The sequence below is a fragment of the Patagioenas fasciata genome, chromosome 1 (genome assembly GCF_037038585.1).
Source record: "Patagioenas fasciata isolate bPatFas1 chromosome 1, bPatFas1.hap1, whole genome shotgun sequence".
In the NCBI taxonomy this organism is placed as follows: domain Eukaryota; kingdom Metazoa; phylum Chordata; class Aves; order Columbiformes; family Columbidae; genus Patagioenas; species Patagioenas fasciata.
The window spans coordinates 175,176,881-175,298,776 of record NC_092520.1 but is presented as its reverse complement, the minus strand read 5'-3'; the positions used below and the strand labels follow the sequence as shown (position 1 = coordinate 175,298,776).

General features: G+C 43.4%; 2 protein-coding genes across 5 annotated transcripts; one reads left to right on the top strand and one right to left on the bottom strand.

The window, feature by feature from the left end:
- The first annotated feature begins 228 nt into the window (after positions 1-228).
- On the top strand, positions 229-30,622 carry SGSM3 (small G protein signaling modulator 3). 2 transcript variants are annotated; one of them, XM_065835483.2, is made up of 22 exons: positions 229-337; positions 10,378-10,458; positions 11,767-11,852; positions 13,075-13,141; positions 14,772-14,980; positions 15,132-15,239; positions 16,214-16,357; positions 16,749-16,944; positions 17,173-17,318; positions 18,262-18,489; positions 19,433-19,487; positions 23,130-23,257; positions 23,566-23,721; positions 24,277-24,331; positions 24,772-24,821; positions 25,754-25,906; positions 26,006-26,076; positions 26,415-26,463; positions 26,796-26,881; positions 27,243-27,365; positions 28,939-28,999; positions 29,402-30,622. In XM_065835483.2, exons 2-22 carry the CDS (start codon positions 10,452-10,454, stop codon positions 29,483-29,485), a joined length of 2,262 nt encoding a protein of 753 aa, XP_065691555.1. In that variant the 5' UTR covers positions 229-337; positions 10,378-10,451; the 3' UTR covers positions 29,486-30,622. The 2 variants fall into 2 exon arrangements, with proteins under 2 accessions (XP_065691555.1, XP_071657721.1); XM_071801620.1 differs by lacking the exon at positions 229-337 and adding an exon at positions 1,270-1,291.
- An 801-nt stretch (positions 30,623-31,423) lies between these two features.
- MRTFA (myocardin related transcription factor A) lies at positions 31,424-110,950 on the bottom strand. 3 transcript variants are annotated; one of them, XM_065835467.2, is made up of 14 exons: positions 110,888-110,950; positions 61,868-61,933; positions 47,230-47,285; positions 45,574-45,649; positions 44,765-44,926; positions 43,183-43,358; positions 42,556-42,711; positions 41,811-42,064; positions 41,292-41,463; positions 39,893-41,008; positions 38,548-38,718; positions 36,233-36,406; positions 35,751-35,811; positions 31,424-35,315 (listed from the first exon to the last, which is right to left on the bottom strand). In XM_065835467.2, the coding sequence occupies exons 2-14, from the start codon at positions 61,872-61,874 to the stop codon at positions 34,816-34,818; spliced, it is 3,081 nt and encodes a 1,026-aa protein (XP_065691539.1). In that variant the 5' UTR covers positions 61,875-61,933; positions 110,888-110,950; the 3' UTR covers positions 31,424-34,815. The 3 variants fall into 3 exon arrangements, with proteins under 3 accessions (XP_065691539.1, XP_065691528.1, XP_065691519.1); XM_065835456.2 differs by lacking the exon at positions 110,888-110,950 and adding an exon at positions 102,823-102,923; XM_065835447.2 differs by lacking the exon at positions 110,888-110,950 and adding an exon at positions 80,668-80,877.
- Positions 110,951-121,896: the final 10,946 nt, after the last annotated feature.

The window sequence follows — 121,896 nt, the reverse complement described above, 5'->3', positions numbered from 1 at the left end:
GGTACAGGGGCTGAGCGCCACCTTCCACAGCGCTCGCTCCCGCCGCCCTAGCTGCGATTTTCACGGCTTCGTGCCACCTCTTCAGCCTTGCGGGGGAGGGTAAAGGAGCCACCGTTATTGCTCCACGCTCGTCACCGAGAGACCCCTTTACGCCGTCCCCGTCCTCCTTGGCACCGCCGCGGCCTACAATCCCCACAGCGCCCCGCGCCGCCGCCCGGATGCTGCGCATGCGCGTCGCGCCGCCCTCCAGAGCGGCGTGTGGGGCCGCGGGTCGGGGTCGGCTGCCCGCTCTGAAGGGACAGCGCGGCGGCGGCGGGGACGCCGCTGACGAGAGCAGGTGAGTTCCGGCGCGGCCGAGCCGGGGGTGGCGGGCAGCGCCGGGTGGGGGGGTTCCTACCTGCGCGAGGGAGGGCTCGGCGGGCCGCCCCTCGCCCGCCGGGGCTGTCAGCCGTGCGCCCGCGGCGGTCGCGCTCCCCAGTGACGGTTGCGCCACCTGTGAGAGGCCCCGCACACACCTCACAACTCCCGCGCCGGCACCCGTCCCGCCCTGACCGCCCTGCGCTGCTCCTCGGGCGGCGGGGGGGACTGAAGCCGCTGGGGCGGCCCTGTTCCCTGCGCTGTGTGTGGGGCCGGGGTGCGCGGTCACGTCCCCGTTTCTCGAGCCCCTCCTGGGCAGGGTTGAAGGGGAGAGCGGGACCCCCCGCCGCAGCCCCCGGGCGGGCTCCCGCTCACCTGCCGCGCTGACGCAGGGTCTGGGCTCCGGCGAGTGAGTCATGTTGTGCTCAGCTTCGTCAGGCTGGGCTAGGGCGCGTTCTCCCCGCGGGGGTGTTCTGTCTGCTCCCCGCTGCCCCAGGCTGTGCTCTCGCTCCCCCCCTGCTCTCTGGGGTATGCCCCCCATCACCTGCCTCTTCTTCTGTCTGTGGCTGTGACTCTCAGGTGGTCTCATCCGTCCAGCTCTGCCATTAATCATCCTCCACACCTGTGTCTTTTCCGAGGTGCCCAGAGGAGAGACTGTTTGTCTCCTGTCTGGCTGTGGGGAAGGAACAGTCACGAAACTGAGATGGAAATATGGCAGTATCCCCTGGGCAATAGGCATAAACAGGCACACTGCAGGTTGTTAGCTGTAATAAATATTAGAAGGAACTCAGGAGACAAATGCAGTCATAGAATCGTTCCTCATACCTGGTGATGTAAATTTAAGGGAGAGAAGAACCGCTGTGGCACTGATTTAAATCTCCTTGCAGTCAGTGGCTGTGGGCTCCAGGACAGCTGGTGTCTCTTCACAGAGCTGGTAAGGATGGGACAGGAAAATTTTCTTCCTTGTGTCTGCTTTTTTTCCTTCCTAATTTTCTGACGGATGTCTGAGTTTAGGTAGCTACTTTCCTTCTAAACAAGTAGATTTCACTGATGTTGTGTGGGGTTTTTTATGTGATGTCATAGCCTCCTACTTCATGATGTCTCAGCTTTACTGTGCATGGCTTGCTGTGATGTTTGCGGTGGGAAAGTGGTGGAAATAAAGTAGTAAAAATACCTTGAGAAAACGGAGGGTCCTTTCATGTTAGTAGATGGGAGAGAGAAGCAGTCTTGCTGGAATTAAGAACATTAGATGTTCAGCAGGGAGAGGCTGGATCTTAAAATCACTCAAGAAGGAACTGCTAGCCCAGCAGAAGGAGTGGGGCATTGCTGTGCTTTTGCCGAGCTGTTCATCAGAATATAGTTTCTTGCTGGAAGCTTTTCAGCTTCTACAGAGTCTGGAGTTGTGTGTTGAAAAGAAACAATCACTGGAATGAAGATCTATTTAATTGCATGTTGCCGAATCTGCACGCTGTGTGTGTTGCTTTCCCTATGCAGAAGCAAGGATTGGATTCCTACCCTGGAGAATTCACGAAATGGAAGGAAGGGTGTGAGAAAAGGCATTACATGTAATTAAAGAGGTCAGGGTGGGGACTGTTTTTGTCATATTAATATAAAGTTATGTTAATTCTGTATTTAATGTATTAAAATGACGGGTGCTACCTTTTTTAATTCCTGTTTAGGATAATGTTTTGATAATGTGTTTTGGTAATCTCAAGGAGATGTCATTCATAGTGACTCTTCCTCCACAGGATGAACGGAAATCCATGAGGGGCAGCAGAGAGGAGGGATGTGTTTCTGGGGGAAGTGCACCGGACAGGGGATGATAGAGTTAGCATAAGATAATTAAGTGAGGGAAGTACCACACACTTGCTCAGGACTGAAATGATTCTCCAATTTGGGGATCTCTGCTAAGATCGTGTGGGTTTTTCTTCTTTGTTGTGCTTTTGACCTGTTGCTTTCTTTCTTGAAATGTGGTATCTTTTGCAAATATCAGCATTCTAAAGGACCTTGTCAATCTTAAAAGATTTAGCTTTTTAAAATCAATGTCTCTTACCTGAGGTGGCATAGTAACAGAAGAGGTTATTGGTTAAGGGATCTGCATGAAGTGAGCTGCCAGTCTCAGTCCCATCACTAGTGAATTGGCTTGTGTGTTGCAAAATTGCTTACTATGTTTGGTATTTGGGAATCAGTGAGTTCACCTCCCCCCGAGGTGATGCCACATTTGAGGTTGTAACTGGTTTGGAAATGATTGCGTTGGTGTCTGTCTTCCTGACTGTTAATTGGAAACTTCTCACCAAAACATGAGAAGGAAAGAAAACTTTAGGAAAAAAAAAAAAATCCTAAGGAGTATCACAACTTTATCTTCAGCAATAAAGGTAAGGCACCTGGTACTTTGGTGTATGTGGTCCTTCAGCTCTTCCAGCTAAATCAGTGGTGATCCTAGATCACATCCTAGCTTAAATGGATAGTATATAGAGATTTTGCAGTTGTCAAGTAGGATGACGTAGACAAAGATCTTCATTGTATATAGTGAGCATAGTGTCTCAGATGTCCCTTGAGAGGTTTAGAGAGGTTGGCACTTCAGGTTTATATCCTCAGGTAAACACAAAGACTTGTTTAAATTTCTTTCTGTGCCACTTTTCATCACATGGAGATTTTAGATACATAAAGCTTACACAGGGTAAGTATCTGGGAGCATTGGGGAAATCTCACTTGCCAGCTGTGTCACTGTTGACACCAGACAGGGAAGAGGAGGATGTTGTCTTGCCACATTTGTTTTGTCTCTGAGGAAGTCCCAGCTTTCTTTTCTTTTTTAAACTGGAGTGCAACGAGTTATATTGGTAATAGAGAAATTCTGTTTCTGGCTTAAGAAAAAAGTCAAAGCCCTTGGGAGAAATGAAAACACGATTGTTTTATGAGATAGAAGAAAATAAGATAGCATATTGGTATTAGTATGACCACGAGAACCATTGTCACTGCCCAGTCAGTGCAGTGTTTCTTGGCTGGGAAGTACCTGATGATTCAGAGATGAGGGTAAATGTCTATAACCCAAGAGTTCTTTTGTTCTGGAGAAATCTTCCTGATCCCAGAAACTGGAAATATTTGGGATTTTGCTACAAATGGTAATGATTGTAGTATATTTTTACCTTTTTTTTTCCTCCGAGTTATCTGTGCCTATAAACTTGTGTAGAAGCAAGATGTAAGTAGTCTAACATAGCGTGTTAGATAAGAGCTTTGCAAACAGTCCTGAGAGGTATATTAGGTGTTACTAGCCTCTTCAGAAAGTTGAGTTCTGGAAAGACACAGCCCTGAAGGAGAAGAATCTTGAGTGCAGTGGGATATGCTTCACTTGAAAACCATTTTCCGGAGCCAAAAGAGGTAAGACCTGCTTAGAGTCCTGCTAGGTGAATGTGATGGGGTTTTTTGCTAATATTAGAGCAAACAGTAACACAGCAGAGCTACAGGAGAGTGACCTGAATCTCGCCTTTCTTGCATTTCACCAAGAGAATGATAAACCCTGGCAGCTAAAGCTCTGCAGATCCATCAGAAGCCATATCGAGGAACAGCCGTTCATCAAGCTGTTGTTTGTCTGTCACTGGGAACAGTAGCATGAGACCAGCTCGAGAATCAAACTTTCACTTGTCACTGCCCAGGGTAGGAACGTCATATAAAAAGACTTTGTAATATCTGTCTTTAAATAACTGTCAGTAGTATCATATGCCAGTATGATTGGTAGAATCCTGCATCTCTAATGGAAATATTTTCTTTCAAACTTTGTATAGCAAATGAAACTGGACAGTTGCCATAACCTTCCGCAGACATCTTATGAATAGTTTGCAGACTTGCAGAAGTTCATGGTCAGAACGTGAAAACCACTTCTGGAGAGTTTTGGGGGAAATGACGTTCTGTAGAGTTCTGCAGAAGTGCCCTGGTCCTGCACCGCAATTATTTGGGTGAAAGTGTTTGTTTATCGCACAGAAATTGACTCTCGTGGAAGAGATATTTGGGGCCACCTTAGACACTCATCAGAAACCTTTGGATAATATTTGTGTAGCAGTATTTAATGTGGAATCGCCTTTACCCTAAGCCTTGAAGACTAGGGAGACTGCATACCTGCCTTTTGGTACACGTGGGTTTTCTTCCCTCTGTGTTGGCAGCAAGTAGAATTTTGCTGTGGAGTGAGGGTGGACACCTTGCTAGTTTGTGTCCTGGCCTTTTTTCTCAACCTCATTCGATGCAGATTGAAAGAAAACAACTGTTGCTCCGGTGCTCGATCTATTGTAATCCTCCCATGAAATGTCAGAAACACTCTATATTCCCATCACATATCCTCTCACCACTCAAATAACAGGAGCACTGGGAAAGAGGAAAGTCTTCCTCCTCTCATCCCAAGGGTCTTGGTGAATGAGGTTCTCCACAGTGGTGCAGTTCAAGCTTAGCAGGCACCAAGTGTCTGCTCTGTAAGGACAGACACCCTCTGCTTTCCAGGGCTAAAAGTGAGGTAGCTTGTGTTTGCAACACACAGAATCAGCAGAGCCATAAGTAAGTTTGATTCTGGTTTGTTTGTTTATCATGAGCCACATGGGGAAGCCTTTTTATCTCCAGATTTTAGAAGTAAGAGCTTCAGCCTTTTCAGGCTGTGTCCTGCATAAAGGATCAGCCATCTGCTTTGGAGCCAAATAAATAAAAGGCAGTTCTGCTCTGAAAAGAAAATATATGTTGATATGTAGGATATCTGCATTTTACATAAGTAGGTGTTGCATAGGGTTTTTTTAGAGGCAAGCTTGGCACACTGAACTACAGTCAGGAAGTCCATCTGTGGTCTCTCTGTCTAATGTGTAAGCATTAGGAAACAGGATTCTGCTTTTCCACATCCTTATTTTCTGAATGGAGATGAAATGGATATGCAACTGGAAGTTACTTGTTTTGCTCCTTTTGTATAAACTGAAAATGGTTCAGCACCTTCAGCTGCAGTGAGGCTCTGTCATTACAGCAGGAATATTTGCTGGACACCCATCAGTGCAGGGAGCAGATCTGTTGCATGGAAGTACATTTTAGTTACATTTCTGCATTGAATTATATTTCCAATGTGGCCAAGAGTCTACCAGGTGCTTTATGGCAGGAGACACAGAGTTCCAGTTTCTTTTTCGTTGTCTCTGTTATCTGTTGCTCTAATAGTGCCCTGAGGCAATTGGGAGGAAGCACTTTGCCTTGTCACACTCCTGCAGTCAGTAAGTGATCCCAGTTGCTGACTGGGCAGCACTGGAGTCCTGAGTGATGCCTCTACAGTGACATAACTCTGTCTGCAGCTTGACATCTCTCCTGCCTGCCCACCTGACTCTGCAAGACCCTCACCTTTGTTGCTTTCCAGATCTCACATCCCCCTTCCTAGGCCTGCCCTAGGCTTTTATTTCTGGTGCACTTTATCTGCTACAAGAAGGTGAATTGAGGGCAGTTGAGATCCCCCAACTTTTCATTCCGAGTTGTGTAATAGAAAACAAGCTTGAAGACAATCTCAGCACCTCCATTCTACATCAGTAGTGTGTTGCTCCATAGCCAAAGTAATGTGAGGCTGATTGTGGTTTGTGAGCTTTAAACAGGTAGTTCCTGGAGTGGTCCATGTTTGCCAACACCATATTGACTCCTTAACCAGGAGCTAGTGTGTGTCAGTGTCTGCATGGGATTCTGCATCCACTTAAAAAGCCAGGATGTCAGTGTGCAAGGGGCAGAAATTATCTGCATCTTGTGTGCCCCTCAGTCAGGTGTGTGGCTGCACCTACCTACTTGTTTGTGAAGCTGGAGTTTTCTTCTGACTGTATACATGCAAAGCAAATATTGACTCGTGGAACTAATGGCATTTCCAGCTCCAGGATATGCCTTTGCCTGACCTGCAGGAGAAACCAATGGGGGAAGGGACGGCAAAGGGCTTCCTGCTGAGAGCTCCCCTTGTGCATTTTACTGAGCAAGTCTGAATTTTTCAGCTTTCCAGGTGTGAGAGGACAGAAATTACCTCCTAGATTCAGTGCAGGTTTGTTGTCTGATTTCTGAGAGAGGAAGAAATTGGATGCCATCTACATGGGACTTTAAAAGCTGAGCTGGAAGAGGCTTCTAGAACTATACCTAAGTGCATGGCCTCCAGATGAGTACTGTGGCTTTGCAATCACTTTTCTCTCTTCTTGAGGTTTTTTTTTTTTTCTTTTATTTTGTTTGTTTTGTATGGGCTTTGTTTGTTTTTAATAAAGGAAGATAATAGAGAGCAGTGGAAACCAGCTGACAGTCCAGAGGTGGCAGTGGGCTTTACTGTGTGCGTGTTCAAATTAAGCATCGTTAATGGAAAGCAGAGTTTTTCCTCGTGCTAGTTTGCTGTCAGAGGAAGTGTTCTCTATGCAGTTCTGATGACAGTGAATGAAAATAATTCTAGAAATAGTTGTTATGCTTGTTCTGGTCTTTCTGATGATGTTCACTGGTGGCTCTTGCATAGTTACTAGATATAATATTTTCAGCATACAAAAACATTGCTTTGTAAAAAGTTCGCCTTCTGCACAGTCTGTCTGCTAGAAGTATGTTGCTTTTTTGGTGGCTCTTTACTAGATCTTTTGTTGTTGTTGCTGCTGAAATCAGCAGGGGAAGAACACTTCTGTCCCAAAATCAAGATGCTACTGAAAGGCTCTGGACAGCATCATTTCATGCCTAGCACATCCAGGCCCTACCACAGCAGGCTGAAGCAGAGATGACGTGGCAAAAGAGGCCACACAAGTAAAACACAGGCAGCAGGAGATTGTTATCTGGTGTTTGTAAGAAGCCAGGTAATTGAAATCTCTCATATCGCAGCTGTGTGGAAGAACAAGTACGTCCAGAGGAGGCTTGATAATGCCAAGTGGAAGTAAATTTGCAGGTCTCCTTTGCAAACATCAGTTTCTAAAGGACACCTACAGTGGAAGAGAAACCAATTGGATATAATCCTGCACAGTGTGTATTTGCAACTCTGACAAAGGTGTTGCAGGTGGAGTGCTTCAAATAGCCTGTACCTGGTGCTGACTGCATGCTTGCCTTGCTGCCTTTTTTGGATAGACACACTGTCATTGTAGCTCTCTTCTGGCAGGCTGGAATCAATGGTGGTGTGATTTGCTTCGGTGTCTGAAAGCAAAAAGTAAAGCTGTAAATAACAGATACCATTTGCATTGTAACAAAAAATGAGTTTATTTCAAAGTGTGAAGACTACCTGGTGTGTGACCAAAATTGCTTCGTATAGGAAACTGAAGTTGCCTTTAAACATGGTAGATGCTTCTTAATGCATGGGTGAAATCTAGTTTTAATTTTAGAATTCTGGGGATTAGGGAGCTGCCCTTAATATTTGTTGGATCTGGTGTGCTTTTTTTCCTTTGTGTGCCTTACTGTTGCTTGTTGCTAAGCATGTGTACTATGCAAATAGCACAACTAAGTTAGCTGTAGCAATTTCATGCATGGAATTTCACAGGCTTCATGGGAGCTCCTTTTGTTACTTGCTGTCTCCTGGCTAGGGGATTTTGAGAGTTGCTTTAGGTTTATATCCCTCAGTCAAAGGAAATAACTTGCTATATCAATCCCATATGCCAGGTGGTGGTGCCTGGATGTGCCAGGGAACCTTCCTCCCAGTTCCTGTGATGCTGTACTGGAGGCAGAGTGGGAGTAGGGCAAAAGCGGTGTGATGAAGATCTACAGGGCTGGCATGGTGTCCTCAGCACCTTCTTTTGGAGACACCTGTCTCCATGGGCAGCCAGTTCCCAGCGCATCACCTCCGTTTGCTGCAGCCTTCTCTTGGTGTGATTCGCACTCCCTACCCTGCCCTTCTGCACACCTCTGTGCCAGCAGCAAGGTGAGCCTCTCACACTCTCTCTGGGCCCTGTCCCAGATGGGTGCTTGCAGGAAGGTTTCTATAGGAACCAGAGGCAGGAAAAACCTGCCCACCAAGTTCACTGCTCTAACGTCAGGGACAGGAGGGCTGGCAGCAGGCAGGGGAGTGATCTCCAGCAAGGCGGAGGCCAGCGTGTGGTGACGTGGACAAGGGAAGCTGTTCTCTGCTGCACCTGCCCTGGGAGGAGGAGGGATTTTCAGCCTCAGCACTCTCCTGCCCTGCTTCCCAAGCACCGTGGTTAATTCCCTTGTCATGGGAATTTTCTCATTTATGTGCCTAACACACTGGCCCGGCTCCTCCATAGCAGGTGGGTTCAGCAGTGATGGTGCATGCAATGAAGGTTAATAATGACCGAGGGCAATCCCTACTCACCTGCTCGAGGCACTGAGCGTGAATTCAGAGTACAGGTAGCGTGGCAGACATACCACATGGCTGGAACAGTGACTGCCTTCCTAATAAAACTCATTAGAAGCAGAGTTAACTGGGCTGAGAGAAGGCAGGGGAGCAGGACATATTGGAGGCTCGGCAATGAAGCAGCTGCAGTTGCAGGGCAGAGATAAGCCTGGGGAAAAAAAAAGCATCAAAACACATTTGCAGTGATGTTGAAAGGGGAGTAAGTATTGTCATCAGATTTACCAGCTTGATATACACGCTGTGTGTGTTCTCATGTAAAAAGAGCATGCAGTGCTCATTTTGTAATTCTTGTTATGTCTTTAACTGCTAAGGGAAGAGTTGGTGCTAAGAGAACAAGTGGGGCAGAGTGATGAGGAGAACAGAAAAAACATTTACAGAACTTGAGGGTAAGCAACTGGCCTTTGTGTGGTCAGCGTTACTTCTTAGAAACAAAAGCTGGACTTTTTTTATGTCTGTTTTTCTTTTTGCCCTGAGAGTTGGTGTCAGAAGATCAGTGTCTGTTCTTCCATGCTGGCCTTTCTTGTGCAGAGAACTGTTTAACTTGTGTATCACTTGTGTTCTCAGATACAGATCTTTGTAATGCTTTTGCAATGTTTCACAGCTGCTTATCTTGGAGTGCTGTAGCGAGCCACTTCCAGGCTGCAGGTGCTCGCTGGAGAGCTCACTGAGATGCAAAGGCAGGAGTGGCAATATAACCTTGTACTGCTGAGCACTATAAACAACTCAGACAGGACCTGCTGGATGAATCCCTGGGGTTCTTTCTTTTAGTGGTTTGCAATCATAAGTAGCTTTACTGGAAAAGGGAAGCTGGAAAACCTATCCCAGATGGGCAAATGTTAGTTTCTCCCCAGTTCTTTCCCAAGTAAGTGTGAGTGACTAATATCTCCCAGCACTGACTTTATCTGCTTGGTAGAGGTGGCTCTTGGTGTCTCCCACACACAGTTACAAGGTTGATCTTTAGGTCCAGAGTCTTTCTCTCTGATTACTGAACTATTCCATCGTTGTCCTGGAAAATCCCTATAAAAATATGCTGTGAACTGCAAGGAGGGAAGCTGTGTTGCCTGTTTTGTCATCTGAGCTTCATCCCCTGATTTAATTTAGAGGGCCCTGGCTCATTGCAGGGGTACACGATGGCATGTTGTCCATGTCCTATCACAGTTCATCACAGAAAATCCTTGTCAGAAGCTTTCCCAACTCCCTTCAGGGAACTGTATTCCATAGCCAAAACTGCTTTGTTCCTGCCATTTGTGGTGCTACTCCTAAAATCTCTTCCAGGCTTGTTGCATCTAATGATATCCCCTTAAACCCTTTTTACCATTCCAGTCACTTCTCCATGGGCAGTGTATTCAGAGAATTATGATGTACAGTGTAGGTTTTTTTTAGTATTCGTAATTAAATACAGGACTCACAATATTGTGATGGAAAAGGTGATGAAAGTTGACTTGGTTTTTGACATTCTTTCAATCAGCAATGCTGTTATTGTCACAAAGAATTTGGTAAATGACAGTGTGCTCTTTCTAGCTGATGGGTAAGTATGAAACCAAGAGGAAATTCCAGTCTCTGAAATTTAATTTTCCCATAGCAGAGCTTAAATAATAAGGGACTCAGTTTTCCTGTGGGGAAGTTGTATGTGAGGGATCTGTCTGTCCCCCACCGTGTTCTTAGATGCTAATTGAATTCTCTCATCAACATTTTTTTCCCTTTTATAACAGGATAGCCACCTCTCACCTCTGAAAACGTTTCTGGACCTGCTGGAGGCTTCTGCAACTCAGTCTTACCTAGCACAATGTCAGGTGAGCAGACAAAAGTGGACACAGTATCTTCTTGTTTGGTTGCCTGTTCTTTCTTCAACTGCAACTTAGTAAAAGAAAAAATAGAGCTATTCTTTACCTTAACATACTGCCTGATCAAATTGGGGGAGAGGAAACTGCCCCACTCTTTCTGACCCAGCTGCCTTTTCTCTAAGGGTAAAGTCAAGTCCTTCTTTCACCCTGTGCTGAAGCCTGCAGAAGCTGCATCAGCCACTGAACACAGAGGAAGAAGGAGATTGAAATGTAATCTGCATTCCCCATTTTTCATAAGATTCGCTTGGTTCTGTTCTCCTCCCAAGATATTCCCCAGAGTGGGTGGTTCACTTTATGGTTGTGAGAGGTTTTTGCTCTACAATGGTAGCTCTAGGGCAGGCAGAAGGCTGAAGAATTACTGGAGTTCAACATTGGACTACTAAGATCTAAGCTTTACTAAAAAACACTAGGTCTCCTTCTTGCAGTGGCCAACTCTCCCACCCCATATTTTTGTCTAAACCTTCCTTCCTGGTCCAGCTGGTTATTTCAGGACATTTAACCCAGAGGGAAACTATACTTCAAAGCCAAATAAACCTTTTTGTTGTGTTTTGGTTTTTTTTCTGGTGATGTGCACAGTGAAAATCCTGGGACATGCTTATCTGCTTCAATTGCAAAACTTGATGTCTACTTTTATTGCAAAGAAAGCTGTTCAGTGAGACACCACCTGAGACTGGAAAGCTGCTTATCTTGAACACAAGACAAAGATGATAGGCATATTTTCGTTGTTTCAGCTCTCTATACATGGTCTGGCAGTATCTCAGCCCTTCTGGAGCAAAGGGGGCAGTGGAGCATCTTGCTGATGGCTCCTATTTCCCATTTTGGTGCCTGGGTGACAAAGCTTCAGGGAACTCTGGAGCACAGCTGGTGCTGGGGTCAGTGCCTCCGTAGGAGGCATTTACTTCTCCAGAGTCTTTACTTTTTTAATGGTTCCTCTGGCTTGGCACTCACTGATCACACAGCTTTTCCAAGCAGAAGGTCACTTGATGCCGTGGAACAATTTCTCTTCCCTAAAATTACCTTTCCTAGAGGGAACTCCATTTTGCTTTTCTGCTTCTTTTGCTCAGTAGTAAGGGACAAACCCATCTGAAATTACTTGCTTCCTTGGTGAAGTGGGAGCTATTTCAATGTCTAGAGTAGCAGTAGTGACAAACTCCTGAGTGAGTCCTTCCCTTGCTGGACCAAGTGAGTATTATGTGTCTTCTGAGGGAGGAGTCCTTCCAGGTTTTCACTGCTATGTCTTGATCTCTTTCTCTTTAGGCCATCACACTCCCTCTGCTGGGGGTCCCTTCTCAGCCCTCACTCCCAGCATTTGGCCTCAGGACATTCTGGCAAAATACACACAGGTAGGGTGTGGGGCAGGGAGAGGGTGTTCTCTGGCTCTGCACAGAAGCAAAGGGACCCTGGTGATTTCTGGTGGTCTCTGAAGGCCGCAGGGGAAAGGAGGGAGTGGTGCACTTTTCCTCCAGTTGTTTGGTTGTGGACACTTGTTTGCTACATTGTGTGTTTTGTGGCTGCATCCTGACTCTTGCAAGAGGATCTTGCAGAGCACAAAGAAACTTGTGTGAATTATTGCCCTGCTGTTGTGCAACTATTGCTCCACTATGAAAATGTTGACACCCTCAGGGGAGTCTCTGTCACCACCAGGCTACTCTGGTTGGCTTGTGCATGGCAGGAAATGCTGCCCTCAAGACCTGTTACCAGGTGGGCAGAGCTGGAAGGAAGGAAGCAGCCATGGAATTTTGTAACTTTATAAGCAGTGTTTTGCTGAAGACAGTTGAGCCCAGTGAAGCACATTAAAGCTTATCATGGAGCTTTGCTAGAAACACACTTCTTGGGTGCTGACTGGGTGCAGTGCTTGTGAGAGACTCCACAAGGAATGGCAGGTGGGCTTGCAGGAAATGGAGGGCATCTGCAGGTTTCTGCTCCTTGAAAAAGCCTGGTTGTAACCTCCAGTGTGTATCCCCTAATGCCAACCCTGAGCACAGACAAGGAAAGTTGAGATGTGGGTCACGGACCATAATTTCCTTTCGCCTATAAGTGGGACTTGCTTCACAGGTGCAAACCCCAGTTTTGTCTCCTGTCTTTCAGAGAAAATCTGAAAGCAACAAGCAGGAGATGGAGCAGGGAGCTGAATTTGCAGTGTGCGTGCAGGGGCAACAGGACTGTTGTGTATTAGAGACACAGACAGTAGAGATCACTGTAGCTGGTGTATGTCGATTCCTTGGTCCATGAGGGGGGCTGTGTGCCCATCCAGGTGGGAAGATCTGATCTTGATATGATGTTGTGCTCAAACTGTGCTAGAGAAGGGATTGCTGGGAAAATCTATGCAGGTGGGAAGGCAGGGCTTCGCAGCGTCCATGGAGGAGTCAAAATGGGAACGGCATGCAACACCTTGCCATCTGGGAACTGTGGTGAGAGGCATTGAAAATAAAAGGGCAAGGAGGCTAATTGCTCAGAGAACACAGTGTGGACAGTGGTGGGATGGGGCAATATCTACATGTCTCTGTTCAGTTGTTCAGTGCTAGACTGGTGAAAATGTCTGTTCTCCTTCCTCGTGTCCTCCAGAAAGAAGAATCTGTCGAGCAGCCAGAGTTCCGCTATGATGAATTTGGTTTCCGAGTTGATAAGGAAGGTAAAGCCAGTCTCATCCCTCTCCCTTCCATTGTGTTCTGCGTGCAGCCCCTCCCATGCTGCTGAGTATGGCAGGGTGATTTTGCAGCCATTCTGTGCTAGGTCTCATCTAGCCACCTGTCATCATCTTTCTGTATACTACCATTGTAATCAAGTGTGTAGACGTACTGGCCTTATGGCAATTTGGAGCACAGACACAGCAGAGTCATTTCAGTCCCCTTAGGCTTGTGCTGTGGTGGGTAACAGAGAGAAGAATTAAGAGGAAATTACCATTTCCATTAGTGGCTGCGTGCTGGGGAAGGGCAACTTTCCCGGGTCACAGTGGGGTGTCTGTGTTCAGCAGCGCTGTAAGCACTGATAGGAGACACAGTGACACGTGCTGTCTGTTGAAAAACTCGTGGCCAAGAGGAGTGGCAGCAGTATGTGTTCTGCTCAGCCTAGCAGCTTGACAAAGTGTGAGGCAAACTGTAGGGACAGAACCCACATCCTAGTTTTTCTGCAAGATATAGAGGCAGGAGACCAAATAGAAGGAGGTGTAGAGAGCTATTGCAGCTGGACATTGAACTACAACAGCTGGCTGCCTTTGCCAAGAGGAAGCGAAAGGAGCGGGGGACGTGGGAATTGCTTTATGTGCTCTGAGACAACATTTCCAGGGCTCAGGCCATACAATACAAGGGCAGAAGTTGTTTTCATGTGTGCCCTGAGGCACCCTGAGTCACAGAAGTTTTTCTTTGAAGCAGTGGTCTGGAGATGAGGACAGGACACAGCAGTCTTCTTCAGCCAGAACATTCAGTAGACTTGTATGTTATAAAATCAGCAGGAAGATTTGGACAGCATTGTTGGGATGTGTTATACAGTGAAAGGCAGAGTGCCTTACGTCAAGCCTGCACTTGTGCTAAAGTATCTATTTTAGAAAGCCAGCCTCAGGTTAAGGTGCTCTCTCATTGTGAATGTGGAAGTGTCCTTATTAACGCTTTTTTGCTGATTAAATATCCCCAAAGTTAACATTTTGCACCTCATTACTCGCATGAGCATATAGCTTCTGTTTGCCACCTCTGAGGCTTGCTACGCTTTTGTCAGCCTGATTTACAGATCCTCACAAAACCCAGCAGGATGACTCCTGCCAGGGTCTTGTTTAATTCCAGCCACACTCTGCTCTAAATCATGAGTAAGTAGAGACTAAAAACCTGTCTAGAGCTTCTCAGTTCTCAAGGCCCCAGTGCCTTTTGCTTGTGACCATAAAATTTACTGCATGGAGAAGATGGAATTTGTGGAATTCTATGGAAAATTTAGGAACATAAAGTTACAGTCTTTATTTTTCATGTTCTTCATTGTCAAATAACTTAATCTGCTTTATTCCATGAACAGTTGTCATTATATTTTTATTTAGCAGCATGTTTTCCTATGAGTTTATCTCCACATTTCACTTCATTATTTTTCCCATTTGTTATATGCAACAGCACAGGAATTTGAAATAAAAATATGACCCAGCTCTGGCTGGAAAACATGGATGTTTTAAATGTGCTTTCTTCAGATGGCCATCCTCCTCCCCACCCTGCCCTATGTTCATTCCCTCTCGTCTTCTCTCTCTCACTTGTCTCCTTTTCTTTCCCTTCCCTTTGCTGAGGCAGATGGTGCTGAGCCAAACTCCAGCAAACTTCTGGGGGTCCCACTGACAGAGGAGCCACAGCAGAGGCTGAAGTGGCAGGCACATCTGGAATTCACACACAACCATGACGTGGGCGACCTAACATGGGACAAAATTGAGGTCACCCTACCGCATTCAGACAAGCTGCGCTCCCTGGTGCTAGCCGGCATCCCACACAGCATGAGGCCACAGGTGAGAGCGCTGCCTGTTCTGGGCAGGTTCTCCTGCCTGGAATAAGAGACAGTGGAGTGAAAACACTTCCTTTCAGTTGAGAGGGTGCCAGATTATGACTTTCTGTGTCTCTTATTGACTCTTCCCATCTCTGTTCACCTTTTCCCCCCAGCTGTGGATGCGCCTGTCGGGGGCCTTGCAGAAGAAGAGGAATTCAGAGATGTCATATCGGGATATCGTGAAAAACAGCTCTAATGATGAAACCATTGCTGCCAAACAGGTAGGAGATACTGCTTAGTGCTGACTGGGCACAAGGGAGTGGGAAGAAGGGCAAGATTTGCTGTGTGAGGAGGAAGGAGTGTCTGCCTAACACCTGTAGCAGGAACAGTTTTGAGGACAAATGTGGTTGAATCCTGCTAAAGCTTAATCCTGTTGGGTATATTTCTCTTTTATTTTGTTGGAATAACAACTGTGCAGCTTCCTTCCTTCCTAGGACAACAGGGAAGGGATTAGACACATGCTACCTGCAGGTTAGAAAACAGTGCTGCACTTGCATCGCAGCAAACATTCTGATATTCGTTGAGGAAAGTGAAGGGTGAAAAGCCAATAGATGTGCTTCTGTTGAGGTTGTGGCAGCTGCTCCCAGGGACTGTCTTTGCCCCAAACACAAAGTCTCTGAACACCAACACAACTGTTACAGGGTGTTCTCACTCTTCCTCTGATCTCTCCTTTTGTGGGAGGAGACAAAGGCCATGGCAAAAGAAACTGAACTCTGTACATCTTCACCTCTCACCAAGTTAGGTTCAAAACATTTGGGAAGAGGAACAATGCTGCCCAAAGGGAGATCTGTGGGCTGTTCACCTCCAAGTCCTGTGTCACAGATGTGGCCAGGTTGTTGGTTTCTCTCTGGACTGGGTTTGTTGGAAAGCCTTGCTTGAAATCCAAGCAGATGAAATTCCCAACCAGCATGCCCACTGTTCTCAGTGCAAAAGCTAAGGGCCTAGTTTAGGCAAGCATTTATTGGGAAACACCAAGTCACCATCTGCACTGGTATTTTCCCAGTGACAGTGAAGGCTGTTAAACTGACCCCAGGTGCTTGGACAGGACCATCTTTTTTGGTGCCTAAGGACTTATGGATGGGTGTGCAGAAGCAGAGTTCCCTGTGACAAGGGGCCACAGGGAAGTGCAGAGAGCAGAACACAATTGTTCAAATGCTGCTAGCTGACCCTGTCCTTGTTTATGGCTGTCTGACAGATTGAAAAGGACTTGCTCCGCACAATGCCCAGCAACGCCTGCTTCTCCAACATGAACAGTATCGGGGTGCCACGGCTGCGCAGGATACTACGGGGACTTGCCTGGCTCTACCCAGATATTGGATATTGCCAAGGCACTGGCATGGTAAGCTGCTTTCAGGGTGTTTTTGGGACAGGGATCATTTTGTCTATGGTGGCTATGCTGGGGCAAGTAATTTGAGGCCATGCCACCAGACACTATGGCCTCCAGGTGAGCTGAAGGGAAATCCCTTCATCGTGGAAATTTTTTCCTGGGGACAAGAGAGCAGAGTAGCACAGCACATCCACAGATGTGGATTCAGTCCATCTGTTGAGGAGGGACAGGCATTACACTGAGGAGAATTCCCTTCTGTGGAGACTGCAGGAGAGCTGCTGCTGAGGAAGGAAGATGTTGGTCATTTAGACACTGGTCTGTCTCCATGCGAGGAAGTGGGGAAAGAGTTCTGCTCCTCTTAGGATAGGCTTGGCATGCAGTTCTTCTTTCTTCAAAATCCTAGGTGGCTGCCTCTTTGCTGCTCTTCTTGGAGGAGGAAGATGCCTTCTGGATGATGTGCGCTATCATTGAGGAACTGGTTCCTGCCTCCTACTTCAGCACCACCCTGATGGGCGTGCAGACAGACCAGCGTGTCCTACGACAGCTCATTGTGCAGTATTTGCCTCGCCTGGACAAGCTGCTCCAGGAGCATGACATCGGTAAAAGTGTGCCCTACAAAGCACAGCTTTTCTTGCCAGGGTGACATGCAGGCAAAGATTTTTTTGTTCTTGTTTCCCAAAAAGAGAGCAGCAGGGCTGGGAGAAAACCTGGCCCTGGAGGCAATGGATGGTCACCTTTAAGCTTGAAGGACAGCATTTAGAAGAGTCCGTCTTCACTGGTTGGCTGACTTCTTCTGTTGTGATCATTTTTCATGTCTCTATTCACAGAGCTCTCCTTGATCACATTGCACTGGTTCCTCACTTCTTTTGCTAGCGTTGTCCACATCAAGCTGCTGCTGCGTATTTGGGACCTCTTCTTCTACCAGGGCTCTCTGGTGCTGTTCCAGCTCACTTTGGGCATGCTCAGTATGAAGGTAAGCCCCACCTCCAACTTTCCTCTGTTATAGCACTTAGGTGTTTAATTCTGAATTTTAGGAGCAAGAAGGTTTTGTATCCACTTCCTGTTATGTGGTTTGGGAATGTGCTTAGGAAGAACTTCCTGCCTTCCTCAGGACTGAGGGCTGTGAAGAACTTCCAAGGCACTTCACAGGATTTGGGAATTGCTGTTTCCCCTCCCTACCTTGTTTGCTCCCTCATAATTAAACCACATCAGCTGCCTCCCTCTATTCAGTCTACATCTCAACCTGAGAATCCATCTTACCTAAACCAAGATACACCTTGATTTTGCACCACCTCTGAGCAGAGATATAGCTGAGGTTGTGGTGATTCTGGGGAGCTTTCGATGGCACTGTTGAATGCTCCAAGAGATTAGCATTGTCCTGACTACATGTGATTTGTCTGGCTTCCGTTTAAACACCCGATCTGTTTAAAAAATATATATTTCATTCAGCTTTCTGTGCAAAGGGCAAGGGTGAGCCTGCTGGGAGCAAGGGGAGGGTGGAGCTCAGTTTGACACAGTAGGCACTCTGTAGTATGTCAGTCTGAGCAGCTTCCATCCCTTTGTCCTCAGCAAGGTCCCTTCTGTGCCCAATCCTGGCAGTGGGTGCACAATAGTTTCTCTGTTGTCTTTGCTTGCCGACATGAATTAATTTAAATGATGGGTGCTGTGCTTCAAAAAAGCATGCCAGCTAGAATTTTGGGGGCAAATCTCAGTGCAGGAGAGTAGTTAAAAGATGCTGTTCCCCTCTAATAGGTAGCCGAGACTTTTCCTGCCGAGGTTTTGATGGAATTACCTAGTTGGACCTATCTTGTTTCTGGCGCAGGCTGTGCAGTGAATGTAAAATTGTGTCTAGCAGCCCCGAGAGCATCGCTGTCATGCTCACTGTTCTGTATGGCAAAATGATTGCATCTTTGCAGGAGGATGAGCTAATCCAGTCTGAGAACTCTGCCTCAATCTTCAACACTCTCTCGGACATCCCAAGTCAGATTGAAGATGCAGATGTGCTGCTGCGGGAGGCCATGCGTGTGGCTGGCTCGCTGACAGATGTGGCGGTGGAGACCCAGCGTCGCAAACACCTGGCCTACCTCATTGCCGACCAAGGGCAGCTGCTCAACTCCAGCACCACTGTCAACAATTTATCCAAAGTGAGTGCACGGAGCCCCATCTGCCTCTGCTGCTCTGTTTTTACCGTTCCCTTACGTATTCCCTCCCAGTTGCACTTTGTGAGCAAGGGGTTCCTCCTGTCTGCGAGGATTTTGGCTCCAGGATGACTGTGTCATCCAGCAGAGAAAAGGTATTGGGAAGTGAGTGGGAGGTCTGTACTAATGAAATGTTGCTAGATTGGTCCTGGTTGATAAATCCCCAGGTGAAAGGGATTGTAATTATCATTAATGAGAGTTATGTTGGAAAGTGATGCATTTTATTTATGGAAACTTAGAGACACAACGTATGCTTTTGGCAGAATTTGCTTGGAGCATGCAGAGTAGGAGCTGGAGTTAATCCACTAGTAAGAAACTGATACACTAAAATAACTCTGGAAGGTAGAGTCAGAAAACAGCAGCAGCCTTTGAGAAGCTGAATAAAAATATCACCTGTATTTAATATTGGACTAGAGTCTGCAGTTGTGGATGTAGTAGCTCCTGTTTGTCAGTCCAGTGTGGAAGATGCTCATCTCTCTTGATGCTCATCTGTGTGCTAATCACAAGACGTTCCTGCAATTCTAAAATGTAATAGGCATCCACTTAGAAATTTATATATAATTACATGTAGAACTGCTTTTGGCAACAAGTGGAATTAGAACTAAAATTATTGACGCAAATCATAGTTGATTCTTGAACTTTATGCTTTCGTAATAATTGAGCTATAAATAACCCATTGCACATGGAGCAGATCAAGCCATAGAGCTGATTCATTGCATTAGAACTAGAACAATTCCTGTCTAAAATTGCCAGTTCGCTTGCCTGCCCTTTCCAGTGGCAACTGTCAGGACCCCTTGCCCAGAGCCGACCTGTGTGGAGATTGCTTTATTTTAATTCTGAAATCTATCCTAATGTGTGCACTTTGTTCTCTCTTTTCCCTCTCCCACAGATTGTGCGACGCAGGACTCAGCGCAGGAAATCTGGCATCACCTCTCTGCTCTTTGGTAAGGACAATCCTGTGCCTTTCATGTGGTGTTGCTGGATATAGCAGCCTAGGAGGGAGGAGAGGGAGCAGAGCAGGGGAACACTGAGGAAGAGGAGAGGATGGAGCCAGAACTGAAGGAAGAGAGAGAAAAAATGCGTTTTCTACTTGCTTGCTTTGGTCTGACTCAGAAAGTGAATTTTAGGTTAAATGGTTCGTCCTTAAACGGTGACTAACGGCAAGCTGCAGCTCAGCCCAGCTGTGATGTCCTTCTTGCACTGACCAACAGACCAAACACATTTTCTGGCAGACCATGTCCAGTGCACAGGCTGGATGTTATACTCTCCTGATCTTCATCTGCTCAATTCAGGAACATCTCTGAAGATCTGAGACAGGGCAGGATGGTCCAGTGTGTCCAGGTTTATAAATGATTTTTAAACATGATTTATAAACCATGATTTAAAAAATTATTTATAAACCATTTTATAAATGGTTTTTAAACATCACTGGTGTTCCCCCTTACTTACTCTGAGAGCTAATGTGAACACTTTTAAATCTTCATTTTCTTTGCTAATGAGCTAAGCCTGCGTATGTCCAGAAAGCACACAGCCAAAAAGGATTTTGCATGGATTTAAAAATAACTTGCTTCTGTGACTCCATAATACCTCTTTCTATTGTAAGCCTCACTGTCATCACCTCTTGAAATTGCTCCATCTCACCACAGAAATTGTTTTTCTGGTGAAAGGCAATATACTGAATTTACAGGGTTCATACAGTGTTCCTGTTATGGTTGAAATAGCCTGAATAAATCTAAAACTGGGTTTAACTGGTCTTTTCAGAGAAGAACTTTTCTGATGTTCTCTGGCATGGTGATATATTGTCACAGGGCTGCTGCAAGCACATACACTATTACATATGTAAGTTATGGTAGAAGACCAATAAAGCTGTAAAGTCAAGCATGCGGAAGTGAAGAAATGCAGGAAGGTTACTTGTGCAACCTAAATTCAGACCTCTTGTATGTAATGTTATCATACAGTCACCGCAGACTGAGCTGGCAGGGAACGTGGCTGCCAAACATGTCTTTCTTGTGTCTCAGTCTCCTTGACCAAGTTTGGGTAGCTTTATGGAGGTGATACTGAGTTATACCCATGCACAAAGATAAATTTGAAATCCAAGCTTCAAAATGTATCAATGGTAGAAGTGAGATGATTATCAGTGTTTTCTCATTTTAGTGGGATTTCTGTACAGTGACTATCATGTTTTTTACCTGGTAGTATTGCTAGTATTTACAATGTTGATTAAAATGCAGAAGTTGTCACCCTGCAGCAAGTGACCAGAATGGCAAACCTTGTCCCAGGTGAAGGGGAGGAAAGCTCGAATGTGATAAATTCACCTTATACTGGAAGCTGACAATCAACCTGAAGTGTAAACTCTGCAGCCTGTGCTAGTTACTGTGTAGACCTGGTACATAGCCCTTGTCTGGGTAGGAGTAAGAACTTACCCAGAACTTAATTCTTCCTTAGAGTGAGTGCAGATTTAGTAGTGACATGGACAGGAGTTGTAGAATCGCAGGAGCACTGTTTGGAAGGGACCTCTATATGTCTGGAGAAAAGGAGGCTGAGGGGAGACCTTATCGCTCTCTACAACTACTCTGCAACAAGGAGGTTGTAGCATAGAGGGTGTTGATCTCTTCTCCCAGGTAGCAAGTGCTAGGACAAGAGGAAATGGCCTCAAGTTGCACCAGGGGAAGAAGAAACAGCACAAGCTAGTTCACTGGAGAACAAGGTGTGCATGTTGCTCTTTTCCTGTTGGATGGGCATTGCAGCAAGAAAATGCAAGAGAGCTAGTCCTCCTCTGCAGAACTGTGCAGCTAGTTGACCCTCACAGGTCCAGTCCTGTGGACAATCCTGTGCAGGTTTCCTTCTTTTGGAAATGTATGTGCAGGCATGGTGGAAACCCCGTTTGCTTTCCTCAGTATCACGTGTATTCTCAGGTGGGAGGGTGGGGAACTTGCTTCCCGTATCTCTTGCATGTGTTCGGGTGGGATTGATCTGAGTAGAGAGGGAGGAGCACAGTATTTTGGCCAGAAGGGACAAAATGATGGCAGAAAGTATCAGTGATCTATGTAAATGAGGGCAGCCCACAGAGCTGGTGTGGCTGTGATTGAGTCGTTTCTTCTTTAGTCACATTCTGGTTTAGCAACATGAATTTTCTGGGAATCCTCGCCATCTGTGTGATCACCTATCTCACTACAGATTCAGAGATAAAGATTGTAGATAGAGTTCTCACATGCTCTGTTTCCTACCCCTGGCCACAGAGGAGGAGGCTTTGTTAATTTTCGTTGCTTGGGCTGGGAGTCAGTGTGTCCTACAATTTTTCTAGTCCAGAAGCAAAGTTCAGTTTTCTCTTAAGCCCTGTATGTTTGTTTCTCTAATCATTTAATTTAGCAAATAGAAAACAATTATTAAAAAAGAAAAATTATATCTGATTTTGTGCTTCTGTTTATGTTCTTAAAGTTTTAGTCTTTTTAATTGGGATCACTTGTGATTAAAAGTTACTTTTCAATAAGCAGAAGCTTCATGTGTACATAGCTGTTGCAGCAGCTGTATAGCTCAGGCCACATATTGGTTTCTATAATGCTGTTAGAAGATAAGCAGAGTACTAATTTGCTAGCCAATTATTTACCTGGGTCTTGCATAAAAGCTGTGTTTGTTTAAAAATTGGAGTTCAGTGAAAAATACACTGATTTAAATATTCATTTTGTTGATCAAGCTACTACATCTTCATTATATTATAGAAAGCGCAAAAACAGATGTATGAAAATACACTTTGAGTTTTTAAAAAATTATTTTTTAATATTTTTTTTTAGAAAAAGAAGCAAATGGTTCATTGTTCCTAAACATCATGTACTCAATTTTTAAGGCATTCACATACATTAACTACCTAAAGAATCCATCCTATCAGATATCTTTGTGCATAAATTAATAGAGATAGGCTGTCAGAACTCCTGGGGGAATTAGTGACAGTTGAAATATGCTTTGGTAACTTTTACTTTGTGCTTATGACCATTTCTATACACCTACAACCTTTGAAATCTGGCTCTTTGGGAGGTCAAAGTCTTAAGTAGATAGTGGCTTTTCTCTCATGGCTCTGATTTCTAGACTGACACAGGAAAGTAGGCTGTCTTCATTTTCCAAATATTTTTGAAGACTCAGTGAAGAATATGCTGTCAGCCTGTGAGGTATGCAGAAATCAGAAGTAGTTCAACCAAAAGTTGTTTCAGTTTCAGGAGAATTTTAGTTGAAGAGAGTTTTTGGAACTTCCCTAGTTTTGTGTCCCACCACTCAGCTGTCTGTATACTGCATTGATGCTTCTACGTAGTACCTTGGTACACTGAGTTGTTCAGTCAGATCAAAGGTGACATCTTCCAGTTCACATGCAGTTTGAAATACCAGCTCCTTAAAATTTGACACAATCAAAATGATGTTGGTTATTTACATTACTGAATAGACGGGCATTAAGCACCTGCCTTAACATAGGCACTTCCAATGTCAGGCTTTTTTGATTTATGTAGAATCAATGATTTCTAATGTTAGCAAAAAAATAAATAACTCATACTTGCTTTCCTTTCCTCGCCTTTCCTCTGTCTATGTGGGCCCCCCAGGGGATGAAGATCTGGAGGCACTGAAAGCCAAGAACATCAAGCAGACAGAGCTGGTGGCCGACCTGCGTGAGGCCATTCTTCAGGTGGCACGGCACTTCCAGTGCGTGGATCCCAAGAACTGCAGCATTGTGAGTAGGAACAGCTGGATCTGCACTGCTGTGGGCTCCAGACATGAATGTTGAGACTTTACCACAAGACAGGGCTGCTCAAATGCTCCTGGAGCATGTAGGCTCAAGGAAGAGCATGCCAGGTGTAATGGGTGGAGAGTAAGGGCTGTTTAACCCATCCCTGGAGGAGGAGTGGTGACTGAGAGACTCTCTGCCTGCTACGAGAAGGATAAGGTTTGGGAACAGGGGCGTGCAAAGCTTTGGCAGATCAGCTGGGAGTCATCTGTTGCTTTTCATTCCTCTTTGCTCTTCCTCCACGTGCATGCCAGGATCTGACTCCAGACTACAGCATGGAGAGCCACCAGCGGGACCACGAGAACTACGTGGCCTGTTCCCGCAACCGCCGACGAAGAGCCAAGGCTCTGCTGGACTTTGAGCGCCACGATGACGATGAGCTGGGCTTCCGCAAGAATGACATCATTACGGTGCGTCAGTCTGTGAGACAGGGACCAGGGCAAGGCCATGCAGACCCAGCGTGTTTGGGACACTGCACTGCCTCTTCTGGAGGGAAAGAAGGAAAGGGGGTCAGCTCTGAGCCCAGTTAGGGGTCACAGGGAAGCAGCTGGTGTTTCTAGGGGCTGCCTGAGGATGAGGCAGTATGTTCCTGTGAGCCTTGTCCTGTGGGTCATTCTGAATACAACCACAGAGTCCCTTCCCTGGCTGTCATGCAGCTGAGCAAAAGGTTGATTTGGTCCAACCTGGGTCCTGGTTTAACACTGCACACTAAGCTGTGGTAAGACTGTAAAAGCAACCATTTGTGTTTTAGCTGTGGACATCCCATCTGAAACTGGGGAAAACAGGGATAGCATTGTGTTTGTGGTAGCTTTTTACACTTGAAGGGCTTAGGCCATGTGAGAAGAGAACATTAGCAAAAGAGTTGAGAAGAAGCAGTTCTTTATTGTGCACATACAACCAGGCAGCTGGAGCCATCCTGGCACTGCACTCTCTTGAACCAGTGTTTTCCACTCCCTGTTTTTCAGATCATTTCCCAGAAGGACGAGCACTGTTGGGTGGGAGAGCTGAATGGACTGAGAGGTGAGAGCAGGATGGGTTTCATGGGGCAGAGCGGGGTTGGATACGGAACGACCATTCATCCACAGCAACCGCTCTGGCAAGCTTGCAGCAAAGAGTCTGCCTGAAGCATCTGCCAGGGACAAGGGGAATGTTAAATCAGGGTCTGAGAGCAGCGGTGCAGCTTCTTGCAAACAGCCAGTTTAGGTTCTATCCTCCTGGCACAGGGTGGTTGGGTGCAGGTCATCTCTGCTGCTTGTGGGCAGTGTCCTGTAGTTGGCTGCTTCTCGCAGCTGCCTTAATTCTTGTGATTTTGAGGCTGCTCAAAATCCTCAAAACGCCCTCCTTCCTTGGGGGTTGCACCCTTTGAACTCTGATTTATTCTCAGCTTCCAGTGGGCTCTGGTCTTGTCTGTGTCAGAGGTTTCTCAGTGTCAGACTCATTTCTTTGTCCGTTCTTCATAGGTTGGTTTCCTGCAAAATTTGTGGAGATCTTGGATGAGAGGAGCAAAGAGGTAATTAAAAAAAAAAAACACAACACAATAAACAAAAAAAAAAAAGAAAACCAAACCTAACAGAAAAAAAGTCATTTCATAGATGAAAAGACATTGTTGAAAAGAGCGACATATTTTCCTTCTTAAGTCTGTTTGTTCTTTCTGGCTATCACACGCTTAGTGATATGATCTGGCAGGTTGTCTTCCTGAGCCTGTTTGCTCAACTTCCTGATGTTGACCAAGTGGAGAATGAAAGCCCCAGAGGGCTTCCAGGGGCAGCTGACTGAGATGCTGGGGCTTGCAAGGCCCCTAGAGATGAGCTTTGGAAAAGCAGAGGAAGCAGCAGGATTCTGTGGACCTTGTTTCTGCCTATTCCCACTGCTCTCTTCCTCCTTTGAGCCTGTGCCTGTCAATCCTGCTCATGCTTTGTGGTCACCATGGTCTCCCCAAGCAACTGTGCCCGAGAGGACACTGTCGCAGTTCCTCTCTCAACTGGCAGTGGTGAAATCCCACCTGTTTAGAGCAGGTACCTCAGTATGGCCCCAAGGCTGGGATAACGGGTAGGAGACAGATGTCATCAACTGTTGGCCTAGACAACTTGCAGGGGAAGTGGAGAAGGCCCTGTTCTCCTCTTCCACTCCTTACCTCAGCATCACACTGAACTGCAGCAGTTCCTACGTGCTGAGTGCTGCCAGGATGGTGCTTGGGTCACCTGTGTGGTCTCCTGGGCAGCACCCAGGCACAAAGGTCCTGCTGTCCCAGCACCTTCCAGGGGAAAAACACTGAACACGGTGCCTTATGTAAAAACCAGTAAGAGCGTCAGGGGTTATGAGAGGGGGCTGGTGGGCACCTGGGAGTGAAAGAGGTGTGCACGGAGAAGCTGTGGGTGAGCAACCACCTCCATGCTCTGCTCCTTGCTGGTGTACTGAGAGCTGGCTCTTTGTGTTCCTCAGTACTCCATTGCTGGAGATGATTCAGTCACAGAGGGGGTGACGGACTTAGTGCGAGGAACGCTGTGTCCAGCTTTGAAGTCCATATTTGAACATGGATTGAAGAAGCCATCTCTGCTGGGGGGGGCCTGCCATCCCTGGCTGTTTATCGAGGAGGTGAGATGTCTTGGTTCCCTTTGTGAGGCAGCATTGCCAGAGGATTGGGCTGAGGGGGCTGTAGTGCCGAGTGTACTGACTGCCCCTCTGCCCTACTAGGCTGCGAGCCGGGAAGTGGAACGGGACTTTGACTCTGTGTATTCTCGCCTTGTGCTCTGCAAGACCTACAGGTAAGGCCACTTTAGCCACACCAGGCAGCTGGGTCTGCACCTTGTTCATCAAAGTGCTGCTGCTCTCCACCTTGGGAAGGGTCATGGTCTATCCCATCTTTCTCGGGCTGTGGTGTCACCTGGCTGCTGCGCCTGTGCTGACTTGGGGCTGGCAGTGGCACTTGTCCACTTCCCCAGGCTCCTATGTTTGCTTCTGGTTCTGTATCTTGTTCTCTCATGGCTGGATCACCTGTGGGCTCAGCAGCAGCAAGGGAGCTGTTGGGCTGTGGAGGGCTGAAAGCCTGCATGTGCCCAGAGTGGCTCTGGAGCTAGCTACATCTCTGCTGTGATCTTTGCAGGCTTGATGAAGATGGCAAAGTCCTCACTCCAGAGGAGCTGCTTTACCGGGTGAGTGCTGCCTCCAGCCCAGCCAGAGCCCAGCTCCTAACATGGGGAAGTTTCCCATGGAGGCTGCTGGAGGGTGATGTCTGTCTCTGGGGAGATGCTCGAGAGTCTCCCAGACCTTCCCTGATGGGAAGAAGTAGAGACACCAGGTTCCTGGGAAAAGGCAGAAAGTGAAGCCATCAGGAAAGTTTGCCCCCTCTGATGTTAGTGGGTGACACTGGGCAAGGGTGGGAAGCTCTGGGGAGGGCAGCATTTAGCTGTGTTGCTGGAATGGTTGCCCAGCCCAGCCTAAGGCTAATCTGAGAAGGTAGTGACCACGTCTTTCCACCCTGCAGGCAGTTCAGGCTGTGAACATAACGCATGATGCTGCACATGCACAGATGGACGTGAAGCTTCGTTCCCTCATCTGTGTTGGACTCAAGTGAGTCATCCAGTCCTGATACCCTCAGCATCAGGGGTTAGAGGAGCTTGGGAGGGGGCAGAGTGGGCCCAAGGGCAGCAGTTGTTTCAGTCTACCCTGGGCCACAGGGTCTTTTTCCCCCTCTCACTGCAGTAACTAAGTGGGACCTCCTCCTTGATGATCATGCTGGCCAGGCTCCTGGCTGGAAGAAGTAGCTCTTATTGCACCAGGTGCCTGACAAGTTTACTGGGTAGCCTGTTCTCACTGGGGACAGGACTTGGGGCTGGAGTTAAAAGTTGGGCTGAAAATAGACTATCCCAAAGGAATAGGCCTTCATTCCCTGGCTTCAGCCAAATAACATGTCTCCACCCCATCACTGCAGTGAACAGGTGTTGCATTTGTGGTTGGAGGTGCTGTGCTCAAGCCTGCAGACCGTGGAGAAGTGGTTCCATCCCTGGTCGTTCCTGCGCAGTCCTGGCTGGGTGCAGATCAAATGTGAGCTGAGGTGAGTCTGTCCCCATTGGCCTCGCCAGGGTCTGGAATGGATTTCCTCCTCCTCCTCTGCACGCGGTGGCCCTCACTACATCTGGCTTTGGGCCCTCTCCAGTGAGCAGCAGTGTGGGCTGCCCGGACACCCCCGCTGCAGAGATTTCCTTCTGTGAGCTGAAGCAGCAGCAACTGTCTAGACAGTTCAATGCAATGCCCTGTGCCTGCCTGATCAAGAGCTCCTGGGGAGCTGTCATGACAAGCAGGCAGCCTCTGCCTGCCAGCAGCCTCCTGCTGTGCCCTGCACCTCCTCTGATGGAGAGAAACTCCCTTTTCCAGCCCTCTGCTCTTAGGTCCTCTGCCAGCCACCATGAGTGCGAGCAGGGCACAGGGTATGTGCTTGGGACACAGTCTGTCTGTGGCTGGGAAGGAGTCAGGCACCGTCTGACTCGTGGTTAAGTGAGTGAGCGGTGTTGGGGGGCTGAACGCAACTCCAGTGCCTGATCTTGCACAAAGCACATCGCTTGGAGCTCAGAGCACACACCCGCGTGCTCTTGGCCTTCCTGCACTCTGCAAAGCCACATCCAGCCCCAGGGAGCTGAGAGCAAACCCCTCAGCCACCACCACCACTCCAGCCCCATGTGCTGCTGCTGGCTTTTGGCTGCACCAGCTGGTTACCAGCCCCAGTGGGAGCATCTGTAGCAGGGAGCAGGCCTGTGTGTGCGCCTCGGGGTGCCCTGTTCTCCTTGTCTGCTGCGGAATGGGAGGAAGGGTGTCCCTTCCACCTCTGCAGCAGTGTACTACAGCTGCTTTCATGCAGCACAGGGGTGTCAGATCAGCAGAGCCGAAGGACCAAGTGGGACTGGTTCATGGCTGGACCAGTCTTTGTGTGGAGCAGGAGCAGAGGCTTCTGCTGTATTTCTCCCAGGCAGCTTCCTTCGAAGGGCCTCAGCCCCACCACTGGAGGAGACCCCCACACAGGAGTTTCTCCTGAGCCTGAAGGACTGAGGTGCTTGTTGCCAGGAGGTCTGAGCTCCGCATCACTGTCCTAGGGTCAGGGTTCACACTGTACCTACAGCCCCCAATTAGAGCTGGGTTCAGCAAGGGAGCTCCACGTGCCATCCCCATGTGGCTCTTGTGAACAGGGGTCAGGACATTTCTCTTACTCCAGGGAGAGCAAGAGGGATGCAGAACTCTGGGGTGCTACTGGCAGGGGTCTGCTTTCTGGAGAGGAACCTGCAAGGCCCCCATTGCCAGCTGCATGCAGTTCTCAGCCATGTTTGTCTGAGGGCTGGCAGAGCCCAGGGCTGCCTGGGCCTCCCTGCGCTGCTCTGTCAGGCTCTGTAGGGGTTGCACTTGAGTCACATCTTCAAGCTTCTCTTCCCAGCCTGGCAGGATCTGAAGCCCAGAGAGGAGAAAGGAACAGGGGATGAGTGGTTGGTGCTGCCCTTTCAACACCAACAAACAAGGATTTCCATCCTTGTAAGCTTAGTGACGTGCTGGGGCAAGCTGAGGAGCCAGCGCAATTGTGTGCCTGGGGGCAAGGGATGTGATTTGTGTGTGTGTGTTACCATTGCTGTCTTCCATTGCAGAGTCCTCTGCAAATTTGCCTTCAGCCTCTCTCAGGACTGGGAGCTGCCAATAAAGAGGGAGGTGAGTACGTGACATCTCTCACTCTCTCCCTCAGCTGTGGGCTTCGCTTCTGCTTCCCTCTCCCAGTTTTGTGCTCCAGCCCATCCTCTGCACCGGAGGCTGTGGATGGGGCTGCCATCCCTGCTGGGGCAGGCTGTGTGCAGGAGCTGCGTGGCTGTGCTGGCAGAGGGTGCTGCCTGCCCGTGCCCAGCTGGGGCAGAGGGAAATGTCAGGCCTCCCTCTTCCCCGGTGCTCTCTGAACCACAGGGCCTCTCCCTGGTTGAGCTGTGCCAAGGTGGGAAGTGGGGAAGGCTGCTCTGTCTGGGTGCCGGAGACCTCGGCCTGCTTGTGCTCTGCCCACAGGCACAACCTCCCCTGTTCTGGGTGTGGGGCACTGACCCAGCTCTCTGTGTTGTCCTGCAGGAAAAGGAGAAGAAACCACTGAAGGAAGGGGTGCAGGACATGCTCGTGAAGCACCATCTCTTCAGCTGGGACATAGATGGGTGACCCACACCCCACCCCATCCTGGGGAACCTTCTCAATGGCGCACACTCCTCTCCCCCACCCCCATCATGTCTCACCCCTTGCCCTCCCCCACCCCACCCACTTGTATCTGTGACAAAATCCCCTTTGAGGGGGCTGCCAGGCCACCTGGGACAGATGGCAGCAGCGCCAATAGGCCAAGCTGCACACCTGAGGGAGGTGAAAGTTGAGGGTGAAACTGAAAAGGGACAAGTGTGTTCTGGCCAAAAAAAAAAAAAGTGCCCCGTCCTAGCCTTCCCTGTCTCTGCCACCCCCATCTTCTGCTTGCCTCAGCCCTTCTTCTCGACGATTCTTGGGGGAGCAGCCTGGCTCGCAGCCCTGTGGGCCAGCAGCTGTATGGGGGTGTGGCGTGGCTGCTGCTGTGGCTGTGGGGAAGCAGCAGCCCTTGTGGGGTGGCTTTGACCCATGAGAGCTGGTGTGGTTGGCAGGTGGCATTGCAGGTGTCAGAGGAATGGGGCTGGTGAGAGACTGATGGCTGCACAGGAGGAGGGACAGCACATCCCCCCATGCCAGCCAAGGGCTCCCCTCTGGCCTGGAGAGGGATGGCAAAGCCTGAAGCACTTGGAGATGTTCCTCTGACCTGGAGCCGGGGGCTGAGAAGGGGGAACCAGCATCAGCCTCATTGCAGCTCCTGCTTCTGGTTGTGGGGGGTGTTGACAAGAGGTGCCCGACTGCAGGGTCCTGTTACCACTGTAACAGCCTTGGGGGATGGGCCTTATCTCCTCTGGGAGCAGACAAAAAAAACCACCTCTCCCCTCCACAGGAGTGTTTCATGCTGTCATTTTATCCTTTAGATGATTTTTACTGTTTACCAAAAAGCTGTAAATTAACTCAAGGAAGGTGTATATTTTGGCACTGTTGTAGCTCAGGATGGGGTTCAGGTTGGAGCTGGCTCAGGGAGACAAATGTCCTCCTCATCCTGCGGAGGCAGCAGGGATGCAGGTCAGGAGTGGACAATTGCTGCGTTGTGGTGGTGGCTCTGGATATGGAGTCTGTGACTTTCTACTGAAAGCGCTTGTCTGTGAGCACAAACTACTCATGAAATGACACTAGATTCTTTCTTTATTTGGTGGGTTTGTAAATAAACTGCATCTTGGGAGAGTGCCGGGCTTTGGCTTTGTTTGTTGACAGGGCTAGGACCAGATGTAATTCTCAAATTCTGCCCATTTATAATTATGACCCCATTTCTGTGCTGGCTCCTGCAAGCATCAAGCTGAGGCACCATGGGCACTCCTCACCAGCCTCGCCTCAGACGGGGTAGTGGCTGGGGCAGGAGCTGTTGTGCTGCCAGCAGGGCCCCCAAAAAAGCAAGAAATACCCAAAACTAGGGGGTGTGGGCATGATGCAGGAGGATGGCCCTTAGCAAAGGGAGAGGGGCTGGCTGAGAACAAGGCTGGGGGATGATGAGCAACAGTGTTGTGTGCACAGTAACCAGATTCTCCAGAAAAACCAGGTGGAGTCGCTTCTTGCAAAGCACAACAGTAGCAGGGCACAGGCTCAAAAGCCCAAGCTCATGGGAGTGGAAGTTGCAGCATATTTACTGATGTTACAATTAGTATTTTCAGACAAATTCCAGCTCAGCATCTGGCTGAGGAAGGCTGGAGTATCACCTCATCACCACAGCAGCTGGGGTCCAGACCAGCTGCCTGGGCTGGGGGAGGCTGAAAAGGCTTCCCATGCTTCTACTGTAAGACCTACTTCTAGGTGCAGGGTAGGTAATTTCCATACACCAAGGGAATCTCCCTGCAGCTGAGAAGGGATGACGCACCACTACTCAGGCTTCTTTTTTATGGAGGGTTTGAGGAAGACCCAGAGGGAACTCCCACCCCCCTTAGCTGGAAAAGGCAGAGTGGCCCCAAGCCCTCCCACTAGCGTAGCAGAGACTTTTTTTGAGGACGTGGCTGTTTGGAATTTTTTTAATAAAATGGACTTTTTTCAAATATTTGTAACTGAAAAAATAATTCAATTTAAAGAACCATTCTCTCCCCCATTAACTTGTCACTTTTATCCTTTTCCAGTTGAATACTCGCTCCGTATCCGATGCCCCAACACCATCCGTCTGGGATGGTGCTGATCACCCCTCGCCGTTTGCTGCATAGTGGGAGAGTGCGTGCTAGTCAAATACACATTACAAACAAGTAGTGGTTACAGCAGAAAGATTCAGGATTACATTCAAGGTAGAGGCAGAACATCAGAATTCGTTTTTCCCAACGGGTGCAAAAATGTATGTATGATGTCCAGGGGAATACCTCTTCTGACAAAGAACTATTGGACTATTATTCAAACAAATAATAGTAAGAAAGTGGAGAACTGAGCGAGCCTGCTCTGGGCACTGCTTGGGGAAAAGACTTTGTAAAGTTTCGTGGGATGAGGCATCGCCTTCCCCTCTGCCCCCAGGCACAGGCTGGCTCTCCTGGCACAAGCCCCTTGTGCAGAGGGGTGCTGGCAGGTTGGCTGGTTTCCTCAGGAGGGGAGGCTCCTGGTTTTGGACCCATCTGCCAATTTTGAGTAAGTTGGGCAAATTTAATGTAATTAAATTCCTACAGAGTTTCACAAATGAAGGTGGGTGGGTGAAGGTAAAAGGGAGCAGCTGTGAGCTAAGCCTTTCACCAGCAACCCTGGGGAAGGGCTAAATCAGTAAAGAGCATTCACAGCTCTCTGCCAACAGATACTGGGGGGCCTGGCCCAGTGTGTGAGGAGCCATGGCTGGGCAGGCCAGGACTGCGTTGGAGTGCTCCCACCTTCCTCTAGGAGCTCATTGCACTTTGATAATTTATTTCATTCCTTATTTACTGGCTGCAGCTTTGCAATTATTTGTACAAAAGAAATCACACAGCTAGTTTTTGTTGGAGGCTACTGCTCATTGTGAGCTAAAATAAACTGATTTTGCGAGAGGGTGACAAACAGGCAGCCTCACTTTTTCCACTTAGCATTTGAAAGATCCTCCCCCTCCCCATATACTTTACTCCTAAGAAACTACTTGCCTCCTGTGCCCACCTGGTCCCATGTCTGGGCAGCTGCCCTGGGGGAGCTGTTGGGAGCACTGTAAGGCAACTGCTAAAGCACTCACTGCATCTGTGAATACCAGGGCTGCGCCAGAAGGGAAGCGAGGGAGGGCTCAGGGGGGGTCTAGGGGGTGTCCACCAGTCCCAGTTATTCTGATTTTTAGGACAGGACACTGTAGCTTGGGCAACAAAAAGCTCGGTGAGGAGGGGTACAGACAGCACTGAGGGAGGCAGATAAGAGGCTCTTACGTGCTTACAATTGGGGCCAGGAGAAGGGGGGGGGGAGGGGGGAGGGGAGAGCAGAAAGGAAGGAAGGTGCCAGTAGGCTCCCCCTGAAATGATTAAGAAAGTGGCTCCCGTGCAGTCAACAAGCAAATAGGGCTCAGGAAAGCAGAAGTTTCTCCCAGCTGCAAAAGAGGCATGACCCCACCCAGCTGCCATTTCAGTGGCTGATAGCCAGCATGTGACGTTGTGCAGGGCTGGCATTCACCTGCCCCACCGTGGAGCAAAGGTACCTAAACCCCTGTGGCAAGGCCTCCCACTGAGATGAGCACCAGACACCAAAGGGGCAGGGGAGCAGCATGTGCCCACCCACTGCTGCCCTTCCCTTGGTGGAAATGGGAGGGCAGCATCCGCAAGGCGATAGTAACAGGATGGCAGTTTACCTCTGTACTGCCTGAGCAGGGTCAACACCTTAGTCCATGTGATTTCAAAAGCCATGGTGTCCCCATTCCCCCAGGCTCAGGCCGAACTGCCCTGACCCAGCTCAGGGCTGCAGCCGGCAGAGCTGTGCGGCAAGACAGCTGTGTGGGACACAGCTGGGCTATGGCTCACCTGGTAAATATGGCAGTGAGGTACTGCCAATACTTCCAGGAATTTAAAAGTGACAGGACTAACCGCACGAGAGAGCCACAGCCTTGGGTTTCCAATGCAAAAGCCAGCACAAGGAACAGCATCATCATGGCTCTGCCACTTGTCAAGTCAGCAGCAACCCACAGGGTGGCAGCTCATGGTGAGCAGCCATTTGCTTTTGCCTTTTACCCCACAGGCCTGGAGGGAAGAAAGAGCAGAGGTTTCACTGCCACAGGGCAGAAGTCAGCTGCCCAGGACATGCTTTTAGGCTCTCACTTCTCCCCAAAAAGCAGCCCTCACAGTCGCACCACTGAGCTCAGACCTGTGTTGTCCCACACAACCCTGGCTTGCAGTGCCGCTTCCCCTTCTTTGCCTGTTGGGTCTGACAGCCTCACAGCTGACGGCAGGAGACAGATTGCACAAGGCCCCTGATGATGCTCATGGATATCTGGGCCCTCCGCCCCGCCATGCTCCCCACAACACAGGGACGCTTTCTTGTCCTAACCCCCAACACAGGCTGCCTGCCTTACTCACCTGGGGATGTTGCAAGTGCTGTGGAGGGTTGGGGGGGGTGGGCCTCTGGGGTATGCCTGAAGGCAACTCCAGACAGTCAGAGGTCTGGGGCAGTGAAGGACAGATAGAATGTATAAAGACCCGGACTTTAGCACCTTAAAAATCTGTTTTGCAGCCCAAAGCAAGTGAAGCAAGCAGGCAAGGCCTCTCCAAGCTCAGCAATATTTGGGAAACCAGCTTAGATATTACCAGGTGGGTGGGGAATCCTGGTTCCCTTTGGCTACATTTGGAAAAGGTGCCTGTTCTGCCCAGCTCCTCACAGCCCCGGCAGACCAGACCCTCCCGACAGATGGCAGGTGGGGCACACAGCAGCCCTGCTGGGCCCCCAGCCAGCACTCCTGCCTTCACATCCTCCTCCAGAGGTAGAATACCCTTCTGCAAATGTTAAATCAACCATGCCGGGGGAGCACAACCCCCTTTATTTGCCAATCCCAGCAAGGTGCAGGGTGCTACTTCTGGAAACGGCTCAGGCCCAGTCATACTACATCCTGCTGCAAGGCGTAAGGGAAATTGTGCCTGGCAGCATCGCACCCCACACGCTGCCATTGCTGCTCCTGTCTGGAGGAAGGTGGGCTGCTGGCTCCGTTCTCACCCAGGCTGGGTCAGGCTGCACTGTGGGGGCAGGAGGCCACCAGCCCCTGCCCTCCTGCAGCCTCCTCTTGCTCCGCAGCAGCCATTCCCCGCAGTGACTCCAGCAGCAGGTCTGCCTTTGCCACCACCACCGGCTTTGTGCAGGAAGGACACTGTTGGGGGAGGAGTACAAATATTAGGAGCTCGTTTCTTTTTTTTTTGGTTGATTGGCCTCTTCCCCCCTGCATGCCTGTGCCCTCCCACTCCAGTTCCCTTCAGTCTCTGCTCACAGAATTACAAGCAAGAATCCCAGTGCAGCTGCAGATCGTGTCCATCAAGGAAGTCTGTGGAAAAGAGGCTGGGAGCCGCAGTGCTAAGGGGAGCCAGGCTCATGACAGGCCCCCCTGGCAGCTCCAGCCAGTCCATGCTGTCCAAGTTAGCCTCAGCCAGATCCAGGGCTATGCTCCCAGAGGGCTCATGAGCAAAGTGCAATTCCGAGGTGTCCATAGGTGAAGGCGGGTGGTCCAGGATGGCCGAGCTGCTCAGCATCTCACTGTGGAGGTCATCAATCAGGGACAGGGGCTCTGGCCCATCGTGGCCTGCTGTCAGAAGCGGGAGGCCGGTGCTGCTCTCCAGGAAGTCCTCCAGCCGGCCCACAGGCACCGTCTGCCCCAAGGACACTGGCACGGCCAGCTCTGGGGATTGGTGGCTGCTGGGTGGTGAGGAGCAGGCTGGGGCCACGGGTGGTTCTTTCCCAGCTGGGGACGACTGATCCTTGAAGTCAGCAGAAATCTCTGTACAGGGAACAATCAGGCAGGCCAGAGTGAGGAAAAGCTTGGCCAAACACTGGGAAGATCCCTCCCACCCACAAGGGCAACAGGGAACCCCCAGACTGATCCATCACTGACCACCAACTGGAATAAGGAAACTCATCCTATGCCCACGCTTGGCTTGCTAAGGGAATTTTTCAGCCCACGTCTGGGGAATTCAAGCTCTGTCCAGTATCGCAGAAGAGATGTGCACAGATCTGATGCAGCTGAGTCACCAATAACCTTTGTATCATACCAGTGCCTGACTGACGTCTCCCTTAGTGACTATTGCCAACACTAAAGGCACCAGCAGGGACACAGGACCAAAGATCTGGGCCATGAGAGGCTCTCCCTGCAGTGCTATATATTCTCCAGGCTCAAACCCAAAGACTGTGGGATATGCTGGCTTTGTCTCCTTACCTCCACTTTCGATGAGAATGTCAAACAGGTCATCCATATGCTGGCTGGAGCAGCCGTTCTCCTGGGGAGAGCGAGTGCAGGATTAGCTTCCTATTTATCAGGGGAGCTTCTGCCTCCAGCAACAACCATGGCTGCTGGCTCTGCTCCCTCGGCCCAGGGATGGGCCTGTTATCTAGCAAGAATGAGCACTCAGGGGCACAGCACAGAATCCTCCATAATCCCAGGCTGTTACTGGATGGGAAGGTAGAGTCAGCAACTGCTGTACAGACACTCACCAAGCAGTGAGTGGTTCGGGATCTCTACCTGTGGTTTAGCATCTGCCCCAGGCCCTCCAGCAGGCATTCAGCTAGGAAGGCACAGTCAGAAAGGGACAGCTGTGTCTCCGTGCTCTATTACTGGCCCAGATCAGGAATCTAAGCAGATTTACAATGGCAACTTGTCACCTGCTCTCCAAGGAAACCAGGGAGAAGAATTGCACTCACCTGGGCCTTTGGCTGTTGCTTCATGGCCTCTTCATAGCCGGGTGGCTCTTTCATTGGGACCGAGGGAACAGGGAGAGGAGGTGGAGGAGTTCCAAAAAGCGATGTGTGCTGTTGCTGCTCCAGGTCCATCTGGGATGGGGAAGAGGCAGCCGGAGAGCTGGGCTGTGATGAGGGCTGTTTAGAACAAAGGCAGAAGGAGTGATCAGAGGAAAACCCAAATCAACAGCTGCTTTGAGACACTATCACCCTCTCTCTTGGTGAGTGCTGCACAGAGGTCTGCAGTGCTCTGCTCCCAGCAGCCTGGGTTCTTCTGTGTACTCTGTGTACTATGCCCTGGCTGCAGGGGAGGAAGACAGATTTCCCTTCCAACTGACAGCTGGAAATCTTTCACTGATTTTTCTAATGCTAAAGCAACCACACCACAAACCACCACCGTTTGTGGACGGGGAGAGCCTCATCTGTCCAAGTGGGGGATTCCTCTAGCACTTTGGAGATTGGAGGGCACATCCATTGCTGTGTTCAGCCTACTTTGCGCAATATATATCCAGGACCTATCTTTTACCCATTTCCCTCTGCAGTGCCTGCTCTGGGGACACAAGCAAGCTTCATTAGCAGCAAGTTTTACAGCCTGATGGTGGGCGGAGAGCACCAGAGCACTCAGCAGCACCAGAAATCTCCAAAGGAAACCCCAAGTGTTGCAGGAAGTGGTGCTCATGACTCAGCTTTACCAGATGAATCAGCACACAACTGCCCATAAGCGAAGTTAAAACACGGATCAGGTGTCTGCTGCTACAGGAGTTATGCATGATCCACACTGAAGCCTAGTCCCTGGGCAGCAGTTGAATGCCAGTTCCAACACTTGTGTATGTTCACACTCTTCCCCATCCTGCTTTCCCTGGAAAGCTGTTCATCTGTTCTGTGACCTGCAGGTAGAGAAGCAGCCCCAGGCTCTGGACAGCAGAGCTGCTCTGGGGCTTCTCTGTCCCTGAGAGGGGCTGGAAACTGGCATTGTGGCACAGGCCATGGGGATGTGCTGGGAGGGCACCTTTTTCAACACACTGGGTGGCCCGGCTTTGCCAGGAGCACCAGTTTTCAGGGATCATTTGTGGAAACCATTGGGAAAGAATGGCTGCAGGTTTGGAGGTGCTGAGAAAGACAACATGGCATAGAATAGCTGCCTCAAGACCACCTGCAGGCTTCTGACCCTACAGGGAGGCAAAAGGATTAAGAGAGTCACTACAGATGCCTCCACAGCACACAAGCTAAGGGAGTCTGAGGGAAAAGGTGCCTTTGTTCACCTTCTGCATTTCCTCAAAGGTCTCAAAGCAAACCAAGGCAACGACCCTTTGCAAAGTGGATATCCCACTCTGACTACACTAGAAGTGAATCCCGTCTTCATAACCTTTCCAGGATCTGACTCAGAAGTGGTCCTCCAAGCTCAAAAAACTGTTCATAATCTTTCTGTATCTTATCTTGATCACATGTTAGAGAGAGCGCTAAGTCATCGCTGATGTGGGCTAGAAAGGCAGGAGATGGTACAGCAAGGTCTTTACAGCTGTCACCTGCAGAAGGGGTGAAGCCAAAGGTGGTCTCTTTCCTGAACCTGCACTACACTTCACACTGAGATGATCAACAGGTACACTCAAGGCACAGGAATGGAAATCACAGCATGTTCATCAGTACCAGAGAGCAAAAGGTCACATCCTTTTGCCCCTCCCAGAGCTCATATACCACCTTCAGTAGCACATGTACTGCCCACACGCTCTCTCCATGCAGTAACCATCAGTTTAGCAGCGCTCTTTCAAGAACTGGGGACACCACTGTGAACCAAGGCTGCCCACTCTGGTCTCTCATAATTTTTAATCGATAGACACTGCTTGTTTAAAACACCAGCTGGTATTCTGCCCCGATGTGGGACCAAAGGGCAGAAGCTAGTAAACTGTCAGGGTTTAGCCTGGAGCATTTTGCTGTAAAGCCTCCACATCACCTTCAAGCATGCCCATAGGGGAAGACCTCAGGGACACTTATTGCTCCTGAAACCTCCTGCCTGATGGGCTCACCATCACAGCTAGTTCAGCAGGAAGCAGGGGAATGGAGACGTTATGCCAGGCATCCCTTCTGCTGCCACAATCAAGCTGAAAACCAAACATTCCAGGCAGCCTCAAGCTGTGACAGTAGCTGCTGTGAGATCTCAGTTGCTGTGACGATGGTCTCTGACCAGGATTGTGCATGTGTGTTCCCTTCCCACCACTGTTACAAATCCCAGAAGCGGGCAAAGAAAAACAAGGAAGAAAAGTGAGCAGGCAGCAAGCTACCTTTCTGACAGACTGGTTTAGTCCTCTGGGCTGCTGCTGCTGCAGGGGCTGCTGCTGCTTCTGCTGCTGCGTGGGCTGCTGCTTCTGTGGCTGCGTGGGCTGCTGAGGGGTGCTGGCAGGCAGCTGACATGGCGGCTGGTTGGAAGTTTTAGCGGGCGATGATTGTACTCTCTGGAAAAAAAAAGGGTATCCGTCAGAAGTTATTCTGCAAACACAGCATGGAGCAAGGCTTGTGTTTCTCAAGGGATTTCTGAAGTTTGCTTTTCCCCATTCTTCATTCTTTAGGAAATCCAGTCAATTGTTCTGTTTCACCAAGCAGAGAAATTGGATTTGGGTGGGATTCAGAGTCCTAAAAGGGGAGGTAGTGTCAGTCTAAATCCCTGGACTATCCATGACATCCTTCAAGGGCTGGCAGAGCTGACACAGGACCTGTGCCCTTCTGGAGCGGTGGCCGGAGTTCTGGTGAGATACCCTGGGGTATCAAGGGTGACACTGGATGCTGATATTTAGACAGCTGTCTGGCACCCTACCTGCTACACAGCAAATGCAGCCTGCTCAGTGCCTGCCACTGATAGCAGACATGGACACTTGCTCTGCAGAAGGTGCTAGAAATGTGGCAGCAGAGAATGCAAATCTTCTCTGGTGCCACGGAAGATGCTGGGGTTTGACTTACGCCATAAAACCTGGACATATTTATCCCTTCCTGGAAGAAACACTCGGAACACTTCTGTTAAGTGCTGAGCTCATGCCAACAGGGGAGTAGTAGATCATTTCTGATGAAAGACTCTGTTAACACTGAAATGCTGGCACACATTAAGACAAAGAGCAGTCAAAAAGCAAAGTGTCTGCTCTCAGGGTCTGATTTCAGCTCTCGGCTGACAAGGTGACCTATCTAGTCACTCTGAGTACAATCTCTCCAGTAAAGGACTGGTGAAATACACTCTTGATTTTTTTACTACCACAGGCATAGTTGTCTTTCAAAAACTAGTGAAATGTGGCAGCAAACCCTCGTCCTCCAAGCCTGAGATGCTGCCTGACAAAAGGCAGAACCATGTGTTTGGAAGAACACTGAAGAGCCTGTGTTGCACAGTCAATTGTGCATTACTGTACACAGTTCATCACTATCAAATTTCGGTCTTTTTGCTGAAGATCTGCTCACGCTGCTTTGTTTTGCAAAGCCAGGAACTGCCAGCCATCATAGTGAGCAACTAAGCCCGTTTAGTATTTACTGCATTGAATCTCCAACATGTTAGGTCATCCTGTGGTAACTTGAACCATGGGAGCGGGAAGAGGGAGAGAGGAACCCAACTGCTCACAGGAGGGATGTGATTTATCCCTTGCCTACCTGCAAGGTCGGGCAGCTACTCCCTGCCTTCCCGTGGGGCGAGAGGCCCTGCCTCTCAGCGCTCTGCTTGGTCACGGTGAGGACGATGTGGGTCCCTGTGGAGTCGGTGATGAGGGTGGGGGGAGGGGCACCCTTGATGAGGTCGCTCAGGGTGCTCCCTTGCTGGCCAAGGAAAAGCCGCGGGCTGTGGGACTGGCACGGCGGCTCTGCTTCCGCGGCTGGCACCTCCTGCTTCACCATCACGGCTTTCTTTGGCACTGGGCTTGGATTCGAAGTGTCCATTTGGCTAGTGGTTGGTGCAGGGCTGAATTGGTCTGTTTGGCCACTGGATTGCTTTGTGGACTGGCAACTCAGGAAACCGTTTTCACTCTTGACCTGGGTGCCAAATGCTGCTGGGTTGGAGGCAAGGGCTGTTGTGTCTCCTGCAGCCGCTGGGGCCGGTAGTGACTGCTGAGAGCGCTTCTCCTGCTCTAGCTGTAGTCTAAGCATCTCAACCAGCTGCTGCTTCTGCTTCAGCATGCGGGTGAGCTCCTCAATCTGCTTGTCCTTCTCCTGCAGCATCTGGTCTTTGTCCCTAACTTCTGCATCTCTGCTGTTACCGGTGCTGCACCGCTCTGACCTGGGTGCTGCGTTTATGCTGCAGGAGGCAGACTTCGAGCTTTCTTCCTTCACCAGGAACTGCACTGGAGACGTCTGCAAGGTGAGCTGGGTCAGGGGTGAAGTCACCATCTCTCCAAAGGTGTCTCCGGTGGCCGAGTTCTCATCCCCTGTGCTCATTTGTGAGCGCTCAGAAGGAGTGGGAGAGACAGGAGGAGTTGAGCCTGTGCTGCCAAACTTCATCACGCCACCACCGGTGACCGTGGCCACAACTACTTCTGCTGGTGCAATGCCAGTGGTGACCAGGGCTGGCCCTGTGCTCAGCCTGGCAGCTGGGAAGGCGACCACCACTTCAGCAGCTTTTGGAAGGATGGCTGCGGTGCTGGGCTTAGGAGTGGGGGTTGTTTGGCCGGCTCCACCGTTCTGCTCTTGGTAAGCTCTGAGACGCTCAATCAGGTCCGTCTTTGTGCCTGAGACAGGCAAGGCCCTCAACTTCAGCTCTTGCTTCAGTTCTGCTACCTGATAGGGGCGGGGAAAAGAAGGCAGCATTAAGAGAAGACACACTCTAACCAGAACAACTATTAACAGCTACCAGAGCCATGGGGCAAAGGACTAAACTGACCCCTCTGCAGGCCAACAACCCCGCACCTCAGGTACAGACTGCAGGCCAGCAATACCACCTGTTATCACTAATTCCTGTCAGTCAGCCTCAGCTCCGCTCTGGGGCAGCAACATCAGTCAGTACTGCCCTCTCCACTGACATGGGCACAACAAGGGCTGTACAGCTTCACAGGACACTTACCTTCATCTCATCCAGATTGGCAGGGAGAGGGCCAGGTTTGCCCACTGCAGCGTTACTGTTTTGCCGCATCAGCCCACTGGAACCCGAGGATACTGAAGATGCGTTGCTGACTGTGGCAGAGAGATTGCGTACAGCAGGAGCACTGGCACCACTCTGCTGCTCTCCTGGAGGCCTGCAGGGCAAGAAAAAACACGGGCATCAAAACCAAGGTGGAAAGGCACCTCAGTGTCAACAATCATACATGTTCAGAAACATCTGGGTCACTAATGCCATCCTAGACATTAAAGCACACCAGTGCCTTTGACTATATCTGTGCCCCTTGTCCTGTCAACCAACTCACTTCAGCTGCTTTTGTCTGATTCATCTGACATTGGTCCTTTTTGCAGCCTGCTGTAACCTAACAGGATTGAGGACATTACAGCCAACCGCCCCAGCTCACACCCAGAATACAATGATTCTGGTAACAGCACAGGGGATGCAAGTGCTTTCTAAGAGAGAGCTGGTACACAGGACCCATACTTTGGTGGGGCTGGCAGGATGGTCTGATAGTTGTAGTGCTGCTGCTGCTGCTGGTTGAGGATCTGAAGCTGAAGAAAGAGCTGCTGCTGCTGCAGTATTTTGGCATAGGATGAATCCATGGGAGGAGCTCCCTTGTCCTGCTTTTGGTCCGGGGGAATATACTGATGATATTTAAGCTTCTTGACTTTCGGCTTCAACTCCTTGGCTTTTTTACTGCGCTGAGACTTCTCACTAGCAGACTTGGGCTGACTTTGCTATTTAGAAGAAAAGAAAGGGGCAAATAAGAATGAAAACACTGAAATAACATAACACCCCACATAAAACAGAATGTACACTGGAATTTTCATTTCAAAATTCTCCACATTTGACCTGAGGGTCTTTCCTGGCTTCTCTAACTCAGGCAAAAGTAGTCAAAGCGTGCACAGCATCTTATACAGCACCATAAAACAGGTCACAGAAAGGCAGCCATTCATCTTTCCCAGGACACCAGATCACTTGCTCATACAGTGCAGACTCACTGACTCTAATTACAGACAACACTGATTGTTTCAAAACATTTTGCATTCAGGACCCATTTTACACAAGGTAAATACATCAAGGAACAGAAAAACTTACTAAATAAGCGAACTAAGCTTTTCTTCCTTTGCATCTGTTAACACAATACTTCCAACTCCAAACCTTCTTCAGACTAACCATCTTATCTTCCTTCAGACTATAACAATGAAGAAATCAGCCAAAATAGTACCTTAATGAGTGTTGGTGGGGGCTTGGCAGCAGTAAGAGCTGCTCCGTTGGTAAGACTAGGGGGCAGAAGAGGTGGAGGCGGCAGAGGCGGGGGTGGCTGTTCAGGTAGGAAAAGTGTTTCACTGGAGTCTGTGCTAATCTGCAGTTGGGATGTACCCTGCAGGGACAGAAAAAGGCATAATTAATTCATACACGAAGAGGGAAACAGTTTAAGAAAGTGCAGGAGGTGTCCACTTAAAGGGAAGCAGCACAGGTTGCACATCATTAATTAGACTCCTTTAACCCACTGCTTCAGTTGTCCCTGAGAAGCAGCACAACTTCTTAGAGCAGAAAAGGAATCAAAATCCCAGACCTGTATCTCCCCGTGTTGCCTGCCAGAATCAGTTTCACACCAAAGCGGGCTGTATCACCAAGTAATGATTGTCCCTCTTCCCCACATGGCACCACTACAGGGACTTCTGAATAACCAGAGGACTGCACCAATACCACACAGAGCTAAGACCCCTTGTGAAATCTCACAGACTATACCTTTTAAGGATCCCTTGGTCTCAGTTTTCAGGATTGTCTGCCAAAAATCAGCAGTAGCTGTGAAGCTCCAGGGCACTGCAGGAGGCCACCGCATTCTCACCTGAGCTAGTGATGTGCCAGTGGTGCTAGGGAGAGGCTCACAAATCCGGGAGTCCATCGGTGATGGGACGGACCCCTGGGACTCATGGCTGGCTGGCTGTTCTGGGGAGAGGGCATCACTGCTGTCCTCATCGAAGGAGGAATTGTCTGCAACCTTTGGGTAGTTCACCTGTCCAACTGAAACACAAACACCAAGCGTAGTCTTCAAAGTGGAACAAGAATTTCACTTGATGTTTCATGAAGATAATGATGGCATGTATCTGACTTGTCCTTAAAGCATCAACTAAAAATGAGAGAACAAAACCTAAACTGGATCCATTTTAAGTGTTTACATTCATCTCTGCTATCAGTAGAATAAAATGATGATGCAGAGTGGGGTGAGCCATTTCCCTTGCTGCTCAGCCAGACAAGATCAGGAAATACAACATGAGATACTTAATTCTGCCCAAACCTAGATCTGTGGCATGGCTTATTTGATGATCATTTGGCACTAAAGAAGAAGGTTAGACAGTGTAAGCTTGAGTCATGGTTCCTTTGGTGTTCATCCTGAGTGGTGGAAGGTAGAATCCTTCTTCAAGACAGAATCCCAAATTGTCTTCTAGTCTTACAAGCAGCAAGAGCTACGGATTAAGTGGTGGCCCTGACTGCTATTAGCATTTCTGTCTACCTACATGTCCACCAGATAAATTCACATGAGTGTACATTTGTAATGTACTAATGTGGTTTAGGTTACATTATCTCAAACTAATCCTGATAAGCAGGAAAATACTACAATTTGCACCTAACATAAAAGCACAGAAATCCAGAGAGATACACTTTGCTCAGTCAGAAGGAAGACACAAGTCTAATGCTCCAGTTCACAAGTTTACTCTCTTTCTGCCTCAACAACTTCTTGTGTAATAGTAAAGGCAGGCCCTCCCACAACACTGTCCTTTTCCTTTTTCATGAAAAGTATTCCATCTTGCTCACAGTTGTGTTCCATTTGTCTTTAAAGCAGCACTGAGTGTTTGAGGGGATGAATAACCACAGACACACACAGACTGCTCAGTCTGGGGAGACAGGCAAGTGCACTGCTGAGGCAGTGGGAAGGCTATTCCTCAGTATTCCTTTCAGCCCTTGGAATGGAACTGGCATGATTTACATCTGTTCTGGTTTATTTTTAAAAGGGCTGAATCCTCTGAAGTTTTTAAGTTCACAGACAGCTTTTGTTTCATCCCACCTGTTTATATTCTGTCTCCTCTCCCTGATCTGAGTAGGTCAGTGGGTTCTCCCAAGGTTGCTGACAAGTTATACCAAGAGAGGGATTTTTAAGGAGAGAATCTAGGGAATGCAATCTTCAACAGTCTTTCAAATCTCTAGAGTTTGCAATTGCGTTCACGATATTCTGGGACGTCCACACTCCCTATGATTTAATGTCTTTATAGCATTGTCTGGGCCAGAGGAGTTCTGTTTTTCAGAATCCTTGAGGCTGAAAGGCTGGGATTCTGAGCCAGGAAAAGAAGACCAACCAGGCAGGTGAATTGATAGGAAATCACAGCCACCTGTGGGAAATACCCTCAACGTAGATCCTGCTCTGGCCTTACCTATAATGGCTTCCTTCAGGCTCGATTCCACAGGCAAGATGTTCTTCTCTACCAGCTCCATGGGACCTGGCCTCTGCGCTATCTTCTCATTGAGGTCATCTGCCAGTCTGGCTCTCTTTAGCTTCAGCTGCTTAGCCTGCAAGGAGGGTTCAGCTGAGGTCTCTGTTCCGGGGAAAGTAAATAAAATGATATCAATCCAGCAATGGTCAACCTATGCAGTTCAGCAGTATGTTACTTCTATTCTGAAAGGTAAGTGTACAGAAAAATAGTCACAGATCACAATAGGTAACTATTCACTATGAAGATATTATAGATATTATATATATTTAAGGATAACTACGTAGTCCTTGTGAATCTAGAATAGGACAAGTTTGCTGTTCTCAAACTGAAGTCACCCAATTCTCGTTCATCTTTTCCATTTCAGTTGTGTCCAAAGATGTGGTACTCAGTAGCAGCACAGTACTCCCTCTCTGAACCTGAGGTGCTTATTAATTAGATCAAATTGGCTTCACTCCGAGACATTTTACAGTGTCTTCCCTTATCAAGAAGAGCAATCCACAGTCACTCCATTTCACTGTTGCTCAGCTACACAAAACTGCACAATTTTGAGTTCATGCAACAGATTATTCTGAGAATCTCCACGCAAGCAGAGTTGAACCCCTCCCAAGAAATCATGCACCAGACACGACGTTCTGCCTGTTCCAAATGGAAAGAATGATTTGGGGGTCAGAGGCAAAATAGAAAGCTGTTAAATAAGTAGTTACGATAAAGTTTATTGCTGATGTTTTCCTGTTTAGCACATGCCATACCTTCCAGAATGTGCATCCTAACCAGCTCTGATCTCTCTGGCCGGGACCGGATTTTCCGTTTCAGATAGTCCTCTGTCTGTGGCAAAAATAGACAATCAAGAACCGATTTCAGTTGATCAGACACAGGACTGAGGTAATCTTGGACAGCACAAACAAGAGAAACAACCATCTTTAGTTGTTACTGAGATCTAAATAAACACAGAAGAGAGAAAGGGGATATCTTCTGTCCCAGAGCACCCAGAGAATTAGCTTATTCTAAAGACGACCTTCTATTGTACATCGCGTCAGTACAAGAGTGCAGTGCTGCCCCACAGAACAGAAACTGGAAAGGACTTTCTCAGGAGCTGAAGCGCTCTTTTCCCCTTTAATGCAACACCACTAACTTGCGTCAGAGTGAAATTCAAGACATTTCTTTTTACATTAAAGATAGATGCACCGGTTCCACTGTTCACAGCAAATACTTTCATACACTGCTGGCATTCGGGGCCGATCTGTGATTTGGGCATACTCCCTTATTTGTTTAAAGATATGTTATTTGTTATGCTAAAGACCTCATGCAGTCTCTAGGCAGGCAGAACTGAAACGCTATGATAAGACCTATTTAATTTCCAGAACTGCTTTGAGCTCTATCTTTGGAGAATGCTCTACAGAGCAATGTACAGAGATGACCCCGTCCGGGCTGAGCACGTTACCCTTTACATGGCCCAGGAATGGGAATCTGGGAGCAGTGGGTAATGGACTGGTAAGCGCTGGCCACCAGAATGGGCCTTCAGAGAAAATAATATTACAGTAAATCAGAAAACTACACCAAAACATTAACTTAATAAAAAGGTTTTAGGAAAAAAAGAGGAGGAAGAAGAAAAAGCCTTTGGGACACTGGTCTTAATGCCAAGTCCACTGTTGCAATCTTTCCACTGTTTAAAGTGCTAACGCTCCTTACAGGTTTTAATCACAGCTGTTAGTTTTGTTTACTTACGTTGCTTTCTCTTTTAAAACAAAACTTAGCTCAGCAGTCATAACATGTTTTATTCCCCTATAGGCTAATCAGAAAAAAAAGCTATCCCCAGGGGCCTTTTGAGGAACAGAAATCATCAAGAAATCTCCCAGTTAGCAAAGGTGCTGCCTGAAGTGTGATGCCTGGCTTCCTCTTTCGATGGAGCCAGAAGTCCGTGTGATTTCAGTGTTATAAGATTTTTGTGGGGATCCTCTCTAATAAATTTTCAGTTTCTAATGTCCTATACAAAAGGATGTGTGTGCAGGTAACAGAGAAACCATGCACTCTCCTCAAAAGTAGAAGTGAGCTCCGCATGATAGGAGCATTTAGTGGCAGAACAGACACCATAAAAATAAAAATGCAAAGTATATGGACAGTGAGGAAGAAGAATATGAGTGACTTCCAGAAAGACAACTCCAGGGGAAATCCAAGCACCACCTTTCATGGTTTTTAGGCATGACTAGTTCACTGAGGGTTAACCACCACGACATACAAGCTAACGAACAACCCTCATCCAATACATCTCTGACTACATAATGCTGTATTATACCCAGAATATGAACAATTTGCTTTGCAAACTCATTAACAGCTAGAGGATACCCAAAATATAAACATACTACTCCTGACTTCCCCAAAACATTAAAGAGCATATTGCATCTTACCCTGGCCCGCTCCAAACTCCTTCTTTGTTCATGAAATGCAGCTGGACTTTTCAGAGCTGTTGAGAGAAACATTCAGAGAATGAATTAGAATTATGGAAGTTCTCTCGCTGCACGTCCCTTCAGGCCAACTAAGTTAACAAATACACCATGACAACTGCCTCCTCTTTCAACACACTGAACCAGATCTCTAGTTGGTATAAAGCAACGTTAATTGACGTACTCCATTGGACAGTACAGGAGCTACAGGAACTGACCTGGACTTCTGACGGGCTGCTGAAAAGATTAATATGGGTACATTTCTAATCGAACTAATCACTGTTCACAAAGTTGGCCCACAAACGTGAGTCAAAAACAGCCCCCCAACAAATGCCTTTCACCAGCTTCAACATAGAGCAAGATATCCAGGACCCCTAAGTCAGGGGATGGCACTGAAACATGGAAGGAAGGAAACATGGCTGGAAGGATGGGGGAGGACCTTAACGAACTGTAAATCCTCTCTACTACCTTTTAATATCAAAGGAAGCTGCAAGTCTTTCCTTAATCTGCACCTGTGTTTTGTATACATGCAAGAGCTGGTTACAAATTCTGCAGGTCCCCAGGACGTATACGTTGTTCCATGTAACAGGAGCTATCATGAGAACAGGAACACTTGGACAGGAAAGTACATGTGTCTGTTGTCAGAAAACCAAGACTTGAGGAATTAACAGCAGCTCTCCATATGACAGACCTCCTCACCTCCTCGGGCCCAATATAAAACCAGAGCCAAAATGGCTCATGTTTTAAGAACCTGATCCTCTGCTGTCCAGGACCACACTAACCCTGGAGGAATCTCTCACTCTGCCTGGCTCCTCTGGAGTACACAAAGCTCACGTCCCACAGTAAAACCGGAGAAAGATGGTGACATTGGTTCTAACTCAGCAGCGGTGTCACTAGCTCCTCAAGTTTTTTTCCCAAATCTGCAAGTAGCTTGTTTTCTAAAACGATCACACTGTGGCGCGGATTCAGAACTGGTTGAAGGGAACATAATAATTTCCTTTCATATTTCTGAAATACTCATATTTAAAACTGCCTGGTGCATTTTCTAAATTATCATCAAACTAAACAGCAAAGTTAAAAAGCTTCAGCTTTAAAGTTAATGTTGCATGTCTTCTAAAGACAGAAACCTAACTTGTACAGTAACTCCAAAGTATTGCATCTCGATCCTATGAAATAGTCTACTTGTACTATTTTTCACTTAAGAACAATGATTAAATATTTCTCAAATGTAACTGCATAATGAAATCTCAAATGGCTGTTAAAAATAAAAGCCTTTGCATAAATGCAATGTAAGAAACTACTTCAAATGCATGTGTAGATTTCTAAACTATTTCCTACAGAATAAAACAGAGCAGCCAAAGACACAGTGTTAAGACACACACATTCTGCAAAATATAGCCAGAGTCCCTCTAGGCTCTTATTATTGGAGTAAAAAGTAGAATTTAGTCCCTATGCCAGGAATTCTGAATACACCAGGGCATCACAGATGAGATTCAGACTACAGAAGTGAATGAAGAATAATTCGTAGAATAAATAAACAATAATTGAGAACTAACAGACTATACAGACTGTAACTATACAGCCCCCTACAATGATGAGGCAAATAGTTCCTGTTCAGATTCATACAATTTAGTTACAGAGAGAAATCACCAGAGAAAGTTATGCAAGCTGGAAAATGGGAGTGCACTGATTGCACGTTGGGATAAACCGAAGTAAGGGTAGAGATATGGTTTTGTAATAACTGCAAAAATAATACCAAAAAAAACCCTCACTGGCTAGCTGAGACATCAACTCCTGGGCAGCCTGACCATTACACTTTGATGAAGAACGAGCAGGAAATAATACTGGGAAATACTCTTTTCAAGCCCACGAGCTGCTTGTGAATATCCACATGCTTGAACTCATTTCTTTTACTGTATACATATCTCAGAAAAGTGAAATAAAAGTTTGAGTACACTTGGGCAAAGATATCGTACAACATATAAATTGGCACAAAAATCTACCCTGGAGACAAGTGAGGCAGGACTCATCTTGAATCTTCAAAAGCTCCCTACCACTGGAATGTGCAGCATGGCACTAACTCTTTACTCTTCCCTTCCTGCCTACACCTGCTGTCAGTAAGAGGCAGCACATGAACTTTAAGTGAAATTTCCCTGATCATAGCAAATGGTCAGGAAAGTCAACTGCAAGAGTTCAGCTGATTTCAGGTAGTCCAAGAAAACTCTTGCATGCAGAAGAACAATGCAAAAAGAAAAGAATCTCTAAGCTAAAAATAAATACCTCCCCCCCCCCAAATCACATATACATTAAATAGTAAGTAATGCAAAACTGCTACGGGAAGAACTTTGTAAAGAACAATTTCAGTCTCTCATGACTAGTCCTCTGGAAACAACCACTGGGTTGTAGCTCTCTGGGCTGGCAACATGACAGAGGACTTTATATTCGACCTCTGAAAATGTCAAGAGGGCACAAATCCTTCACTGCTTCCCTCAGCAATCTAGGATGGGGCCGACATGTCAGAAGAGGGTGTCTATTGTAAAATCAAACCCTATTCGAAGTTAACTCAGCCTTGTACATTCTTCTAGCTTTGAAAGGATTACATAGCCCAGAGCTGTGGAGCAACTCTGGTAACTTTATTACAGTGAATGGAAAAAAAGAAAAATCCTATAAAGAACACTGAAGCAGTAAGGCTCTGGGTAAGCTCCACAGGAGACCCACAATGCAGACATGCTCATCTTCAAGCTCCCACCACTGCCCTCCCTGGCCACTGGGCACTGATCCCTGAAAACTCTTGCTGCCCTACGTACCCAGCTGGCTTGCTCACCTGAGTGCTGCTGTATCCATTCCACTAAAAATTACCCATCTTGCCAAAGTTCTACTTTTTTTTCAGCCATATCAGCTATTCTGGCTCATTCTGACCATGTACATAATTAGCAGCTTAGCCAGTGGAGCAGAAGCCATAGTGACCAGGTAGGCATGGGGCAGCATTTCTATCACTGGCACAGGATTCACATTCACAGCCCTTGGTACCTGAAGCAGCAGATATAACCACAGAAAAGAGAGATGAAGCAGCTCAAATCACATAATTTTTTCTGACTATTGCTTATAGCAGTTTGACTAACCTGTTCTTGAAGACCTCTCATGAAAAAATGGAATATTAATGCACAGAAATCATCCCAGTGCATAGATGTCCCTACTAGTCAAAAACCTTTCTGAATGTCTAACTTACATTTCCCTTCCTACAGTTTATACTCATTATTCCTTGCCTTACCTGTGATCATTACAGAAAGTAATTTATTCTGTTCCTCTTTGCATCTTCAGTTTTCCTACAGTCTTCTGTTACATAAACTGACCAAAGCCAGTTATTTCAGCCTTCCTTTATAGATAATATTTCCCAGATCTGTACTTGTTTACTTTCTTTTGGACTCCTTCCATTTGGTCTGCATTTTTCTTGAAGTATAGTGTCCAAAATCAGGTACATAGCCCAGCCTAGGCTTTATCAGCTTTTATAGAGCTAAGTTATTATTAAGTAACACTTCTCAGTTTTACGTCCCAGACAGTTTGCCTTCCTTTTGTACATAAAATGCATAACATGTTCACTCATGCCTGGCCCACAAACCATGAAAGGTCTCTAATCCTCTTCTGCAGAACTGCTGTCTAGCCAGACATTCTCCATCCTCAATTTTCACCGCTGACCAGAAGTACCAAAATACAGGAACTCTGCATTTTTCTTTGTTTTATCCAATATTTCTCTGCTTCTCCAAATACTGGAGTCCCAATCCTGTCCTCCTCCCAGCCTACTAACCTGCAAGCTTCATAAATATGCATGCTATTCCCCTGTTTACATCAAATTACTGAAAATACTGAATAGTATCAGACACAGAGCTTCTCCCTCCCCACCCAAAAGTCCTGCTCAACACATCCTCCCAGTCTGACACCAAGCCTTTATTCCAATACTGTTCTCTCACCGGTTGCACACACAGCTTTGAGTTGTCCCAGTTTGCTTACAGAAACACCAGGGAAGCTTGTGTCAAGCACCTTACTAAACCCAAGAAGTGCATTCAACACCCTGACTTCTGGGGGAGGCAGTTCAACAAATATTTAGTCTGGCAGCTTAAGTAATGACCTCTTCTTCCTCCTCTCCCATGCCCCACATGTATCTGCCTTGCCAGTGATGCTCCAATTGTACTCCTACCGCACAGGGAGCTGTACGAGGGAACTGTCACATAAAACCACTCCAGCACATCCCTATGGCACTCGCCCCTCCCCCAAAAGAGGTACTAGTTAACTTGGTTCAAATTTTGATCTAACTGCCTGTCCAGTTTCGCTAGATTTGTTAGCAAAACTTGGTGTGAGCCCCTGATGAGAACAGGTGCTGCCACAGGAAAAAAACACTTGCCAAACTACAAGAGTAGTATAAGCTGTTGAGAGCTTTTGCTTTCCACTTCATGCAGAAAAAAATTCCTCGATATTTCTCTGGCACTGAGATACTCAAGAATGCAGAAGTAACTTCTGATGCCCACTTTCCATTACATGTACCTTTTGGCTGCCTTTCTGATTTTGTTTCTACATGCTATGCACATGGTATCTTCACCCACAACAAACTGCAGTTACTTTTTCTGCCCACACTCCTGTACTCAGGCCCGGGACAAAAGCCCACAAGTCATGCTGACAAAACTGTTTGTGGACTCAGATCACCGTTGGTTTGAAAGAGTTATTTTAACCTGGACTGCTATGCTGGTTTACAACACAGCTCCACAAACAATAAGTGTCAGCAAAACTGAGCAAAAACTGCCCTGCCAGACAAACTCAGAAATGATAGGCTGGGCTTAAGGCCAGCGCTGCAGCAGGAGCCCCCACGCTGCTGCACCACAGGCCCTATGTCTGCAAACTGCCCCATCCACCTTAGGAAAATAGCCTGATGTTACAAATGGCCCAACAAGCACTAAAAGTAGTTTACTGAAAGACTAGAAGTGACAATAGCATCACCAACAGGGTTTGGGACAGCAGAGTCCGGCAGGTGCCCCTCACTGAGTTGTAAATACTTTTGTCCCACTCGGACAACCATCTGGCAATTTGCAACACCTACAGTTAGGAGGATGAGCTTTACCCCTCAGCTTTAGATGACTGACAGCAGGACATGGTTTTCCTACCATAGATAGGTCGGCTAGCAAGGATGTGATGAAATTCCTACCACATACAACCTAGTTTTTTAGTCTCTTTGCTACTTCTTGTGGAGCATTTTGATGCTTCATCACCAGAATTCCTGAAGCATTAGTATCTTTGTGGTCACACCCTCAGCTACCATGAGAAATCTCCCCAGAGATCAATGATGCAACTGTTCCGTGCCTCCACCCTGCTTCAAAAACATTTGCAGCTATATATTGTAACTACTGTCCTTCCATCTGACCCCCCCAAAACTAAGTAGCAGCACACAGGACTGTCTACAATGATGCACACATTTCCATACAAAGCACAAGGATGGAAGTTGCTAATCTTTGCTTCAAAGCAATGTATTAATTCCTATGGAACATGGTCCAAAACTGCAATGCACGAGTTCAGTGTTCCCTCAGTCCAAGCCACATTTTGAAGATGGCTGTGTATGAATGAAGGGAGAAATTGCTGCAAAGCGTCAAACTGGTGCTGCTATAAACAGATTGAATCAAGGCCCAGAATCAAATCCAAATCTCCAAGCAGAGACAAAAAGACAGGTAAAATGGTTCAAACATTTCTGTTCAGGGTTTACCCTGCATAGTACAAAAGCAATTTTTATCCTTGCAAAGTTTTCAAAGATAGTCATATATAGATCTTCAAGTTCCTGTTACCTAGTTTAAGAAATAGGTGGAATCAGAACCAAATTCAGTCACTCTAAGAACAAAACACAGCAGAGGAAGGGGGCTGACTCAAATGCTGAGAAAAAGAGGTCAAAACACGTCTACACCCTGCATTTGCTTTTCCATCTGACAGAAGACACCAAGGTTTGCAAGGAACTAAATAAAGGGAAGAAAGAAAGGCAAAAGGGTCTTCATAGGCTCTCACAGCTCAAGCGTCTATGGAGGAGTAGGAGCTGCAAAACCTTCTGCAACTGGTAAGATAACTACTGGAGGCTATCAGACATGCAGGATAACAGGGCAGAGACAGCACATGAGCTTTCTTTGGCCATAGGACCTAGCTCATCATAGATAACAAGGTAATATTTGACCTGTAAATCAGTTGATCCAACAACATACAATGTTTGTAGAAAGGCTACAGCTGAATTCAAAATATTGAGTCAAGTATTCCGCTCTTCAGTGAGATCAGTTCCTGAGGGAAAGGTAAAATCTCCCTTTGCTATGACACAGAGAAGCTCCTGTCATGTCCAAACCACGCCTCAGGCACGCTGACTTAATTCAAAGTGGGAGAAGGCCTCCTGCTGCAGCTATTCATCCCTGCTCTCAACCAAATTCTAGTTTCTCTCTCTTGTTTACTATGCTTTCGTAAAAAGATGAGATAAAGTGCTGCAAATAGGCTCGCTGACTTCCTCTGTCGGTTCAGGGTGGGGCTCCCACCCCAGAGCATTTAGTAAGAAACACAGAAGAACCACAAAGCAAGGCAGTTGGCGCTTTCTTCCTCTCCTCATCTTCACCCCACTTCCAAAAAGCAAATCTCACAGCATGGAAGAAAAAAGTATCCAAAAACTGGGTCACATGGACATGCTAGTGGGGCAGTATCAAAGAGCAGTACACTGTAGAAACATGAAAAGGGGGTGGGAAATACACAGGTGATGGAAAAGAGATCTCCATCAGGACCCTTTTCTCCTTATGCAGTTCCAAGGAGTTTCGCATCCAGCACACAGACCTGATCACACTTGAGAATTCTTGCTGATTTCATACCCCTGGCAATAGTAAGAGCCCTTGGATGAAGGCTAAGATCTGAGTATCAAGTTAAGGATACAAAAAGAAGCCACAACTGGAAAATTGTGATTATTCAAACCTCAAAATATATAAACTCAGAAAATTCAAAATTAAGATTGATGTAAAAAAACCAATCCAGATATTTTTATGAAGGTGAAAAACACATCGATCTCTGGCACTCAAATACAGCTTTGCCCTTCAGTGACATGCTTCAAGCACAATGTCATTTTTATTAAAGAATTCTGAGTGTTTCTAGTCTTGAACTGAAGAAAGGCTAGAGAAAGGTTCTTCTCCATGTTGTTACTGTTGCCAGCACTACCAAAGCAGGGCATTACAGTTGTGCTATGGCTTTACAAAGCTTCCTCTCTCACCAAGCTATTCCAATCAATAGAGACACAGCACAGAAGACAGCAGCCAAACAAAGGCCATGTTAGACAGACTGGTGAGGCTCAGGCTGTTGTGGAATCCAGAGCTGACAGGTCGTCCCACCCTCACAGCCCACCTCACAGAGCCACCCCTTCGCCTGCATCAGTACTCATGAGCATGCACAGCATACTGGCTCATGGAGATGTCTCTCTCCAAAAAAGCCACTTTCCAGCTCCCTGAACAGGGTTTGCCCTGGCTACACAAGCATCCATCCAGGTGGGACTGTGGTACCCTGCCCTAGCTCAGCTCAGCTCTCTGTGGAGCCACTCACCAGCTGAGCTGCTTCCAATGCCTGAACCAAGCACCTCTCCAGAGCCCACATCCACGACTCAGAAAAACTGTCAGTAACTTTATTACAGCAGTATCTCCCTTACAATGCAGCTGAAGTTTCAGATTTTCATTAGTTTTCACTAGTTTTAACTGTGAAAAGCCTGAAGTGCAGGTTTGTCCCAGCAAACATGCAAAATCATTGACAGAAAGAGCTAATATTTTTCAAGGTTCAACATGGATTATGCCACCTCCAAAAAAAGGGAGATAAGGAACTTGCAGTGAAAACCCATTGATCCATCCATTCCTAGACCAGACTTCATGGCTGCTTCTTGGATGAATAATCACCCTCTGAAAACTCTTCTGACAACTTTATGGAGTGCCCAGGCTGGGGAGGTGGGGGCCACAAGAACAAAAAGGAGAACTCATTCCCAGCCAATGAGCAAGAAAGAATCCAAGATGATTCTGGGAACATGAAGGGGAAAAAAGATGTTATTACATACCAGATTTTACTCCCCTGAATTATTATGTTTCTCTTGCAACTGGCAGAGTTAAATCTTCTATCATTGCAGGGATCCAGGACTAAATGCAGCCTATCAAACCCCTGAGAACGGCCTTTTCTTTCTACAACTTCAGAAAGAGCAAACAGCACACTTCCATTCCTAACAAAATGAACTCTTCTACTCCAACCATGTCTCATTAATCACAGATTATATAAACAGATGGAAAACAAACACAGGCAGCTATCTAAAACTATAAACAAACCAGGTGCAGTTATTAGGCCCCTGACAATGAGGCTCTCCACTTAAATGCATGGACTCTTTCTCCACACAAAGCCTCAAGGCTTTGAAATTGTGCTTCAAGAGAAGAGATCAAAGAACCAGCGAATAATTCCTAGGAGACAATTTACTGGTAGATGATCAAATTAAAATAAAACCAGTTACAGATTTCTGTGCTACATGCCACAAACAGCAATACAGCTGCAAGTGTCCTCTACAGCTTTTGGTTGTTTTATGATACTTGCTTACTGTTCCAGCCTTACTCTCAGAGTATGACATTGAGTATATCAAACACCTCACTGCAGCCTTTATTTTTGAGGCCCCATTCTGTAAGCAATGAACCAGGAAATAGCAAGGTTTCTGAGGTTACATGGAGTGTTAAAGTTATTATTTTTAGATCTTAAAAGACTTGACAGGTTTGGACGTTTTATTAAACAAGTCTGGGAATAATGATATTTACAGTCCATACATTTATTTTTTAACTCCTTATTCTAAACGAAAGCACCATTTCAGCCTGTTTGGTGGATAAAAGGTATGAAAGTGAAGCAGTCACTAATGGGCAGAATAGCAAACATTAGGTGGCAGGGAAGGAAAAAATGGTATTTTTGTTACTATATATTCCAAAACCTATAGGGAACACCACTACAGAGACCTGATATGTAAGGCAGCAAGAGAATTACAGGAACACATTACACATCAGAAATAGGTAAAGCAGTAAGAGCTCTTTCGGGGTGATAGAGCAATTGGTTTATCTGCAGCTTAAATATAACACACAACAGTCTCAAAATGTCGACTGCAACCTTTCTGAATCAGTAAAGCTGCACATAAGCATAGCAGTGCATCTATCCTAGCCTTTATAAAGAAGATAAAATAATGTTAAGACATTAAGAATTGGCATCTAAAATCACCAGCATGACTGCAGAATGGTTCCTGACATGAAAAAATACTGCACATGTAAATAACTGTGTGTGTTCCAATAGCTTACTCCCTCTCCTTTCTTTGACATATATCAAAAGATGCTCCTATTTCACAATTAATAGTTAAGCAATTAAAAAAGCCAGGGGGTTTTTGTTGTCTTTTGTTTCTGACAACATGTAATATGTTCTACTGTACCTATTTGTAACAGGAACCAGGAGCTGACTAAATCCTCAAGGGACGTCTCCTTCAACTACCGCCGCATATACTATACTGTCAAGTTTCAGGTTTAAAACTGGCAGCTTAATAAGGAAATAGGAACATGAATAAAATATTAAATGTAGAGCTATGCAATGAAGTCAGAAGTGCATAATTTTCATCAACCAAATTACTTTTTGAAAACTGAGAAGTGGTTAGACTTTCAGGTAAAGGCTAAAACAGCACTATCATTTTTAGCTATTCTACACAAACACAAGTGTGGATGTACAGCCAAATTTTGGGTTGAGGTGTTAAAGTCTAGAGACAGTTTTTAACCTTAGAAATTCACAGGCAGCAAGCATTTTGCTTCCTGAAATCAATACCTCAAAGATCCATGTTTTCTTGTGATGGCAGCTGTGCTGGATGCAGAACACCAGTGACAAGCTTTGACTAGACAGAGATCAACACTGATATCCCAAAGTATAATCTGTGTGCTGCATCTGTAAATCACTAAGTGCCCCCAGTAAATGGGAATTCCTTCAGAGTTAATTCTAAGCAGTATCTCACAGTACTCCCACCCCCCCAAAACAAAGAAAAACAAACAAACAAACCAAAACAAAAACACCCTGAATTTTAGGGTTTTTTAATAAATATTAAATTTTATCCATTGTTGTCGTGGCTACAAAAAAACAATGTAGCTAGTGATATGAGAGGTCTAATGAGATTATAATCTTTAGACCTTCTGCTGTATTACAATCATTCCTAATTGTGTGATGTGTTACAGTTGAACTATAGCACACTCTCCTTGTGTAGTGTGGAGATAAAATACACTCTCCTCAGGAGAGTCTGAAACCCAGCGGCACAAGATTCGCAAATCTTGGATTCCTAAATACAACCAAGCAGAAAACTGCATCAGAGTGTTGGTAACGCAGATGTACAGCACAAAAACACCTCAGTGCCTGTGAAAACAGTCACGTTATAAAAACAACACAAACATCATCCTTTTTGGATTACAGTCAGAGTAGTTGGACGTGGGCACAAAATCTGGCAAACATCAAATAGACTGAAGAAAAAAAGAAGCTCCTGGAAATTTTCTGCCTGTACTACAGCCACACTCCAGTCCAGACGATGCCCTTTTCAAAGGCTGCTTGTGTCATCTTTCAGATATTCACAAAGCAGCGCTATAGAGCATCACAAGGCATGTTCCCAGAAATGATCTTCTACTTCTGTTTCACCTGCTTAGGTGAACTTGATGGTCACAACAACAGCTGTCCTGCAGGACTGTGCCACATGACAACCTTGCATGTTTGCTGACACTTCATGTTTGCAGCCAGAAGCCTAAGATCACAATCTCAATGGATAAAGCAATGGGCATGTGAAGTTTTACACCTTGCAAAACAGAAAAAGTGCAAAATATTTTGCAAAGCAGAATATTACTACATTTACTAAGTGTCTTTCCCCTAAAAATTCTCACTGTTTTAGTTGAAGATACTTTCCACATGCCTTTCTACTCAGATGCACATTATCTCCCATTTTAAACATTCTTTTCAAGGATGGAAAACTAGGTGTTTAATACTCCTCCTAAAAACCTTAAAAAAGCTGAAACCCATGCATTTGACACTGTAAAAACGGACAGTTCTTCTACAGTATGAGAGTTCAAAGAGCTGAGCACAGACAGCAGTTTAGCTTGCATTTTATGAGGACAAGAAGATGAAAATGAGCTCTGCATAGCCACAAAAAAAAATGCAAATAGCAAAAAAAGCTTGTCTGTTTGCACTTTCAGAAAATAGGTCAAAACCTGGATAAATATGAAAACTCAGCTCTACTTGTTTCTAGACACAGTCCTTCTAGCTCAAATCACAGGTATATCAGAAGCAGATGAAGACTTACTATGGGCAATTGAGAATTTTAATTTTCAACTAATGAACCTTGCTACTAGTCAATGTTACACAAAGTGATAACAGAAAAGCAAGAAGAATTAATGAAGCATAAACCCCAATTATTTTCAATCTTCTGTCACTGCTTATAAATGCTTTATTTCTTAGTACAATACACTGATGTCTTAGTGAAGCATAGGCCTCCTGTAGGTGGCTGGTGGGTTGGAAAGGTTATTCAAGCGAGATTAAGTGTACTTGCTAAAAAATGTTGAAACATTTGCCTTTCCTCTCTACCACATAAACAAAATTCCACATTGGAACAAAGTAAGCAATTCTCAGCTCTGTTCTGAACAAGCAAAGCAGTAGTGATGTGACTCTCACTTTAATGTGACACAAAAGTGTCTTTGCCCACTTCTCAGGTTTACAGTGTCCAAATACCTTGTGTTGATGGAAGCCTGAAATACAATTTCTTGTTCAGGGCACTAAGCTGAATCTAAACACCACGTAAGACTTGTATTGCAGTCAGGAGAAACAAAGGCAAAGTGAGTTTGCACACTAGAGAGCTTTTAGTGTCAATCAAAAACCTGTACTTTTCCCACACTTGGTTCATCGATTTGTGCACGTTTGCTTGGCTACAAGATCCCGGAACTGATCTGCATTAAAGGCTAATCTAATCTAATCTATGTAGGATAGCACAATAAGGCCAAATCTGCACAGAGAAACTGTTGATGCTGAGGAATCGACATGCACACTATAAATGAAGGTGAAATGGGAGGTGTGGTTCTAGACAAGTAGTAGTCTGGTCCCACGGCCTGAATGCATATTAGCTGTAGGCAGAATATTTTCCAGTTTACTTTCATCCCAATTTAATCCAACTCTCAAACTTCATTTCATTGTCCAAAGCAAGGCACAGTAGGCAGGTGCAATCAGGAGCTTCATTTCAAAAGCACCTTTCTGACACAAACTATAATGCTAACATAGATACCACCGCAACTACCATAATTCTTTCAAGCGTTAAGGCTCTCTGGATGAAAAATAAAGGCTAGAAGACAACCAGTGCTCCAGCTCATTTAATTCAGCACCAAACCATCCTCTGGATTCCCACTTTTATTTTTGTGTTAAATCATCATAAAGGACTGTGTGGGGCTCAGTTCCTGACCAACCAACTCAAGAGGGAGGCATGGGGCCCAGTGTAGCTATGTTTAGTAGTAGATGACAGAGGAACAACATTAAGTACCTAAATGTTTTCACAGACAGGGATACAGAGCAGAGAGGTAAAAGAATACAGGATACCTGCATATTTCCAGTAGTAAGTAAAAATGTCTGTTCTGAACTGCTGAAAGTAGAAGCAAAACTGCCATGGCCCTGAGACGCCTTCAAGAGGAACATGGCCCATACTCATCCTCTGTACTTCTGAGGTTAAAAATGGGGCTTTAAGTATCAAAATCTATCTCACATCTGATCTTCTCATTAAGAACGGTCCAGGCAAATAATGTTTTAAACATTACCTTATGTGTGGTTATTTCCAGTTGGCAGTATGGGTAAATGATACCATGACTTGGAGAGAACTAATTTCAAACCATGTTTAGAGCAGATCTGCTAAAGTGTTTTTTCTCCATTGCCGAGAGCACCTTTTCATGTGTTGCCAATATTTTCACAATGATATTTCTCTGAGCATTCTTTGGTCCACCATAAAACTCACATATAAGAGACATAAATGAAGAAACAAATGGCGTAAGTCTGCAAAAACTAGTTATTTAAGTCATATTTTAAGCAAATTTGAGACTGACTAATTACTCTTGGTGCCTTACTTGAATTACTTGCAAGGGCCTCATTTTCAAAAGGCCCGTAAAACAGACCCCTCTCAGGAATCACAAGTTTGGCCAGCCCACACTTTGAAGAAAGCCAGTACTGAACATAATTTAATCTACTATTTGCATGCATATCCACCTAAAGCAGAAGACCACAAAGAAGTCAGAAACATTTTTCTTCTGGGAAGCATTAGTAAAAGGGCAGAGTCACTAGGACAGTAGTCTTTCATCCGAAAGCAAGTAAGCATGTTCCCCAGGTAAAATTAAGAAGAGAGGCATGAGGTACTATAGCCAGACAGGACAATCTTTCCTTTTTTATTTGGTAACACAAATTTAAGTAGGGGTCCCAGAGCATGTCACTGCCTTCCAGCGAGCCCCTTTCAGCTGACAGAGTGCTGCTGACAGCTGACAGCCTAACCTTACGCCTTTAGCAAAGTCTAAGTCACATCACTGTGTACATATTACAGTGTGTACCCCAGAAACAGAAGGGATGAGAAACTCCTCATTACTACACTGTCTTCAAGTAAGGCTCGTGAAGTGGAGGAGGGCAAAGTTTTTGAAAGAAGAAAACATACACCTGATCCATCACCTTTTACTAAATCTACTAAGTGAAACTGATAGGACCTCAAAAATAAAACACTTGCTCTTTGGTCTCACTTGAAGTTGTTACCTCTAAGTCATCTAGTTCGGAGGTACCAAAGCATGACAAAACTCTTTCTCAGATACCTTTTTGCATTTTGGGGGGAAGGCAGGAGTCAAAACAAAACACAAACCTTCTCCAACATTAACCCGAGAGTGAATTTATTAAAGCTTGGCATTAGCGTATATCCTATGTGTCCACCCGGAGAAATAAAAGTTCTCTGTCTCTGCAGATTTTGCCTTCCCCTGCAGGAAGGGGACTGGCTGATGCCCATTGGGCTCCTTCTAGCTGTGTTTTCTAGCTACGAACATAAAACATGGCCCCTTGTTGATTAACATCTTGTAGGTACTGCCTGTTTTCACTTGGTTTATGGAATATGAACATACAAAGTTACAACTGCCTCACAGGTCTGGGGAGCTGACAAACAAGAACAGAAACTGCAGAGGCAGGAAGCCTGTTCGAAGAGTGATTATCAACATGTGTGAAGTATATAAGGCACTTCTAATACAGCATGTTGTCCAGAAGACTCTTCTGGACAGTGATAAAATAGAAACATTGCTTTGGAGTACAGTTACGCTTGGAGCCACCACTCTCTTCTTCAATATCAGAGGTGGCTGCACACCTAGAGCACCAGCACTTCAGGAGAACCAAGTTGGGTGGGACAGGGTGGAGCTCTAACATACAATGTTTTTCATCCAGCAACAGAGAAACTGATCTTTCAAATCATACGTGAAACCATTCTCCACTCAAAATCATGCACGAAGACGCCAAGGCAAAGAGTTTAAGTGATACTTACGCGGCATGATCCCTTGGCTCACCAACTCCTCCCGTGTGCGTCGCTGCTGGAGCTTCAACTGCAGCACTGCACGACAGCAGAGAGAGGGAAGAGAAGGAAACCCATCAGTGCGAGAAGAGACATTTTCAAACGCATCTCGTTTTCTTCTTTGGGTGCCAAGGCTCTAGCAAGCAGCAGAACGAAAGGACCCTCCTCCCACCCGCTCCCCTGCACCCTGCAATTGCAGAAGTGGCCTTCGGCAGTCAGGTTTCCGTATTCTGCTGCGGGTAACGGGGAGAGGAAGTTGCGCAGGGTCTTGGCAGGGTGATAAAAATCCGCAAAGCCAGGCCTGTTTCTCAATTCTTTCTAGAGCACCAACTTCTTTCCAAACCATTAATATTAAAAAACAAACAAAGAGAAACACCTGCTGACAATCCTCCAATAAACACAGAGTGACACCCCAGCTGCTAATGACTCCTGAAAACTCTAATTACCATGTGTAGATTAAATTGATATGACAAAATTACTGGCCATTACTCTAAATTACAAGGCTGATTTCCTTCCTTAACAGAGAAATTCACCTTCAGAAAATCTCATCAAAGCGAAATATCCTGCATATTTCTAGAAGTGTCCTTGTTTCACAGCAAAAGGAATCCCTTATCACTACAATATTTTCCTATTTCTTTTCGAGTACTAGAACATATGCTTTACCTGTGTGAAATGCAATTCATTTTTTTTTCCCCTAATAAAAAACTCTGGAAGAGTCATAATTTCAACATTTATATTAGAACAGCAGTTTCTTACAAACAGTCAAAGACAGCATCCATACAAAAGGGACTTTTCAAAACCAAAGGAAAAAAATCACGTGCATGTTCACACACATATGCGTGTGAACACACGCATGCGTGCACACATACACTTCAATTTTGGACAACCTGAGTGAACATCAATAGATACTGAATCCTGCCCACAATCAAGCCCAAACTCAACAAGATCCCAAGTATATTCAACATAAAATATTATCGACTGAATGGCATGGCATCTTCCCTGTTTTCATTTCAATTTTTCTGTCAATCTGATGTCTGTTGTATAGTCCACATAAAAGAAGTCGAAGCAAAGATAGTGGAACCACCAGACAGCAAAACTACTCTACAATCCAACTATACAATCTCATTATAACTCTTATGCTTCCTTTCTTAAGGACTTTTCTTGTCTAGCACATTCATTTCATACATTATATCCAAATTTATACTGTTCACTCCCTAAAGCAGGGAACAAAAAATTTAAGGAGATACCACTTCATGTACTTACACACATCATTATATTTTGCCTGTTTCTTTCAACCTCCTATTTGCAATTTGCATTTAACTAGGATATGCCACCCATGAAGGGCTCTGGTCTTCAGAAATAGTTAACAAGAGACCCATCTCTTCCTTGGTTGTTTGCACAGCGGCTGATCACCCTCACTTAAATGCACACTGAAATTTTCCCTTGGATTTGCCTAGCTTCCACTTCCATTAGCTCCTGATGGACCTTTCTTTGAAAGGTTTGAGACAGTGAGAATATATTTTCCTACCTGTGGAGGTACTTCTGTGTGCACAGTGTGCAACCAAGTTTACTTCTCTTCTGTTTCTTAAGCCAAACTAGGATTTCTTAATATATGCACCCTGGGCAGGAAACTATTTCCTTTAGTACAGGGAAGGGAGGGAGGGTGTACAGAGCACCATGCTAATTCTGTGTGGGATCAGCCAAGAGCCAGAATCAGGAGGAGAGAATGCAGAGGGGAAGGAACGGGCCCTTTGTTTGGCTGTGAAACTGCAAACAGAAGTGGTAGTCCCAGCCTCTTCCTCCCACCCAGCATGCAATCATGCTCTGACTTCTGTGCTAGCGAGAGGGCTGACACAGTCTCACGGCTGGCCTATTCACAGAGCTCTTCATTTGCTGGATTCATTTTGAGGTGATCAAAACCCAAATCAGGTGATGACACATGTACATGAGCACTTGAGCTAACAGGTTGCTGCAACAGTCAAACCTCTCACTCCCCGCATCATCTCTCATGTTCCTCTGACTGGTGGCTGGACTCACTGACACAGGAGACCACAGACCAGCCAAAACAGGGAATAGTTTTCTGTCTTATTGGTGAGTTGAAGACAACGGCTGTATAGCCAGGTACTTGCTAACACTAACATAAGGCAGGAGTGAGACTCCATCCCTCCAGCAGCAGCAGGTCACTAAGCGATTTCAGCCCCATTAGGTAACGGCACATTAAATCTCTCGCTGTTTGGCATTGCTTGCACTAGTGAGCCATTTCAGGGACTCATTTCCATATCCTAAATTAGCACATCTCACTACATGTATAGAGACAAGGCACTGACCTATAGCATCAGGTCCACCTCTCCAGCTTGAAGTGCAGATCATCTCATTATTACTTGTGTCTTCCCACTTACACATCTAGCAATGTATGTAAGCCGTTTGCTATTCACTTGCTAGAACCAGCTACTTCCCCTGCCATTTTCAATTACACCTACTATTTACCTCTCACCTCCCAGAATCAGGGATTTTCAGTGAAAAACTCCCTCCGCCAGGTGTGCCTGGCATTTTTTGCTCCTTGGTGCATAACTCTGTCCTCATCTGTATTTATGCATATCTTACCCAACTGTCTCAGTTTGCCTAAATGATCTAAACCATCTTTTAATGTCATTATTTATGCCTCCACTAATATTTGTTCTGTCCACAGTTACTATCTTGCATTTGTTTCCAGACTGCACCTGGCTGATCCTAAGTAGAAATGCTTTTCTGCATTCTTTGATTACACTCAGTTCTTAATCCACTCAAGCAGTACTTCATGAAATTCAAAGATACTTTTTAAAAACCAAAATATACCACATTGCCAAGTTAAAGACGTGATAAAAGTCTATTACACCCAGACAAAATCCCTAGCAACCAAATTTCACGTATCCAAACAATAAAATCACATTTGATCAGACCTGTTTTCACACATTGAAAAGCTGAATAGCATGATTATACTGCTATTCTTATAGCACATAAAGTCTTTATCAAATTTTCCGTAGCTTTTTCCTGGAACTGATACCAGATTAGCCACTCTTTACTCACCCTTTTTCAGTGGCGGTGCAAAATGTTGCTGATGTTGTGCTCTTCTGAAGTCTCCCTGCCGTTCCCAGATTTATTAGAAATCAGTCTCAGCCAGGCAGCTAAGAGACTTCATCAAATGACTTAAAATTCCCTTCTTGACTTCAGCTTCCCTTATGAATTTTCTAAATCTATCTTATTTCTATATCAGTTACCACTACAACCCTTTCTCCCTATCCATTATATGTACCCTTTATTTTTAAATACTATGCCCCTTCACAACAAGAAACCAGCAACTGTCAAGAGGGCTAAACTGGAGAATAGGAAAAAAGTAATTTTCAGTATACTTTTAGTAGGCACTAAGTAATTCCTGCAATTCATGAATGTATGTACATGCATATTAAGCATGAGTTATAATCATCACATAATGCACTTTTTTTCTAACACAGTTTCTTTTTGCAGCAGGGAGGAGGGCAAAAAGAATTACTTCAGTTCACTCCTGAATTCATTTTGGCTTAAATAAGTACTTGGAGTTCCCAACACCATTTTGTATATTTAGGAGATCACCTGTTTACGTGTGCAAGTGTGTGAATCCTATATATAGATTAACAGATGTCCCAAGAGCCAATCGAAGGCTGTTGTACATGGAGCTCAGCCAAAGGTCTAGAATGACCAGAGAAATTCAAAGTTACTCAAAGACAGACTGGAGCGTAAGTCTTTCAGTCACAAACCAACAATCTTCTATTTCCTTTATTCACAGTATCACAGTATCACAGTATGTTTGGGATTGGAAGGGACCTCAAAGATCACCTAGTCCAATCCCCCTGCTGGAGCAGGAACGCCTAGGTGAGGTCGCACAGGAATGTGTCCAGGCGGGCTTTGAATGTCTCCAGGGAAGGAGACTCCACAACCTCCCTGGGTAGCCTGTTCCAGTGCTCTGTTACCCTCACTGAGAAGTAGTTCTTTCCTGTACTTAACCTTTAAATTAGGAATAAATCAGGTCATATAAAGGAGAATATATACCTGCTGGCTAGAAAATAAGTTCCATACTGGCATCTATGCGCCCATCTCTTTCAGTCAACTTGCGTCATAGTCTATGCAACATTTTGTGGATTTTGAATGCTTGTCTGATTTTCCCCACTCAGGCATAAGTTATTCATTTCACAAGTATGAAAAATTCTGAAATAAAGTTTTTATATCTCTAATGAGCTGTTCCAAGAATTATCAAAGCATTCCAGAGAAATCTGGGAGCTTGTATAGAGGACTGCTGCCAGCAGTTTAAGAGGAGTAGAGTAGAAATGAGGAGGGGGCTGTACTAAGAGACAAATAACATTGCAATCAAGCTACTATCAACAGAGTTACACTGCTAGTGAAATACAGCCAGTTATGGTTATTTTTTGTTCGTCTTACCATAGAACGGCCTTAACTGGGAACCCACAGGCATATTCCAAGACCAGAGCTTACTCCTGCCTACTTATGGCTGGTGGCAGCTTGGAGCAGTATATGCTTAATATACAGAGGCTGTACCCATATGGACACTTTCAGGACACTTACAACTCTAGTCGTAGTACAGGGATGCATTAGCTGGAAGTAGTAGCAAGAACAAATATTTATGATGAGCTAAGTTGTTTTTTGCAGGTTGTCATCTAAATCTGCAACAGCGTGCCTGCCCTTACATATATATACCCCAAAGCCCTTCTATTTCTACACCACACTTTGGGTTTAACAGTGTGACTAGAACTACTACAGAAACTAGACTGTAGTCTCTGCATCTCAGCATCTCAAGAGAGAAAAAAATTAATCTAATCTTAGAGACTGTGTGACATACTAGGACAGGTTTACAACAACAAATTAAAAAATATTCGGCATTTCCTGTTTTTTGAGAACTAGCAAAGAGAAGCACACGGCTCGGAACAGCAGCTTGTGGTGAGGCCTTGTGCATGTTACGTTGAATACCGACTTACTGCCAAAGGGAGTCTGTGTTCACATTTCTACAAAACCTTTTCTCCTAAGGAATTCCAGGTGATACTCACGGTCGCCCAACCAAGGTAATGATTAAGCACAACCATATGGTGCATTACAAGAGAGAACAGGAGCAATAGCCCAGAACAGGAAGGGAAGAAGACTGCTATAGCCAAACAAAACCCTACAGAGGGGCTGAAGGAAGCAGAACTCCTTGGAATTTGGGCTAGGATGCCAGTGCAAGAAGAGAGAGTACAAGACATAAATTGCATATTAACTAGATAGGCTGTATGCTCACAGACATGATTTGTCAATTTTGTAAATTCAGTGAAAGCAGTTTGCTTGATAGAAAAATTCATCCCTGCAACCTAATCAATGAGTCATGTGATTAGAAACATAAACTACCAAAACCTAAGTGAAATTAGCCTAACTTCATTATCTAAGCTGAGGGAAGTGCAAGGGTAAGTAGAAGCAGTAAAAAGCAAACTGTGGACTTTAATGCTCACAAGGGTTCATGGTCATTTATTTGTATGCTGTTCAGCACCTCTGCATACACCATTTGAACACCCTGTGCTACAGCATCCACTTAACTTGCAAGAAAGCATTAATACAGCATGCACTGAGATGGAAACCTGCCAGTTAGTTCATAAATGCCTCCACCATTTGGTAGTGACATAGATTTTTTTAGGAGAATTTTTCCTGGCGTAGCACTAAGTAGGTCTGACTGGGTTTACTTTGTGAGGGTCAAAGACCACAGCCTAAGGCAATGTTGCACTAGGCCACCTTTTGCAGCCCACAAATATATTTTTCAATTTTTGAGTACAATCTGTATAACACCAAGCAACTAAACCAACAGCCTACATGCAACCAACTTAATTATAATATGCAACCATAAAAGTAGGCTTGGACATGGGATACTTGCTGAACAAAAATCAGCACAGCTGTCTGTGCAGCACTGGGGCCTCTAACTTAAATATCACAGTGCCATTAATTACTGCTTTGAAGGGTGAAGCCACCTTTCCACTTACCACTCAGCCAACAGCAGCCATTCTAAATATATTGAGATTTTTTTTTCCCTAGTTTCTGATTAAATAGTCACATTTGACCACCAGCCAGTGCCAAATTCAGCTTTGAAATATGCAGCACATCAGCTGTTGCTTCTAGTGGAGGTTATAGCCTACATTTATGACTGAATTCAGTCCCTTGGAGATGTGGTAAGAAAACCTGTCCCTCAAACGGAAAACTGTCTCTGAGCGTTTTTCAGCTGTGCCTGCTTACAAAACAAATGTTGAGTTGCATTAGCTCTTTCATGCTTTGATGGGAAGACAGATTAGATGTTGGTTCATACACCAGCAGTAGCAGCATCTGCTAAACTCCAGTTGCAAAATGCTTCTGTACAGAAGCGGCAAAGGGTGGTTAGTATTACCGAAATTTTTGTAGCATCCGCAAGAAGCTATAAGAAAAAATCAGCTCTAATACTTCATGATCAATAAGTGAGTATACAATGGTCAAAATTAATTCTGAAAATAGCTCAAATTGCTGAGGTGGATGACACCTTTTTTTTTTTCCATAGCTAAGTTGTTCTCGTGCTGTCAACAACACCCCCTACATCACACAGAATGTGCTAGAAGGGGGGTTACCAACAAAGAAAGGCCAACTTTTCAGGCCTTTTTTAAAGGCAATTTTCTGAGCCTAACAGCATTTTAATCCACTAACTGCTGATGAGGAATACACGCTGGCTTTGCATTTAAGCAGACTGTGCAGTTAACAGAGAAGCATTTAAGTGAAGCAGACTGTAAATGACACCCAAACTGCAGGGATTATATGACATTTTGCTATCCTGGGAAGGGGATGCCAAAAATTCATGTCCCTCTGTGGGGTGAAGGAGAAGCAGCAGATATACCGTTGATCCTCAGAATGTGCAGACATCCACTGCTGTTGGGAATAGCAGGCATATGATTCTATTCATTTCAATGCATTTTAAAGAATAGCTTGGAGCAAGCCTAGGCAAAGGGACAGTTAAGCAGAAGTTTCTTTCTTTACTATTTCAGACCATCTCACATTCTGTTACCCCTTTTCTCTACTGCAGTGACAACGGCTGCTATTAAAATGCAGGCAGTTCCCTCATCTCTTCCTTAGCAACCACAGTACTGATAAAATAGAGTCTGGGAGGGTAAATAATAGAAAGAGAATTTGGTTTGGTCTCTTAAACTGTTACAAGAACTTTTCACACTAGAGGCAAAAGCCACTTATTTATATTCATGCTGTGGTCTTGTCTTTGTGAGAAGCAGGGTTGGGATCATGCTCCCTACACCCAAAGAGGAGGCTTGTGAAGGAGATCCAGAACAGCAAACAAAACCAGGGCCAGGAGTGGGTCCCTACTGCAGGTCACATGAATGATGAAAGTGGATTTCTTAGCAGCTCTGCAGAAATCAGGATGTTCTGCCACAATACGCTTAGATGGGCAGGTGTCTCAAATCAGTTTGGGAAACACTGATAAACTCCTTACCCAGTTGTGCTTGTCCACCAGAGATGATTGTAGGCACAAAGCCAAACAGGGTTAATCAAGAAATCCATACAACTGCATCAAAGGCAGATCTAGTATAGAGGACCTGAAACTTTTTGATGACCACCTTTTCTTTCTTATCCTCTTAGTAAGCTTTTGAGAGCATTACAAATTTGCACAAGTGAGCACAGGAGTACAATTCTGCCTGATGTAGACCTAAAACCTCTCTCAAGAGATTCTTAAAAACCAGAGCAGAACCTTCACCTCCAAAGCATCAACTTTCAAAATAGTACAGTAGATGTGCTAGTAATAATCCAAGGATGTAATGTGGGTCATGTAACACTAGTTTTTTTTTTTTCCATCCAGCACTTCTAAAAGCCTTCAGACTCTCAAATGCCCAGAAGCTTTTAAAAGCAACTGAAAACTACAGAGAAAGGAGTGACTGGTCATTTAAGAACTCAAAGAGGAGGAAGAGAGAAAATGATCTGATACCCTCAGGACAAGAAGGGCTTGTTTCCTGATAAAATCACACTCTTCAAAGCTTCTACAGCTCAAAATGTTCTTGGGTCATATAAAACCATTGACATGACATGCAGCTTACACATGCCTGCTGACCTATTAGATGCGTTGTCTACATGACCATGTTCCAAAGACTAGTTTGGGCAACTAGAAACAAAAATCAGGTACAGGCCAAAAGTCCCTTTTTATTGGGAGGATGCTGTTGTAAATATGAAATAGGAATAATTTTTTTTAATGTTTTCAAAGGATGATGAAATACTTGCATGTATTATCTTTTAATGAGTCAATGTTATGAGGCATTAAATAGCTCTCTTAGTGGAGATAGACAAATACAGATTCTTTGATATGGTTAATTTAGCAGAATCAAAGATCCCAACCTACAGAAGAAACTGGTCCCCAAAGAATTTGGAATCAGAAGCAAATGCACAATCAAAAGCAAAAGAATCTATTTTCATTCCACATGTTACCACAAAAGTAGCTGGCTCACACTGTGAGCACAGAACAAGCTACATCAGCAGGTCATTTTTGAGGCTTTGTATCATATTTGATACAATGTGAAAACCGAAGTAGTGTTAATTAAAAACTGTATTTAGAAGATAAAGGCACTGTTTACAGCAATTTTAGTTCTGTTAGGACACAGCATTACAAAACAAACAAAAGCAGCAGCATAGTCCAGGTATCACGACATAATGTGATCTAACCTCCAGACGAGACAAAATAGTTACTCCTGTCAGTGGTTCTCAAAGGCTCAGGTCAGTATTGCCATTCTGGGGAGGAAAATGTGCAGATGCAAAAGGAAGAACCAGTTCATAGTTTTAGAAGTTTACAATCTCAGTTCTCAATATTGCACACAAATGAATGCGTTTATTTTGTGGGTGCTACTCATGTATATGACTCTAAATATATGCAAACTTCATTATTACTACAAAAGTTATGCTGAATTTTGCAGGGTTCTTTTAATGTTTATTTACAATAAAGACTAGCAGTGACTGTGCATTCTACTGCATTTGCATTTACGTTCTTCATGATTTAACTCCTCCTATTTCCATTAAACATGTAAAATTTAGGAGGTTTTCATGCCACTTAAATCATTGCTACTTTTAATGCAATGCCAACTTTTTCTCCTTCAATACTAAAATTTTAAAATCAGATAAATGCATTGCTATTAGTAGATGAGTCTTTGTATTGAACGCATAGAAGCCCACTCTTATCATAAAATCTTGGTACACTTAATAGTCCATTTCAGCACTCACTGAAACTATTAAAATTGAATAGGACTTTAAGAAAATAACCTGAAATACATGTAACCTGGTATATTTAGTAAGATATGCAACATGTTAAAATGTGCAACAAGCTTGTCAACAGGAAAAGTTGGTTTGCTTTCTGTGCAGGGTACAGATTCTTATAAAATTACTTCTTCCCAGTAATACTGGTTAGGTGAAAACTACGCATGTGAATAACTAGGCACATATCCATATCTCCAGAGTCTGGCTACCATGCATGATTCAACAAGATGACCCTGTAACAAAATACCGAGCTGGAAAGGTCTACCTAAAATTGACACACCGGTATCGTAAGACAGTAAATATCTGTAATCAGTGCTTGTTGATGCCATCTACACATCCATTGTTGCTATCTATAGCTGGAAGAGAAGGTTTGAAGGGGAAAAACAGAGAGAATTTCCCAGCTCCCCATGTAAGCTTGAGTCACAGCCTATACTAATTTATATGTTTCCATGAAACAATGAACAAGGAGGAACTAACGTTGCCCTTAACCACCTTGCAAAGAAGACCCTAGTAATAAACACTCCAAGATAATTTAATATGACTTGGCAGATGGGGACAAATAAAGGAAAAAGAAGGACTGAGTAGATATATCCTGACAATCAAATCTACAGCTGTCTCCTAACGTGACTCTACAAAAGGCAAGTTACAGAAGGGAAAAACAAGTTTGAATCCTTTTAGGTTTTTTGGTGGTGTTGTTTTTTGTTTGTTTGTTTTAATTGGAAAGGTACAGCTATCTCTGCCTATAAGAAAGAGCTTCAACCTTTTTATTTTCCTTAAGACTGAGACATGAGAATTGTTCATATTTTTTCTGAAAAATTATACAGAAGAAAAAACAAAAACATGTTTGGAGATACATCAGAATCTGAACAATTTGTCATTTTATTTAAAACTCTGGGTTCAGGGAATTATGTAATTTTGTGTGTTTCTATTAAAAAGAAAAAAACCCAAATCTTTGGACAGCACCAAGACACACCCATAAAGCACATGATCGATTAGACATGTTTATAATACTAAAATTGATGAGGAAATCCTTCCATGCCTCTTTCAGCAATAAGAGGCATTGTCTAATACTTTTCCTTCATAGCTCACCTCCCATACTGCAATTTCTGCTATAGCACAGTGCTCCAGTGCACTAACAGCCTCTCATATCAAGGCCAGAAACTTCCTCAAACATTTCTCAGAGACTGTGGTGTTGGCCCAGTGATTGAGCCTTCCTTCTGCCACAGGGCACCCTCTACAGATAGAAATTAAAAGGCTCTCTTCACAGGAATCATCTAATGGTCAAGATACCATGGAACTGTGGCAACAGCTGGGACACCATGACATATGAGCTGTGTTTTGGGGTTTTCCACTTAAATGTGGAATAATTCTGCATTTCCAACACTATTTCACATTCTTAACCACCTAAATCTGTTTGTTTTACTGAAACCAAATGCAAATGAGAGTAAATGTGCTTCTTCCACAAGTGGCAGAAAAAAGGACTTAGAAGTATGCAAATTTAAATACAAAACCAGCAGTTCCTTAGAAGTAGTAATTAACCAGTTATATAGGGAACTCAGAAAGCTGGCCCTTATAATTTTAAATTAGCTACCTTCACCATCTCCCAGCTTCAGCTGGTTGATTGTGCTGACAGTTACTTCATGAGACGTGGAAGAAAAGTGGTGCATATTGTACGCAAAATAAAGACCCTATTTGGCTAGCATTCCTGCCACCAGCTTTTGTCCAAGCCTCAGTATCCTCTCTTAGCAAGAACTTCAAGTAGATGCTACAAGGAATTACCATGGGGACAAACTTTTTAGCAGGACCTGTTGTGATAGAACAATGGGCAATGGTTTTAAACTAAAAGATTATAGATTTAGGGTAGCTATAAGGAACCAATTCTTTATGATGAGGGTGGTGAAACACTGGCCCAGGTTGCCCAGAGAGTTGGTAGATGCCTCATCCTTGGAAACATTCAAGACCAGGCTGGACGGGGCTCTGAGCAACCTGATCTAGTTGAAGATGTCCCTGCTTATTGCAGGGGGTTGGACTAGATGACCTTTGAGGGTCCCTTCCAACCCAAACTATTCTATGATTCTTGGTATTTCTTTAATTCATGGCAGTAAGAAGCACCTTTGCTCTTTTCTCAAAGACTGCAAAGAACATATGCCACAATCGTGGCATCTGAGGTTCAAATAAAAATCCCAGCCTTTGTAGTGCAACAGACTGATGCCTTCTTTACAGTTTAAGTATGAATTTTACTTGTAAAATAGTTATAAGATTCAGCTACAGCTATCATATCCTTCTGTCTCACAGCAGGTCAGTATGGAAGCCAATCCCTAGAATTTGCATTACACGTAAAAAAGCACATGAAATTCCCTTAAACCCATTGAACTGTGATCTGATAGCACTTACGTACTACTTTTTACTTCCTTTCTCTTTGGATATTTACTTTCTTTCAAAACTCTAGACTACAGATCTCCAGGACCAACTTTCTTGGGAGTTTTGCATGGGGGAAGATCCACGGCATTAAAAATGAATCCAGCCATATGGCATAGTGTGTTTTTTAAGTGCTATCATAGCTATAAATATCTAAATAATATAATTCTGTGTAACAGGTCAATCAGCAAACTAAAAAAACCCATCAGTCCAGAACGGCCTGCATGACCACTGACTTCAGACTGGTGGGCAAATTCTGCAGATGCTTAAAATGTTACTGTTGGCTCAGTCCTCTACTGAAGGGCACTAGAGGAGACTGCCAGCAGCAGCAGGTCCTCCCACACTCATTGCACACAGCGGAAGATTCTCTCCAACTGCTAATAGAAGTGGGCTTTCACTAATGTACCGGACAAAAGCAAGCGAAGGGCAGACACGTTTCCTTTCTGTTGCTCCCTCCAGCTAAGAGGCAGGGGAGATACCTATGCGGTGACAGCATTTGCAACTGCTGTAGTTGGACTCACAGCCACGTGTCAGTCTTCAAGACACAATCCTCGTTCTAAACTGCCTGCAGTCAATGTGACAGCTATTATTAGCAGCAGTAAAACAGACTCTCAGCGAGGCACAAAGGTGCTACTAGTTTAGCATCTACTTCTAAAACGTTGTCTTCCACTTCTGAAAAGGGAAAATTTCCCATCGGAGCACAGAAAAAGGAGTGAGCTGCAAGCAGGCTTAGGAGGACTTCTATACGTAATACTTTAGGGAAGTGAAAGTGAAAAAAAAGAGCATCACAAAGAGCGCTCATCAAAATACGAAAGAAAACCCGCAACTGTGTGCAGGGACAGGTTACATGCTGCTTGTAATACTGTCCAAATTATGCAAAGTGAGCTTCCACATCTTGGCTTCCAGCACTGCTGGGATATTTGCAGAGATGAGTAACCAAAGAACATAGCTACCACCACATTCAATTTCTACAAAAAAACACAGCTATAGCCGCCATGCATTTAATACTAGAGAAACAAGTAGCAACACAAAGCTGGGGAAACTCCTTGCAGAGAGTTGAAAGTAGATCTCTTCCTTCTGTCACCCAGAGGGCATCACTCAGATCCCTCCCCAACAATGCAGCTGGGCAACACAATGCGTGTGCCCTGACAAGTGTTCCAGTGAGGAAAGTTACCAAAAATGTGACATCTGGTAGGGTGCAGCAGAGACGTTACAGGAAATACCCTCAGAATGGTGACGGGCCATCAGACTCCAGTCTGTGCTTCCTTCAGCTCCATGAGCTGCCATCAGGGATGAAGACCACAGGGTGAGGTCTTTATAGATGGGCCCTGTCCCTACCAGGGCACTTCTGTTGGAAAACTTTCAAATAGCTATTTGTTTTACAAAATATTTTCTTTACTTTGGAATATTTTGCTTACTTCTGAAAGTTTGAATTAAAAGGAGATTGTCCAGAATTCACCAATTTTCACTGTGAATTATGGGAAGAATCCATGTCCCAAATCAATATATCCTCTTATTTATTGACCTTCTTTCACATTTCTTGTTAGTTTCCCCAGGCTTAATCTAATTTTAGGTGGCAGAACTGCAGACTGGAAAGTTCAAATCTTTGTTTTCTTAGAAGCGTGCTAATTATATTAAATACACACTAAACTCTGACAGTAGAACGCCTGCACAGTTCTTTTACTCATCTCACTGAACACTGGGAAAAATCCTGAAGACACTGATGAGCAAAAAATATTTTATAGTTCTTATTAACAATCACCATATTGCAATGTACTTCAGCTACCACAGGTCTGCTCTTAGTTTGAAGAGACATGGGGTTAGTAAATTTTATATATTGCCAAGGAAAAACATTGTATCTACTTCCACTGGCCCAAGTAAGAGAAAGCAAATAATGAGTTCTGCTCCACATCAATGTCATTCAGTAGATTATGCATCCAGTTACAGGCCTCCTGCAAGAAAAAGGAACACTATTTGCCCCATAGGCTCACTGCATGTTCTCGTTTGATAAACCCCAACTATGTCAAGGGCCATATCCCATTTTCTACCATAGGCTGCAGAGGTTCTTGCCAAGAAATGTGCTACTTTAACATTTTGGATTGAAATTTATTGATGCAGCAGGTGACAAGATCAGTAATTCAATGCTCAGAAAAGACTAGAGAGATGGGAGTTGGGGCACGAAAGGAAAGATCTAAGCAGGCACTTATTTTTGGTATAGATATTCGTTAAGATGTTGATCAATGGCTTGCAGGTGTGACAGAATGCTGAAAAATCTGAGGTGACTAGTGACAGACCTTACAGATTATTGAAGGACTGAGATAAGATTTACACAGGCAGCCTGACGTGGATCCAACGACACGAGCAGAAACCACAACTGTCACTGACCCTTATCTTCTTCGGGCACGAGAGTCACAGTGACATCTGGCTGGCAAGGACTCTGAACAAGCGTGTTAAATGCACAAGTTGTTTCTGGATGCAAAACAGGTGATGTGAGCTTAAGTATTGGAGTTCTATTTTCAAAAAAGCATCTGCTTTTCAACAGCTCCTGGGAAGACTAAGCATCAGTCCTTTGCTGTTTAAAAGTATAAATACAGCTATTTTCTTAACAAAATAAACAACAGATAATTATCAAATAATGAGTAATTCCAGAGCCGAACAAGTTTTTTCAAGCTTTATTGACATGTTTCCCAGTTTCTAGGATTACCAATGCCCCAGCACCACTGCTGTTGAACATGAAGCTCAGTTTAACTGCGAAAAAAATTCAGTTGATAGGGCAGGAAAGTACTTACTGCAAATTTTACTCAATATCATTATTAGTTCAAAGCATTGTCTGCATAAATACTACTGACAGCTGCATTCACTGCACCACACCCAGTTTCTATTTTTCTTGTTTTCTGCATGTGTTGATGAGTCCCTATATCTTGTTGCTCTTGCAGGTCTGAGACTACAACTCTTTCCTCTTAGTATTACTTTGTGCTAAAGAAAGTCGTATAGTAACTGTTTTTTGACAAATTAAGTAGATCATAGTGTGGTAAACAAGCTGGTCTCTGTTCCTCTCCTCCTCCTCCCATTCCCAGCATGAAAATAGCCAGGGCTAAAGCAACAGCTGGGGATCATTACACTGACAGGAATAGTTCAGTAAACTCCAAGAGGGGAAAAACATGTCATATCCAAAAAAACCAAAAACTCATTAGGGCAGCAGGACCGAAAAAAAATGTGAATTCAGCTCCAGGGACAATGCTATGACTGTCCTTCCACTGGTAACAACTGACTTAGAAAAACCCTGGTAATTCAGTGCTAACTCTTTCCTAAGCTGCCCACTGGTTACAGAGTTAACAAATACCCTGAAACACCTCAAAATCTTCCCGGTCAAATGAAGCACACTGAATTAAGCAAAAATAAATGTAAATTGACCTCCTACCACCAACTCTGAGCCACCTCACATTGATATATCATTATACCTCCATTGTGGCTCTTACCTTTTAAGCATAATCACAGTCACTGTGCTACACATTTGCCAAGAATGGTTGCAGCATGAGGTTTTGCGGAGTCAAACTACATATGTTTGGTGTGCCTCTGGATTTGCCATAAGAAGTGCCAGCAGGTCAGCTCCCAATAGTTCAACACATTTTCTAAGGTTTTCTGTCTCAGAGCACTATTTGCATAAATAATTCTAAATTGTGGGATGTATCTGGATAATTCAGAGATGTGCCTGCTACATTTTGTGACTGGTTTCTGACCTTCCTTACCCATGTATTTGCATGAAGCATCACTTCGACATCTACCACAGCATCTTTAGGTCCGCTCTGAACTAAGAAGACACAGATCAATCTTTACAGAAAATTGACACCCTGCATTCCTGTGAGATGCCTCAGAGGCAGGGGCTGTCCCCCTGGCGGGGATATCTTGGTGTTGAGAGCTTCCGCGTCCACATATGCAGGTTCTTCTGCCCTCTACCAGGTGAGGTACAGCCACCTGCCAGCTCTACCTTGAGGTGCCCAGAAGCATTATAACAATAAGGTCTAGATCACTTGTGAAGGAAGCCATATGTTAACAAGCACTTGCATGACGCCTGATCTCTTCAAAGTACTGAACAGATATTAATAGTTTAATCAAAGGCTAAGCTAACTCAAATTACCTCACATTTGCTGTGGACCAAGAATGTGCACACAGTTACTGCAGATCAGATGGCATGCAGGAACTTGTTCGTGTGTCTGGGCCCTGAGACACAAATCTTGGAAAAAGACAGGTGAGTTTCACTGTCAGCCCCCAAGTCACATTGAACATTTTTGAAGGGAAGACTTGCCAAAAGAACGGTTTAGTTTAAGAGCAATGAATGAAAGGCATTGCACAGAGGTAGAAAAGTTGGAATTTACTTTTGGGAGTACTTAATTCTAAGCTAGACTGACATGAATGCTAATCAATTTTTAGTAGCTTTCTGAAATTTTTTAACACTTGTGATTCATTTCTTTCATGAGTGGCTACCAAACTGTTATGTTAACTGGTCTAGGAACTGCAAACTGGGCTGTGGTATTAGAAAACTAAATCATTCCAAGGCATTCTTGAATAGAAAACATGTTTATGGATTCCTGAATGCTAGGAATTTTACAAATAACTGCCACAACACATACTTCGAAAAATACAAGCATATATTCTTTGACTTCCCCACAGCAAATCCATTTCTGCGTGGAAAGAATCAGCAGTTCCCAAACTTCAATATCAAGTCACAATTAAAATTAAAAAAACAAACAAACAAACAAACAAACAACAAACAGATTTGGGAGACCATCTGTTTTCTGGAGGCAAGGAAACTAGATGAAGTCTATTCCAGATAGCCACTTCTCATGAGATTTATTAAGAGCACAGGTACGAGCATTGTCAGCATAACAAACACCCCTTATTTGCCTGGCTTTATAAAGAGGAGAAAGCAGACTTGCACCCATTCACCTCTGTGTAGTAAAGAGTGAGGAAGAGAAGTGCATGAATTTTCTGTCCTAGGTGATAACAAAACTAAGCTGTCCCATTTTTAGGGAGACCAAAACTAAGGTAAAACAGTCATTATAGTTTCAGCTCAATAATTCTGTCCTTCCAGAGCTTCCATAAGGGTTTACACGTTGAGTGCATCTGCTTCTCTACTGCCTGTCAGATTTAGCTCTGCAAAACCCAGTGAACGCTACAGCATAAATACAACAGGCATCCTGAAACTGCAGGAGACTTGAATGGAGCAGCAGCAAAGCTAAAGGGTTGTTCTTTTCTGACATGAAAGAATCTGGCAGCATCTATTTTTCTTCTCTACCCTTCCTGTTAAGTAGCTGGTAGAAAGTAGCTTTCCTCACCAGATACGATACTAGAGTATCATGAATTAGACACCGAAGCAGGCTGATTATATTGCTGCACTTCGCAGAGTCAACACAGCTTTTTCAATAACAAGAATTATACAAGAATTCAATGACCTTAATTTGCTTTAACTTGAGACAGCGACAAACATTTTTATACTGATTAAAGTACTACAGAAGTGCATTTGCTTCGTTCTACATGTTATCCCACCATAGAGTCTGTGATATTTAGTGACTGGATAAAAGATATATCCTGGCACATCCAAATGCAGAGTGCTCACCTCTGTGAAAATCAATGCCTTCCAAATACAAGACAGCTGCAAGTTCTGGCTTTTTTTTTTTATTTGGTTTGTTTTTTAACTCTGAAGATTGATGTATTGCAGTTCTCTGCCTCCAGAGCACACAAAGTAATCTGGGAATACTGCCTATACTAACGTATTTATGACTACTAAACTTGAATTTGAGGACTGTGACTTCAGTTTTCTTATCCTTTTCCAATGAAAACAAGCACAAAAATAGTAATATTTTAAAAATCTAATAATAAGCTAACTCTTGATGTCTGTTAAAGAGGCTCGGTAGGGAAAGTGACAATGGGGGTAGAAACTTAACAGTTTTGTTTGGCAGCTTCAGCAGGCATAGAGCTGCATATGACAGAAAAAACCTCTAAATGCAACTGCTAAAATTGTCTTCACACACCGGTCATCTTTCCACAACAAACATGGCCTTATTCTATCTGGCTTTTTGTCCTCATCTCCTACCAACATTTACTTTGGTTTTCTGTCCAAAATGTCACTGAAAGTAATTTTCCGCTCCTTTCAGATCACATTACTTGCTCTTAAAATCAGTCATCACCTTATTTCTGAGGCCACTGTGCTCAAGGTCTTTGTTCACTCCTGCAAGTTACTATTAAAATTCCACCTGTAGCTACACAGATCCAGTATTTCGATAAAATGTAAATCTTCTTATGTTTCCCATTGGTATTTTTTTAATGTTCTACCATTCTTCCCTGTAATAGTTTCCTGGTTCCTGTTTGTTCCTATTTATTACACCAGGCACTATGCATGGCTCACTGTCTGTTTTCATCTTCTCAATCTTCTTCAATCCCTCTAGATCAGATTCTGCCCTTGTAGATATCACTCCCTGAAATTCGACCTCAATCTACATCTTTCAGAATTGTCAAACTCCTATAAAAATCACATATATTTGCAGGAGAATACCATTATCTAAACCAATCACATTTAGATGTATACACCCCACTCCTTCCCCACTCTCCAAACACCACCACATTGAAACTTAAAACGTGGTAACTCTTATCTCCTTAAAGTCAGAGTTGCCACTCCAGAACAAACCTTTAAAGCTTTAATAAAACAGCCTTAAAACATTGCTTACAAGAGCCCTGCAGACATAGAGGAAGAAATTTAAACTCTGAAATTAAAACTTCCAAATGCAAGAGAAACTGTCCCAAGGTCCAGGCACTGCAAGTCACTACATACACAGCTTCAGCCTCGTCCTGTGACATGCTTATGAGCGCCCTCAGGGACAACAGGTCAGAGGAGTCAGTGGGAAACCCAAAATCTGGACTATTGCCCAGAAAAGAAAAAGCAGGCAGATTCAATACACAAGACAACAAAAATAAAAAAAAAAAAGGACACCACACAAACCCATGATATAGTGCCTACAACAAAGAAAGCAGAGCCTGCTAACCTTCTCGTAAACTGTGGTATGAATCCTGATATGTGCTTGAACAGCTCTTCCCTTGCTTTGACACAGTCTCTGCAAGTGGCACAATCCCAACATAGGCAGGCTGGAGTGTCTTGGCTTTATCCAACATATTAGAGGAAATCCCTGGACCTGGAGGCAAATTCTGTAACACAGGAGGCGTCCCAGGCTAGTGGAAGGGGTGCTTAATCCTCAGAGGAGACACAACCACAATCCCTCTCTACCAGGTTTCGGTCACTGCACCAAGCGGGAGAGTGGCAAAAAAAAAAAAAAAATCAATTTACTGCTAGATTCCAAGGCTGTGCTTGCATAGGAACAGAGAGATACTTGAGGAACAGACAAATCCTGACAGCCAACATCTAAAGATTAAAATCAGCAAGTCTCTTGGCAAAACTTTTCTCCCTACTATCTCAAAGCTCAGACAGAAACTTCACTGGTTCAGCAAGCAGCTATAAGCATTCAGGATCCCAGTATGCAGAGCGGTGCTTATCAACAGATGCGTGGACTTCTTCGTGGGGCCACTTGCAGTGACAGCCAACCTCATTCACCCAAAATAGTGAACAGTTGGTTCCTCTACTCACACTACAGACACCTGCCAGACAGGCAATATCATGTGACTGAGAACAACCCTCTCTCTGCCGCACCTCCTGACTGTAAGCCCGCCCTGCACACAGCTACACCACCACCAGCGCTGAGTGCCGGAGCCACACTGCCCTGTTTTCCTTCCTGTTTAAACTGTTAGAAATGTAATTTTAGTTGTGGAGAAAGCTAAACTGATAACCCAGGAAACAGAGTTCTTATATGCATTTACTCTGAGACCACATATAAGAGCAGCCTACATTTGTACAAGCACACATTCTCGCCTCTTCTTCCCTTAAATCCTTACTCCCAGCCCTAGTAAAAACAGCCAGCTGAAGATCATCAGCCACCCCAAATCAATAACCCTCTACTGCAAACACTAAAACTTCAGAATCTGTCCTTCTATGGAGGCAGTAGTCTCACCTGGAGCTTATTTAATGTGCATCATGAACAGAGGTCATATGATTGACACACTTTGGATATACATACTACCCAGAAAGATACTGGAATTGGAAATGGACAGGGAAAAGCACAACCCATCCAAGCAACAGCCAGGAGGTTCTCTCACCAGTACAGCCTGTGGATTTTTAATCTTCCTAAGGCATGCATCATAGAAGGTGCAATGAAGTCTGCTGGGCAGGGGAGGGAATAGAGTTTTCCAATGAATACACATACCTGAAAAACAGTATTCTGGTATCTTTCCAGAAAAAAAAAAAAAAAATAATAATAATAATCAGTGTCATCCTCCAAGCTTGGAGCAAAAATAGCCACATGGACATTACAAAAATAAGAAGGTGAATACTTTAAACACTATTGGAACAGTCTTCATTTCATATTGTGTCCCCCCTGCTCCCAAGCAAGACAAAAATTTCTTGTCTCTAAATAGGTTTGAGAGGCATCCAAAAAATTTTATAAAGCAAGGCTGCAATAACAACCACAGGGGGGAAAAAGCCTCTAGTAACAACGCTTATCTAAAAAAAGTGGTGTTCCACCAAATTTAAAAAGCATTACTTTAACTCTGCCATAAGCTGCATTAAAGAAACAAAACATATTAATGATGCTAGATGGCAGTGACATTTCTGAGTACCTTCAACATTGCTCTTCTTACTTCGAAATGTTGAAACTTTAATCAGAAAAGTATCCCAACTCTGAAGTTCCAATTGGTAAAAAAATACCTTTAGTGATAATATAGAGTTCTGTAACCTCACTATTCCTAAATTACCAATGTATACTCAACACAAACTCTCACCTTAAATTTATGATTTGTAAAAGTCACATAAAGGTTCAGTTTCACAATGAACTTTGGCCAATAAGGTCAAATTACTGCATAAATAGATGAGCCCGCTTTTGCGTGAGCATTAGCAGCTGTGACGCTGCAGGGAGCTGCCTGGGGAAGCTGATCTGTCAGAGCACAGGAGAGCTAAAGCCAGCGTGAAGGAGGGGAGGAAGAAACACACTGTCCAGATCTCCCCTTTCAACAGCAACACACGGCTGCACATTGAATCAGGCCTCTGTGCAGACAGGTCCCATAATTACTGTAATAGCTGAAGAACAACTACCCTGTGCCAGCCTGAGTCCTGCTTCTTCTGGCAAGCAATACATCATCTGGATGGTGGAAATCACAAGATTCAGCTACAGAGGTCAAAGACGGCTCTTATTTTGCCAAACTGGGCCTCTGAGCCAGCAGCTCAGTACTGTGGAAGGCCTGGGAAGTGTGAGCCAGTTGCTCCATCCAGCTGACTCACCAATACCCAGGTACTGCCAAAACAGCCCCAAGATGTTGCCTGAGTTCTGAGGAAGTACACTTAAAGACCTGAAAGAAGAGAGGCACCAAACTGCTAACAGTACGTGAAATATATTGGGCTTTTTGGCAGTCTAATGATATAACTAAGCCTCTGCTGCTACAATTCACAAATTCAACTTGATGAAGATTTGATCTTCTCAATGTATGATTGCAGACCTGCAGATATATGTAGACATACCTTTCTTCCTTTGTAGAAAATAGCTTAGAAAGAAAAACTCACTGGCTGAATGAAACACAGATAAATCTTTTCTTTGCTGAGAGAGATATTTTAAAATTTTGTTCAACAGCCTCAACTATTTCCTAAAGCATTAATTAGTGTTCTGAAAGGAGAAGCAATTATCTAAAACAGAAAAGGATGGGCCAGAACAGTACAAAAAGGGCTTGGATAATGCCCTACATGCTGTAAGAAGGCAAACTCTGAGGGGCCCAGAATGGAGATCTTCAACACATGAGTAAGCACTCGTGCGGTACCTTCTAGCAAAATACGATGGATGAGTAAAGACCAAAATCAACATATATTGCATGAAACACTGACACTACTGCCAGATGTTCAGGAGCATCAAAAAGTTAAACAAAAGTTTAATTTGTTTCATTGGATCCCGATGTACCAATAACAGATCTGAAAGTCTGATCAATGATCACATGGACAGAAATGTCCATACACTGTAAGAACAAGTAAGACTTCATGAGTAATTTTGAGAGTTACTTCGGGAATCCACAGGGTAGAAGGGAAGGTCCATTTCACAGCAGATGTAGGATTTCCAACAACAATTTCAGTTGCTTAACCACTCCAGAAAAGTAGCATCAACCCACACCAGTCCATGTTCTGCAGTCAGTGTCTTGCACAATCATTAACCTGGAATTGGCAGCAGTGCTGTTGGCAGAAAGCTCACCTTTATCAATGGGATCCTAAGTATTTGCCAAAGATTTCTGGTTTGGAAAACGTTGGGCCCAATTTTCATAATCTGTCCATGAGACATCTATTGAGCCTTACATCCTTTGACTTTCAAGTCTGAAATGAGATACAGACTGTGGGAATGTGTTCTTCCTCAAGATGCTGCATTTCTATTTATACTCTCATACAGAAATAAAAAGTAACATCAGGTGCACATATGGCTTGCACAGATACAGCTGCTAGTTCTGAGGCCTGGTGGGCACAGAATGCAATACTGGTATTTGAATGTCAGTTATCATTACTTACTATTTTGAACTAATTAATTAACTTTCTCTTCTTTTCTTTTTCTATCCTAAAAGCCATGACAGCATAAAAGCAGCAGCTTTTTCAAATTCCTGTTCTGTGCTAGAATAGAAACATGGAAGACTGAACCATACTCAAGTTAAGTTCTAACCCTTCTGTGGACATCTGACCTTTAAATTCCAGGAGCACACAAAATTTTACCTGTGCAAAGTTGCCATCAAAACTGCAAGGTGCTACAGCTTAAAGTTGACTATCACCAAAAAGATCACTCCCAGTTCACCTTCTCCTAGCCATTCACTCTCTTAGCCTCCTTAAAACCAGCTCTGACATTCATCTCATATCTTAATGACCTGATTGAACCTACTAAACAGCATTACCAACAAGTGGGATGAGCACCAGAGCTGCTGGCTGGTGAACACCGCTAGGAAGGGAGAGAGAGGCCACACCATTCTTGACATAGGCTAGACTTCAGATCAGCTTAGCTGTAGTACAAAACTGCACCATCGGTTTTATTCCCAAAATTAACGTATTCTTTAAATTCAAATTAATGAGCAGATAGAAAGTGTGCTTACAACCCCCCCACACCAACTTGAAAGGTGCATTTTTTCCTATTCGCCTCCAGTCCTCCCTGCAGAGGGTTCTCTGTCATCCTTCCCCCAGTACTTATATTCTTGGAGGACACAATGCCTGCAAGGATGTGCGTGCAGACAATTTAGTGACGAAATCTAAACAATATACTGCTATAAACTGTCAAACAGCTGCAATATATGCTCACTCAGGCAATATGAGAAAGATCTCAGTCAAGGTCTAAGCCAGATGAACCCATATAAAGAAGTATGAGCTCACTATATTTGAAGATCTTTGATTTTCTAGCAAGCAGACAAAAGCTGGAAAAATAACAGAATGCTGCACCTACACCACTGTAAAGCTTTGATGTCTTAGGACTCTATTCATTTTATACCTCAGAATAAATACAGACTTCACACTGACACTTGTGTCACTTACTTTTTCTTAGCTAAGGATCACATTTATGTAATGTGAGTTTGCTTTGGATATTCCCAGGATCCTGCCTCCCACCAACAGTGACCTTCAGGAAGCAGTAGAACCACCAAGCTGGAAGCACTATACATTCTTGCTTCCCCAGATCTCAGGAAGAGCCTGAAGTTTACATACTCTGATCTTTTCAACTAGCTGGTGACAGCTAGTGCTGCCAGTCAGCATTCAGAAAACTTCTAGACATGACAGGTAGCCAAAGGTAAAGCACCATGCAGATGTAAAAACAGGCAACAGCAGCAGGCATGCCTGGGAACCTGAACCTTTACCGCAGCTTTTGAGCTGCTCTTCAGTCCCCCAACCCACTCGGGGATATACCACCACCCCCACTTTTGGCAAGTTGGCTGTCATTGAGCTGTAAATACTGCGAGTTGAAAGAATAAAAATAGCTGCTGCACAGGCTGGAAAACCTATCAGGTGATGTCAAGGCGTGTTTTGAGCCATTCCCTCCCTCCCCACCCCCTCCCGTCCCCGTCGTCCACCCCCCCCCCCCGCCACTTCCTTTCCTATGTCACTTTCTCATTACCTCACTGTCTCTAATTCTGAAAGTGCTTCTCTCTGCATCTTTCAGCTGCCAAAGTGAACTTTACACAGCAGCTAGAGCCAAATCAACCCCCAGCACATATATAAACTCTGCCACCCACCCCATTCCTTGGGATTCTGCCAGGATGTCAGTTTGCCTTTCCCTGAAAACACACACATGAAATCCACGATCCCTATCTGCAAAACACAGGAGCGAGAAAAATCAGTTCAGCAAAGAGAATCAGTTCAGCCGAAGGAATGCAGCGTTGATCTGCCTTTGATTAATTCTGTAGATAAGCAGCTTCCAACCAGCAAGACAAGTCAACATTGTAAGGGAGGTGTGGAGAGACAGCAGCAGTGATGCCCCATCCCTCTCTCCCTAACACCAAGTTGCTCAGCCCTGCCTTTCTCCCAGGCTCTGCAGGCCTGAGGAGGAAGAAGAGGCAGAAGAAGGAAGCCAAAACATTTGTTCTTCCCTCCCCAAACCAAGAACTCACTTCGACAGTGTTGCTGACCAAAGGTCATCTGCAAAGAGACTGTTGTGATATTGCTACAGAAGCAAAAAGGAGGGAAGGAGAGAGAGGAAGAGAAGCAGAGATGTTAGTTCAGTTATGGTCCATACCTCTCCTCCTCCCTTCAGGACCTGTTGTACTGAAGGAGCTGGGGGTGATGAAGAGAAATAAACAGTCCAGGAGTCTATCCCACTCTAGATCATGACCAAAAAAAAAGCATTATGCAGGACATGGTCCTAAGATTACTACATGGGAGTTTTGCACCCATTCAGAACGTGTCATTTACATGGCCAAAGAAAGCAATGCAACTTGAAAAGACAAGTTGGTTAAATTAAGGTTTGGGCTGGTTTGGTTTTGTTTTGGTTTTTGTTTGGGGTTTTTTTTGTGTGTTTTGGTTTTGAATTGGGATTTTCTTTTGAAACACACTGGCAACAGTTCTACCAATGCTCTCCTCTGGAAAGCTGCACACGCCTTGCCTACAAAATGGTGTTGTCTATGGAGAGATTTCTGCCCAGGAGAAAAAATGCAACTAATAGGTACATTTCTCTGGCTAATGCAGTGGAAGGACTCTGTCCACAACAGAAAACTTCACAATAGAGGGCAGGAGGAAAGCGGAGGAATTAAGAGAAAGCAGTTTTATAGCTAGTTCCCAAACAACTGCAGTCCACTGTGCATATAAGCCCAACAAAAACAAGCAAGTAAATGAAAAACACATCCAAACATATTTTATTTGTTATTGTTACCATTTTGGTTGATTAATTCTGGTTAGATGCAAACACTGTTGCATACCTCTTTATAGTTCAAAGTTACTAGCCCCTCTTCAAGTTACCACCCCTGTTGAGCCCCAGAACTGGTTGCATGAAGGCTCTCACTCTGTTCCAGTGCAAAATTAGAAAGATTAGCTCAAATTACCTTTGCTAAGCCAACGAGCTTCACAGTGAGAGCTCACACATCAATTACGGCTTCTCAAATGTGGGGTGGGTATCTCCAGTGGAGGGGCTTAACTTAGAGCTGCTCCAGCTGGAACTGCAAAGGAATTCCCGTCTTGCTCTAAAATAATTACTTAAGACCAAAGGTAGTAAGAGTAATAGTTCCCTGCTCTTACCTAAGAGCAATAGTTTAGCTGATATAAAAAGAGACAAAGGTTTCAAGCCAGTCACCCAAGATTCAACAAAGTTAAAGTTGTTCTTATCAGCCTTCCCACCTACAGTTGGGTCTGCTAATTTGCCCACATGCACCCCAAATAAATGTAACCTCTCCAGGGCCAGGTAGATGTGTTCACACACATGCACATGGGCATTTCCCCACTACCACCACTGCACACAGACAAGGAATATCCAGAGGTTGCAGGAAGACTGACATGTAAGTATATACTGTGCCCAGTGAAGACCACTGAGCACAAGAGACCAGACTTTTCAAGACATTTCCTCTTACAGATATTCCAGGCTTTAATTTAAACCACTATGAACGAGGGAAAACAGAAAACCCCAAAACATTTGGGTTTGCCCTCAAGAGCAGAAAAAAAGAGGAAGTTCTGGCTGCCAGACCAAGGGGGATACTGAGCAGGACAGAATGGGAAAGAAGGCAATTTGAATTTGTCTTAAAACAGCAGTTTCTTTTTAGGAGGGAATAACTGGGAAAGGACAGGAGAAATATACCCTTCCCCTCATGTTAAGGCCTGTTTAAGAGTTTGAGGAGTTATGTCACTAATTCCTGTGGTTGTTGAGCAAATGATATCCTGCACTTCATCCTCCCACATCCTTTCAGCTTCTGGCAATAAAAGGTTTTTTCTCCAACAAACCCTCCTGCTGCACAAAGGGGCTACCTGCAAACACTTGGAAAATGCGATCTATTTTTAAGCTACCTAAGCAAGAGAGGAAACAGCCAGGCTGCAGTCAATGTTCATACACTGCTTGTGAAAGTACTAGCAAACTCTTCATTTTCTTTGCAGCTTACACCAGCAGAATAGCTATTAGGTGAACCCTCACTATGTAATTGTGGCCTTTGCTGAGAAAGCTACTGTTCCTTCTCCAAACACATCAGGTACACGGGCAATGACAACATTGTTGAGGCTCAATATAACAATTCTGCTTGGTTAATCTGGTACAGAATTGCAATCTCAGAACATAGATTTTTATTAAAATGTCTTTTTACCCTTTGTGGTTGCAGAAGATTGCTTCCCAAGTTGAAACAGCTATGCACTAACTGAGGTATAATTCTAAAAAGATCATTAAGCATCCTATTCATTTCATATGTTAGTAGCCAATGTTAATAATTTTAGATGTGGGGTTTTTTTTCGACTGTTAACTTCTCCAAAAATGATTCAAGTGCTTTGTCACAGTCAGGTAGTAGTAGAGGCTGAGATGAGGTAAAGTAGGAGGGGAAGTTTTATGATAGCTGCTAAGCCAATTCAGGGGTTAGCTGCCACTGAAAGTGGTGGTCCCCTTTTCCATTGTCATGGATGCTCATCTCGCCCCACAGTAAAATATAGCTATTGTCAGGATTTTTTGAGACAGGAAATAATTCTGTCCTTAGAATGCAAAATGTAGTTCTTGCATTGCCAAATATGTATAGACCACCTCCAATGTCAAGTGCTCAAACTCCTCCTGTACTGCCAAAACTCTCACCTATACCCTGGATAGATGCCAGTCTCGAGCTTTCATAGCGCATTCAACAACTGAATTTATGTTTCCAATATGAACGTGTATAACATGTTCAAGTTTTAATCTTTAGCTACAGAATAAAGTAAGTCTGAGACAACGTCAAGGCCCACAACTATTTCATTTCATGGAATGGACTGCACTGACCCTGGGAAGGGCTTCCAGGATCCAGTATGGACTCATCCCCACTCCAGATGTGCAGACATTTCAGACCTTAAATGCAACCTAAAGCATGAATCTCAAGAGAGATACAGAGTGAGACTAGGATAGTTTTTACCTACATGCTACTAAATTTTTGATTAGCAGGATAAATATCCTGGTTATGCTATAGTGGAAGGAGTTCTTTAACACCTTCATGGCAGTCATTTGTCTATCACTTCAGGAAGATGCAGTTTTGATGATACTACCATTCCTTCTCCAAAGACTACATTTTTAAAGTAAATTGTATTCTCCATAAACCAAATCAAAGGTTTCTTTTCCTTGATGCTGTTCAAGGCTATAACAGAAGACAGACTCTTGGTATTAAATGTACAACTTCTCCCAGTTCATACATTATTTGTACCTCTCCCCAGTGATTTGGTCACAACAATCACAGGTACCAGACCAAAACATAATATTTTCCCCCAGCAATGTGAAGTGATCTAAAATATTAATGCAGTTCATGAGAAATCCCATTTTCCAAGCATTTGAAAGGAACCATTGGGAGATGGAAAAGAAAGCTCACCAAAACCCAGGCTCAAGCAAGAAACAGTAACTTTGCAAAGAAACAGCCATAAACACAAGAGCTCAATTCAGCGAAAACCAGTGTGAGCTACCTTGCTTTTACTGCTTGTTACCTCAGTATAAGTTCCCAAGTACAGGGAATTGCCATAAAACGTAACACTGAGCTTCATATCCTAAACTTAGTCTGCACATATGCATGTTCCAAACCTCTGCACCAAAGACCTTTCTGCATATGTGAGACTGCATTTTTTTAGGCACCAATGATACTACCATCACTGGCAAAAGTTTAAGGCAGAAAAGATTTTAGAAAGGTAGGGAAAGTACAATAAAATACTGCACGTGGTTTGATCTGACCTATGTGGTTACCCAAAAGACAACGGGGAAACAAAGACACAGGCTTTGTCTGCAAGGAGCATGATTACTTTTAAAACAATTTTTATCTCATATCCAAGAGTTCTGGTAATCCTGGCCACAAAAGCAAAGAGAAAAGGCAAGTAACAGGGAGAGTGTATCCTTTTCTGTTGCCCCAGCAAAACCTGCCAAATCTTATGAATTCTAATCCCCAACTGGCTTCAAAACATTGAAAGGCATGTAGCCTAAGTGCTTACAACTATAAAGATAATTGTGCTTGGAACATAACATTCTGATTCAGCCCTCAGCTCTCTGTTCTGCTTCCCTTCTCCTAAATCTGTGAGCTCACCTGTGAAGGAGTCTCTTCAGTCACTATTTTTCATTAGCTGTTTGGTGCCCCTGTAAGATCTTTGTTTGTCACTTTAGTATGAGTTACCAGAACTCATCAGTCAAACTTCACATTAATTAACTCTAGACGAAAAACCCTTCAGTTTGATAAACTGGGCTAAAACAAGTAGAGATACGTACATGTAACAGGGAGCCTGTGTGTCAGAATTAGAATTAGAAATCCTAGCATCCTTCCTTGGCTCCTGAAGCTACATTATGAATCCAGACACAAGAGAGGGACAATTAAAGTGAGACTACATAAAAACAAACAGGTTGATGATCAAATTGACTAGACAAACATGCAAATGAAAAATGTATGGTTTTATATGCCTGCCAGTTCTTATGATCTGACAGGACTTGAATGTTTGTTCTCAATATATCTAACAGCTGGCTTAACATAAGTCACTTACAAATAAACTCTTTAGAACAAAAACAATTTTAACAGTATAGACATTGCCATATGCTTACTTTTGGCAACTATGCTGTAGTAAGTTCAGAATTTACTATAAACTGACAATTCTCTCCCATCAGAAAATATTCTTGCCTGAGCAAAACAGCTATTTGGCAAAACCGTCTTTAGGTTTGAGCTGTAATGTGGAGACAGATGTCGTAGAAGAGGGGAGAACAGTGGATAGCACTTACCCTGACCTGGTGAGGCTTTCTGACACTGTCTCGTGTAAGATTCTCACAGAGAAACTGATGGAAGTGTGGGCTGGGAAGAGGGGACAGTGAGGCGGACTGAAAAGTGTCTGAATGGCTGGGCCCAGAAGGTGCACCAGCACGTGTTGGGGGATGAGTGGCTGGAAAGCAGCTTGGCCAAAAAGGGCCTGGGGATCATGGTGGACACCAAGCTGAATGTGAGCCAGCAAAGTTTCCTTGGGACATGGAAGGCTAATGGTACCCTTGGCTGCATGAGGAGGAATGTCCCCAGCAGATCAAGGGAGATGATCCTTCCCCTCTACTCCGCAATTGCGAGACCACACCAGGAATGCTGTGTCTGTTTTGGGCTCCCCAGTACAAGAGAGACATAGGCATACTGGAGAGAGGCCAGGGAAGGGTCCTGCAGATAACAAAAGGACTGGAGTGTCTCTCCAGCGAGGGTTGGCTAAGAGAGCTGGAACTCTTGACCCTGGAGAGGGCTCAGGGGCATTTTATCAATGTGTGTAAATGCCTGAAGGGAAGCTACAAAGAAGAGGAAGCCAGAATCTTTTCAGTGGTGCCCAGTGACAGGACCAGAGGCAATGGGCACAAAACAAAATACAGGAGGTTCCTTCTGAACATCAGGAAACACTTTGTTTTACTGTGAAAGTGCCCAAGCACTGGCACAGGTTGCCCAGGGAGGTTGTAATCTCCAGCTGTTCAAAAGCTGTCTGGACATAGTCTTGGACAACTGGTCCTAGGTGGCCCTGACTGAGCAGGAGATGATGACTTCCAGGGACCTCAACCTTTTTGTGATAGATGTGTAGCCACCCTTTTCCAGCAGCTTGCTTGTCAATTCATAGATATGTAACAACCTCAGAGTAAAAAGAAAAAAAAAATATATTCTGACATGACAAATCTCACAAAGGGGAAGTGCACATTTTTTTAAAAATATTCTCCTAAAAAATCACCCACTTATAATTTCATGCATTTCTTAATTATTTGAGTCTATCATGCACTGTGTGTTCTCTGCTTGACTTGCTGCCAGCCACTGCCAGTCTCTACTGGTTCCACAATCTAGTGTTCGGCAGTTTTCTCATCCTACTGATGACTTCAGAGTTGAAATTGTTTCTCTTTCTACCTTACTCAGTTTTACTGTTCAGTACAGACAGTTTGAGTGATGTTACCCAAGTCAGATGAAATGACCTAGCATCTCGCTCCACTTCTCATTCCTTCTTTTTGATGGCTCTAGGTTTCATAAGAAAGTTCAGTGAGCTAATTTGGCTCACTGATCCAGCAGAAAACTTTTTTTTTAATGGCTTTGTTTTCAAAAGTGAATTAGACTGCTCACAAAAAAGTCCAGTTATCCAATTTACATCCATGCCAGGTGAGGCTAAGGAGCAGGCGCACTGAGCTGCTAATGATGAAAATCAGAGAAAGGAGTGAATAAAAGTGCAGTCCCTTCCCTCCCTTCCCTAGGTCATGGCAAATCATTGTGTCAGTTCAAACTGTTTCTTGTTATTTCACCCTTGAGTCAAGCTTCTTCATTTTAGTTTCAATCTCTTTAGCATAAAGAGATTGGACCCTGAGAGACAGAGCTGCCACATTTCTGTTAGGAATATCCTGAGGACAAACATACAAGCACATGGTGTGTAGATTGCCAGAACATGTACAATAGATCCAACACTCTGTGGACACGCCAGGATTACTCTTTGTACTACAAGCACACTATATACTTAATTTGCAAAAGCACACTATTTTCAAGATATGTCAGATTTATTATGATTACGCTGCAGAAATGTCTGGGATTTCTGAGTGTCTTTTGCCCCCTCAGTTAATGGAGTGTAGTTCCAGCAGGGCAGCCAGACATCTGGAAATCCTGCACTAGCCTTAGAAGAAATCCCATGGTCCCAATGGAGGGAGGGAGGGTGGGTGGGAAGAAAAAAAAAGTGGACAGTCTGGGAAAAACAGACATATAGCAGTCATACCAAAGTTTACAGGGAGGTACAATATCTATTATTAGATCAAATCACTGGAAATAAGAGCTCCCATCACAGTTTAGACCCCTTCCTCTCCACAACCAACTCATGCTTTGAGGTTAAGTCTGAAAACTCCTGTTCCACAAGGCCTTTTCAGGATGTGCTTCTGCTATCATCATCTTGAAGCCATTGTGCTATATGAATAAAATTATGCACAGTCAGCTTCCTTACACAAACTAGAGAGAACAACTTAAGCATTTGACAATGCCAGTTATGACCTTAGGACAGTCTTTCCCCACACAGTCCTACACTTTTCCATCTTCTGCTCCCCACCTCTTCTCTCCTCCTCCCCCAAACCAGTTACTCACCATTCTTCACTAAAGAAATAACTTTCCCCACACCGTTCACTCTCCTAATTATTATCTACTCAAAATCCTAGATCAAGCTCTGCAATCTCCTGTCCTAATTAAATCAAAGTAGTTTGCATAAATAACATTTTCTGGTTTTAGGTTCTAGATTTTGCAGCAAAATTTCCAGTCCTGCTTCAGGGCCAGAAGGTTAAACATTTCTCAGTGACGCAGGCTCCCTTAGCAAAAGAGTGATGAGGAAGTGGTCCAAAAAACCCTCATTCTTCCCAGGCACTAAATCAACAACCACAGCAAACAGCAAGTGCCTCTCACCGAGGAAAAGTGGGAGGAGTGGAGCAGTCTCTCATTATAAGCAGTCACTTAGTCTGCCACCATAATGCAAAAGCCCAGTACAAGGAGGAGAAGAAAACAAAGCATAGGAAGAAGAAAAAAAAAATCAAAACCAAACAGAAATGAGACTGTGTGAGTACATTTAAAGCTATACTGAAATCAAAATTTAAAAAAAAAAAAAAAAAAACCTCAAAATTTTGTAGAATACTGCATTTCTGGTTTAAAATTGCTATTTTTTTCTGGTCCACTGAGGTTGCCGGTAACTTTCTAGCTTAAATTTAAAGAAGCTTTGTCCTTTAAATGGGCTGAAATCTTCCTGCCTGAGAGACCACTTTTCAGACACTAACACATGTCAGTATCTGGATTTTCAAGATAAGATTAGTAGGCTCCTTATGCAGAAACCTCTATTGCTAATCTGGATCTTGTTCCTGCTTAGTTTGAGGTAACACAGGGTCAGCAAGGGTGCACTGCAAAGTGTTTTGTGTTTGTTTCAACTTCTAGTGAAGGAACTTTGAAGGCTCTAAGCTACAGGAGTGTTTTGCAATAACTCAAGCTCGAGATGCTTTCTGAAGAGCTTAACTAAAAGTTTTGGGAGTTGTAATTTTTAACTGGTGGTACCTCAGTGCCAGATAGTTACTTTAATAAAGCCAAACTACTCCGTTTATTTTTAAAGGCATACATTTAATTTGAGTGTACATCAGTGAATGCAAAATCCAAATCTCAAATATTGAAAGACGCAGAGAAGGAAAAGCAGCTTCAGAGTATCTCCAACAGAACAACAACAACAAAACAATAAAAAAACAACACACACACAAACACCCCCACCTCAAAGTCACTTATCATTACAGGCTGGTAAAAAAAAAAAAAAAAAAAGAAGAAAAAAAAAAGACTACAAAGAACCATAAATATGTTTCTCAACCTACTTCTCACACTGGATAATTAAATCGGTTCCTAACCTGTTGGGATTCCAATGCTGTGCATAATGCCTAGGAAGTATCATTAACATTACTTAGAGCATCCAATTTTTTTTAAAAAGCATCATGATAGAAAAGAGTATTCAACAGGTCACATTAGCAGATACTATTTCACTATTTTAGCACTTGCCCTTAAGGATACTGAAAGTCGATGCAGCTTCTAGTGAAAATATTTTGCACTAAAAGACACTGAAACACATGGTCATTTAATATTGAAAACTAGAAGATGTTTAACCAAAGAGAGAAATTCTAGGACAGCTTTCCAGTATGAGTTGCTGGTGAGTGAGAAATCTAAACGGTGCTCAATAAAATTATGAAGGGGAGTATATGACCTTATTACTTGCAACAGCAGGGGAGTGGGCTCTGTGACCCTGAAGGGTAATTCAAGTTCTGCTTCTTTATGACTCCTTACCTACTTAAGCTATTGCTAAATTATGCAACATTCTCAAACCACACTGAGGTTAATCACAAAAGAGAGCTGTGCCAATGTAATTAAACTACTTTCCTATATTGATTCTATTAGTAAAATTCTCTTGACAAAGAAATTGAGGGGAGAGGGGGGCAATATATTATATCTTCCATTAAGAGAAAGTTTCTTATTTCACCTCCATAAAGCAGGGCTCATGTTTCCTTAGTAACAAATGAGGAAAAAAAGTTCAGTCTGCCACAAGATAACCAGCTGAGGTTTGTCCATTTGAAAAGACAATTTGAAACAAGTCTCTGTCTCTTCGTGGAAGAACCCAAAGGTCAGAACAGCAGAGGGTGCTGTAAGTCTGAAGTGAGGCTCAGCGACAAGGAGCATCCAGATGCCACACCAAGCTGTAGGTTACCTCAGGGTTGGGGGTTTGGTTTTTGGAGGGGGGGTTGTTTGGGTTTCGTTCAGTGTGTTGGTTTGGTTTTGGTTGGGTTGGTTTGAGGTTGGTTTTGTTTTGTGCTGCAGGAGTAATTTGAGACTGGTAAAAGTCGACAGCAAACAGTTACATATTAAAATTTATCTATATCAGTTTCCATATAACATCAAAGAGCAACATCAGAGACATCCCCAAAACCTTATCAGTTACCTATAATCCCCACTACTGATCTATACAGCTCTGGGCGTACATTAGAGACTGATTCCTATTGAAGCTTAGATATAAAAAATTCATATTTCAACATCTATAATAAAAATGTAGACTGGACATAGATCCCATTATCACAAAAAACAAAAAACAAACAAACAAACAAAACAATAAATCTAAACCCTAATGTAAATTTCTGCTGTCACACAGGAATGGAAACTTGAGCACTTTGTTAAACATTAGTCATCTCTTAAATCTGGCAAACACTGGATAGCGAGGAGTAACCAGGTAACTGGGGTAACTGGAAGGCAGAAGGGATGCGTGTCTGCACTATATCCCTTTAGGCAAAGCTTGCATAGTGTAATCATCATTCCAGTTTAGAGAGACCCAGCATAACATATGTTCAGATATTAATTTAGAATCTAAGTTAGTGGCAGGTCACAAAGATGACTATGATCCATCTGAGCCACAAAGATGACTATGATTGGTCTGAGCCTATTTAAATAATCATTAAGTGATTTTTATACAACTGTGCCTAAAGACCCCAAATAACAAGCTGATTTAAATAATTCTTTTTTACTTCGTTTGGTTCATGCAGTTGAACTATGTTCCTAAAGAAAGGTTGATTCATATTCATCATTTAAATGAACGGGTAACTTGCAGAATATGATGACAGCAATTAAACAGGGCCCATTATGCATGATGCATTGATTTCGCAGCAAGGAAGACTCTGCGTTAATCAGAGTTACAGCATATAAAACCTGATACGAATTGACATGCATTTTAAACTATAATTTAGTTTTTAATAGCAATTGGTGAATGAAACAAAAAAATGCAGTATGATGATGACAATCTTAGTATGTAGACTGAAAACTGGTTAAAATGCACACACACACACACAACCCCCTCCTCAAAGTTATTTCTCAACAGTTACATTTTAAAGTAAGCTGGAGCCATAAAAAAAGTTAGGAAACAAAGCAGCTGGTGAATAATTGTTTCGTGTCTATTTCATCTTTGCTGGTTTTGAACAAATGCGGCCTGTGTGTGCCCTTGAAAGTTCATTTTAGTTCACAGAATGGATAAAGACAAAAAACTGCATGGGTGGTTTTTTCCTGCTCACTCTTTCTCAACCTGTAATATCACACTGCATAAAAAGAGTGAAGTATTTTCAAAGCATACACAAAAAATACTATTTCTAAAAGGTAATGTAACACTTCAACAAATACTTACTCCAGGTTTTAACAGATTTCCAGCAGATTATTTTTTAAATTTAAAGTTATCAGTAGAAATAGGTACTGCTCAACTTAGTGAATCTAATGGGTAGTCTTTATTGTAGCCTGTCATTCTTGACAACAACAACAAAAAGCATCCTTTGTATACTTAGTTTCAGTACAATCCTTTAACTCTAGTTTAGCCAGCACAGCACCACAGTGATTTGATTACTCAATAGTTAATCACAGGGATAAAAGGCAGCAAAAGGTTATGTTCAAATCTTTCATGAATGGAATAACTTGGTAATGTGCAGCTTACAGTTGTGCACTCCTCACTCCATGTCTTGTAACAGCCAACTCAGAACTTCACGCAGTTAGTAGCTCTGGCATAAAAATTTCCATATTTAAAGCTGACTTCAGGAACGTCCCATTTGCTGCTTCGGAAAGAATTCCCACTGTATGATGACGATGAAGCTCACATAACTTTGTTCGGTCTTTGGATCACATGCAGGATTCTGGTTAAAAGCCAGTGAAGACTCATTTTATCACTACTCGGAATATACACATCTCAGGGAACTGTAGCAGCAACCAGGGAACTCTTTACACTCCCCAGGAACTTGCTACCTAGATACAAAAGGTTACATTTCCAAATGCCATAGATTCCACACTGAAATCCAAAGTGCTATTTTTAAAGTGGTGATGATGCAAACTACAGAGCTAGGAATGTTTTCTCCTCACCCCACCCTCCCTCCAAAACCAAAATCCTGATTGTGTTCAGTCAAGAACTCATTGCAATCTTGAAATTCCAAGTGGAGGGGGAGCGGGTGGTGGGGTGTGTTAGAAAAAAGAAGAAAAACAATAATTGATATTTTAAGTTCTACTTTTCAAACAAAATGAAATGCCAAAAATCAAAAGAAAAACCTCACAACTAGAAAAAATCTCTTACTAGGCAATACAAACAACACTAAGGAAAAAATCCTAGAAACAGGTGCTTGAAAAAGACAAGACGAAGTTAGAAGGCATTTTAGTGCAAGAATGAGAGTTTACTCTTATGAGTAACCAAAAGCCAGCACTGAATTTAAACTTCATTTAAAACAAGAAAAAGAGAAAACCAACCACAAAAACTGCAGCTCTGACATTTGTCACCCCTGAAAGAGCTGAAGAGGGGGACACCTCCCTTCTACGAATCCACAGACATGCTGTCCCCTTTCTTCCTATTAAAAGTAGTTTAGCACCTGACATCGCTAAAGCACTTCAACTTCAGTCCTTTAAAGAGGAAAGAGAAAAAGCCTGGGATCTGTGTTTTGAAAGAAAGAATGAATGGGATCAGCATCAGTTTGTCCTAAATTGAGTTTAATATATCCCTAATCTGCTAAAGTAGCTCAAAAATGCAACTTTTCCCCTGAAAAAGATTGAAGTTTTAAATTTGATTCAAGATGACGCTAATTTTCATCTGAAACTATTGATCCTTTTTCAGAATCAATTGGATACAAAGCAAATTAGACCAGAGAAATCAAGTTTTATCCACTTTAGAGAACTGAATGATTTCTACCCTCACAGTGCTGACTTCAAAACAACACTTCTTTTGTTCTCTAAATATGCTCTAATATGGAAAAAACCCTCTTGTTCATCTAAACCACACTTCTAGCTGTTTAGAACAACCTGCTTCTAGTTTGCATGCCTGGCTTGATCTCTAATAGATTCTAAGGGTTTTTTTTCAGCAGGTCAATAGAACAGCCTATCAAAACCCCAAGATGCTATCCAGTAGATCAGCCAATGCTGAAGAGATCATTTTTTTCAGTTTACTCATAGAAATTAAGATTACACAGAGACAATTACTAATGCGCATAGTGCACAGAAACAAACCAGTGCTACCCAGAGCAGGAAACAAAGAAGTTTCGAAGTAGAGCAAAATTTAGGGGAAATGAAATTCATTTTAAAAGTAGCCATCTGGCCAAGTGCTAACATCCATTAATTCTGGCAATGCACTCTTGGATTCTAAGTGTCCATCCATCCATGCAAGACATCTGCAAAAAATTATCTGAAATTTAGGGTTTATCTATCTGGCTGATTCCACCTATGGATGTGGACTGCACACATTTCTGTCCAGCCACCTGCTACAAGTCATAAAAAGAAACTTGTGAACAATAATAACTAAAATAAAAAAGAAAGTGAAATTATCTTTGAAAGTTTGTATTTGTCATTTAAGCAGAAAATTGGCATCACACCCAAGACTCCTGAGATTTCCCTAAGTTGCGTTGAGTCCCTCATGTGACTGTTTAAAAACAGTTTTAAGCCTGACTGGACCATAGACTGTGTCAAAAAAAGTATTCTTCTAGCACTCTGCCCTCTTCATTTAAAACAAAACAAACCAAACCAAACCTCATTCTTTCAGCAGGTCAAACACTCTTACAGAACAAAGCCAGGTCATATCAACAAACTATTCAGCCCGTATCTTGACTGAACAGTGACCAACTGCAAAAGAATTTGCAAGATCTCCACATGGCATAAGCAGGTAATGACATGAATAACACAAGGGCTTCAGGGGAACAAAAAGAAGAGGCTACATTGGGAGATTAGGTTGAATTAAATAATGAGAAGGAAACAGTAGGCTTTTGAAATTGTAAAATAAATATAAAGAAAACAAATGAGTCAGATGCTGAAAGAGTCAAGGCAGCAAAAAGGATCAAGTGACTCTTTGAGAAAAACACTAGTGAGGGAGCTTCCACTGCTAAGAACTTGGTATGGGTAGACCTGCACGTGAACTTCATTCTCAGCAGAATGAAAACACACACACACTGATACAGGGCTGTTTCCAAAACTGTCTTCTTGAATATGAAAGCAGAATTTTGCCTCACTGAGTATGGCTGCTTTTTGAATGATGGAGTCAGTAATACCATCATTCTTCAAACAAGTTCAGTAGTCCAATGAGACGTCAAATACAGCAGTTAAGTTTCTGCTCTTATTTTCACCGTTTTTTTTTCTAGGTCTATGGCCTTTTTGAAATGTCTTTTCAGCCTGATTTTCACTTTCACTTTTTCTTCCTCAGTCGTCATCTCTTGTATTGATTTTTTTACTCTCCCCTTTTCAGTTTCATGGGTGTGTTTAATTTTTTCTAGTTCATACAATGTGCATCTCACTAGTCACATTGTTTCTGCTTCGCTTTTGTTTGAAGAAATACTCCATCCCTGCTAAAACTATTATGCTCCCAGAATAATGAAGCTGTATTCTCTCCATCAGTTCTTTCTTTAAAATATTATGAATGTTTTCTCATATTTACTATCAAAGGTGTTCCGTTTTGTGTGCCCACCAACATGGAATACAAACATCATTTTGTATGTCAACTACAGTTTCAGATACTGTTCCTTCTTGAATGGACACCTGTTAGTACCCAAGCATTAAATAAGCACAGTCCTATGACCTGCATGCTTTAAAAACATTTGGTCTGTGGAGTGCAAGCTATGTGAGATCTACCAGGATAATTTATTTACCCAGCTTAGGCTGTGATTCTTCTACTTCTTCAGTGGCTGTTCATAAACCTTGATGAGTTGACTGGGACAACTGTTTCCAGCTTGCATCTTTCCAGTAGGGCTTCTGGAGATGAACATCAGGACCAAGAAGCCTTGAGAAGTCTTCTCATTAGATGACTCTAGCTCTCAACAGGAGACCCAATTTCAATGTCTAAAAAGTCTCAAGTAGTTTGCCCAACAGACAACTTAATTACCTAACTAAGCCAAATAACAGTAGCAACCAGTAGCAGCTTAAGTCACTATTAATTTTTTCAGAAAAAAGAATTTAACAATTTGGTCTCAGTATCAAGTAGCCTTTTTCCTTATCCAGAGGTTTGTAATACACTTCCATTATTCAAGACTGATCTTTAAAACTTACTATGCATATGGTTTCATCCTGTTGTCATACCTAATTTCCCTACCAATCTTGGGAATACATCTACGTAAACATTTGCCTGCTTCTTGCTTAATATTTTTCCAGCAGTGGTTGATCCAGGAGAAAAGAGAGCTGCCACTGATGGAAGAGGTGCAGTAAATCTGTATCCCTCATTAGGTAAACTAAGCTTGCCAGGAAATTGCTTCATTGCCGAACGCCACTGCATAATCTAGGACTAGGGTTAGCTGACTTAAGCGAAAGCTACATACAAGTACTCTTTAGTGGGAGAAACTCTCGCTCTAAGAATTAAATGCAAGCCTCAGGAGTTTTCATCATTAGGAAGAAACTAGAAACACAGCCACAAATCAAGTTTGAAAAAAGTAATACTAATATGAAGGCTGCTTCCCCAATTTTAACAAGTCTTACTTTATTCTGTGAGTTTCCCCAGAATATCATGTACAAATTCAGTTACTAGAACCCCCAAATGTAAATTCCACGGGTCTTCCCTGTCTGCAAAAACAAGTAACATAATTAGAAAACATATTTTGGGAGTCTTTATGTAACAAGAAAAAAAATCAATTTTTTTTACAATAAAGATAGATTAGACACTTTCTTGCCATATACATTCTCTTCAATACCAAACACCTTGCTAATGTCTAAATCCTATCTCTAAAATTCACAGACTGCATGACTATGACTAGAAGAATTATGTATTTTGTCCAAACACTCTTCGGAATTGAGACAAAAACTATGTATTCCATGTAAGACATAGCCCTGCCATAGCACCTTTATGCCTATCTACAACAGGAGGTGGAAAAAGCATACTTCAGTTCTCTGTAAACAACAAAGAACACAACCATATGTCAGAACTATAAAATAAAGGTCATACAAGGTCTTTATAGATATACACAGTCTTCACAGATATTTTACAAAACGTAAGACTCTAAGATAGGGAAATCAGTGCCACAAATTTAGGAAAAAAAAATCTGAAGAAGATGATATTAAATTATGAAGTTATTGTTTTACTTGTCTCTGTCCAAGTCACTACTTGAGGAAAATAAAAAGTATCTAACATTCAGAAACAAATCTGTCTTGACATTTTTGGCATTACGTGTGTTCTGCTTTTCAGGCAACGCTCTACAAGAGATTAAGAGTACACAAGTGCAAACCCAAACTCCTAGGCTACTACTAGTTTGCGGTCAAATCTTAGCAAGGTTACAGTCAGTCTCTGTTCCCGCCTGTAGAACAAAGGACATTCATATCTATACACATTTGCTAAGTTTCGTGACTACAGAATATTCTAAAGCCTCAGATAAAAATGCTCTACAGAAGTACACCAGACTGTCATCAACAGATAATTCTCACTCTAGCATGTCTTATACACAGAAATGCAACTCTGTACATATCTAAAAGGTAAGCATAGTATCAAGGACAAAACTGTATAAACAAAATACCATTTTCATTCTCAAGGAAACAGTCATTCAAGATATAAAGTATTTATTGGGAACTTTCAAAGCTGAAGTGTTTTCCCCAAAATACACAAGTTAAAATCTAAAGTATTGAGAATATATTTCATCGAAAAATAATTTACAATAAAACTGCATAAATCAGCCAAAGTTAAACAAGTCCTAGACTTGGCAGGGATTTTCTGATTTTCATGAGGCACCTAAATTTAACACCAGGGACCAACAAATGATGAACAGAAAGATAATTTCATATCTGGTGAAGCTCTAAAGTGATCAGTATTTAATAACCAACTAGCATCCATTAACACCTGCATATGAAGTTACTACAGAGCTCTAATTTGTCTTCATTTAAAGTCACATAGCCTCCTGGCACTCCCTAGATAATTCAGCAACCATGATTCACTAGCAAAATCTACCCATGGCATATGTTTGGGGTGATACCTGATTGGAGTGTTGTCATCTGCATTTCTGGTTCCAGCAGGGTCATGTTGATCCTTTTCTCAACAGTTAAAATCCGTTAAAGACCTCTCTTTACATAGATATATTTATAGATAAAAATATGTTTAAAAAAAAAAAAAAAATCCAAGAGGACCTCTCAACTTTAATCTTTCTCAAAAGTTGAAAAAATTCTCATCCTTACATGATGAAAACTGTGCCTACTGAGAAAACTCAGTCTTTCAACATGCAGTTCTCTGCTTATTCACTACAGGCAAGTTGGAACAGCCCAGAATCAAACTAGTGCTAGGAGAAAAATGAATACTCAAAGGAGAACGCAAGATGTGTAGTTTGCAGAAGGTCCGCCCCTTGATGCTCTGTAAGGGAGGGAGGAGGAAGGGGTCAGAGACACTAAAACTGGCAGTTTTTTCCCCTTCTGAAAGAGAAGGATGACGTCTTGGTTAGACTCTCAGTCCCCTAAGGGGCTCTGCTGATGAGGCAATTTCGTTCCAAGGATAAGGAGACCCAGTGTTAACATAAACACGCAGACATCCTCAGCTTTGAAACAACGTGGCCAAAAACATGCACATCCTGCTGATAGATCAGTCGCTTCTCTTCGATTTTTACCAGTCGTTTTTCTTAATAATTGCACTATTCCTATATCGCTATGAACTCCTCCTGCTGCCCACTAAACCTGAGCTACTGTAACAAAGGACCGGAATTTCTTCCAAATAGATGGTAGCATCTGTTTCTTAAAAAACAACACGAAAACTAACCATTTTTTCTCCTTTAGACTTTTCCCATTGTGGATCACACCCTCCCTCCAACCTGTCTAGAGGTTAGGGAAAAAAAAGCTGTGTTTCCCCATATACAGATTATTAGTTTCAAATGGTTTTGGAGAGTTGACAAAACCTTTATAGTCAAGTATTTATTGAGTAAAAGATAAAAATAGAATTAAGCCTCTCCTCACTAGATGATTTTAGCTCCCAACAGAAAGGAAATTCAATTTTGGTCTCTAAAGAGCCTCAAGTAATTTGCCCAACAGATAATTTAATTATCTTAACAAACTAATTCCAATGCTTCTATCCCCAGAGCAGCTTTCTCTTATTCTCCATCCTTCCCCAAGGCTCATAGCCATTTCTCATTAGGTCATCTAAGTAAGTAACTGCATATATTTGCACCAAGCCCAAAAATATATTGAGCTCTGCATCAAAGATACAGGCCAATTTTTAGATTTAATATCCCTTTGCAGCAAGTCAGAATCTCTCTCCTGCCACAATAGTATTCATGAAGATGAGTAACTGGGTGTGCAAAACTGCTTTTGCACTGTTTTCTGACCTCTCCAATCTTAAATACCATCAGGGCTTCTACAGCACTCAGCTGAAAGGACTCCCCAACAGCTGCTCAACAGCTGAGAGAAGGGTATGGCAGGTTTTAGCAACATCTCATCCTTCCCCCACAGAAACACATCTGGGGCTTCAAAGAAGGCAGCAGAAACTCTTTTGGCAGCTTTAAACAATACAGGAAAATCCCTTAAAGTGATGATATTGTAGTATTTCTCTGATTTCCATATTCCTTACATCAGTAGTGTGTTGTAAAAGGACAAGAATCAGTTGATTTGGGCTTCTCTCGTATTCAACCACCACCTATGCAGTCCTAGATTCACAGTCGGACTAGGCAAAAATTGCAGGTCTAAATGTTCATTCTTGCTATGCAATCCTTATGGAAAAGAACTGCAGTGGTACACTGTATTCTGAGAATTTAGAGACACGAGTGACAGAAATAAATCACTTTAACACCTAACCTGAATATCCATATTAACAACAAAGGAAACCATTTTCAGCAGAATGTATACTTATTTTTGTCGTATAAGGGGAAGCAGTATGAGTGAAGTGGAAAGGAAATCTTTGCTACAGTGTCCAAGAACATCACTTAACTCTCTGAAGTATGTACACATGCATTATCAGTGACCATGAACAGGCAGATCAAATTTAAAGCATTAACCAGGATATTCCTTATCTGACCAGCAAGGAAGATGAAGACTGCGCCACTGAACGTCTTCTGACAGAGACTCCTTCATTATACTTCGTAGTAATGTATTGATCATGGCAGAGGGAGAGTTACAGTCTGCAGAAGTGTCTGATAGTAGCCCACTATAAACGAATTACAGAAAATTTGAAATTTTCCTGAGGAAAGCCACACATTCCAGCAGCAGGCTATCACTCAAAGCTAAGATTCAGTTTACTAAGTACTAGCAGCAGTTGACTGTTGTGAAACATGCAATCTCTCTTGCATGAAGCAGCCACTCATTGTTTAAGTAGAACAGACTGAGAATCCTGCTGAATCGCATTCTCCCTTTAAAGAGCCAGACTTCCTTTCCTCATTATTACCCTTAATATTTTAAACATCAAAACCAGCAACAGGAGTCCTTACTCACATAGACAAAACAGCTGCCCAGACCTAACTTGTTTAGCAAGTAGTATAAATTCAAGAAAAAGGAATGTTTTTTACATAGCTATCAAATTGCATGTCTGATGTTCATCCATCAGCCCTGAAACTTGAGTTTCAAATGAGTTTTAAACTCATCTCAAATGCAAACTGAAATTACGGAGAAACTAGAAAGGAGAAACAGAAGGGAGAGGAATATTACAAACCAGTGACTTGTTAACTTGATCAGGAGCAAACGAAAACTGTGTTGAGAGCTAACTTGTTAAAGCCACCACATTAAAGCTGGCGCTGGCATTACTTCTTCCAGCTCAACTATTCCCTCATCACTATTTAAAAGTTTGTTAAAATATTTTAAGAGATTACCACTTCTCAGCTGTTTAGTAGCTCCCATCAGTAACAAGCCAATCATTTCTATCATGCTCTGAATCTCACAGCTCTATCAGAAACTTTCAGACAGCACACTAAATTTATAGTCTCCTGGGACATGAAGTATTTTAACACAAATCTATCCAAGACAGACTGGTTGTTTTCATTCTACCAACCATTCCACTTACTCACACACAAGAGAAAACAGCAAGCCTCATTGGAATGTGTGTGAAGGACAGATCAGAGAGCGAGCTATATATTTCCTGTCTTGATTCTCTTATTACAATACAGACTTGATCTTCTTCACATGTAAGTTCTGGATGAGGCAAGTAACCACCACTTGGTAATGTAACTCTGAGTCACACTATTCCAGAAGTTGGACATACACTAGAACAACAACAAAAAAATACACCTCAGAAAATAATTTCAGAATAATCCTGTCTCTTTAAAACACTTTCTCAGGCATAAAGTACCACCCTTGTTGATAAGCAAACATGCTTAACTTCTGAAGTGAGTTCACAAGTCACAATATTAACTTTTTAAAAGGACAGTTTATGATATGATTTTAAGAAAACATTATCAATGTTTTTAAAGTCACAGTAGCAAGAAGATAGTTATAAAATCTGCAAAATCACCTTAATAAGTTATATTTGAAATAAAACCTGAATCTAACTGCATTCAATGTAATGACAATCCAGGACAGGAAGGGAAAGAAGGGGAGGGAGACAGGACCATATAATCTAATAAAATAATTATACAAGCAATCATCTACACAATTCTTTGAAATAAAACCAGGTGCCCTAATCAACATTTTAAATATTACTCCTGTCTTTTAACAGTAAATGAGCATAAGCACTAAATTAGCTCCTTAGAACCATTTAAAAAGTTCAGCTCCGTAATTTGTAAGGGAGTATAATCACCAACAGTTCATGTGGCAACAACTAATCCCATGCTTTGTACAGCACTTGGTCTTTTCAGTAACAGAAGTACCTTCTGATACCTAAACCACACACCTGTTACGTGACTTCAAGTCATACCAAAATTCCACACATTCCAACTAGTCTCCTTCCCCCTAGCACATATAGTACTTTATAGAAGGCAAGCATCCCAGATCAAGGAAACCCCAAAAACTGACAAGCTGGTACAAGTTTTGTCCAAACCTGTAATCATAAAATGCAACAGTTCATTTGAAAGAATGTTACCTCATCTTAAACAAGCCTACAGGGAGAAGAAACCAGGACTGCTGTAGGCTTCTGACACAATGTTTTTCATGACCTCTGGACAAAGATAACTATTAATTCATCTGAAAAAAAATGGGTCAAGAGAGTGTGTCAGTAAGCTAGTGGAGCAATTATAATAATTTCAAAAGAAAGCTAAATAAAGGGAGAACTTTGATCAGAAATGATCAAACTACTTAAGATTTGTCTATTCGTCACCTGTTTTTTCTCCTTTTGTTTGTAACCACATTCATCAAGGCCTTGCTCTAACCCTGCCCTAAGGGTTGGGAAAAGTTATCTCGGCATCTTAGTATAAGTGACCAAGAAAAATCAAGATACACTCAAGAGCTTCAGATGACTCTGTAATGACCTTTTTTTGGCTTGTGTGGCAACAAATGAGTCAGTCCTAGGTAATCTCTCACAGTTAAAGAAAGTTGAGGCATTGATGTCCATGGGTAAAAAAAAAAAAAAAAAAAAAAAAGAATGTGAATTTTGGGTAGAAAATCCACTGTGAAGCACAAATTAAATAACTACACCTCAAATGTTCCATTAAGCTTGATGTCCAAACAGAACTTCATCATTGTGTCGAAATATTTTACTAACACCTTACCACATAAGGATTCCTTCCACTGAAGTGACAAGAAAGTGTTTCACAGAATCATAAAATGGTTTGTGTTGGAAGGGACCTTAAAAAATCATCTAGTAGTTTCCTATCTATCTGTTATGTTGCAATACTTCACAAATATCCTTAATAGCTTTTATTGCATTTAAATTTAGTGTAACTTAATAACAGCTATTCAGTCAAGATGTTTAAGGTCTTCACACCCATGTATCTAGGTATACCTATCCTTGTAGGTACATACACTTAAAAGGATGTGTAGCTGTGACAAGAAAGAAAAATACAAAGAAGAGAGTGGGTCTGAAACAAAACAAAATAAACAAGAAAAGCCCCAGAAACTGTCACTTGCCGCTCTTCAGTTCTCTAAGAGTGGGGCAGGAGGCAGGGGGGAAAGGAATCCACTGTTCTAGGACATACAGCAGTATGTGCCTACAGGACTGCACACTGCACTCCCAGTTCTCCCATGGGATACATAATTCCATGATGCTTCACATGCCAGAGGGATTTCTATTTTAACTCAGCTAATGATTCATGTTCCAGAACCACGACCAGAAGTAACATATTCAGTACAAATCCATGTAATATTTTTCTTCAGACATCTACAGATAAACATAGTCTCTGTGAGCAAAAGTTACAGAAAGGGTTAACCTGTTAGAAGCGCTGAGAGTAAGTAGTTAGTTCAGCTGTGAGTCAGCAATGCCTGTCTCGAACTGCAAACCGGAGACCCTTTGACACAGATAGGCAGCCTCCAGCCAGTCTCCTGTTTACCATCTCCTCCCCTCCCACTGCCACTCAGCTTGAATCTTCCTCATACCTTGAATTTGGCAAGTTGTCACAGAAGCAGTTTCACTGCACAAGATATGTTTCTACAACTACTTTGGATTGCTTGAATGTTTAAGCAGATTGTCATCTCACTTAAAGGTTTTTTCAACGTGTTTGAAGCCAAAGGCACAACAACAAAGATCGACCATATTAAAAAAAAAGGACCTTTAACAAGCTCAACAGCTTTCAACAGCTGTCCAACCTCTACTCCAAGTGAAAAGTTCCCATTTATTAATTCAAAATGCATCAGCTATGTTTCTCAACAGCTCACTAAGCCAAGATTCCTTTTATGCTGTGACAGTTTGCAGATAACCGTATTTCAACAGCACTTTTCTGTCCCACAATACTTTAATGAATGTACACAAACAACACATAACGACATACTGCAGTCTAGGAGAAAAGAGCATTGTATACCTTTGAAGATAAGGACTATTCAGGTAGTCTATATCAGGGACTTTGGACTTTATGCCTTGTCTGAAAAGCTGCACCTCCAGCAGTAAAATTCCCACTGTTGTGCTGAACCCTGATAAAGAATCAGCTCTGAAGAGACCCACCTAATGAGTCATTTCCGGGAATATCCTAATTTTCTTTGGCAAAAGGTATAGGCAGAGGCATTACTTTTCAAATATTTTTTAAACTCAATTCTATTCTACCTGTTGCAGTCAAGCAGATTTGCAGCCCACAATGACACAGCTTCAAGGCTGAGTCCATAAAAATAACATCATTTTGATAGAGGAAAACCATCTATTTCTGTAAAATACTCCCAATGTACCAATTTTTAAACCTATCCAAACAACTGAATCATATAAAGATTACATTTTCTGTAACAGAATATCTTTTCCTCTGACCATAACAATGCTGTTGTGTCCTGCTTGTATCCACTCAAAGTGCTGCTACAAATTTCACTTTCCTAAAAAGGTACTCTTAGCCATTCCCAACACTACTATCCCTTTCCCTGTGGCATCAAGAATAAACTGATTCTTCCCAGCTTACGACCCTTAATGATGTCTCATTCACCAAGATAAGAACTCTGCCTCCAGTAAATTCCCAAAGTCACCTTCAGGTGGCCAGCCGTCACATTTTGGAAAAAAGGCTCATATGTTTTTCCCATGCTGCCTTCAAGCCCTCCACCACCTTCAAAACTACCCAGTTAAATTTAATTTGAAATCTCTCCTTGTTTTCATAACTACAAAATGCTCAGTTCCCTATTCTTGTCTTTTATTTACCACCATCACCTTTATCTCATACTTAGAGGACTGCAAACATTAAGGATTAGAAGCTTTTCATTCTTTTTTTTTTTTTCAGTTTTCAGCTTCTCCATTTTTAAGGCTTGAGAACACGACTGTAATCACATAATGATGGTATAATGTATATGAATGAAGAAACTATTTTTATTCTCTTAAAAACAGTCTTCTAGGTTGAAGTTAATTAATTCTTCCAACTAGTAAAACACTGATATGCTGTTCAGAGAAGAGCATGATCAGTTTCTTGAGGTAAAGAACCAGGCACATCAAGTGAGGTATTGCTCCAATCCAAACTACTGTCCTACAGTTCATATGTTCTAAATCACTTCATCAAAAGCATTACATTCTCATATAAAGCCACTCCAGAGCTCGCCAGCATTTCTAATATGCTGTGCCATGCAACTCCATGTAATGCATATAATGCAACATACAATGCCCAACTCTGTAAGGCACCAAGACTCAGCCATGCTCAAATCCATAGTAGCTTGCAGGTGAACTTGATAGCAAGAATTTAGACTCTAGCAAGACCTTCATATTGCCAAGAGCCACCAACAGATATTGCAGAGGGTGGAGAAAAGGGAGATCACCAAGAGGAATTCCCAAACAGAAGCTACCAGTTCCCATATGGTTTCATCAGTCAGTCACGGGATGGGGCTGAACACACAAAGTCTTTCATGGGAGCCCTGAGCTTCAGACAGTTCACATTTTTCCATAAACAGGAATTCTGGTCACCAAGAGACCCTGTATTTTGCCACTCCACTGTCACTCACCAAACAGTCAGAGGTATTCATACCATAGTTGTCCATAAGGTACCTGTAGCTCGAGAAACATAGGCAGGTCATTCTCACTCTAGGATCAGAAGGCCTACTGGGCTACTTTGGTTTTAACTCTAGGTCTTGTTCCTTCTTCTAACAAGTCTGACAAAACTTTTCAGACATTTGCAGTGAGAAAGTTTCTCACCCTTGGTAAGTGCAGACCAAGGTGGCAAAGAAAAATCTACAGATGGCCATAGCCTGAAGATGAGCTAACACTTCCTTTGACTGTCTCAGCTTTTCACAACCTTCAGTCATCACAAAGCACATGGAAGTTGTTTATGGCATTCACCTAAAATACTAAACTCAAGCCTTTGTCACTGGAGCTCTCTGGAACTTCCATAGCCAGTAACATCAATCCTTCCCATCAAATGATGCAAATCGGTTTTGTCGACTCTAGATTACTAGTTCTTCATACAAATAAAACATTGTAAGAAGTAATATAAAGCAGCCCCGTCATCAGAACACATACCATGACAACATCACCAGTGCTTCCTCGGTGAGGACGGATGTCAGGAGACACAAGTGCACTGTACCACTTACCATTTTTCCTTTCACTGAGGGGAGGCAGGTTGGGGTTTCGGCCATGGTGGAGGCTGAGGGTCAGCTCGGGCTGCAAGGAGAGCTCCTGCAGCTCATTGGCAACAGCTTCGCTCTGAGGGCTGGGGGCCGCCGAAAGCGACACCAGCACCGGCTCGTCATCGTTTTCGCCAGCCCCTCCTCCGTCCAGCCCATTTCCAGCAATGACGGAAGGGGGCAGGCACACCACCCCGGAGAAATCCACTTTGGCTTTCGTGATGGCAACCTGCAAGACAAACCAAAAAAAGAAGTCTCACACAAGAGCCTTAACCCACATGTCCAATTCATCACAATGTCTCCATATTCTAGACAAACACATTCTTTAGCACAGTATTTGTGTTATCATCAATTCAAATCCAACTAGTGATTGAAACTTGCCAAATTCAGCAGTTTATAAGCTTGCATAAACCTCCAAAAGTGTCACCACAGAAACTACTGATGAAACTACAGATTATTATCATTTTCTTAAAAAATGTGAGAACATTTCTCAACTTTTGGTCCTTTAGGAACCCAGTCTTGAGAAGACACAGACTGAGTTGTTCCATTGAAGATGGCCTATCTAGAATCTTGCTGAACTCTTGATTACTCTCCTTTTATACTCACAATGGTGTTTTACCAGGACAACTATCAATTTGAAATCCAGTCACATAAAGCAATCCTTCATAATAAACCTGGAAGGACAGCTGAGTACAACAAATGAGGATTTTCAAATAAAATCATTTGCATTTCAAAAAATAATTATCTTGTGCCATTCTCTCTTCTCCATTCGCTATCAATCAAAAATGAATGCAAGAAAAATATTCCACATAAAGTAAGCAAAAAAGCTTTCCAGTCTGAAACCTCTGACACAGTAACTGAAATGTGCAATATGTAAAGGGCTTTAATTAAATAAGTAATTTTTAAATGTTTCATGATATTTCCATAGTTCTTTAAAGAAGTATTTAAAAGCCACCACTATGTTAAAATTAAACTTCTTTTATGTTCCGTAATTTAAACAGAAACAAACCAGCTGGAAGTCTCCAGTGAAACGGTTCCTGTATCAACATTTAAACAGTAATGGACATTATACAAGGGCAGTCATTTGATTAATGATGATGGAAGTCTCCTGCTTCCTAGTATGCTGCTGTTTCAGCCAGTCTAAACTCAGAAATCTACCACTATATATCTGCTGCACTTCAGCCATTCATCAAGCAAAAGGTATTCCCAGAGGGTAACCTTCAGCTTCAAAAAGATGCAGGTGAAGCAAGCTGCAAAGAAGCAAAGTAAAAACTATCAGGATAATCCTGCAGGAATCAGTCAAAAAGTGTAAATTTGGAGCAGCGTTTTCAACAATACAGTTTATTAAGTATTCCTCACTTAACACTCATAATTAACCTGAATGAGTGTGACAACATTCAACACATTAATAGCTGAAAAAGTATCTCAAACACTCATTCTCCCTACTTCCTTTTCAGTTTTATACTTCAGTTGATTAGTCATGTTTGCTATGTAATACCCAGAATCAAGTTATGAGTGGTAGTACATTTGTTTCAAAAATGTGTTCAGTGTATATTCAAGGCAACAATAAGAATTACTGGTAATGAATACATGCTATTTCATCCATGTTGTCACACTTCCATTCCCAGGACCCTATGTCATGATCTGAAGAGACACAAAGAAAAGAAGGGTGGAGAAAAAAAAAAGAAAACAACAAAAACCTCCAACTGAAGCCAGTGCTTGTTACAACAAAACAAATGAGACAGAGCCAGACCTCACTGCCATATGAAGTATTTGCTTTTACTTCAGTTACAATTTGGCTACAAAATGCCTACACCCTCCTTGATATATTTCCTGTCCAAAGCAAACATCATTCATATCCATTTGAGAGCAAATTGTAACGGTGATCTGCAAAGAGAAAAAATGGGATTGTGCCCTTCATCTCTTAACGATGGATACAGAAAGCCTGGAAGCACACACCCTTAAACCACAGACTTAGAAAAACAGAGTCTGGTAAGCTATAGCAATCTTACAAAGGCTGGAAAGAGTTAAATCATGACCAATGTAATTGGCCTCAGGCCCTGTCCCTGTAGAGATGGGAGGCCTGCAGAAAGGGGCTAAAAGGAAGAGTAATTGTTCAGTTAGGAGGCTGGCTGGTAAGGACTGCTGTCCTGGTCTTAGAGAAGCTAAAGTCAATTTGCTTTATCGAAGGAGATGTACTGGAGACATTACACTTTGCCTAGTGCCACATGACCGTTAGGTCAGATCATGTGGAAGGACACGTGCAGCCAGGCTTGAATCCAGAAACAGGTGACAGACATACCTAATGCCCACCCAGCAAGGATTTGGAATGTCAGGAGACTCAACCTTCCTTCCTCAATCTGCCCTAGAGAAGAACTCCTTCCTCTTCCCAAAAGTGGAAAAAAAAAGCTTGACATGTCTCAAATATGCATGATCTGCTTTAAATAGGAAAACAGAAAATGTACTCAGGAACTTCCAACATACTAGATTTTCTTTTAAACAGTAATTTGTAACCTGTATAAACTAAGAAAATCACATTTCAAACACCATTTTAACAGTGCTGTAAAACAGAATCCATTTTCTTCATTTAGGTGTATTCACATTAGCTGGTTCATTGAAACTATAATCTTTATGTAAAAGCACAGTATCAAGCTATAGTCAAAGCAGTCCAGGTCAGTCAGCCACAATGCAGAGTGAGGCAGGAGCTCAGTGCTCGCACACCAATTGGCTATGTAACCCTAAGCAACACCATACCAAGTGGTGTTCATTGGTACTGGGATTAAAAACCAGTTTCTCCAGTAAATTGTCCAATGGAACTTCAGTACAGGGCTTGGATTATCACTAGAGTTATACCTGGACCTGCAGATCTCCTAACTCATGCAGAAGACACCACCAATGGAAGGTATCTTCCTTAATCCCAGTCAGCATGTCATTCAATATTTGTCCCACATCAAAGGTAACACCTCTTAAGCAAAAGTTGCCTTACCTTAAAATTCATTCTTGCCCTGCCACTATGTCCTTGCATTGTGGTAGTAGTGCTGCTTGTATAGCCACACTGTAACCCGTATCAGAAAGCTGATTGAGCTGAAATGCAATTTCTCCTACGTTATTTTCAGCTGGATCAATTTCTCCATACAAGCCACAGCTGAACCAGCACAGTACAGGAGAACACTGCCACAAAATGCAAAAATATCGCAATGTGACTCTACGCATCTCAAACAGACTGGACAACAATTCTATTAATCCAAGTAGGGCTGCTGCTCAAATGAAACTAAACTGGGACGAACCATTAACAACATTAAGAAATGCTGCCTTCTCCTTCCTCCACATCCTGTCCCATTCCAGGCCAGCACAAGAATCTGTGATGACACATGATAACTCAGTGAGAAAAGTGACCCAGGTATAAACACTAGTCTTCTGGGTCACACTCCAGTTAAATCAGGACCCTGGTGCGGTTTGCCATGCAGCCACACCAACACTTGTGCCAGCACAGCACAGGGGAGAGAACTTGCTTACTCCATTAGTGCATCCAAACATCAAGCCACTGCCTAAGGGAAGCGGAACTTTTTTCAGAGCAATGCCAAGTCTTAGTATGGAACATATCCCCACTTAAAAAACAACAACAACAAAACACCGCATCCGATCTACAAGACTACAGTAAAAGCTATAATTGGGTGAGTTTGATTTCAATGTTTTCAATTAAAAGACTGATAAGGACACAGAGGGATTTGGAAGATGCTTTGAGGATTTATGATCATCCATGCTGTGTTATTTGGAAGTCCTGTGAAAGGCATGGAATCCTTTTCTGTAACCAACACTAAGACTGGTTTTAAAGTTCCCAGACAGTTATACCACTATATAACTGTCATTGTAGAATGATGAATCAGTTAGTTACACACATTAATATTTAGAACCTAATTAAAATTTTAAAATGTTTGTTTTCCTGTCATTTCTGAACAGACTAGAAACTTTCCCATAAAGAAATGTGCCATACCATGATCTTTGTAAGTGAGTCATCCCAAAGCTTATGGACAGTCTTAAGAGCAAGTATTTCTTATTCTCAACAAGGGTTTCAGGGTGAGTACCCTCAAAGATTTGCATCTGTTGCCTAGCCAAACAAAGCCTTTCTATCATGGTATTTTTCTACTTTTGGGCCAGCTGCTTCTGGGACAAGAGTGGCTGTGATCCCACAGATGTTCTACAGCAGCAACACCAGTTTAAGCAACCATCAAGTCCTTCACTGTCCAGCTGCTCATTTCTGTCCTTACACTGCCCATTCTTCTACTGGGGAGTACATTTAGCTGGAAACCAGTCATTTTTTCTGAGTATTCTGCAAAATCAGTTCCCCACTCTAGCCCATTACCAACTACACACACAGCTATGTCACTATAATCCGGGGGCAACAATGAGCTCTCCGGAGCCAGAAGTGCTCAAATTACATTGTTATAATGCACAAAACCACTGCCTCAACAATAAAAACATGGACCACAGCACTAGGAGAAGATGGTCCTGCTCAAAAGAAGCATTACACACTATTCCTAAATATAGAAATATACTTTCTGACTAAATTCAATTTCACATATACGAACATGGCAGAGTCAATTTTGTGCAAGTGATAAGACTAAGAACCATAGTAAATAAGATTGTTTGGGGGGAGAAAAATATATTTATCAAACCTGTAAACTACAAAGACTAAATTACTCTGCAACTTCTACATAGTAGCTTTTTAGGTGCATCCTCTTGCCATCCTAACACCATATCACAGTAAACACACAGTAAACTGGATTAGCTTAACTCCTTGGTTGAAAAAAAAAAAGTATTCTACTTTGCATTTAACGTATGACAAAATTACTTACAGAAACTTCTTGTAAAGCTGCTCATCCAGAATCACTCAATGATAGCTCAAAGCCCAAGAGGTGAAAAGGAAACAAAACAGATACATGCAGTACTCAAAACTGTCTGACCCACAGTTCACAGAGCTAAAAGTGAAAAGAAAGCTAGGAGAGGGAGAAAGGATTAGGATTAGTTTCCTGCCATTTTAGCTCCATTAATCATCCCATCATAAGGCCAGACAAGCACCGATGTTGGCACAAGGAAACAACAAAGGCATGCATCCAAGACCGGCCCTTTTGGCAAGAGGCAGCTTAGATCAACTTAGTTGTATCATAAGACCACATCCTCTGGTTAGACACTGAACTGGCACTGCCAACAACAGAACAGTCCAGCCTGCTCATTCCTCACCTTCTGTGGGCCAGCACAGGCTGAACCAGATGAAGGAGCTGACTTGTGTTAAATTTGACCTGGCCACACACGCACAAACTACTAGTTTTAATCTGCATCAGTTGCTGATATGATCTGGTTTGCCACCCAGCCACACAAAAACTTGGGCTAGCATGAGGCACAAGGAAATAAAAAGAAATCAGGATGGCTACTTTTGTTAGCAGTGTTACCTTAAGGTGTTGTTATATGGTTTAATCTGTCCAACATTTGTGTGGAAATGGACACATGCACTAGGTCTTCATGCATTCAAGACTCCTCTCAATTTTGGCGATATTCACATACTCATGGCATAATCAAGATACTGACAGTCAGTATTTAAATGAACCAAAGAACAGTACCACCTTTCGTAATGTGAAACCTCAATAACCAGCATAAACTATATGAAACAAAAGGAATTTAAAAAGACATAAGTAAAAACTACAGAGGCACGGGGGGGGCGGGAAACACAATTCCCAAATCAAGGAAGGACACCTCTATAAACAGCTTTCCCTTGTTTGCATTTTGGGGCTGAGTTGCCAGGGTAATAGCAATTTCCTACCAATTTAAGAATTGCTAAGCAACCTCCAGCACCTAACAGCATGTGTGTGCAGCTGGGCTATTTTGAGAAGACAGGGTTTTTTGTATTTTAAACCTTCTGAGATCACCCAGCCAAGAGAAGAGGCAGTCTTGGGGTAAAGTGGCTTTAAGTGGATGAAGCTTTGAAATTAGTGAGAAGAGAATGTCATGACATTCCCAAAGGCAACTATACCCCCAGGTCACCACAAATCAAAAGAATAACCCAGGAGAAGTTTGCATCATATGGAAGCCAAAGCATCACATTAGCTTGAGGAGCTGTAACTATCAGAATGAGTGATACCGATTTTATCTTTAGATATCAAAGAAAAGTCACAAAAAGGACAACTTCCAAGGTTGTATTTAAAAAAAAAAACAAGAGTTTCTTGTCAGTCAGCTTAACCCAGGTACACAGCTTTTGGCAGAATTACATCTCCTTGAGAGTCAAACTGATGACATTGTCTGCAAAGCATGTACAATGCAGTAAGCAATAAAGTAAGCATCAGAGTGACTGTAGCCTGACAATGTAGCAGCTTGTTCTTGAGGAACCAACTTAAGTTTAGAAACCAAACTATACAGGGCACTAAACAGAGACCTTCTTAGATTACGGAATTTTATTTTGACACACATATTTATACTTGTAAATATCTCCAGGGTGGGTGTCAAGAGGATGGGACCAGACTCTTTTCAGTGGTGCCCAACAACAGGATGGGGGGCAACAGGCACAGACTGAACCACAGGAAGTTCCATCTGAACATGAGGAAAAACTTCTTTACTTTTGATGGGGCCAGAGCACTGGAATGGGCTGCACAGAGAGGTTGTGGAGTCTCCTTCTCTGGAGACATTCAAAACTCCCCTGGACACATTCCTTTGTGATCTCCTCTGGGTGAACCTGCCTTAGCAGTTAGGTTGGACTAGATGATCTCCAGAGGTCCCTTCCAACCCCAGCCATTCTGTGATTCCACATGCATTTGTCTCCTGCAAAATGAACCAGACATCGACTTCCCTCACTTTTACAGTAATTGGGGGAAAAAAAAAGGGTACTAAAAAAGTAACCAAATTCATTCTGGATTAGAACCAGTGATTTGAAGCTGTATAAACTGTCCACCTTACCAGGATCACAAGTCACTACCCTACATAGCCCCTATTAAAACTGCAAAGATTGCAACACATGTGAACAAAGATGCTCGTAAAACATGGATGAGTACAACTTTCTGTCCGAGCTAAAGAATCTGGATCTGTATGTATACTGTGCCAGTAACATTACAGTAAGAGAACCTCTTTGAATCATCACCACAAGTCTCTTCACTACCACCTCCAGTAAATCTATCAGTACAAGAGTCAAAAAACATGCTCAGGCCAGCAAGAAAAATGGCAAAAAATGTTATGAGACAAAAAGCACAAACAGCTGTATAGAGATGTTAAGACTTGAGGGGTAAAAGATGAAAAGAACACATCTGAAAAGCAATCAACTGCATAATTTCTGCTGTAGATAAACAGAGCCTCACACATGATTTTAACAAGAACTCAGCCATATTTGTCAAGCCCTAAGTATTTCCTTCATAATACACAAGCATTTGTTTCACTCAGTCCAGCAGTAACAGAAATCCTTTAAGAGGTCTTGAAAAATCATCAAACATCCATTTCTTAAAACCACAAACAGTGGGCTAAGAAATGTAGTTTGGCATTCCAGATGTTTTTTAATAAATACTTTTCGTGATTCAATATGTATTTGGAGAAACTTTGTGGCTTTCAAACTCATGGAACTTTGGATACACAGAAGAACTGATAATACCAAAGCTAGTTTTGAGAATAACAATGATATTTATAACAAACAATCCTTGCTCAAAAAGAATGAACCCTGTGCCCATTTCTGAAATTAAGTTCAAAGCATGGATGAGGAAGACATCCTTCTAATTTCAGAGGACGCTGAACCTTAAACTAGCAAAGTAGTTTATAGACATAACTCTATTGTACCTCTCAGTGTGTTGAATTAATTATCTAGTTTGAGAGACTGAAGATGACGACTACTGAAGAAATAACAATTTCTACTGAAGTCCAAAGAGCAAAGGAGAGCAAAAATGATGCGATGTTCAGGTTTCACGTGTCAATGAGCACACTTGTATACTTTAGGCCTTGGTCATGATATAGCTCAACGTCATAACTAAGAGAGGAATCCAGTCTTCTGCTACTGAGCTATTGGTTCCTGCTGCTTCCCTTTTGTCTGATCTAATGAGCATGCACCCATGGGGTGACTCAGGTCAGCCGAACCAGCAGACGATTAACTCTGCAAAAAATTAGAAAACATTTTCTACAGGATCAGCCAGCTAGCTGGATGTGCCCTGTGGCTGCGCAGTCACTAGCTCTGATGTAACAGAAGAAGAAGGAGTGCACAACTGCATGGAGGTTTGACCAGCCTTTGCAACAGCAGCTCACTGAAAGATCAATTTAACTGTAATGTTAAAGAGCACACTTAAACCTCTAGCAGCAGTGCCAACTTAAGCAGCCTGCTACACATTCCCACTCTCATACCTTCCTCATTGTGAAACTAGCATAAATCTCACAGAGACAACATGTACTGGGCCAGATGAAAAATAATCTAGAAAAAACCCACTTCTTTCCAGGAGGATCTGTTCCCCAGAGTGGCTCACCATGGTCACAAAAACAGCAATGCCAGCAAAACACAGGGAGCGGAGAAAGGGAGCAAGTTGTTTAAGCCTGCACTGGTGCCAAAGAAATGCATGATGAACTGCAGTGTGTTTAGAACAGGATTGCCTGTTTTCCACCACCTCTCGACCGACCGCCTTGCAACTGCTGTCTGATGCATTTTTTAAAATTTTCATCATGTTGGAGGCAAAGCCTTCCTCCCCACCCCAGAGGGGCAAGCAGATGCAGCAACGGATTCAGCCAGCAGCAAAGGCATGTGGCAACGGATGCCAGCAACCTATGGAGGCAGAGAGGGTAGAGTAAACTAGAAAAGGGAATACTGATGATCTGCAGCCAAATATGAGCTTTGACTTGGAAATTCATGGCAGGAAAACTGATGGGCTGGGAAAGTATGAAGGAACTCATGTTGAATGTGAATTTATGGCAGATTGAGACAAGAAAGTCATTGGACAAAAGGAGAGTAGAACTCAGACCTCACAAGAAACAATACGTTTTCAAATGCAGAAGATTTGAAGTTTGGGATGAGAACTGGATGGGCATAACAAATTGGTGACTTGGGCAAGAAAATACAGATAGCTCAAGAAACCAATCTAGACTAAAATAAAATACGATTTCTAAAAGAAAAAAAAAGGAAACAAAACAAAGGTAGAGTAGCTAGATTTCAATCAATTCAGTTCCTGACACAAGCATTCATGTCAGCACAAAGCAGCAGGCAACATTGCAAAATTTAAGAATCTTAAACTGTTTATGGCAATGCTTTTTGGCAACCTACTTTTGTGTGTCTGAGGAAGTAGTTTTACATTTTACCTAATTCGGTCTGATCGTGGGCTGTGACTGAAAGTGTAGGTACATATTGTATCATCTCACCTCAGTTTGAAATTCTCTCCTTCAAATCCAGTGGCTCTGCAGCCACAGAGCAAGTCAATTCAGCTTGCTGCTCTGATGGAAAGCTACACCTTGAAACATGCTTGTTTTCTTATTCTGCTAGCAATCTGAATCCTGCAACTACAGGTTCACTAGATCTTATTCAAAAGGAAAAACAGAGGAGCAGGACCCACTGAAGAGTGACAGCTTTCAGTTACCTCATGTTTGGTACAGTGTGAAACCAAAGCCTGAAACCAAGTCTGCAAGAAGTTTTCTGACCCCAGTCACATTCTTTAGTCATGACAGTATGTAACTGTCTACAAAAATTAAACCAGTCTGAATTGATTTTGCCTCTCCTCCCCATCAATGGACACTGGGTGTGGAATCCAAATTTATTTGAATTTATTGGCACCTCCTAATGCATCTACCCAGCACAACATTCCTTTAAGTGGAAAGTTCATCAACTGAGACTGAGTTACCAGATTTCCTGTTCCCTTTTTCCCCTTTGAGAGCTGACTTTCCACCCTTGGATCTCCCCACTACTGAAAAATAGGTAAAAATTTTCTTCAGTGATTCACAGAGAAGCATGTATCAATATTACTGTCTTAGCTAAACTAACCAGTTCATTGAAAAGAACTAGTAATTAGTCAAAGCATGCTCCCTAACATGTAAATCTAATGAATGAATAAAAACAACCGTGGAGGGCTGAGGGAATCAGTACTCCTGTTGTTCTTTGCCAGTTCAAAGGATACCAAATTCCACCTTCACTACTTCTTTCTTTGAAGCAAAAATACCAAGAGCCAGCACATGAAGGACATCTAAACCCAGACTTGTTCTGGTGCTGAAGTAAAATATTTTCTATTCTTTATTGTAAGACTCAGCCTGGGATCACAGATAATGTCTGAATCCATCGTCCTCTCTTTTGAGGGCTACTGTATCATGGTAAGCTCAGTTAGAGTTTTGCAGACATTACAGTTTTACTGTATAGCTACAATTGTCTGCCTTTATATATAATACTTGAATAAATCAGTCTAGTGAGCCAAGTATCACTAATACTGAAAAAAGTTTGCAACAGTACCAGCTAACTTGTGACAAGTCTGACTAATTGCTAGGCATCAGCTGAAATGGCACAAGTGTGTCATTTTTACTCTTACATTGCAAAGTCCTTGCTGGACAGCTGTCACACCTGATGTTAGTACAAATTCAAAATATTCCATCTCTAACACACTACTATCCTTCATGTTTAGTGACCACAAGCAATTTTTAATTCAGCACATAAGAACGAAGTGTATAGACTGAAAACAACACAGAGAACACAATACATACCTTACTCACAATTCCCACAGACAAACCCAGCTCACTTCCATGCCAGCAGCGCTCTCCCCAGTCACTGAAAGACAGGACACAAATTCTCAGAGATCTTAGAAAACGAAAAAACAAAACCAAAACACATCCCATTTTCCCCTTCAAGAATGAGGAGTAAAGTCCTTTATCTAGGATTCTTTTTTCATACAATCTTTAATTCATTTGGCGTACACAACAGAAGTGAGACTGATATACTATAGAGACTGCCACACTTGTATACACATACCCCTGCTATTTGCAGAGCAGAA

Excerpts from the sequence above, each read along its gene's own strand:
- MRTFA (XM_065835447.2), bottom strand. The coding sequence starts at position 80,794 with ATGTTGGATAAAGCCAAGACACTCCAGCCTGCCTATGTTGGGATTGTG. Across the intron at positions 47,286-61,867 it reads GAGCCAAGGGATCATGCCGC|CTCTGAAAAGTCCAGCTGCA; the intron begins GTAAGTATCACT and ends TTCTCTCAACAG. Across the intron at positions 38,719-39,892 it reads GTAGCTGCCCGACCTTGCAG|AGAGTACAATCATCGCCCGC; the intron begins GTAGGCAAGGGA and ends TTTTTTTTCCAG.
- SGSM3 (XM_065835483.2), top strand. Across the intron at positions 13,142-14,771 it reads TTTCCGAGTTGATAAGGAAG|ATGGTGCTGAGCCAAACTCC; the intron begins GTAAAGCCAGTC and ends TTGCTGAGGCAG. Across the intron at positions 24,822-25,753 it reads TGGATGAGAGGAGCAAAGAG|TACTCCATTGCTGGAGATGA; the intron begins GTAATTAAAAAA and ends TGTGTTCCTCAG.